The following is a 144,179-nucleotide window of genomic DNA, read 5'->3' as shown; positions in this document are numbered from 1 at the left end:
ATATCCCATGCTCACGGATTGGAAGAATAAGCATAGTTAAAATGTCCATATTACCTAAAGCAATCTATAGATTCTATCCAATCCCAATCAGAACCCCAATGACATTCTTCACAGAAATAGAACAAAGAATCCTAAAACTTACATGTAACAATGAAGACCCAGCGTAGCCAAAGAAATCCCAAGAAAAAAGAAGAAAGCTGGAGGTATCACATTCCTTGAATTCAAAATAAACTACAAAGCTATAGTAATCAAAACAACGTGGTACTGACACAAAAACAGACACACAGATCAATGGAACAGAACCGAGAACCCAGAAATAAAACAACACCTCTATGGACAGCTTATCTTCAACAAAGCAGCCAAAAACATACAATGGAGAAAGGAAAGTCTCTTCAATAAATGGTGTTGGGAAAACTGGACAGCCACATGCAAAAGAATGAAGGTAGACCCTTATCTTACACCATGCCCAAAAATTAACTCAAAAGGGATGAAAATTTTAATATAACACCTGAAACCATGACACCTAGAAGAAAACATAGGCAGTACGCTTTTGATGTCAGTCTTTGCAGTATCTTTTCGAATACCATCTCTACTCACCCAAGAGAAACAAAAGAAAAAATAAAGAAATGAGACTACATCATACCAAAAACCTTCTGCATGGCAAAGGAAACCATCAACCCAAAGAAAAGACAACCCACCAAGTGAAAGAAAATACTTGTAAATCCTATATCTGACAAGGGGTTAATTTCCAAAATATATAAAGAAATCATACAACTCAACAATTAAAAAAATGATCCAAATCAAAAAAGGGAAGAGGATATGAACAGATGTCTTTCCAAAGAAGATATACAGATGGCCAACAGGCATGTGAAAAGATGGTCAACATCACTAATTCTTAGGGAAATGCAAATCAAAACTACCATGAGATATCACCTCACACCCATATGAATGGCTATAATTAACAAGACAAGAAATAACAAATATTGGAGAGAATGTGGAGAAAACGGAACCCTCATACATTGCTGCTGGGAATGCAAACTGGTGCAGCCACTATGGAAAACGGTATGAATTTTTCAAAAAACTAAAAATAGAAACACCATATGATCCAGCTATGTCACAACTGGGTATTTATCCAAAGAGCATGAAATCAATAAGTCAAAAAGATATATGCATCCCTATGTTCATGGCAGCATTATTTACATTAGCCATGGTATGGAAGCAACCCAAGTGCCCATCAACAGATGAATGAATAAAGAAGATGTGGTATATATATACAAAGGAATACTACTAGTACACTAATATACTAATATACTTCCATAAAAAAAATTGGTGCCGTGCAACAATATGGATGGACTGTGAGAGTATTTTGCTAAGTGAAATAAGCCACACAGAGAAAGACAAATACCATATATTTTCACTCAAATGTGGAAAATAAACAAATACATAGATAGGGAGAACAGATAGGTGGTAGCCAGAGGGGAAGGGGGTGAGGAGAGGGTGAAAGGGGTAAAGGGGAGCATATGCATACTGAGGAATAAATCTAGACTATTGGTGGTGAAAACAATGTAGTCTATACAGAAACTGATATATGATAATGTACACCTGAAATTTACACAACATTATAAGCCAATATGACCTCAATAAAATAATTTTTAATAAAAAACAGTAGCCCCATACAAAACTGAACCAACAGAACTCCAGATTTCAAAATGCTCCCACAGGGTAGAAACACCCTTGTTGAGAATTTGAAGTTTAGGTGATTTAATCACCTGACTGGTCTCATGAATAAGTTAGGTTCTCCAGTTGTTTTTTGTCATAGTCCAATTGTTACCAAAGCCAAACTCCAGGCAAGTTAAATCAGCCTCTCCACCAGAAGTAGTTGTCACACAAAGTAAAGTGTATTTGCAGCAAATAGGAGACCATGTGGAATCATTTCCAAAGTCATGGCTCCTCGAACAAAGGGAAGCAGGGATTTTTTTATTTCAGAGGGGGAATGAATATTCAAAAGGGGTGGAGGATGGGTATTCACTTGCACAGGCTCAGTTGGAAAACATTCTTCCACCTACACTGCATGTTATGCTTATAAGGCCTAAGCTCCTCCTGGAGAGATTTTAGCATTAAAAATAAGGCAAAGGTCACAGGTGTAGTTCTTGTGGTGAGGTTTGGTCTGGTTCAGGGCAGTTGGTGATTGCATCTCCTTAACAAAACAGAAGGGAAAAAAAACAATTTGGAAAACCAGTTAAATGCTTCCAAACCCACCCTAGAGTTCCTCTGGGCAATTAGTTGGTGACACAATCAATCAAGAAGTCCTGGAAGTCTCCTCCCACTCTGAGAAAGTGACTCAATATAAACTAGGTTCCCGTTCTTTAACACTCTGCCAGTTGGAAGAGCTGTAGCCAGGTGGTCATCCCCCTGGATTCAGAGTCGCCATACCTACTGAACCTCACATGTCTCACTGAAGTCCCAAATGCCCACCATCATGCCCTGCTCCTCGCTCAAGGTGGCTGTGGTGTGTATAAGTAACATGAACAGGAGCATGGAAGCCCACAGCTTCCTCAGGAAAAAAGGCTTCAGGGTCCGGTCTTTCGGAACTGCAGCTTATGTGAAGCTCCCAGGACCATCACCCAATCTTCCCCTGGCTTAGGATTTCTCAACCCTCATATAAACAGATGTACAAGGACCTTCTCAAGAAAGACAGACAACTCTATACCAGGAATGGAATCTTACACAGAAGAAATGAGAGAATCAAGCCCCAGCCAGAGAGCTTTCAAGAGTGCAGCGATGCCTTCGATGTCATCTTTACGTGTGGGGAAAGCATCTATGACCGAGTGGTGGAAGACCTGTGTGCCAGAGAGCAGGAGACCTTCCAGCCTGTGCACGTGATCAACGTGGACATCCAAGACACCCTGGAGGATGCCACCCTTGGAGCTCTACTCATCAGTGAGCTCTGCCAGTGCCTCCAGCAGGCGGACAACATGGAGGACAGTCTGCATAAGCTGCTGCTGGCAGTGGAGGAGAAAAGAGGAAAGAGCTTTGTTCACACGGTCTGCTTCTCCTGAAGAGCTGGGCTGGTTTTGTCTCTTTGGTCAGAAAGAACTTTTGCACGCAGTTTTTGACTAGTCTATATTTTCTGTGAGAATTGTCTTTAACGCCCTTTGCACTAAATCCTGTTTGTTTGATTTTTAGGTGTGCCACCAGGGAAGAGCTATGAACAAGAAGAGCATTTATATTAAATGAGGACAAGGACTTCTGATAGTCATGAAAACACTCTAAATGTGGGGCATATTGTTCTAGGTACTTTACGAGGAAGTAATTCAGTGCTCACGTCATCCTGTAAGGATGTTACCCCATGACTGCATTTTGCGGATGAGCAAACCAAAGCTTATATTGGAGTGCTGGACAAGTGATTAGTTGAAGGATATTCAGTGAGTAAAGGAATAGGCCGTCCCTTTTTTTTGAGCCTTGTTTCTGAAGACTCTAGGGGAGAATTAGTTTCCTTGTTTTTTTCTAGCTTCTAGAAACCACCCACATTCCTTGGCTCATCGCTGCCTTCTTCCATGTTCAAAGTCAGCCATGGCAGGTTAAGTCCTTCTCTCATACATCACTCTGATCTCTTCTTCCTCCCTCTTTTAAATTTGAGGACCTTTGTAATTACATTGTGCCCACCTAGATACTTCAGGTTGATCTCCCTATTTTAAGGTTGCTGGATTATGAAACTTAATTCCATCTGTACCCTTTAATTTTTAAAGTATACTGCTTGCAATATCTGAGGGTATTGCCTCTGGAAATATAATAGAATAAAACAATTGGAGGTCACTACGAAGGTAAGCATGCATGCCTCTTCATTGGCATAAATTTGGGGGAGCTCCTTGGATTTCATTAATCGCATAATAAAGTAGTGTATTGATATTAGAATAATAGGCCATTAGTTTTTTAAATAATTTCCTTTTGTTCATTTTGAGTGGTACATCGTAAGGGTTTTTTTCTAATCAAAAAAGAATATATTGCAGTGTTACTGGTAGATACCTTTACTTATTGATTTTAACTACTTTTCTACTGTTGACTTCAAAACCTGAGTAAGAAAATGAATTGCATGTTACTGCTAAGAAATTGGAATTGTAAATAAGGAGAAACATCCCCAAATGAAAAGAAATACGTGAAATAATTTAATTTTGATGGTAAGTATGTTTTCCCTATTTGGGGGCCGATCTTCAAATTCTTAAGCCACATTCTTTTATGCTTTATCAGTTAAACCGAGCAAATAATTCCTTCTACAATAGTTCTTCCATTTAAAATGTTCATTGGTTTACTTATTGGATTACTTGGAAATAAATCAAGGGGTGTCCATATGACACAAAATGAATTTTCTCTTTATTATCTTTTCCAGAGGAATGAAACCTCCTACTTTTGGTGTTTTCCTTTTGACAATGCCACAGATGTCCTTCTGGGGCCGTGCCCACACACAGAAACTGAGAATTACAGGAGTTAATCACCCATCAGGGAACCTCAGCCAGAGAATAAATTCTTCATCCTTTCTTTCAATTAAAGGATGGCACTGAGACACAATTTGTATGGTTTATCAAGGTCTAGTTTTGCAGATTGGACTTCTAGACTCCCCTAGCCACCTTAGTCAGCTGGATAACACATCACTGTACTGGCTCTCCACCATGCTCCTTTACTCCTCTTGACCCCTCTCCTGATCCTTGGGATTGTAATTGCAAAAAACAGGGACTTCCATGAGTACCCCAATGTCCTTCTCAAGGTGTCCCCGACATGGTTTCAAGGTGCCAAAAGACACTATGTTCACTCTGCTGCCAGGCTGTGTTCAGCACATTGTAGGAGAGGGGAGTCTCTTCCAAATGCTGTGTCTCTAGCCCCACATAATTAAGGTAATGCTCCAAAATCTTACCAAGTCTGCCATGAGAGTCATCTTCTGCCTTCGCTTGTCTTTGTTTCCTTGGAATTGGGCTGTGGATCATATGCCCCTTAGTCCTTTTCCTTCCTCTTTCTCTATCTTAGGCTCCAGGTGCTCACACTGCAACTTTAACCATCTCGCTTCCCTTGGGCTTATCAACTCTTCAAAGATATATACCAATTTTGTGTGATATAGGGGGATTACTGGCTCCTAAGTCCAGCAGATGTATTCAGACTCTGAATCCAAGTTTAGGCTCTTGTGCCTGTAAATATAATATTTCTTCACAGTCACACTTAACTTTATAGATTCTATCACATAATGACCTTTAAGGAAGCCTGAGAACCTGAGGAATCATACCTGAGAACCATTTTTTTAAGCAAGAAGTGATAAATGCAATTTGTGAACTGACATCGTAGATCAATACCATATTTCCCCTTTTCTCTCTCGACTTCTCATCTCCTTCCTTCAATATTTTTTTCACATGGCAAAAATACCGTTTTAAAATAAAGATGTGATCATATTATGTATTGCTTCCAAATCTTTAATTCCTGCTTTTTGCCTGTAAGTTAAATTCCCAAAATTTTTCTCAAAGATAGTTGTTACCCTTCACAACCTGTGACCTCCCTCTAACGTATTGATCCTCAAATCCACAACCTGGATAAATTCATTCATTCATCAAACATTTATTGAGCTCCCAGCATGTGGTAGGCACTGTTCTCTGCACTGGAGGTTCAGCAGGGAATAGAGTAGGCTAACCCGTTCTCACATGGAAATGACATTGCAGCTCTTTGGTCTCAGGGATATGGGTGTGGCTGAAGCTAAGTTTTTGAAGGACCAGTTGTCAACCACAGGTATCCCCATAACTCCCAAGTTTGCTGTGGCTTCCACATAAAGGTCTACCATGGATAGTTGGCTTTACTTGCAAGCCCAAAATAAGATGATTGTATCCCTCAATTTCTAAGCAGCTCTCCTGGGGGGCTGTGCAGAGCTCACTGTCTATCCCTTCTATGGAGCCTGGCATCCTCTTTCAAACCAGAGTCTTCCTACCTGTGTCCAGATCAGTGCATTGATGATAGGGTAAGGGGTAGGCCTTTCTGGTGGGTCTGCTTCATCTTTGCACATACACTTACTGTAGAAACATGATAAAATTCTGGTCCACAAATGTTTATGGTGCAGGATGCACTGCAGGATGGTTTTTAAAATTATGGACTAGGTTCTCATCAGTAACAGGTATGATATTTTTAGACAACAAAATACTGGGCTGAGAAAAAGTATTTTTATTTTCCAAAACCAATATATATAGCTAATATCTATTAAGTGATTATTATGGGCTAATCACTTTGTATGTAGTAACTTTTAATCCTAACAACAATCTTCTGGAGTACAATAATCCTCCCTTATCCACAGGGGATATGTTCCAAGGCCCCCAGTGGATGCCTTAAACTTTGGATAGTACTGATCCTATATGTACTATTGTTTTTCCTAACAGGCTAATAGGCAGGTAGTATGTACAGTGTGCATAGCTGGACAAAGGTATGATTCACATCCTAGGCGGGAGGGAGTGGGACAGGGTGAGAGTTCATCACACTGCTCAGAATGGCATGGAATTTAAAACTTATTAATTTTTTCTTTCTGGAATTTTCCATTTAATATCTTCAAACATCAATTGACTGCAGGTAACTGAAACTGCAGAAAGTGAAACTGTGGATAAGGGAGAACTAGTGTAGGTTCTGTTATCCCAGTTTCTATATTGGGAAATTGAAGCAGAGAAAGATTACGTAACGCAACTCTACAGGTGGTAATGTGGAGGCTGGATGTGGACTTGGAAAGTTGACCTCAGAACCTGCGTGCTTAGACGCTAGGCTAAACATAGTTCATGTTATAAATGGTTTTTATATTCAGGCTTTTTCCTACCTAATGTCAAATCTTAAACTAGTCATTTTTAAGTAATGGAATCCTGTCAATTCAAGAGTTTCTCAGTCAGTTCAGGGTGCATCCCCTTCTCCTTTCTCTCCAGGGCTGATTCTAGCTCCAGGGCCTGTGTGGCCCCAGGGTACAAGTGTGGAGGAAGTCATTCATGACACAGACACCTGCAGGGTGGTGGAGTTCCAAGTGGCTTCTGAAGATCAGCATCGATGCTTGCTGATATCCATGAAATAGACCTTGTTCATTCTAGTTCTCAGATTCTTGGTCTCTGACCTGACACTGCAACATCCTTGTTCTGACCATGAGCCTTCTCCAGCCCCCTCTATTTCAGCTCCTTCTGACTCCCTGTCATTGGCTTGGGAAACTTTTATATAATTGTTTTTAAAGTATATTGTATTCTGGTAAGACACTTACCATGAGATCTACTCTCTTAAAAGATTTTTAAGTGCACAGTACAGTGTTGATTGTTATTTCTGGGCACAATGTGTACAGCAGGTGTCTACAACTTAGTCATCTCTTATCACTGAAATTTTACACCAGTTGATGAGCTTTTCCGTATATGATAGTTGGTGCCACTCTGGGTCTGAAGAAGCCTCATTCATGTAGTCACGTAAAAGGTTTCTCCAGGGTTTACCTGCACAAGGTTTTCACATATTAGCTTCAGCCGACAAGTCGTCAAGAGTCCACTGGCCACATGACAATTATGGCTGTTAATTTATACCTGTTGACACTGAGAAGAGAGAGGTGGGATTATCTTTGCAAGAGAGTGCAATGAATTTCTGAGTCTTTTTGAAAATATTAAAAATGGATCTTAGAATTTTTAGGAAATATAAAATTCAACAAATGTCACGTATTGTGAATGAAATGCAGTGCACAAAAGAGAATTCTATCCAAGACTGTTACCACAATAGGCTTCTCACACGTCTGATCGCTTCTGGAATCTGCACCTGTTTCTGTCCTGATAGTTGCTCATCGGGCTCCCTGATCCTGAGTCGGAAATGACCAATGGGCTAATTCTGTCCACAAAGACATGGATGGATAAGTAAAATGCATTAGTTTCATATAATTATTTAATTAATTATGAAAAACTATTAAGAATTTCAGAAGAGCATAAAATAGGGAGGACCAGCTAGGATTATATACCTGTATGTATTTGTATCAAAACAAATAGTTTTTTTCTGAAGGTGAGATTACTCTCTGCTTCTTAACTGTCTTTATTATCTGATTTTTTAAATAATGTATAGGACTACTTTTATAATCAGAGAGAATATAGAGTGATTTCCAAGTTGAAAGAAGTTCACAATACATAGTCAGGATGAGTAAAACCTGGATAAAATTACTTATAAAAGAATATAAAGAAGCAGGAGAATTGTTTTTCCAGCAATCATAAAAGTGGAATTTTGTGACAAAACACTAAAAGGAATGACTCATTAGTCTGGCAAACTTAATGAAAATGTGTTACAAATGTCAAGAATCACATGAGTTCTACAGATTATGCATGGACATTTATGTGCCCTTAGGAAAGACTTAAAACTCATTATTTATGACCCCAAAATATAAATCTTGTGGCCACTGCAGGGCAGAATATAACTGCAACATCATCCTTTACTTGAAGAACAAAAATTTGAAAATCATCTTTACATAGTAATTGCATGCACTCATGTTGCAGATTGAAAATAACTTAATAATCAGTAATTTAATTCAATATGTAACACCAGTGTAGGTATTAAAACAGGCCTGTAGCAAGGCTGGATTAGCTGGGAGAGGTTTTTTGTAGTGAAACATCATAAATGTGAACACTCGGTGTGGGATGAGATCAGAGCATGTGGGGAGAAGCAGGAGAGAAAATAGTCAGGAGAAGGCTAGGGAGGTGGGGAAATGGACTGAGGGTGTGGGATCCAGATCATTTGGGAAGCAGGCGAGGCTGGTGGAGACAGCTGTGTCCATGGAGCCCTGATGTAAGTGCTTCTCTCAAGGGCTCTCATGAAAGAGAATGAACAGCCAATCTGCCTGGCCCCCAACAAGCTGAATCTCATCTCCAATCTCATGTCTGTCTCTGAGGACTCAGGAAAGACTGATAAGATGAATTGAACATCTGCAAAGGAGGGAGGGGTTGCAGGATCAAGGTAAGGACTGGGCTGGTGTTATGTCCCAGACAGGGCAGAAGGGACAGGACTCTTGGAAGCTATTGGTATATGTGGACAGTGAATGGTAAAGACCAGAGGCACCAATCTGCTTGGTTACAGCAGAAGTGGAGGGTGAGGTCTGGGAAGGGAGGTTGAGAGTAAAGGTTAAAGAAGGTTGGTAAATAAAGAGAAGTAATCCAATATATGATAAACGTCCTAATAATTAGACTGGATGGGAAAACAGAAAAGATATTGACTTAGTCTGAAGACCACTCTTGGCAAATACGAGAAGAGCCCTGAGAATGGCAAGCATCTGTGCTGGGCTTCCCAAAGCAGGGGGTGGGAAGCAGACCAGGACATCTGAAGCAGATGTGAGAAGAGAAGTATGGGGGAGGAACATTGAGTGGGGGATTTAGGATGAAGTGGTATCAGACCAAAGTAACTCTAACTTGATCAGGAGACCATTCAAACAGGCAAATCCTCAGCCTCTGAGCTCCCTGGCTTCTATCTTGGGCCCCAATTAATAAAATTTCCTCTGCTACTTCTTTTCCCCAAACACATTGCCATCATCAGCATCCATAATCAGCCCTCCTCTCCAGCCCTGCTTTTGTTGATTGTGTGTTCAATGGCCTCTTCTTTCTTGCCTTTTTTCTCCTTTCCTTTCCCAGCCAGGTCTGTGGGGCACACACCAGCCCTCACATCACTCCAGTGCCATCCCACTGGTTTTCCTGCAGGATGTCAGCTGCCCTCACTGGGGAGAACTTTCTCACAGAACAGCCGTTGCTCTACAGGAGACAGTGCCCTGACTTTCACCAGCTGACTGAACTCCTGTGACTGGCGACTCCGATGGCAGAACACTTTCTCCCAGCACTTAGAGGATGGTAATTGGAGCTGATTTTCCTCCCCAGAAAGGAAAATCAGGCCCACCAAAATGGTGACTGGAGTGGAAAAAATAATGTTAATGAGCATAGGATACAACTTAGCTACTGAGCTAGATATTTTTAAATACCCCTTCCTTAGGGGGAATTAACATTTGCCTCCAATTCTTCAACCTACTTGCTTACAAATTTGGCTTTCTCTCAGACCATAAGCCTGTAGGACTGACACAAATTCCCATTTTTCACTATCCGCAGTTTGTAAATGTGGTACTTAAAAAATGGTTACTCCTTTCTGAATATCTGAGTTAATGAATGAATGAATGTATGCTAAGAATTAAGTTATAAAATTCAACCTGAAGAAAAATCTTCCAAACTACATCCACATCCTCCACCAGCAATAATGCCTGATTTTCCAATTTCAGTCATTTCTAAACTTAGTTCCCTAAGGAGTGAACATGAGCAGTTCCTCACCTCGGGCACACAAGCCCTGTCAATGTTACCTCTTAAAGGTCTCTTGAATCTCTTCACAAGGGAGCAAACTGTAGGTGGTAAAATCAGAGAGATTTCAAATCTCATTTCCGTCAATTAGGCAAAATTTCTCTGTACAACCACCTACCCTGCTTTCTTCAGCATTCCCAATGCACAGCCACCTGGAGCTGAACAAACACTGGTTCATGAACATGCTATACTTTGATTTGAATACCTGTGTTTTCTTCTGTTGATCCCTCTCTTTTCATTCTTCTCCTTGTGATAAAATACCCACCACAAGGTCAAGTTCAAGTTCAAGAAACATCTTGTTACAACCTTCCCAGATACACATAATGATTTCCTTTGTATATTCATAATCCTCTGTTTGTAGGAGAAATACATACAACAATATGTTTTATTTCATTAGCTGGAGATATGTATACCTTTTAATTAGACTATCACTCATTGAGGTAGAGAACATATCCCAATGACCTTTTATGTTTCTTATTATTTGCATGTTCAAAGAAGATGGAGAGTATGAGATACACCAAAAGCTCCTTGTGCCTTCACAAAGAATATTATAGGAAAATCTGTATTTTCATTTCTGTCTGTGAATAGGAGGTGATGTCTCTGTGGTCTCCACAGGTATGACTACCATAAACCACACTGGTGTTAGCCACCCAGTCTTTGGCTTGCTGAGCACCCCCAGCCTTGACAACCAGCACATGTGGATTTCCATCCCCTTCTTCATTTCCTGTGTCATCGTCCTACTTGGAATAGCCTGCTTATCTTCATCATCCTCGCAAAGTGCAACCTCCGTGATCATATGTACTTCTTCCTCTGCGCGCCGGCTGGAGCAGCCATTGTCCTTTCTACATTCACAATGCCTCAAGCTTTGGGCATCTTCTGGTTCCATGCTGAGGAGATCTCCTTAGATCGCTGCATCACTCAGTTCTTCATCATCCACTGCACTTTCATGTCTGAGTCTGGGATCTCGCTGGTGATGGCGTTTCACCGCTACATTACCATATGCTACCCACTGACATACACCACTATTCTTACACGTGCACTGATCAGGAAAATTGGTGTTACCATCTATCTGAGAAGTTATTGTACAATTTTCCCCATAATATTTCTTTTGACAAAATTGACTTTCTGCCAAAATAATATTATGCCACATACCTTTTGTGAACACATTTGCTTGGCCAAATATGCTTATAATGATATTCGAGTGAACATCTGCTATGGACTTTTTGTCATAGTGTCAACAGTGGTCTTAGATGTGCTGTTAATTTTCATTTCCTACATGTTGATCTCCATGCTGTCTTCCACATGCCTTCCCAAGAAGCTTGCCAAAAACCTTTCAATACACGTGGCTCCCTTGTCTGCATCATCATCTTCTTTTAGGGCCTGGGATCTTCACAGCCCTTACTCAGCAGTTTGGACATCTCATTCTACCTCATATCCACATCTTGGTGGCTAATGTCTGCATTCTGATTCCACCTGTGCTGAATCCCATCATTATCAGGATCAAGACCAAGCAAATTCAAGAGCAGGTGTATTTTTTCCAAAGCAGAAATATCTTTGGAAGAGGAACAGAGTTTTCAGCATCACTGGCTATGCATGCTGAGGTATGTGAGATGGGTGAGGGGAAACACTAGGAATAAGCTGAAACACTAGGAAATAACTCAGTGAATTCTGTTTCTAGAGCAAGTTCACCAGGGACGTTACAGGACTTACATCTTCTACTGTCAAAGCAACAGAGAGAACAGTGCCATGCTTGACTGAGAAACCTACCTCCTTCACAGAGCCTATGGCTGCACATATGAATTTCAAGAGTCATGTATCCTTCCCCTCACTCGCCTGATATTTGGTAATAGATGAAATGAGAACAGTGCTCTGGTCTTGGAATTTGTTCAACTGTTCCTCACTGAGTTTCTCATCCTCTGAGACATCTTGTGACATCCCTGGACAATCACATACAAAGGGCACAATGTTTCAGTTATGCAGGATGAATAACTTCTGGAGATCTAAGGACAGTACTGTAACCATAGTTAATGATACTGTACTTTACATTTGAAATTTGCTGAGAGATTTTTTATTGCAGGAACATTGGTTTATAACATTATATAAATTTCAGGTGTACATCATTATATTTCAATTTCTGCATAGATTACATCATGTTCACCACCCAAAGACTAATTACAATCCATCACCATACACATGTGCCTAATCACCCCTTTCATCTCTCTCCCTGACCCCTTTCCCTCTGGTAAACACCAATCTAATCTCTGTCTCTATGTGATTGTTGTTTTTATCTTCTACTTATGATATTTGACTTTCTCCCTCTGACTTATATCACTTAGCATATACCCTCAAGTCCATCCATCCTGTCACAAATGGCTGGATTTCATCATTTCTTATGGCTGAGTAGTATTCCATTGTGTATAAATACCACATCTTCTTTATCCATTTATCCCTTGATGGGCACCTCGATTGCTTCCAAGTCTTGACTATTGTGAATAATGTTGCAATGAACATAGGGGTGCATGTATCTTTACGTGCTCGTGTTTTCAGGTTTTGGATAAATACCCAGCAATGGAATAGCTGGATCATATGGTAGTTCTATCCTTAATTTTTTGAGGAATCTCCATACTGTTTTCCATAGTGGCTGCACCAGTTTGCTCTCCCACCAGCAGAATATGAGAGTTCCCTTTTCTCCACATCCTCTCCAACACTTCTTATTTCCTGTCTTGTTAATTATAGCCATGCTGATGGGCATGAGGTGATATCTCATTGTAGTTTTGATCTGCATTTCCCTGATAATTAGTGATGAACATCTTTTCATGTGCCTGTTGGCCATTTGTATATCTTCTTTTGAGAAATGTCTGTTCAGATCTTTTGCCCATTTTTTAATTGGTTGTTACTTTTTTTGTTGTTGAGATGTATGAATTCTTTATATATTTTGGATATTAGCCCCTTATCAGATATATGGTTTGCAAATATCTTCTCCCAATTGTTAGGTTTTCTTTTCATTTTGTTGATGGTTTCCTTTGCTGTGCAGAAGCTTTTTAGTCTGACGTAGTTTCATTTGTTTAGTTTTTTCTATTGTTTCCCTTGCCCAGTCAGACATAGTACTTGAAAATATGCTCTTAAGACCGATGTCGAAGAGCGTACTGCCTATGTTTTCTTCTGGAAGTTTCATGGTTTCAGGTCCTACATTCAAGTCTTTAATCCATTTTGAGTTAATTTTTATGTATGGTGTATGACACTTTCTTTCTCTACTTTCTCTGCTTTCATTCCTCTGAATGTGGCTGTCCAGTTTTCCCAATATCATATATTGAAGAGACTTTCATTTCTCCATTGCATGTTCTTGGCTTCCTTGTCAGAAATCAGCTGTCCATAGATGTCTGGGTTTATTTCTGGGCTCTCAATTCTGTTCCAATGATCTGTGTGTCTGTTTTTGCCCAAGTACCATGCTGTTTTGGTTACTATAGCTTTGTAGTATATCTTGAAATTAGGGAGTGTGATACCTCTAGCTTGTTCTTTTTCTCAAGATCCTTTTGAGTATTCAGGGTCTTTTGTTGTTCCATATAAATTTCAGGATTCTTTGTTCTATTTCTGTGCAAAATGTCATTGGAACTTTGATAGGGATTGCATTGAATCTGTAGATTGCTTTAGGAAGTATGGATATTTTAACTGTGTTACTTCTTCCAATCCAAGAGCATGGAATATCTTTCTGTTTCTTTGTGTCTTCTTCAATTTCTTTCAACAAAGTTTTATAGTTTTCAGTGTACAGGTCTTTCACCTCTTTGCTTACTCAGAGGTATCTTGTTCTTTTTGATGCAATTTTTAATGGGATTGTATTTTTTTTAATTTTTTGTTTATTGCAGTAACATTGGTTTATAACATTGTATAAATTTCAGGTGTACGTCATTATACTTCTATTTCTGCATAGATTACATCATGTTCACCACCCAAATACTAATTACAACCCATCACCACACAATTGTATTCTTAATTTATCTTTCTGATACTTCATTGTTAGTGTATAGAAACACAACAGATTTGTGTTTGTTGAGTTTGTATCCTGCAACTTTGCTGTATTTGTTTATTATTTCTCAAACTTTTCTAGTGAATTCTTTAAGGTTTTCTATATATAAAATCATGTCACCTTCAAATAGCTACGGTTTCACTTCTTCCTTTCCAATTTGGACCATTTTTATTTCTTTTTCTTGCCTGATTAATCTGGCTAGGACTTCCAATACTGTGTTAAATAAGAGTAGTGAAAGTGGTTATCCTTGCCTGGTTCCTGTTTTTAGAGAGATAGCTTTCAGTTTTTCTCCATGGAGAATGATATTACCAGTGGGTTTGTCATATATGGTCTTTATTATGTTGAGGTACTTTCCTTCCATACCCAGCTTCACCAGGGAAGCTGTCTGGTCCTGGACTTTCATTTTTCGGAAGGTTTTTGATTATTGTTTCGATCTCCTGACTGGTGATTGGCCTATTCAAATTCTCTACTTCTTCTGAATTCAGTTTTGGAAGGTTGTATGATTCTAAGAATTTACCCATTTCTTCTAGATTATCCAGTTTGTTGGCATATAGCTTTTCATAGTATTCCTTTATAATCTTTTGTATTTCTGAGGTGTCTGTTATAATTTCTCCTCTTTCATTTTGATTTTATTCATTTGAGCCTCATCTCCTTTTTTTTTTTTTTTTTGGTGAGTCTTGCTGAAGGTTTGTCAATTTCATTTATCTTTTCAAAGAAGCAGATCTTCATTTCATTGATTTTTTTCTATTGATTTTTTAGTCTCTGTTTCATTTAATTCTGCTCTGATTTTTATTATTTCCTGCTTTCTTCTGATTCCAGCTTTGTTTGTTCTTCTTTTTCCAGTTTCTTTAGGTGCATTGTTAGATTGTTTATTTGAGATTTTTCTTGTTTGTTGAGGTAGCCCTGTATTGCTATAAACTTTCCTCTTAGAATTTCTTTAGCTATATCCCATAAATCTGGCATGTTGTATTTTCATTTTCATTTGTCTCCAGGTACTTTTTGATTTCTCCTTTGATTTCTTCATTGTCCCAATCGTTATTCAGTAGCATTTGGTTTAATCTCCACATATTCTTGACTTTTCTGATTTTCTTCCTGTAGTTGATTTGTAGTTTCATACTGTTGTGGTCAGTAAAGATGCTTGGTATTATTTCAATCTTCTTAAATTTATGGAGACTTGTTTTGTTGCCCAATATGTGACATATCTTTGAGAACATTCTATGTGTATTTGAAAACAATATGCATTTTGTAGTTTTTGGACAGAGTGCTCTCTATGTATCTACTAAGTCCAACTGGTCTAATGTGTCACTTAAGGCCAATGTTTCCTTATTCCTCTTCTCTTTGTATCATCTATGCATTGGTTAGTGGAGTGTTAAAGTCCCTTAGTATTATTGTGTTCCTGTCCATTTCTCCTTTTATGTCTGTTAATAATTTCTTTCTATATTTAGGTGTTACTATGTTGGGTGCATAGATATTTACAAGTGTTATACCCTCTTGTTGAATTTGTTCCCTTTATCATTACGTAGTGTCTTTCTTTATCTCTTATTACAGTTTTTGTTTTAAAGTCTATTTTGTCTGAGATGAGTATTGCTATAACAGCATTCTTTTCATCGCTATTTGCATGGAGTATCTTTTTCCATCCCTTCACTTTCACTTTATGAGTGCCTTTAGGTCTGAAGTGTGTCTCTTGTATGCAGCATATATGGGTCTTCTTTCATTATCCAGTTGGCCACCCTATGCCTTTTGATTGGAGCATTTACTCCATTGACATTAAAGTAGCTATTGACAAGTAAGTACTTATTGCCATTTGGTTACTTTTTTCTAGATATTTTAGTAGTCCTTCTCTGTTCCTTTCTTCTTCTCTTACTCTCTTCCCTTGTGGTTTGGTGGCTTTCTTTAGTATTATGTTTGGGTTCCTTTCTTTTAGTTTTTTTTGTATTTATTATAGGTTTCTAGTTTGTGATTACCTTGGGTTCATAGATAATAACCTACATATATAGCAATCTAAATCAAGTTGATGGTCTCTTTAGTTTGACCTCTTTCTAAAAGCTCTACTCTTTTACTTCCCTCATCCCACATTTTACATTATTGATATCATATCTAACGTCTTTCTTGTGTGTATGTATCCATTACCCTCTTATCATGGAAATAGATAATTGTTTCCTCTTTGTGGTCTTCTCTTTCCCCCTTAAATAAGTACCTTTAGCATTTCTTGTAGGACTCATTCCTTACTGAAAAACTCCTTTAATTTTTGCTTATTTGGGAAAATCTTTCTCTCTTCTTCCATTCTGAATGATAACCTTGCCAGGTACAGTATTCTTGGCTGTAGGTTTTTTCCTTTTAGCCCTTTAACTATATGGCGCCAGTCCCTTCTGGCCTGTAAGGTTTCTGCTGAGAAGTCAGCTGGTAGCCTTATGGAGTTTCCATTGTATATAACTTGTTGCCTTTCTCTTGCGGCTTTTAGGATTCTCTCTTTATCATTAATTCTGGACATTTTAACTATAATATGTCTCAGTGTGGACCTCTTTGGGTTTATCTTGTTTGGTGCTCTCTATGCGTCCTGTACCTGGATGTCTGTTTCTTTCTTTAGGTTAGGAAAGTTTTCAGCTATGATTTCTTCAAATAGATTCTGTGCCCCTCTGTCTCTCTCTTCTCCTTCTGGGACACCTATGACACAGATGTTAGTGTGCTTGATGTTGTTCCAGAGGTCCCTTAGACTGTCCTCCTTCTTTTTAATTCTTTATTCTTTTATCTGTTCAGCTTGGGTGATTTGGTCAAGTCTTTTGTCCAGCTCGCTGATCCCTTCATCTGTAACATCTACTCTGCTATTGAGTCCCTCTAGTGAATTTCTCATTTCCAGTATTGTATTCTTCATTTCTGATTGGTTCTTTCGTATATTTTCCAATTCTTTATTGAAGTTCTCACTGAATTCATCCATTCTTCTCCCAAGATGAGTGAGCATCCTTATCACTTTATATTTGAACTCTTTGTCAGGTAGATTGCTCATTTCTGTTTCATTCAGTTCTTTTTCTGGGGTTTTGTCCTGTTCCCTTACTCAGAACCTATTGCATTGCCTCCTCATTTCACCTCTTTCTCTGTGCTTATATCTATGTATTAGGTAGGTAGGCTACATCTCTTGATCTTAGAGAGGTGGCCTTATGTAAGAGATGCCTTATGAGGCCCAGCAGTGTGCTTCCCTCATCACCAGTTCCAAATGTTATAGGAGTGACCCCTGTGTGGGCTACATGTGTCCTTCTGTTGTGGCAGGGTTCGTCTTGCTACAGGTGCCCAGGGAGGCTGGGCTGTCCCCCTGACCAGCTGGTTGTATTGCTCACCTGCATGTGGCGCTATGGACCCTTCGATCACTTTATCAGGTGTGGAGGGCCCCAGCACAGTTGGATGCAAGGTCTAATAGCACATTCCTATTGTGTTTTTTCTGTTAAGTGAGTAGGCCCCCAGCGTGGCTGGTTGTTAGGCTCAGGGGCTTACGATTGCTGTAGGCCTCTGGCCTACAAGGCTCTTATCAGCTCTTTCAGGTTTGCAGCTGAGCGGGGATGGCCCCAGGCACAGGAGCACCCAATTGCTTCAGGCTTTCGATGGGGCCAATCCCCTATGTGGCTGTTTGAGAAGCATAAGTCTTCTTCAGTTGACAAGCCCCCACCTCCCACAGGGCCACACACCCCATCAACACAGTCCTTCCCATGCACACACCCTGACCCCTTGAAGTGGACACAATCACTCCACTGCAGAGACCCCACACACTCCACCTGCTCTTCGTGCATGACCTGCCGCACAGAGGTGGACCAGCTCACACGGCTACAGGTGATCCAGACACCCAACCTAGACAGGCCCACCAGTTGCCCATGGACTTGCCGTTGGGTGAGACCAGTCCCTAGGGATGGATACCTGCCATAGCAGAGCTGGATTAAATCAGTACTCTAGTACCCACTCTAATGGGTAGGGCAGATCCCTGCACTAACAGGCCAGCGGAAGAACTCCAAAGGCGTCTGTCAGTGCCTGTGTCAGCACACCTGTACTAGGTCACAATAATGGCTGCTGCCAATGTCTCAGTCCCCAGAGAGGTCTCAGCTCTCACTGAGATGCACTCAGAGCTTATCAAGTGAGTCTCTTTTCACCAAAGGACTGTGTACCTTTCTGGTGATTTTATGTTACTTTTCTAAATGGATTAATTTGTGCTGGGCCCTTTAACATCTGGCTTTTCTTTCCTTATATCTGATAGCATTTCTGTGGATATTCCCTGCCACTGTTAGTATCTAGCAAAGCCAGACACTACGACACTCATCTCAGTTGTGCTTGAACCAAAAGACACCTATAGCAGTAACGCTCCACCACTCAGGTCCCTCACTCATTGAGGGAAGGCTGTGTACCTTTGCACTGCTCCCAGAGAGCCGTGAACTGCTGTGGCTTGCAACAGTGGCGTTTTTTCTCTCTGGAGAGAAATATCTGCCTCTTCCAACTCAGTCAGGATTGTCTCTGGTTGCAAGGTTTCTTTTGGTCCAGTTTTCAGTTCTTTCTCTGGGGTAGCTATTCCTAAAGTAGCTGTAAATTTGTTCTGTCCATGGGAGGAGGTGAGTTCAGAGTCCACCTATGCTGCCATCTTGACATCAACCTGCTGAGAGATTTGATCTTAAGTGCTCTCACCACACAAATACACAGATTGCAATTGTGAAAGGTGATGAATATGTTAATTAGCTCCCTTGTGGAAATCATTTCGCGATGTAGCCATATATCAAAACATTACATTGTACACCTTAAATATATACAATTTTTTCAATTATACCTCAATAAAGGAGGAAAAGAAGAACTCACCTAAAATACCACCATTAGATTAGTTAATAATTTGGTATGTATTCTTCCGTACTTCTCTCTATGTATCTTTGTGTATCTGTGTAAAATAATAAATAAATATATGAATATGTGAATATTCATAAACATGGACAGATACATACATAGTTGTGCATTTAGAAAAAGTGGAATGATATTAATTGTAGCAATTTGTGATGTGTTGTCACCTAACTTGTTCAAGACTTACATCAGTAAGTTGTGAGAGGCCATATGGCTCAGGTTTAATCCCTGAAAAGGGAAAGGGGATAGTTTGGAGAACACTGGTCAGGGAGAGTGGAGGTGGGGTTCCTATTCATGACGGAGAATAATCCTTCTGGTATGATATTGACTCTTGGGAAGCAAAAAAGGGGAATTCATGATGCTCTAGGGAGCTACCTTACTGTAGCCAATTCCTGAATGGTGGAACCACAAAATGCATTTTCCCCAGTTCCTTTTATAGCAGCATGCTATACTAGAAGGTAGAATAGGGCCTGCGCTAGACACCGGGAACGTGAACAGGAACAACCACATGAGCCCAAGGCAAGACCATTATCTTTGAAATGACTGACATAATTGTGCCCAGGAAAGACATTTCATAGAGATACAGTCAAAACAATTCCCTAAAAGCCTCTTTGTATGAAACAAATACAGGACAAGCATGGAAATGGATGTGAGCTCATGGTGAAGTTGCCATCCTGAGTAACAGCAAGTAAATGTTTCCTTCAAGAAGTTGTCCCTCTTGTGTATTCCCCCTTCACCTACTCTAGGTCTTTGACTCCATATTGTAGCCTTAATGGTGCTCACAAAACCCAAATGTCATCCCACCTCCCTCCTTCCACAATTTGCTTGGAAGCAACACTAGCTACCACCACCACCACCACAGGGTTTTGAATGAGTTACTTGTATAAATGGGGTCAAGTCATTTATAGAAGAACACTCTCATGATTAAAATATATTATGCATAAATTATTCAATAAACACATCTGAAACAAACAAAACTAAAACTTTGTAAATAAAAAGAGTGACTCAAAAAACATTAATTTATGCCTGTGATAAATTACCAGGATGAAGCTAAGGCCTGGGGATATAGAAATAAATATCATAGTCCCTTCTCTCAGAGAGTCCATAAACCAGAGTAGAAAAATTAAACAATTAAAATGTAATTTGATAAATTATGTAGAAAGAATTGTAGAACTCAGTAGGACAGTCACTTCACCCAGCTGGGAGTGAGAGAACTCTTCTTATAGGAGCTGATTCCTGTGCTGGAGGTTGACAAGCAGCAAGAGTGAGCCCATTCAAGGGCTTGGGAAGAGGAAGTGGTCAATCTGAGAAGGGCAAAGTGAGGAGAGCAGTGTGTGGAAGAGGAGTGGCAAGGGATGCTCCTTATGAGATAGGCAGGGGGAGAACCAGGAAAGGTCATAGATACCAAGGAGTTCAGGACATGCCAACCCAAAATATGCCACTTTGGAATATTGATTATGTTGTACCGAAGGTGCTTGAAAAACAGCAGATGCAAGAAGGGATCTCTGACCTACGCTTTTCTACCTAAAAACAGGCCATACAATTTCCTATGAGAAAGATAACCTTCCTGTACCAGAAAGAGAAGAACATCCTTATCCCCAGAAACTGGGAATCAACTCTGAAATGGATCTGTACAAACAAACTTACTAAAATAACCCTCATCTTTCACTAGTTCCCGCCTCTCTCCCCCACACATCTCCTAGTCACTTGCCCACTGTTTACTGTCTGTAGCCCAAACCCCTTTGTCTTGTAATTTCCTCAAAAATCTATCATTTTTTTGTCTAAAATATATAAAAGTTTTTTCCTCTGGTTTCTTATTCAGGTTCATTCCCTTCTTAAGTTCTCCCTGGACATGTAAATATTTAATGTATCTTGCTTTTCTGTCTGTTTAATCTGTCTCATGTCAGTTTAATTCTTAGGTCCAGCCAGAGACCCTCACAGGCTAGAGGAGAATTTTCCCTCCCCTACAGATTCTGCACTAAAAATTTGGACTTTAACCTGAAGTTCGCAAGTGGCCATTTGAAAGTGTTAAGTAGAAAGTCATGATCTCATTTTGGATGGGATGCAAAATTAGAAAGTAAATTATGCTGATTTTGACCATTAGAATTTTGGTATGTGAACTCAGACTCAAATTAATTAGACTGAAATTTTGGAAACTGGCAGTGTCATCAATGTGTCAAAACAGTAATGGAAGTCATTTGATCAATTCCTGCTGCCACATTTTCCACTATAAATACTGTTAAAAAACAAAATTCAACTGAGTAAATTTGGAGATCTAATTGGCTTTATTAAAGATTCCTGAATCGGGCAGCATCCCATCTAGCAAGTAGAAAGGTGCTCTGAGGGGCTGCACAAAATGGGAGGTTTTTGTAGGTGGGACAGTGGGGCAAGGGAGGGATTAACAAAAGAAAAGAAAGGATTATTTCAGGAAAGTCATCTTATTTTGGGGAGTAAGCAATGGCAGGGGTTTTATCATGCAGGTTACCTCACTAGTGCAACTCCGAAAATTTCAGATTGACTGTTTAAAGGTCATATTCCTGGGAGGTTCTGGAACTTTAATTGAGTCTTGGCTTACTGTCCTAGAGGCCATTTTGAGCCTGTTCTTTCTTTCTCCTTTTCTTTTTTTGACAATGGAGATACCCAAGTATATGAGTTGTATTATACAATTTATTACAAACATTTCTTAAAGAGAGCATACATGCCAGTTAGGATTTCTTTTTAACCCTTAAAGTCCTAACCTTTAATTAATTAATTCAACAAATATTTATTGGATGACTACTACACTCTGGCCATGATGCTAGGTAGTAGGTAACACTGTAATCAAAAATACCTCAGGATATTTCAGTCAGGTGAAGAAGACAGATAATAATTAAATTATCACATAAATGAATGGGCTTTCGTGAGTGTTTTCATATTTCAAAGGGAAAGTTGTTTGAGGCTCAGGGGTGAGCATAGGCTTCCTTGAGGGAAGAACCTTAGGCTGCAATCTGACACCTGAATAGACCATTTACAATGGGTTTGTGGATGGAGTTGAGGGAGAGAACTTATAAGGGAGAGAACACAGCCTGTGCAAAGACATTGAGGCAAGATCAAGAATAGTAACTTAAAACAACTAAAAGGACAAAAAGATCCACAGAGTATCTTTCTGACATGCAAGATTAGGACCTTTCTCATTTTTCTTTTAACAAGGGAAGCCATTGCAGTCTTTCAGCAAGGGCCAATCCTGATCATGTTTGTGTTTTGCAAGAATTCCTTCCTCTGTCGGCTCTGTCGGCTCTGTCGGCTCTGAGACCTAGGGTGTAATGAGGCAGAGTGTAGCAGAGAGGCTTTAGGAAATCTCAGGCATGCAAAGTTAGGGATGGAAGATATTTCCTTTAAGATATCTAATTTTCGGGCATTGTCAAGATGGCTGTGTAGGTAGACTCTAAACTCACCTCCTCCCATGGACACAACAAATTTACAACTGTTCTTGTAAAAATTACACCTGAGAGGGAACTGAAAACTGGATAAAAAGAACTCCCACAACAAGTGACAGTGCTGAGACTGAGGTGGAAGAGACAGCAATTCATTTCTGGAGAGAAAAAAGTGACCTTTAAGCCATGGAACTGTAGTCCAGCCAGGAGCAACATTAAGGTACAAAGCCTTCCCTGGAGAAGTGGGGGATCTGAGCAGGGGAGTGTTACCACAATAAGCAGCTTTTGGATTCACCACAAATGAGACAAGTGTCATAATATCTGGCTTTACTGTCTATTAACTACAATGAGGAATACCTCCAGAAAAGCTATCACATACAAGGGGAAAATAAAGCCTGCTCTTAAAGGGCCTATGCACAAATTCATGCATTTTGGAAAGCAAGCTAAAATCACTAGAAAGAAAGGTGCACAGTCCTTTGGGGAAAAGACACTCACTTGATAGGGTCTGGGTGCATCTCGGTGAGAGGTGAGACCTCCCCAGGGACAGTGAGACATTGCTGCCTGAGACATTGGTGTCAGCAATTATTGTGAGCTAGTACAGGCATGCTGACACAGACACTAGTAGACTCCATTGGAGTTCTTCCTTTGGTCTGTTATGGCAGAGGTCAGCCCCACCCACTAGAGCACTTATTTAATCCAGCTCAGCCAGGGCAGGCAGCCCACCCTGGGGACTGGCCCCACACAACAACAGGCCCTCGGGAAACTTGTGGGCCAGCATAGGTGGGGTGTCTGAAACCTCTGCAGCTGGGCTAGTGGAGGCACCTCTGTGGGGAAGGGTGTGCATGAGGGGCAGGCATGCAATGACAGGGTGTGTGGGGCCTCTACAGTGGAGCAACAGTGTCCATTTCAGTGGGTCAGGGTTCATGTACAGGGGCAGGACTGTGTAGACAGAGTGTGTGTGGCCCTGTGGGCAATGAGGCCTGACAGCTGCAGCAGTCTTATACTTCTCAAACAGCCACATAGGGGATTGGCCCCACCTTCCAAAGCCTGAAACAATTTGGTGCTCTCATGCCTCGGGTTGGCCCCACTCAGTTGCAATCCTGAGGGAAATGACAACAGCCTTGCATACCAGAGGCCTACAGAAATTGTAAGCCCCTGAGCCTAACAACAAGCCATGCTGGGGGCCTACTCACTTAACAGAAAAATTGCAACAGGAATGTGCTATTAGACCTTGCAGCCAACTGTGCTGGGACTCCTCATACCCAACAAAGTGAGTGAAGTGTCCATAGCAGCCACATGCAGCTGAACATTACAACCAGCTGACCAAAGGACAGCTTAGCCTCCCTGAAAACCTGCAGCAAAAGCAACCCTGCCACAACAGAAGGACACAATAGCCCACAGGAGGCATTCCTGGAACATTTGGGACTGGTGATGAGAGAGAAGCACACTGCTGGGCCTCATAAGGCAACTCTAACATAAGGCCACCACTCCAAGATTGGGAGACATAGCTGACCTACCTAATACATAGATATAAGCACAGAGAAAGAGGAGACAAAGGAATATGTTTCAAGTAAGGGAACAGGACAACACACCAGAAAAAGAACTAAACAAAACAGAGATAAGCAATCTACCTGACAAAGAGTGAAAACTGATACCCATAAGGATGCTCACTGATCTTGGGAGAAGAATGGATGAACTCAGTGAGAATTTCAACAAAGAACTGGAAAATATACAAAAGAACCAATAAGAAATGAAGAATATAATACTGGAAATGAGAAATTCATTAGAGGGACTCAATAGCAGAGTAGATGATACAGAAGAACAGATCAGTAGCTGGATGAAAGACTAGAGGAAATCACCCAAGCTGAACAGATAAAAGAAAAAAGAATTAAAAAGAAGGAGGACAGTCTAAGGGACCTCTGGAACAACATCAAGCGCACTAACATCTGTGTCATAGGTGTCCCAGAAGGAGAAGAGAGAGACAGAGGGGCACAGAATCTATTTGAAGAAATCATAGCTGAAAACTTTCCTAACCTAAGGAAAGAAACACACATCCAGGTACAGGAATCACAGAGAGCACCAAACAAGATAAACCCAAATAGGCCCACACCAAGACACATTATAATTAAGATGTCAAGAATTAAGATAAAGAGAGAATCCTAAAAGCCACAAGAGAAAGGCAAGAAGTTACATACAAAGGACTCCATAAGGCTATCACCTGACTTCTCAGCAGAAATGTGACAGGCTAGAAGAGACTGGAACAATATATTTAAAGTGCTAAAAGGAAAAAGCCTACAGCCAAGAATACTCTACCCAGGAAGGTTATCATTCAGAATGTAAGAATAGATAAGGAGTTTCCCAGAAAAGCAAAAACTAAAGGAGTTTATCATCAAGAAACCAGCCTTTGAAGATATGCTTAAGGGACATATTGAAGTGGAAAAGAGAAGACCACAAATAGGACTAAGAAAACTATCAAAATAAAAACAATAAAATCATGGGTAAAGGCAAAGATACAGTAAAGGTAGCAGATCAACCACCTATGAAGCTAATATAAAGGTCAAAAGATAAAAGAACTAACATTATCTATTTCCATGATAAGAGGGTAACAGATACATACACACACACAAAAAAAGAGGTTAAATATGATATCAAAAACATAAAACGTGGGAGGAGGAGAGGAAAATAGTAGAGCTTTTAGCAAGAGGTCAAACTAAAGAGACCATCAACTTAATATAGATTGCTATATATGTAGGTATTGTATATGAACTTCAACATCAGAGGTTTGTATATGGTAATTACAAACTAGAAACTTCTATTAAATATTCAAAAAAATAAGAGAAAGAAACCCAAATGTTATACTAAAAAGGCCACCAAACCACAAGGGAATAGAGTGAGAGAAGAAGAAAGGAACAGAGAAGAACCACTAAAACACCCAGGAAAAAAGTAACAAAACGGCAATAAGTACATTCTTATCAATAGCTACTTTAAATGTCAATGGACTAAATGCTCTAATCAAAAGGCATGGGGTGGCTGATTGGATAAAAAAACAAGACTCATATATAGGCTGCATACAGACCTAAAGACACTCACAAACTGAAAGTGAAGGGATGGAAAAAGATACTCCATGCAAATAGCAATGAAAAGAAATGTAGGGTAGCAATACTTACCTCAGACAAAATAGACTCTAAAACAAAAACTGTAACAGGAAACAAAGAAGGGAAGTAGATAATGTTGAAGGGAACAATCCAAAGAGGATATAACACTGGTAGACATCTATGCACCCAACATAGGAGCACCTAAATATACAAAGCCATTATTAACAGACATAAAGGAGAAATAGACAGGAACACAATAATAGTAGGGAACTTTAATACTCCACTAACCAAGGATTAGGTCTACCAAAAAGAAGATCAATAAGGAAACATTGGCCTTCAATGACACATTAGAACAGTTGGACTTAGTAGATACACACAGAACATTCAACCCAAAAACTACAGAATACACATTCTTTTCAAATGCACATGGAATATTCTCCAGGATACATCACATATGAAGCTACAAAACAAGTCGTGATAAATTTAAGATTGAAATAATACCAAGAAAATCAGAAAAGCCACAAATATGTGGAGATTAAACAAGATGCTACTGAACAATGATGGGTCAATGAAGATATCAAAAGAGAAATAAAAAAATACCTGGAGAAAAATGAAAATGAAAATACAACATGCCAAATTTATAGGATACAGCTAAAGCAGTTCTAAGAGGGAAGTTTATAGCAATACAGGCCTACCTCAACAAACAAGAAAAATCTCAAATAAACAATCTAACATTGTATCTAAAGAAACCGGAAAAAGTAGAACAAACAAAGCCCAAAATCAGTAGGAGAAGGGAAACAATAAAAATCAGAGCAGAAATAAATGAAATAGAGACTAAAAAATCAATGAAATGAAGTCAGTTGTTTGAAAAACAAAGAAAATTGACATTCTTTAGCTAGACTCATCAAAAGAAAAAAAATAGAGGAGGTTAAAATACATAAAATCAGAGAGGAAAGAGAGGAAATGACAACAGACACCCCAGAAATACAAAAGATTATAAGAGAATAATAAGAAAGGCAATATGCCAACAAATTGGATAATCTGTAAGAAATCGATAAATTCATAGAATCATACAACCTTCCAAAACTGAATCCAGAAAAAAGTAGAGAGTGTGGATAGACCAATCACCAGTAGGGAGATTGAAACAATAATCAAACACCTCCCAAATAATAAAAGTACAGACCAGACAGTTTCCCCGGTGAATGGTACCAAACCTTCAAGGAAGACTTAATACCTGTCCTTCTCAAACTCTTCCAAAAAATTGAAGAGGAGGGGAAGCTTCCTAACTCATTCTATGAAGCCAATATTACCCTGATACCAAAACCAGACAAAGAATACACAAAAAAAGAAAATTACAGACCAACATCACTGATGAACATCAGTGCAAAAATCCTCAACAAAATACCAGCAAATAAAATACAAAACATTAAAAAGATCATACATCATGATCAAGTGGGATTTATTCCAGGGATGTAGGGGTGGTTCAACATCCACAAATCAATCAACATGATATACCACATTAATAAAATCACACGATCATCTCAATAGATGCAGAGAAAGAATTTGACAAGATACAGCATTGATTTATGATAAAAACTGTGAAGACAATGGGTATGGAAGGAAAGTACCTCAACATAATAAAGACCATATATGACAAACCCACTGCTAACATCATTCTCAATGGAGAAAAACTGAAAGCTAGCCCTCTAGAACAGGAACCAGACAAGGATGCCCACTTTCACCACTCTTATTTAACATAGTACTGGAAGTCCTAGCCAGATTAATCAGGCAAGAAAAAGAAATAAAATGGGTCCGTATTGGAAAGTAAGAAGTGAAACTTTCACTATTTGCAGGTGACATGATTTTATATAGAGAAAACCCTAAAGAATCCACCAAAAAACTTGGAGAAATAATAAATGAATATGGTAAAGTGGTAAGTTACAAAATCAACATACAAAGGTCAGTTGCATTTCCATAGATTAACAACAAAGTAGCAGAAAGAGATATTAAGTGTACAATCCCATTTACAATCACAACAAAAAGAATAAAATACCCAGGAATACATTTAACCAAAGATGTGAAAGACCTGTGGAATGAAAACTTTAAAACATTGTTGAAAGAAATTGAAGAAGACACAAAGAAAAGGAAAGATATTCCATGCTCTGGGATTGGAAGAAGTAACATAGTTAAAATGTCCATACCTCCTAAACCAATCTACAGGTTCAAGGCAATCCCTATCAAACTTCCAACAATATTTTTCACAGAAATAGAACAAATAATCCTAAAATTTAAATGCGACAACAAATGAACCCTGAACAGCCAAAGGAATCCTGAGAAAAAAGAACTAAGCTGAAGGTATCACACTCCCTGACTTCAAAACATAATACAAAACTAAAGTAATCAAAACAGCATGGTACTTGGACAAAAACAGACACACAGATCATTGGAACAGAATCGAGAGCCCAGAAATAAACCCACACATCTATGGACAGCCAATTTTCGACAAGGAAGCCAAAAACATGCAATGGAGAAAGGAAAGTCTCTTCAACAAATGGTGTTGGGAAAACTGGACAGCCACATGCAAAAGAATGAAAGTAGACCGTTATCTTACACCATACACAAAAATTAACTCAAAATGGATTAAAGACTTGAATGTAGGACCTGAAACCATGAAACTTCTAGAAGAACATATGCAGTGCGCTCTTCAACATCAGTCTTAGCAGCATATTTTCAAGTACTATGCCTAACTAGCAAGGCAACCATAGAAAAAATAAACAAATGGGACTGCATCAGACAAAAAATCTTCTGCACAGCAAACCAAACCATCAACAAAATGAAAAGAAAATCTAACAATTGGGAGAAGATATTTGCAAACCATATATCTGATAAGGGGTTAATATCCAAAATATATAAAGAATTCGTACATCTCAACAACAAAAAGACTAACAACTCAATTAAAAAATAGGCAAAAGATCTGAACATACATTTCTCCAAAGAAGATATACAGATGGCCAACAGGCACATGAAAAGATGTTCAACATCACTAATTATCAGGGAAATGCAAATCAAAACTACAGTGAGATATCACCTCATGCCCATCAAAATGGCTATAATTAACAAGACAGGAAACAAGAAGTGTTGGAGAGGATGTGGAGAAAAGGGAACTCTCATATCCTGCTAGTGGGAGAGCAAACTGGTGCAGCAACTATGGAAAACACTATGGAGATTCCTCAAAAAATTAAGACTAGAACTACTGTATCATCCAGCTATTCCACCTCTGGGTATTTATCCAAAGAACCTGAAAACAAAAATGCATAAAGATATATGCACCTCCATGTGCATTGCAGCATTATTCACAATAGCCCAGACTTGGTAGCAACCTAGGTGCCCACCGAGGGACAAATGGATATAGAAGATGTGGTGTATATACACAATGGAATACTACTCAACCATAAAGAAGGATTAAATCTGGCCATTTGTGACAACATGGATGGACCTTGAGGGTATTATGCTAAGCAAAATAAGTCAGACGGAGAAAGTCAAATACCATATGATCTCATTCATAAAGGAAGATAAAAACAACAACAAACAAACACATAGAGACAGAGATACAATTGGTGGTTACCAGAGGGGAAGGGTGCAGGGAGGAGGGTGAAAGGGGTAATTAGGCACGTGTGTGGTAATGGATTGTAATTAGTCTTAGGGTGGTGAACATGATGTAATCCACACAGAAATAGAAATATAATGATGTACACCCGAAATTTATATAATGTTATAAACCAATGTTACAACCATAAAAAGAAATAAATACCATTATATCCTCTACTTGTCTTTAGCTATACTTCATGTTATTTTTGTATAGGTAGCTCTAGGGTTTACCCTAGGTACTCCTAATTTATCACAATCTTCCTTGAATTAATGTTTTACCACTTCACATAAAATATAAGAACATTACAATAGTTCGATTCCATTAACTTTCCATCCTTTGTGCTATTTTAATACACATTTTAAATAAAATATACATATTTGTATTTACGTATATTTCATATACATTGTAAACCTCAAAAATAATTTTCCTTTAAACCATTTTAAAGAATTTAATAAAAGAAAGAAAATCTGTTACTTCATGTGCATATTTACTATTTCCATTGCTCTTCTTCTTTCCTTCCTATAGATCCAGATTTCCATATCGTATTTCTCTTCAACATTCTTGTAGTGTAGGTTTGTTACTAAGAAATTCTCTCAGCTTTTACTGCAAATGCCCCTATTTAAATTCCATTTTTGATAAACTTTTTGCTAGCTATGGAATTCTAGATTGACAGGTTTATTTTTCCTTTTAGCACTTTTTATATGTTGTTCCTTTGTATTTTGACCTTATTTTGTTCTTATGAATGTCAATTATCATTCTTATCACTGTTCCCATATATGTAATGTATCCTTTTTACAGGCTCCTATTATGTTTCTCTCTTTATATTTGGTTTTCACTAGTTTGACTTTGATGTGTCAATGTGTAACTTTCTTTGTATTCATTTTACTTGAGGCTCACCGAACTTCCTGAGTCAAGGGGTTAATATTATTATTTTTGTAATCATTTTGGAAAATGTTTTCAATTAGTTCACCAAGTATTTTTCTGACCCATTCCCTTTCCTCTCCTTCTGGGACTCCAATCACATATCTGTTAGACTCATTAATAGAGACCCACATGTCAGTCTATTCATTTATTTTAACTCTTTTGCCTCTCTGCTTCCATCATGGTTCCATCTATGGTTCCATCTATGGTTAATAGAATATTGGATAATTTCTATTGACTTGGTCTTCAGGTTCACTGGTCATTTCTTTTGCATTGTCCAATCTGATGTTATTCTCAACTGTGATTTTACCACAGATATTGTATTTTCAGATCTAGAAACTATATGAATCTTTTATTTAATTTCTAAATTTCTCCTTAACTCTTTATATTATCACCCACTTATCCATCTTTATCTGTAGATTCTTTAAACTATTTTTATAGTTATGTTAAAATATTTGTCAGCTTTTTCCAAAATGTGGGTTATCAGAACTCACTTTCTGTTGAGTTTTTTCTCTTGATTATACTTTTGTAGTATGTATGGTAATTTTTCACTGGCTACTGGACATTGTAAATGATGCATTGAAAAATCTCTGGATCCTGTTATTTTTCTTTGAGGAGCTTTTAGTTTCTGTCCAATAGGCATAGTTAACTTACTGATGGGTTAAAGATCTTGATCCTATCAGATTTAACTCCAGGCTTTATTAAGACTTTATTATTTCATTTTTACTCTTTTATCTGGAAAGTCTTTTCTCTGGAAAGAACTTACCCAAATAGCAAAATAACAGCTTGGGGCCCAACCATGAGCAATGTTTTCGCTGACTGTCATTCCACATAGCGTCATATCTTTTTGTACAAAGCTCTGTCCACAGCAGAGTGAAATGAAAGCCACCTGAAGAAATGTCAGAGAACTGCCTTCTCAGGCGTTTGCAGCTTGGACATCCCCTTTCGGTGCGGTTCCAAGAGATCCCTACACCACTGTGCTGGAGTTCAATCCACCTTACTGGATCCCATTTTCCCCCTTTTTGCCACACCTCTTGCTTTCTGACACTTCTTCAGGGTCCTAAGTTCATTTTCTTACAAAATAATAGTAAGAGTCAAAATTTAACACATATGTCTTTTAAAAATACTCCCTACACATATTGCTTACTTAAGCCTCTAACCCTCTGGGGTATTTTTCCATTATCTGATGAGGAAATTGGGGCTCAGAGAGGCTAAGTAACTCCCCAAGGTCTTGACACTAGGTGGTAGATCCAGGACTTAAATCCAAGCCATGCCTAAGACAAAGGCTATTTGCTTAATTGCTTCATAGAAAAAAAAACAATTATGGACTCTGTAGTTATTAGATCCTTTGCCCTCAAGAAAATTTAAAGGCCAGTTTTTCTGTCCCCTCCCTCCAACCCTATCTCCCTCTAAAGCAGATGCAGAGGTTTGAGACAGGACTCTGGTCACCCACTAAAAGGAGTAGCCCTCAGATCAATCCAGCCAGGCTCTCTGCTTCCATCACTCTGTTTTTCCAACTTTTCCACACATTGTGGCTCATCCTCTGGATGCAATGGTCAATGTACCTTCCACAGCCCACCCACACCCAAGACCCAAGAATGCAGCAGGGTCTGATACAAAGGAGGCTGCATCTTCCTCCCCCCATGCTAACGCTGTGGGGTGACTGGGAGTTCACCAAATGTTGTGCCCTTGTCTTGAGAAAATGGACAATACAACTGACCTCACAAGAGTGTTTGTGAACGTAGGAAAGACCATAAACTGTTTAGCATATAGTAGGCATTTTTTTAAATGTGGTAGTAAGCACAGTCACCCTAGGATTTCACATCCATTATCCCATGAGGTCTCCCTCCTTCCAAAGCCTGCAAGTGGCATCATCCCCTTTCTGTAGTGAGGAAATAGAGGTTGAGAGGTGAGGAAACCTGTCAATGACAGAGTGAGCAGAAGAGACTGGCTTCCAGCACCGTCCATTTGACCCCAAAGTTCATGCACCTGTCCATTCTTCAGCACTCTCATCTCTAAAATATTTGAAAATATTTGTCTCTTGAGGTTATTGTAAAGATTAATTGGGAATACATGGAAAGCATTTGGGACAGTGCCTGGCACATAATAAGCACTTAAAAATAATACAAAGGATAATATTTATTGATTATTTACTGCTTTATGAGGTGAGTATAATTTTTATCCCATTTTGAATATAGGAAAACTGATGTTCCAACTAGTTGGATAACTTGCCTCAGATCATGAAGTAGAAAGTGGGTGAGTTAGGGTTCAAACCTAAGCAGTCAGACTCCAGAGCCCACATTCGTAAACACTGAGTTATGCTGCTTCTGTCTGCTAGCTATGATGACTATCAATATTATTAATGCTGCAAATTCCCATCCCCAAAGAAGATGAAATAGGATTTATGGCATCTCATTTGCCACCCCTGTCTCCTCCCTGACTGATAATCTACGTCAATCCTTGACCTTCCCCATAGAAAAGTCTCCGACTATAAGGGGTCCATGTGCTTATTAACTGTCCCTGTGTTGCATACTGCATGAGTTTAATTATAGGTTAATGGCTTAGGAAGAAGAACTTTCTCCTAAAAGAAGTGATCTCCATATAGAACAAAGTAAAAACATGGTAAAAGTATACCTGGAAAGAAAAACAATGAGAGAGAGACAGAGAGAGGAAGAAGACAGAGATGGAGGGAGACAGCGAGAATCAATGCGGAACAGACCCTTCTGAGGATGTGGGAGAAAAAATAAACTACACTCTCTGCACCCGCCCCCCCCCCCCAAAATCTTAATCATCCAGGTTCCAGAAGACCATGAATAGTGCAAAGACTGTGTCTTTAAACAGGGAAGTATGTCGCCAGGTGATCATGGCCAAATTATGAACTGCTGCAAAGAAATGACCTAGCTTAGAGGTGATTGGTCACCCTTCTCCCACAAGAAGATTTCCCTGGAACCAGGCATCAGTCTCCAGCACTCAAGGGGATGTAAGGCTGTAAGCCTCTGGATTTGCCACCTGAGTCCTGGGTCTGAAGGAGCCCCAGGCCTGGGGCCAAGAGGAAAGTGACAGAAAAACAGGCCCTGGCACTGCAGCCCTAGGCTAGCAAGGACTATCAGGAGCTGTAGACCCATGTTTACCCCAAGCCCATGACGCTGGTGTGCTTTAGCCAAGATGAGCTCTAACACTGCTCTGCTCAGAAGTAAGCCTAGCGTAAACCTGTCTGGGCCGGGCACCTGTAACAGAGCAGTCACAAACGGTCTGCAGGCTCTCCAGCTCCTCAGAAACAACTCAGAACTCCTCCACCTCCCACCGCCCTCTAGCAGTTCGAAGCTTTTATTACGTTTTGGGGATGAACGGGGGATGTGTGGAGGGAAGGACACCTCCCCTCCACACTACATACAAAGAGAGGCTCAGAGGCTACTGCTTTAATACAGGACCCAGATCCAGAAAGCTATCAATGAAATTGCAGGGAAATCTGAGTAAATGGATATAATTGGAGTTCCTCGAAACGTTTTAGTTTGTTTACAGATTTGGGATCCATATAGAAAAAATCATGATTAAATAAATCTGAACCCATCAGTCTTTTTTTCTCATCACTTAATCTCTTTAAATATTTTTAAACAGCAGATCCCCTTTAAATCTGACTATGTAAGTGTTGCCTCATTTCAAAAGTTGGCAACCAAAATCCTTGATTAGATTTAACCGACACCTGGTTATTTACAAAGAGATGTCAGGGTCTGGAATAGATTGGAAATATCTCTAGTACTGAATGATATTTAATTTAAAATGATAGTTAGGAGGATAGGGAGGTAGATAGTATCAACCTGCTGTAGAGGTCTGTTTGTGTAAATCACTGGCACCTGTGAATATGTTACAATTCAGCCTTCCGTGATCTTCCTCCAGGAACAACACAGAGAAATCTGCCAAGGGGCTCTGAAATATCCACAAATGTGATCTCTCTTTAGCTTCCTTGAATGTCTTTAATAGTATGAGTGATATATGTTCTATAAAATCATGTGTGCCCTCATATGAGCATTTCAGAGGTTGGGTTAGGTTGGCATCTTACAGATATTTTATCCTGGGCAGGCAACACAGAGAGAAGTGTGTGCTCTAGACCCGGCTGCCTGGGTGTAAATCACTGGCATCACTACGGATTAGCTGTCTGACCATGGGCCAATTTCTTAACACCTCCATATCCTAGTGTTCTCACCTGTCAAATGGAGATAATAAGAGTGCCTGCATCGATTGAGTTGTGGTGAGGTTAAATGAGTTCACCAAGAAATTATCATCTCTTAATAAGTGTCAACATGATCAGCTGTTTCTTAGGTGACAGCCTTCCTTTTTTTAAAAAAAAAAATTTTTTGTTTATTGCAGTAACATTGGTTTATAACATTGTATAAATTTCAGGTGTACATCATTATACTTCTATTTCTGCATAGATTACATCATGTTCACCACCAAAATACTAATTACAACCCATCACAACACACATGTGCCAAATTATCCCTTTCACCCTCCTCCCTCACCCCTTCCCCTCTGGTAACCACCAATCCAATCTCTGTCTCTATGTGTTTGTTTATTGTTGTTATTATCTACTACTTAATGAAGGAAATCATACGGTATTTGACCTTCTCCCTCTGACTTATTTCACTTTGCATAATACCTTCAATGTCCATCCATGTTGTCACAAATGCCTGGATTTCATCGTTTCTTATGGCAGAGTAGTATTCCATTGTGTGTACATACCACATCTTCTTTATCCATTCATCCCTTGATGGGCACTTAGGTTGCTTCCAAGTCTTGGCTATTGTGAATAACGCTGCAATGAACGCAGGGGTGCATGTACATTTACAAATTGGTGTTTTCAACTTCTTTGGATAAATACCCAACAGTGGAATAGCTGGATCATATGGTAGTTCTAGCTTTGATTTTTTGAGGAATCTCCATACTGTTTTCCATAGTGGCTGCACCAGTTTGCACTCCCACCAGCAGTGTATGAGAGTTCCCTTCTCTCCACATCCTCTCCAACACATGTTGTTTCCTGTCTTGTTAATTATAGCCATTCTGACGGGCGTGAGGTGATATCTAATTGTAATTTTGATTTGCATTTCCCTGATAGTTAGTGATTTTGAACATCTTTTCATGTGTCTGTTGGCCATCTGTATATCTTCTTTGGAGAAATGTCTGTTCAGGTCTTTTGCCCATTTTTTAATTGGGTTGGTAGTTTTTTTGTTGTTGAGATGCATGAGTTCTTTATATATTTTGGAGATTAAGCCCTTATCAGATGTACGGTTTGCAAATATCTTCTCCCAATTGTTAGGTTGTCTTTTCGTTTTGTTGATGGTTTCCTTTGCTGTACAGAAGCTTTTTAGCTTGATGTAGTCCCATTTGTTTATTTTTTCTATTGTTTCTCTTGCCCAGTCAGACATGGTGCTTGAAAAGATGTGGCTAAGACCGATGTCCAAGAGCGTACTGCCTATGTTTTCTTCTAGAAGTTTCATAGTTTCAGGTCTTACATTCAAGTCTTTAATCCATTTGGAGTTAATTTTTGTGTATGGTGTAAGGTAAGGGTCTACTTTCATTGTTTTGCATGTGGCTATCCAGTTTTCCCAACACCATTTGTTGAAGAGACTTTCTTTTCTTCCTTGTATGTTCTTGGCTCCTTTGTCAAAGATTAGCTGTCCATAGATGTGTGGGTTTATTTCTGGGCTTTCAATTCTATTCCATTGATCTGTGTGTCTGCTTTTGTGCCAGTACCATGCTGTTTAGGTTACTATAGCTTTGTAGTATATTTTGAAATCAGGCAGTGTGATACCTCCAGCTTTGTTCTTTTTTCTCAGGATTCCTTTAGCTATTCGGGGTCGTTTGTTGTTCCAAATAAATTTTAGGATTCTTTGTTCTATTTCTGTGAAAAATATTGTTGGAAATTTGATAGGGATTGCATTGAATCTATAGATGCCTTTAGGAAGTATGGACATCTGAACTATGTTAGTTCTTCCAATCCAAGAGCACAGAATATCTTTCCATTTCTTTGCGTCTTCTTGAATTTCTTTCAGAAATGTTTTATAGTTTTCGGCGTACAGATCTTTCACCTCTTTGCTTAAGTTAATTCCTAGGTATTTTATTATTTTGTTGCAATTGTAAATGGGATTGTATTTTTAATTTCTCTTTCTGCTACTTCATTGTTAGTGTACAGAAATGCAATTGATTTTTTATGTTGATTTTGGATAGTGCAACTTTACCATATTCGTTTATTACTTCTAAAAGTTTTCTGTTGGATTCTTTAGGGTTTTCTATATATAAAATCATGTCATCTGCAAATAGTGACAGTTTCATTTCTTCCTTTCCAATTTGGATCCCTTTTGTTTCTTTTGCTTGCCTGATTGCTCTGGCTAGGACTTCCAGTACTATGTTAAATAGGAGTGGTGACAGTGGGCATCCTTGTCTGGTTCCTGTTCTTAGAGGGATAGCTTTCAGTTTTTCACCATTGAGGATGATATTAGCTGTGGGTTTCTCATATATGGTCTTTATTATGTTGAGGTACTTTCCTTCTATACCCATTTTATTCAGAGTTTTTATCATAAATGGATGCTGTATCTTGTCATATGCTTTCTCTGCATCTATTGAGATAATCATGTGATTTTTATTCTTCATTTTATTAATGTGGTGTATTACGTTGATTGATTTGCAAATGTTAAACCATCCCTGCATACCTGGAATAAATCCCACTTGACTGTGGTGTATAATCTTTTTAACGTATTGTTGTGTGCGATTTGCTAGTATTTTGTTGAGGATTTTTGCATCGATGTTCATCAGTGATATTGGCCTATAATTTTCTTGTTTTGTGTTGTCCTTGTCTGAGCTGACAGCCTTCCTGACTTGAGTTAACTTAGGATGAGATGGAGAGTGACCCCTCCATGCCAGCTCAAACAAGGCAGAATACGCTGTCTAAGGAGAGGTTTGGTCACGAAGCTGGAGCTGGACCCTAAATGGAGTCAGAGACTATCTTCTATGCCTATCTTTGCCCCAAAACGAGAAGCCCCACAATAGGATGCAGGAAACCCTTCAGATTCAGCCTGTGCTAAGAGCAGCCACTGCAGGTGAACCTGGAGAATCATCCGGAGTTCGTTTTGTCTAGGTGGTTGATGATTGAGAAAAAGCAGTGTTTTCTTTTGTCATGAGCTCAGCATGCTTCTCAGAAAGGAACAGTCTAGCTCAGAAAGGGCATTGGTGTGATAAGAACTCATTACAGATGCCCACCCAAGCCCATTATGCTATAAGAGGGAGGATCAGCAAAGGCCTTGAGGTAACTCTCACCTCTCACGTTATGGAAAACCTGGATGGTAGCTGCCTGCCCTAACCAGAGACCGTTCAGAGTGCCCAGAGGCAGAACACTGATGTGGGCTGGTGGCGCCCGGCCTCGGTGCTCAGTCTCTTCACCCCAGGCCGCAGCTTTGACACCCTAGTCCTGGCACTCACCATGGCTCCAAAGCTTATGTCTCCTCTCATCTGTCCCTCTGTTTGTGAAAAGCATTTTTTGGTGTGTCAGCAAAGACCATTACTTTATAATCCTCATGGTGGGTGTAGGAAAGTAACAGGTTTGCTGGGATCTAGGTGCAAATCCAAGAGACTTTCATAGTTGGAGTTCCTGAGACCCCTGAGTGCTGGACCAGGCATCTCTGGGACTGGGAAGGAAGCATCAGGTAGCACATCTGATCACTTTTCACAGGGGGCACCAGAAGGATACTAACATGCGCTGTACTTGACCACCTGCTCTTCCCAAAGAGCCAGCCCCGTGAATTGTCTGGTGACAGTTGGAGGTGAGGACCAAGAGGGTGGTTAGGGACTGGGACACATTCTGTCCTTTTGGGGCAACAGAGGCAGTGAGGAATTTCCTTTTCTAGAGAGCACGAGCACAAGCTCTTTCCAAATTCTGCTCAAGAGAAATCAGGCAGTGTAACCAAAGAGATGAGTGTGTTACTGTGGAGAAAAGAATTTCTCTCTCTAATTTTATGCCTGTACCTTGGGAATGAAGGTTCTTGAAAATTAAGCTATAATGAGGATGAAATATCTCTCTCCTAATAATACTCTTGGAGCTCATGTGTCAAGTATGATGTGGTAGAAAAGCTGTGATCTATCTCTGGATCTCTCACTTATCAACTGTTTGATAAAGAGCAAACTATTTTAACTCCTTGAGCCTTTTATGCTTCACTTGTAAACTGTGAATAATGATTACTTCACAGGATCATTATCAGAATTATATTAGAATATGAAGGCACTCAGAAAAAAACCTGGCACATCAGATATGCTCCATACATACTCCCTTTCCTTTCCAGTAGGAAATGGAGAACAGGCTTCAGTAATCAGTCTGGACTCCTCTACATTGCCCATCCACATGTCGTACTTCCTCCACCACTCATAGTCAGAGTTTTGGATTTTTTTAAATCAACTTTATTTGGGGATAAATTTAAATTTACAGGAAAATTATAGAGATAATGTATAGAGTTTCTGTGTATCCTTCACCCAGTTTTCTTAACGTCAACATTGTGCTTAAAAATGGTACATTTGTCACACCTAAGGAATTAATATACGTTAATTCCTTACATAGTACATTACTATTAACTGAAGTCCAAATTGTATTGGATTTCACCAGCTTTTCCACTAGTATCTGCTTTCTGTTCCAGGCTCCAATGCAGGGTACCATATTGCAATTAGTCATCATATCTCCTTAGTCTCTTCTGGTCTGTGACAGTTTCTCCATCTTTCCTTGGTTTTCGTGACCTTGAGAGTCTTGAAGAATATTGGTCAGTAATTTTGTAGAATGTCAAAGCTTTTAATACACTCACTTCTGCTATCCCCTCTTTCTTTGTCTCCATCACGGAGAGGAAGACAATGTAGAGGTGATGGGCTATACTGTGGGATGTCCTGACTCCTATTTATTCCACTCCAGATCCCAGTGTATCCTGCAGATTAGAGAACAGGACATTTCAAGGTTCTATCTGCTTGAGGCCATTAGCAGTTCCTGAGGTTTGCCAGGTAGTTCTTCCAACCAGGAGACCAATCTCTGTCCTCCGTGGGCTGCACCCCAATATAAGCCTCCCCATACCTATCATACACCACTTTTTCCTTCATTGAAATTTTACAAATTTTCAAGTTCTTAACATGTTTCAGGCTCTAAAGGTAATGAGAGAATTTTTAATGGATTCTTAGCTGTGTTGGTGAAATGTTGAAATCTCTGAATCTTTTCTTTAGCTTTTCTAGCACCTCGTTCTGGGATGCTTTCTTGGCCTTAAAACTAAGATATATGGCTAATGCCACGTCATCTCTCCAACCTGGGATGGGAGAAAAAATGATAAATGGAAGTGGATGGGTGAAACCTAAAACCAATTCTGTGTGCTTTTGGGAGCCTGCTCCCGTTCTACTCATTCTAAATCTACCATATCCAATCGTCTTTGAGTTGGCTCACAAAATTGGGGTTCCTTTATTCCTTGCGCTGATTATCCAGAGATAATCAGGGACCAGTCCTCTCCTCTACTAGCTTATGACTCTGAAAGAGAATAAAGCAGGTGTAAAACCTAAACTGGTACGTTACTCTCTAATAGACAAGAGAGAAATAGAGAAGGCATTGTATGAAAGAGGATGATGTTTGAGTTGAGACTTTGAGGATAGGTTGATCTTAAATATATAGAAATAAGTCTTGCCAGGATTACGGTTAAGATCATTGTATATGGAATCAGAGCTTAAACTCCTTATTATTATATATTTATTTATATATAATATAATAATATATTTATTATTATTAAACCCTGTGCCAGGTACCTAGACTCTAAATGCATCAGTATCCACTCTATAAAATTGAGATGATAAGACTATCTGGAGAGGTGTAAATGAGATTATATATATAAAAGACCAAACCAGTCATTTGCATGTTTGCTCTCAAATATATTCCTTGCACCTCTTCATTGCAAGAGGTTAATCCTGAATGCTAGGTTTCCCAGACTCCCTTGTGATCTGATTTCTAATTGGGTTTAGGCATTGCAAATATTGGAGGAAGATTGACCAGGTCCTCTAGATGAGCCTGAGGTAAGAGTAATTTAGTGACCTGTATTCAGTTGGCAATGGGAGTAAGAAAAAAGAGAAGTGAGTCAATCAGGACTAGGGGAAAGAGAAGTGAGGCAAGGAACAATGCAACACAATGCAATGCATTCTCACACTGGATAATGATTCATAATGAATTTCAAAAAGACACAGCAGATCCCTCAGCCAATGAGTTTGCTCATCAGAAGAAATGCAAGGAGGAACCTCAACTTGAAGTGGTCCACAGGAGAGAAAGGAAGGGAGTTAATTTGTCCCACTCTCTCCCATTTCTCACTGGTCAAAGTTCCCCTTATGGGGAATAACTCCTTGCAATTTTTGCTTATGTCATTTGTCTGTAATGGCTGCTAAGACACTTGGATTCCATATCCTGCAGTGCGATGTTTCATGCAAATCCGAAAGTATGCGTATGGAGTGGTGACCCAGCACTCATAGGGTGGCAACTAAGAGAATAAAGGGATTCAAGAGAAGCTTAGATGGTACACAAGATTAGTGTCCAAAACATATACCCCAATAGACAAGAGTGAATGAAAATTTTCCCAAAGGACAGAACTTGAAGCAAGCAATTGTCCACTTTGTTTGAAAGATGAATTGATGTATATTATGTATATATGATCTTGACTGTGTCTAACAGGTAGGCCTATGGGTCAGAGGCTGAAAATAAACAAGACCGAAAGAAAATAAGTAAGAGTTATGGGTAGAAGTATGCAGTGAACTTCTAGAAGAGTCCAGGTGTGAAAATGTTTTTGTCCCATATGAATACCCCCCAGAGGACATACACTCAGAGAAGGTGCTTAATAGTCAGGTAGATAAGATGACCCATCCTGTGGATGGTGATCAGCCTCTGCCCTAGTCCCCTGTTGCTAGTTCAATCGGCTCATTTACAAATGTCCATATCGATAGTGGTAAAGAGATAAGACTTAGCGAGGGGAAATCTATGCTCAGGCAGAGCCTCTATCCCTACTGCTATGGACACTTATACATAAAGGCCAACTCTGAACATGATGGTTCACTATTTCTAGGAAAGTCGAGACAGTCTGCTAGCGTGGCATGTTAGGTACATTGAACCAACAGAAATTTGTCTTCACAAAATAGCTGATATTCCAGAGACAGATTTGTTTTCCCTCCTACACTGCTTCTGCCAGCATGACTATTTTTAAACTTACACCATAAGGGATCCCAACAACATCAGTTGCAACCAAGGAACTGATTTTACAATCAAAGAATTCTCATAATGAGATTGCCCTCTGGAATTCACTGGTGTTAAATTGGTAACTAGTTTACTGGTGAGTAAATTGGAGCTCAGAGAGCTGGCACTTAGCTAGTAAATAGCAAGGTTAGCATCGAATCCTTGTCTGCTCCATTATGAGACCCATGCTCTTTTCTACCCCCTCAACAGTGGCTTACTCCATGCCCTCAGGAAACAACACAGGGTCTGCAGTGATGTGAAGAAGAGTCATTTTCAGAATGTTTGCAAATTCACATACAAGTCTCTTCCTCCTCTGATTCTATTTCGACTTTGCTTTCTGGGACTATGTTCCCGGAAACAAATCTGAGTACACTGGCACCATTTGGACATGAGATGTCACCTGATAGCCTCTCACTAAGCAAATTCTCTTAAAAATAGAACTGGAGATTTCAAAGAAACATGAAGTGTTTTTAGGTTTCCAAAATCTATAGAAAAAGCAAAGTTCAACTGATGTTTTTACTTTAAGCTATACAGGGACAAAAAAAAAAAAAAAGAGAGGAAGGAATTGAGAATTCTTCTAGCCTTCTCAGCCTTCCTCTGTTTTCTTTCCTCCTCTACAGCTTGTGACCACATCCCTACCAGCTGTCCCTACAGCCTCTGTTGAACTGACAGGGCAGCCTGCTATCTCTGGGCTGTTGCTAAAATGAGGGTCTTCCCTGGACCTCTCATGCACCTGTGCTTACTATGTCACTTCAAGCAAGTCACTTCACTCCCTTCAGCCTCAGTGTCCTGTCCTATATATGAATTTAACAAGCCCTAAATTGCTAAATTGTTGTGTGGCTTAAATATTATAACTTGACAGGCCGGCCCAGTGGCTTAGTGGTTAAGTTCACGTGCTCCACTTCCTCCTTGGGGCTCACTGGATCGGATCCTGGGTGCAGACCTATGCATCACTCATCAAGCCATGCTGTATGGGTGTCCCATATGCAAAATAGAGGAAGATGGGCACAGATGTTAGCTTAGGGCCAATCTTTGTCACCAAAAAAATAAATAAATAAATAAAAATATAATTTGACATGGCAGCATTATTCACAAGGACCAAAAGGTGGAAGCCACCCGAGGGTCCATCAGCAGATGAATGAATAAAAAAAATATACGTACATACAATGGAATACTATTCATCCTCAGAATGGAAGGAAATCCTGTCACATGCTACAACATTGATGAACCTTGAGGATGTTATGTTAAGTGAAATAAGCCAGTCACAAAAGGATAAATACTGTATGATTCCACTTATATGAGGCACCTAGAGTAGTCAAATTCACAGAGACAGAAAATAGAGTGGTGGTGCCAGGGGCAAAGGGGTGGGAGGAATAGGGAGTCATTGTTTAATGGATAACAGAGTTTCAGTTGGCAAGATGAAAAAGTTCTGTGAACGGATGGCGGTGATGGTCGCACAACAATGTGAATGTATTTAATGCCACTGAATGATACACTTCAAAATGGCTAAGCTGGTAAACTTTATGTTATGTGTATTTTCCAACCACTTTAAAAATAAAAATAATAATAATAACAAAATGCAACCTGAGAAAATGCCTACCTCAGTGACAAGCGCACAGTTGGTACTCAATAAATGTCACTTCCCTTCTTACCAGCTCACTGGTGTGATACCTGCCTTGGGGTCATGCGGAATAAATCTCTCACTCCCTCATGTTAAAAGAAAATCAAGTCTGCTGAAAAGGAGCTGTTTGTGGAAGTAGGAAGCAGATGGTGGCATGTGAGGGAGAACTCCAGGCACCTTTTCCTCCACCCAAACCTCCTTAAGAGCAGCTCCCACAGGCGGGCACAGCATATAGGTGTGGGGTGAGGACGAGCGTCAAAGAGCATGACTGCTCCATCTAGTAGATACGATATTTTATTGTATTAGATAATGAGGACACGGGGAGGGAGTGCAAAGCAGGGACGAAATGCTGCAGAGCTGTCACTCAGTCCCAGCCTCCAGGAAACCCTAGCCTGGGGCATCAGAAGCTTCTGACTCCTGCTGCCCCTCAACTCCTCCTTGTCGCCCCCCACTTCACCCCTCTCTCCCTTGCCGCCTTCAGTTTTTCTTCCTCCCATTGCTCCTCCTACTCTACCCCCCCTCAGCCCCCTTCCTTTCAGACTTGCCTCAGACAGGAAATCGAAAGTGCAATAGAGAGATGGCTGCCAGCTACTGAGTCCCCTGAAAAGGTAAGTGAACCTGGCTAGACCGAGCTCCCTCAGACCTCCCTGGGGCACCTTTCTCCCCTGCCCCAGATCTGAAGAGCCCCTTCCAACCAGTCCCACCCCTAGAGCCTTCAGTCTCAGTTTTCCCTTCTCCACAGCAGGGCTCGCTCACTCCAAGCCCAGCAGTTCTTCCTGCGCTGGCGGGTCTGCCTGGGAGGAGGAGGCTCGGCTGTGAAGGGGACTTCCAAAGTCACCTGGGAAGAGCTAGGGCTTCCCTGCTGCTGGCGGCACGTGAGCTGGGAAGAGGGTCCCGGTGAAGCTGAGAGAACCAGGACTGTGACCTAGCTCAGAGCGTGGTCCAGGGGAGCACAGTGTGGGGTAGGTCTGCAGTCCTTGAGACTCTCATCCCCAAAAGTTCCCCTCTGGAGGTGAGAGAGGCAGGGTTGTCTAAGATGTTGGAAATGTATGGGTCTCTGCCCTGGAGGAAATGAAGACAGGTACCAGGTTGGGAGTAGCTGAGAGAAGAGCCCAGGGAGTGCTCTACCACATGTTCCTGTGTGTATATATACATATACAAATATGTATATATACATGCACATACATATACACACACACCTACATATACACAGATACACGTACAGCTATACACATATACAGTCATGTGCACCATAACAACGTTTTGCTCAATGACGGACCGAATATAAGACAGTAGTCCCATAAGATTAGTACCATATAGCCTAGGTGTGTAGTACGCTATCCTATCCAGGTTTGTGTAAGCAAACCTAAAATCACACAGGAAAGAAATAGCCTAAGAACGCATTACTTAGAATATATCCCCAGAATAAGCGACACACAACGTATATTTATAAGAATATATAAAATATAAATGTTCTTCTGCATATATTCATGTAACATATACAACACCTGTAATTGTGGCAAAGATTAAGGAAGATGTATGCAAAGCATGTAGCACCTTCTCTGGCACATAGAAGGTGCATAATAAATGGTCGCTATTGTTGTGATTAACTTCACAGCAAAATGGAGGACTGTTTTCAGCCCCTCCAGTTCACTCACCCTCACGCTTTCCTTTGAATTGTTTTGTTTTTCTCACACAACCCTTCTTGTCTTCTCCTTTCCATTTTTCCTCTCCCCACTAGGCCACCGTATGATTTCCACAGTGCTGCTTTAATAGGAACATTACCGCTATGGCCTCAGCAATGTCCTTGGCAAAGATGTGGGAGGAGGTGACATGCCCTGTCTGCCTGGATCCCATAGTGGAGCCTGTGAGCATTGAATGTGGCCACAGCTTCTGCAAAGAATGCATCTCTGAGGTTGGGAAGGATGGGGATACCATCTGTCCTCTGTGCCAGCACAACTTCATGCTCAGCAACCTCCGGCCCAATCAGCAGCTAGCCAACATGGTGGACCACCTTAGACAAATCAGCCAGCATGCCAAGAAGGGCACACAGGAGGAGCGGTGTGGGGTACATGGAAAGAAACTTCACCTGTACTGTGAGGAGGATCAGAAGGCCCTTTGCTTGGTGTGTTCCCAGTCCCGGAAACACCGTGACCACCCCATGGTCCCTATTGAGGAGGCTGCTCAGGGGTACCAGGTGAGCCCTTAATATAGCGGCATGAACAGGTAGAAAGGAGATGGGACCCTGATAAGTGCATTGTTCCCCAGACCTGGGGATGGGAGAGAGTCACCTGTGGAGTTGAGGGGTTGGAGAAAGGAAGGGTGCCTCCCGCTTCCATGTCTAATTTAAGGGAAGAAGTGCAAGCTCAGCACAACCTTCTCTGTCTCCAGGAACAGGGGACGTGCTCTGGGAAAATGATGCAAGGATCATGTTTCCTTGTGGCCTCCTGGTTAATTAGGAATGAGTAGTACCCTCACCCCTGCCACCTCACCAGTGTGGCTCTATTTTGTAAGAAACATCAGGCTTTATCCAAAATCTTCCCATCCACAGAATGCCTGCCTCAATCAGGTTCTTGTCCTCCCTGCTTCTCTGCACTCAGGCTTTTCTAAGAACCAGTATGATCTTCCCCCACCTCATGTCTGCCTGCCCTACTTCTTGGTCTGGGTGGCGTTAACCTGCTATCTTTCTCTGCAGGAGAAGCTCCAGCTGGCATTAGGGAAATTGAGAAAAGATCAGGAGTTGGCTGAGAAGTTGGAAGCGGATGTTGCAATGAAGAGAGAAGACTGGAAGGCAAGGATCACGTCCCAAAGGGAATCCTAGATCAGAAGCCTGGGGAGGGACCAGGGTCCTGGACTCAAGAAAGCCATAAGTATAGCTCTGCCTGTCTGAGGAGTGATAGAGTCGGAATATCTCACTCTGCAAGAACCAGCCATCCTTGTCTTCTGATAGAGGGAATGAAAATGTTGTAGCTCAAAGAGAGCTCCCAATCAGACTCAGAGATGGAAAGTCTTAGGAGAAGGTGCTATGGGAGAAGCCACACACTAAAGCTCCCGCTCCTTAAGCCCAGTCTTAGGGGATGACAGCACCAGTGCCTTGCTTCTGGGACAGAGGTATCCCAGGAGAGATGTCCAATGGCTAGGCCTGATGGGAAATGACAACGGCTGTGAGCAACAGACTTAAGGGAACCGCCAAGGCCTGAGGTAGGAAAACCAGTCTCCAGGTGGTTACTTGATTGTGTCCAGATCACTGGTCCAAAGTAGAATGCAGAACTAACGCTTGTTCCTCACTGGTGATTTGGAGGTGGGGGAGGTCAGGGATTGGAGAGGAGTGGAAGGAGTGCATGGCCAGTAGATCCCATAAGACGAACATTTGTGACTGGAGAAGGGTGAGTCAGGCTGTGGCAGCCAAAGGGGTCATCCTGCATCATTGGGCAACCCCCAACTCACTAGCAGGAGAGGGCAAGGAAAGAATATCCCCAGACTCCTTTCCTCAGGACTTAGGAACAGATTTGTGAGCCTGTCTTTGTGAGGTGGTTGGGGGTGGGAACAGGTGTTACTCTCTCAGTAACTCACTGAGATGAAGACAGTGGGGCACATCTGGGTAGAAACTGGCTTTTGAAAGAGGTTGAGGAAGGTCTCTGATACCATAGGCTGATGCAGCTGTGGTTGTAGGGCAGCTACAGTGTGCCCCCCACCAATCCCATTCCCCTCTTAGTCCCAGAAGTCTCACCCACCTACCTCCCCAGCAAATTGTGTGTATGTGTGTCTCTGTGTGTGTTTATTCCAGAGAGAGCAAGAGTGGTGAGTCTACAGGGAATAGAAATAGGTGTGGACACCTGCATTCCTGAGCTTGGCAGATTTTGATAAAAACCATGTCTCTCTTTCCATTGACACCAAAGAGGAAGGTTGAGACACAAAAATTGCGGATTCGAGCGGAGTTTATGCAGCAGAAAATCTTCCTGGTTGAAGAGGAACACAGGCAACTGCAGGAGCTGGAGAATGAAGAGGGGAAACAGCTGAAAATCCTGGAGGAGACGGAGGCCGAGCTGACCCAGCAGAGCCAGGCCCTGCAGGAGCTGATCTCAGAGCTGGAGAGGACGACTCAGGGCTCAGCGCTGGAGCTGCTGCAGGTGAGACCTGGGGACAGGCCTCCTTCTGAGATTCAAGGAGTAACTGAAAAAAGCCAGAGCTCTCTGGGGCTACCATCAGAGCAAACAGAAACCCCGTCTGAATTTTCTTAAATAAAACAACCTGGAATTCAGACCCACGAGTGGTTTGCATTCAAGGCACAGTAAGGCACAGATTTAGGAAGGAATATTCCATGCACTAATTAAAAGAAATGGACATCCCTGGTAGTGCCTGCTCCAACACATACAAGGTTCATGACCTTGAGAAAGTTCTTTAATCTTTCTATCAGGTTTCTCAAATGTTAAATGGATAGTATAATATTACATATCTCAAAGGATTTTTGTGAGGATTAAATGAGAGAATCCACGAAGACTCTTAGGTGAGAGTTGGGCCATGGTAAGGTTTTCATGAATATAATGTAACTAAAAACACTGAACTGAAAATTAAGAGAGAGTAGCCCAGCCCCAGCCCTGCCACCAATTCTCTCCTTAATGCTGGGTTAAGTCATTTTCCTCTCCTAGAACTAATTTCTCCATTTGTGAAACAATGAGGAGACAATAGGATAAATAACAAGGGTTCCCCACACTTTAGACATAAATGTGTCATTTTTACAATTTCTGCTAGTTTGTGAACTACCCAAATGACTTTAGCGTGTTCTTTTTCTTTAAATTGTCTCCCTCTTTTATCTGAATAAATTTAGTTTAAAAGGAAATTTGTCCTAAGCAATAGTAGCCAAGAAATTGTGTTGATATGTTAGTGACATTTTTTCCTAATTTATTTCATGACAATAATAATAATAACTGCAAATGCTTAAATAGCACACATTACATGCCAGGCATTCAATCTCTCGTCACAATGCAGTGGGTGGGTACCACTATTGTCCCTAATTCATACGAGAGAAAACCAAGCAGCAGAGATGTTGAGACTTGAGAGACTAAAGCTAAGTAACTTGACCAAGTTCACCCAAATAGTAAGAGGTAGAGCTAAGATTAAAATAGTACGTAACTATTTTTATAAATTCATTGATGTATGTTCTACTTGAAGTCACCTCACATCTGCCCATGATATGTCTGCCTCACTTGGGGAAACTATGGACTAGATGGCCTCCAAGTCCCCTCTGCTGTAACGTTCTATGGTTCTCCATTTCCCACCCCTTTTCACTGTCTCCCAGTCAGATGTGGTCATGAAGCCATTTCTTTCTGGTTTGTGCAAAGCTGACTAGATTGACTTGACAGGCTATCTCCTTCCCATTAACTAAATCTTGTTTCTGCCCAACATGGAGTCGAGCTTTTTAAGGTACTTTTGACAGGGCCTAGGAGTCTGCCAGTTCCTAGGTGAGGGCTCCCAACTCCTGCAGCGGAATACCCTCAAATTATTTGATTTCACATACATGAGGGAGCAACATCAACTACAGCACAGGACAGAGCTTCAACTAACCAGTCTTTCCTCCCCGGACCACTCAAGCCCACAAATGAAAGAGAGCTGTTTCTGTGCATCCTGACTTAGCCATTCTTTCCCTGTGACTGTCTCTGGGCCTCACCAGGCAGGGCTATTTTCCCTTTCCCCTTTCCTCCCCCACCTCTCTCCAACAATCTGGTCTTTCTATTTTGTTTTCTGAGTCAGAGTTCTTAACTTAATCACCCTTCCCCTGCTTTAAGTCACACCCATGCTGGGTCTCTGGTTACCCCACAAGCATCCACACATTCCTTCTGCTCCAAGTTGGTCAGAATGTCTTTTGGGCCTTGGCCCAGAGGAAGCGGGTAGAGCAGTGTCCTACGGACCTCAGGGTGGCATCACATCACCCACAGGACTGAAGTCTCAATGGTAAACCAGTGACCCCAGAACTTACTTTCTGTCTCTTTTCTCCTCAGGAGGTGGACAGTGTCCTGGAAAGGTAAGGAGGGGTTTTCTTGTTAGAGGAGGTGAAACAGGAAGCATGCGTACCTGTCAAAAAGGTTATTGAGTCTGAAAAACATGCACTGATGTTTTCCCAATACTTCTCCTTATTCTCAAAGACCCAATCCTCCATAAAATGTTTTCTGGTCTCAGAAGGCTAATTGATGAACACCTCTGTTGGTGAGTTGCCCAAAGTAATTGAACTGGAACATCTTCACAAAGTGAAGCTCTGAAAAATAGGCAAATTCTGGGAAGTTCTGAGTCTACAGCCTGCTGGGACTCCTTCTTTAAAAAGACTTTAACCAGTGACAAACCTCCCAGAAAGAGTCCTGAGTAAGACTCATGACATGGGCAAGGCTCCTTGAGTTACCTTAAGGAAGTGATTCAGCCTATGTCAGACGCTTTGCCTGTAAAATGAAACAGAAAATGCTTGTGTGGTGACCTCGGGCTTGGAGAGGAGATATAGAGTATCCACATGCTGCAGAGGCCCATGTAGCCAGGAAGGCCTGGATAGGAACTAAATCCTACCTCCTTTTGCCTCCCTCCACCAGGGATCCTAACATAGGAGGCGTTTGTAAATTTGCATTGAATTAAATTATCAGTCATCCGCAAGGGAGGCTATAGTGTTAGGGTTCAGGGAGGATGGGGTAGGAGTTGGGGATGGGGTCTCTAACTCTATTTTCCCCCAGGAGTGAGTCCTGGAACCTGAAAAACCTGAACATTGTCTCCCCACACCTGCGGAGTGTATGCCGTGTGCCAGGGCTGAAGAGGATGCTGAGGATGTATGGAGGTAATGCGAGTGCCAGGGGGTGCCACAGGCCTGCTGGGGAGCAAACAGGGATAGCTAGGGTGCAGAGTATGTCCCAGGGTCCAGAAGGGATGGCAGGTTGGAATAGGTGGGGCAGGGATGGAGATAGGGAAAGCGGTTCCGTCAAACGTTAGGGGAAGGGCAGAAGCTGGGTGGGGGGTCATTTCCTCACACAGCGAGGCTCAGGGTCACCCCTCATCCCCATACCCCCACAGGCACAGGGTTACTGACTCTTCACACTCTCCCGGCCTGACTGTGGTCCTCTCTCTGCAGTTCACATCACTCTGGATCCACAGACAGCCAATCCATGGCTCATCCTTTCAGAAGACAGGAGACAAGTGAGGCTTGGAACCACCCGACAGAAAGTGCCTGAAAATGAGGAGAGATTTAATGTTTATCCCATGGTCCTGGGTGCCCAGCACTTCAACTCTGGAAAACATTACTGGGAGGTAGATGTGACGGGAAAGGAGGCCTGGTACCTGGGGGTTTGTAGAGACTCGGTGAAGAGGAAGGGGTGTTTTAGTATCCGTCCCAAGAATGGCTTCTGGATAATTTGGCAGTTTAACAAACAAAAATATATGGCTGGCACCTGCCCTGAGACTCCCCTCCACCTTGAGGTGCCTCCATGCCAAGTTGGGATCTTCCTGGACTGTGAGGCCAGCACTGTCTCCTTCTATAACATCACTGACCATGGCTCTCTCATCTACACCTTCTCTGAATGTGCCTTCGCTGGACCTCTGCGGCCCTCCTTCCATCCTGGTTTCAAAGACAGTGAAAAGAACATGGCCCCTCTGACCCTCTGTCCACTAAGGATAGGATGGTAGGGATCCACTGACTTTTGATGGCTCTCTCTGGATACCGACACCCTCTCTGCTGGTACAGCTTGTCAGCCACTGACACTGCCTCATTTTCCCATGTGTTCTGAACCATCTTTGTCTCTCCAGAGGTGTTGGGTACCAGCAAGCACACCTGGCAAGGAGGTCACTGAAAGTCTATGTCAAATGACCTCAACATCAATATTCTTGCCCTAGATGGCTTTATGATTCCCTCCATGAAACAAACTACTTACCTTTGGCCCAGACTCATCCGGATCAACTAAAACATTTTTCTACGTTCTTTATTTGATGCAAGGTTTGTTTTCTCCTCTCCTTCACTAGGCCTGTGGTCAGATCTCTATCATATATCTTGCAATGTTTGCAAAAGCGCTTCCTAAAGAACTTGGGCCTCTATCTTTCCCATTCAATTCTAGTTCTTGTGCACATCTAGGAGTATCTTTCCAGCATATGCACATCTTATCATAAGTGGCTCCACACTGCCTATAGAAAAATAGCCATACTTTTTAAATAAAGGTGAATTATGCATGCCTTAGATCACCATGTTAAGTATCTAGCCTACTGTGCCTCCCCCACTGCCACCATTATCTCCCAACCACATCCTGTTGATAATGGAGTTGGTTAAAGAGCATATCAATCTAAATGGTGTGATGGTTTTCTGATGTGTCACCCTGGCTAGGCTATAAGCCCCCAGTTTTTCAATCAAACTCTAATCTAGATGTTTCCATGAAGGTATTCTGTAGACATTATTGAAGTCCATAATCATTTGACTTTAAGTAAGGAAGACTGAATTAGGCCCACCCAGCTTATCTAGGACAATCCACTGAAAGGCCATAAAAGCAGAACTGAGGCCTCCACCTATGAATAGCACCCTCAGCTCCTGCCCAAGAGTTCCAGCTTGCCCTTCCTGATGGCCTGCCTCAGATTTAGGATTTGCCTTGCCATCCCCCACAATTGTGTAACCTAATTCCTTGCAATAAATCTCTTAATATTTATCTCCTACTTCTTCTGCTTCTCCAGTTGAACCTGATTGATATGAAGGCCAGGAGTAAGGTAACAGCATCACCTAGTGACAGCAAACACCTTCTTGAGTTTAAGCTTTTAAGGCTGGAACAATGAAGCTCTACACCTGAGCCAATAGGAGGCTGTGAGAGAGCCATATCCTTCCAGGAACCCTGATTCCTTATCTAAAATAGGATCTTCGGTTTCCCTTAGCATATCCACTAAATATTTCATGAGAAATTTAGATACTGTACAAAGATGTCAGTGACCTTGAAAAGAGTTTATTGATAAAAGTTGTCTCTAGTTCGTCTAGAAATGAGTAATGGTCTCTCTTAACACTGGACAGAAAGAGGGTACTTTGAAGGAAGAATAAAAAGAACAGAATCCTCTGGCAAACTGACAACATTACAGAGCTAAATCAATATAAGTTGTCAAAGTCCACCAGTGACTTTGTGATAAACTGGAGGAAGAATATGGAGTAGAACTCAGTCCTATATGAACAGGGATGTCCTGGGGAATGGGGTTGGATTCTGCATGTCAAGATCATGGAGAAATATTTTTAGAAAGAAGGGTAAATAATAAATTCATTTTTCTGCTTCTCTGTGTGTCTGCCTTGTGGTTGACCAATGTAAATGATGGTTTGTTCCCTTCAATTGATATACTGATGGGAGGAAACTACTATAATGATATAAACTTAAATACTCTTACTTCTCAAAATCTGAATACCTTGGCATGTGGGGCTACCCTGATACTTGGAGATGTACATTACATAGATGACGTACTACTATCCCTTTGGACTCCACCAAAAGAAATTAAGTAGTAGAGATTTCATAGTATCTCAACTTTTATCCCCACCAATAATTACTAACAAGTGATTTAGGCACATCACTGCATGTCACACAAAGATTTTCCTGAGCAGGGCTGGCCTGGTTGCCTTGGTTGAGTTCAGCGCACTCCACTTCGGCAGCCCAGTTTGGCTCCCTTGCGCAGACCTAAACCACTCAGCAGAAGCCATGCTGTTGTGGCGACCCACATACAAAATAAAGGAAGATTGGCAACAGATGTTAGCTCAGTGAAGCTACCTCCAGGAAAAAAAAATTCTCCTGAGAAATGAGGGAAGATTCTACCAGCACTAATTCCAATTTTGATTAATATATCCTTTAAAATGCAAAAAAGACCTGTTGACTTTTGTGATATTTGATTCCACAACTTCTTTTGAATTAGAAGAGGCAGAAATGAATACACCAAAATGTTAAAGATAAGCTAAGGCAAAAAGAAGTTAGATTGATTCACTGCTTACTTTGTGATGCATTTTCAAGATCCTGCTTATACTTTATATTTTTTCTATCACAGCTGTATGATACAGGTATAATCAAGAAGTATAAAGATTATGCTCCCCCTCCCTTTTTATATTTTAACATTTTTTAGCTTTATTGTGATATAATTGACAAATAAAAATTGTATATATTTAAGGTGTATTCTTAAATGTACATGTAACTTTGTGAAATGATTACCACAATCAAGCTAATTAACACATCCATCACCTCACATAGTTACCTTTTGTGTGTGTAGCGAGAACACTTAAGATCAACTCTCTTACCAAATTTCAAGTATACAATTCCGTATTAACTGGAGTCACTATGCTGTACATTAGATCCTCAAAACTGATTCATCTTATAACTGAAAGTTTGTACCCTTCAACCAACATCTCCCTATTTCCCCCACCACTGTGGCCCTGGCAACCACCATTCTATTTTACTTCTATGAGTTCGACTTCTTTAGAGTCCACATATAAGAGAGATCATACAATATTTGTCTTTCTGTGTCTGGCTTATTTCACTTAGTATAATATCTCCCAGGTTAATCCATGTTGTCACAAAAGGCAAGATTTCCTTCTTTTAATGGTCAAATAATATCCCGTTGTATATATGTACCACATTGTCTTTTTTTTCCCCTCCAGCTTTATTGAGATATAACTTACATATAACATTTTATAAGTTTAAGATGTACAACATAATGATTTGATATACATATATATTGCAAAACAATCACCACGATAAGGTTAGTTAACACATCCATCACCTCACACAGTAATATTTGTGTGTGTGGTGAGAAATTTTAAGATCCACTCTCTTAGCAACTTTCAAATATAAAATACAGTATTATTCACTATAGTCATCATGCTGTGCATTACATGCCCAGAAATTGTTCCTCTTATAACTAGAAGCTTGTACTCTTTGACCACCTTCACACATTTCCCCCACCTCCCACCCCACACCTCTGGCAACCACCAATCTATTCTAAGAGTTCAGTTTTTTTAGATTCCACATCAAGTGAGATCATTTATCTTTCACAGTATTTATCTTTCTGTGTCTGATTTATTTCACTTAACATAATGCCCTCAAGCTTCATCCATGTTGTCACAAATGGCAGGATTTCTTTCTTTTTTATGGCTAAATAGCATTCCATTATATATATCACATTTTCTTTATCCATTCATCTGTCAATGAACATGTAAGTTGTTTCCAAGTCTTGGGTTTTGTGAATAATGCTGCAATGAACATGGGGGTGTAGAAATCACTTCAAGATAGTTATTTCATTTCCTTCAGATATATACCCAAAAATGAGATTGCTGGATCATATGGTAGTTCTGTTTTTAACTTTTTGAAGAAACTCAAGACTATTTTCCATAGTCACTTCACCAATTTACGTTCCCACCGATAGTGCAGAAGGATTCCTGTCTCCACATCCTTGCCAGCACTTGTTATCTCTTGTCTTTTGGATAATAGACATTCTAATAGATGTGAGGTGATATCTCATTGTGGTTTTGATTTGCATTTCCTAGATAATTAGTGATGATGAGAACCTTTTCATGTACCAGTTGGCCATTTGTATGTCTGTTTTGAAAAATGTCTCTTCATGTCCTTTGCCCATTTTTTAATCAGGTTATTTGTTTTTTTGCTATTGAGTTGTATGGGTTCCTTATACATTTTTTATATTAACCCCTTACCAGATATATGATTTGCAAGTATTTTCTCCCATTCCATATGTTACCTTTTCATTTTTTGGTGATATCCTTTTCTGTGCAGAAGCTTTTTAGTTTGATGTAGTCTCACTTGTTTATTTTGCTTTTGTCGCCTGTGCTTTTGGTGTGATACCAAAAAAATTATGGCCAAGACCAATGTCATGGACCTTTTACCTATGTTCTTCTAGGAATTTTATGGTTTTAGGTTTTACATTTATGTCTTTAATTCATTTCAAGTAAATTTTTGTATATGGTGTAAGCTAAGGGTCCAATTTCATTACTTTGCATGAGGACATCCAGATTATCTAACATCATTTATTTAAGAGACTATCCATCCCTCATTGTATATTCTTTGACACCCTTGTCAAAGATTAGTCGACCTTATATGCATGGGTTTATTTCTGTCCTTTATTCTGTTCCCTTGGTTCCATTGCTAATTCAAAATAAGAGGTTTTTTCACTCTCAAGTGTATACATGAGTAACAATATATATTCTGTCCAGATGTTTTCACTGCAGTGTCCTAAAAAGTTCATTGTAAGAAACAATTCTCATTGTTCAATATGATTTAGTTTGGTTTTATATCCTTATTTTTCTGGGACCCTAGACATGTGATGAGAAGAATCTCTAGAAGAATAAGTTAATTCCCTAAGGTCAAACACATCATTTTTGGTGAAGCCAGGATTCAGATCTGATTCTGATCCAAAAGCTCATACTCTTTTCTAAATACTACCCTTCTCAAGGTAACATGGCATCTATCTTTCAAAGTCATGGCAAATGACTTTTTTCGCAGTTAGCAGACCCCTTAGTACATAGGTCTCTATAAAGTAGGCAAAGAAAATGTGAGAGCCTCTGTTGGTTAACATACCACCTGATCAGTCACACAACCTCAGCAGTGTTTCCACTGTGAAAACAAAGTACTGACCACATGCTCTCGAATCTGCCTGGTCTTGACACCATAAATGATGGGGTTCAGCATGGGAGGGGCTAACATGAAGACATTGGCCAGCAGAATGTGAGTATGGAGAGGAACATGATGCCCAAACTGCTGGGTAATTATCATAAAAATATCAGGCAAGTAGGACATGAAAATGAATCCAAGCTGGAAGCCACATGTGCCCAGAGCCTTTTGCCGAACACCTTGAGAGGGAAGGCAGAAGACTACATTGAGGATGAGGGTGTAGGAAACCAAGATGAGAAAGGCATCTGGAACTACAGCAGAGAGGACAGGCAAGCCATACCAGACATTGACATGAATATCAGCACAAGCAAACTTGGCAACAGCCATGTGCTCACAGTAGGTATGTGGTAGCACATTGCTATGGCAGAAAGGCAGTCTCTCCACCAAGAACACATCAGGAAGTATCACAGAGAAGATTCTCAGGACCATAGCTAGGCCAACTCTCATGATTACTGCATGACAGAGCACTGTGTTATAGCACAGTGGGTCACAGATGGCCACATAGCGGTCAAATGCCATGGCCAACAGAATCCCTGATTCAGCATTGAAGGTGGCATGGATGAAGAAGATTTGGGTGACACAGCCATCAAGGAAGATCTCCCCAGCATGGAACAAGAATATGGCCAGGGCTTTGGGCACTGTGGTAGTGGAGAGATGAGGTCAGCCACAGCCAGCGTGCAGAGGAAGAGGTACCTGGGTTCATGGAGGCTGTGTTCAGTGATGATGGTGAAGACAAGGAGCCTATTCCCAAGGACAGCAACAAGGCAGGAAATAAAGAAGGGGAGAGAGATCCATGTGTGCTGGTCTTCCAGGCCAGGGGTGCCCAGAAGAATGAAGAGGGAGTGCCTGGTACTAGTGTGGTTGGGGATTGCCATGCCCAGGACAAATCACCTGGGTGTTGGTGTATAGGATTTGGCAATCACCTCTTCTGTCTTCCCCAGAAGGTGAATAGGGTTGGAGTAGGGGAAGTGGGAACAGATCATTTTTCACTGGATGAACAGTGGAAAGCGTCCTGGTCAGGAAGTCGGGAAACGTGGGTTAGAATTTCTTTCCATCCTATTCATTTGCTATGTGATCTCGGTAAAATTTTTCCTCTAAAGAAAGAACCATATCATACAATGCTGTAATTCTTGCTTCAATTGTCACTCTTAAAAACTCAAAGTGAGAAACATAATATGTTTATCCACAACTATCATTTCCATTGTTCTTTCTTCATTCCTGATGTTCCAAGTTTCCTTCTTTTATCATTTTCTTCTGTTGTTAACTACTTTTTTTAGCCATTTTTAGGTAGGCCATCTGGCAGCAAATTCTCCTAGTTTTCCTTCACCTGGAAATGTCTTCATTTCACCTTCATTCCTGTAGGAAACTTTCCACTGGAAAAATGTGATGCTACTTCCTTCTGGCCTCCATGGTTTCTGTTAAGAAATCCACCCATCTGAATCATTGTTCCCTAATAAATGCGTTGTTTCTCTTGCTCCTTTCAAGATTTTTTTTCTTTAGTTTTGAGAAGTTAGATTATGATATGTGTTGGTGTGGATTTCCATTGGTTTATACTCTTTTGAATGATTCAGCTTCTTGAATCTGTAGATTTGTCTTTTACCAAATTTAAGAAGATTTCAGCCATTGTTTCCTTGAATAATTTTCAATTTCCGCACTCTCCCTCCTCTCCTTCCTGCACTCCAATGATATGACTGTTAAGTTATTTGTTATTGTGCAACAGGTCCCTGAGGCTAGGTTCATTTTTCATTCAATCTACTCTCTGTTACTCCTTTCTTCAGTTGGGTGATTTCTATTGCTCTGTCTTCAAGTTCACTATTCTTTCCTCTGTCATCTCCATTCTTTTATTGAGCCCATCAGTAATTATTTTATTGTATTTTTCAGTTCTATTTTCCTATTCTATTGTATTTTTCATTTCTATTTGGCTCTTCTTTTTACCTCCTTAATCCTTCCTGAGAATTTCTGTTTCTTCATCTGTTTCAAGTATATTCATAATTACTGTTGAAGCATTTTTATGATGGCTGCCTTAAAATTCTTGTCAAATAATTCATCTTCTGTATCATCTCATTGTTGGCATCTGTTGTTTTTCTCATCCTAGTTGAAATTTTCCTGGTTCTTCATAAGATACATGATTTTCACTGTTTCCTGGACATTTTGTGTATTATGTTATCAGACTCTGGATCTAATTTTCATCTTCTATTTTAGCCGAATTCTGATGACAGCTCACTGGCACAGGAAGGAGGTGCCACCTTGTTATTACTAGATGAGAGTGGAAATCCAGGCTCTCCATTCATCTTCTGATGACACTGTGGGGAGGGCAAGTCATCTTCTTACTGCTGGGCAGGGGTGGAGAACCAAGCTCCCCACTTAGGTTCTGTTCATGGGGTGAGGGAGTCATGGGCCATGATTTTTGTCTTTGACATTTGGCTGGTATAGGACAGTATTGTCAAAAACATTTCTGTCTTGCTAGGACACTCTTTTTAGAGAGAACATGTTCTTCTCAGAGTTTTGTTTGTTTGTTTACACTCATTGGTGATTCTGAGCTGAGGGCCTCTCCAGTGCCCAGCCTGGGAAATAAAGGAGGCAAAAATGAAACCCAGAGAACACATCATTATGTCATCACTCAAATCCCAAGGTCCCTAGCCAACTTCTCTCCAAGTTTCAGAGACTTCTTTATTTGTTTTATGTATTATATCCAGGATTTTTCAGCTGTACTTAGTGAGAAGAATAGAGAGAAATGAATCTACTCCATCTTATCTGGAACTGCAAGTCCCACTTTTCTTTTAATTTTGTTGTTTGATTTCTACTAATAAGTTTTGAGAGTTCTTCATGTATTCTGAGTATAACTCCTTTATCAACAATATGCTTTGCAAATATTCTTCCCAGTCTGTGGCTCATCTTTTTATTCTCTTAACAGCATATTTTAAACAGCACACATTTTAATTTGGATGAAGTCATTTTTTTGCCTACGTATATTTCTCTACTTAATGAGTTGAAATTTGTCTATTACATTGCCTTTGAACCTTTGACAAAAAATCATTTTTCCATATATATGTGTGTCTGTGTATGAACTCTATTCTGTTCCATTGATTTATTTACCTATCTTAAACCAATGACAAACTGTCTTGATTATTGTAGTTTTATACTAAGTCTTTAATCAGGTAGTGTTAGTCTTCTAAATTTATTCTTCTTTTTCAAATTTTGGCTATTATAGTTGCTGGGCTCTACCATACGAATTTTTGTATCATCTTCTGATTTTTAAGGCAAGTCTTACACGGTTGATTGAGATTGCATTGACTCTGTAGATCATTTTTGGGAGAAATGAGATCTGAATAATCTTGAGTCTTCCCACCTATGAACATAGCGTGTCTCTCCATTTACTTAAGTTTTCTTTAATGATCTCAGCAATGTTTTACAGTTTTCATTGTATATGTCTCTCGTTCTTGATATTGATATTTTGTGATTTCTCTCTGTTTTTCAGACAAATTTTGTCAGATTTATCTCTAAGTATTTAAAAATTTTGTGCAAATTTTCGTCTAAATGATATTGTTTCTTTAAGTTCAATCTCTGATTTTTTTCTAATGTCTAAAAGTACTATTGTGTTTTGTATACATATTGACCTTCTATCCTGCAGCCTCACAAAATTTACTTCTTAGTTCTAGTAGTTTCTCTCCTAAATTCCATCAAATTTTCTACATAGATTATCATATCTATGACAAATAGAGAGAAATATACTTCTTCGTTTCCAGTATGGAAGCCTTTTAGTTGTGCCTTGCCTTGTTGTATGGCTAGAACTTTTAGTGAAATGTTACGTAGAAGTGGTGAGAGCGTACGTGCTTAACTTGTTCATGAGCTCAGGGAAAAATTATTCAACCTTGCACCCTTAATTATGATGTTAACTGTAAGTTTTTTTAAATGTCTATAGTCAGGTCGGAAAAGTTCCCTTTCTTTCTAATTTGCCGAGAGTTTTTAACATGAATCGATGCTAGATTTTTGTCAAATGCTTTTTCTGTGTCAACTGAGATGAACATATGATTTTTCATTTTTATTTTGTCTTAATGTTGAGTTACACTGTTTATCAACTGTTAAACAAATCTCGGATTCCTGGGTTAAACTCCACTTACTCAAAAACATTTTTATATCAGTTAAATTTGATTTGCTAATATTATGTTTAGAATTTTTACATCTATGTTCATGAAAGTTACTGATATGTTTTTCTTTTCATGCACTATCTTTGTCTCATTTTGGTATCAGAGTAATTCTGGCTTCATAGAATGAAGGAGGAATTGTTCCTTCCTCTTCCATTTTCTGGAAGAGTTTGTGTAAAATGGGGATTATTTCTCCCTGAAACATTTGGTAGAATGCAGCAGTTAACAGATCTGTTTGGAATTTTCTCTGTAGGTAACTTTTTAAGTAAAAATTTAATTTATTTTAAAAAAAATGGGGATATTCAGAATATCTATTTCTTCCTGATTGAGTTTTAGTAATTTGTGTTTTTCAAGGAGTACATCCATTTCATCTAAGTTGTCAAATTTATTGGCATAAAATTGTTCACAAAAATCCTTATCATCTTTTTTTTTTTTTTTTTTTTTTGGCTAAGATTGGCCCTGAGCCAATATCTATGGCCAGTCTTCCACTATTTTGTGTGTGGCTCATGCCACGGCATGGCTACTGACAAATGGTGTAGGTCTGTGCCTGGAAAATGAATCCAGGCTGCCAGAGTGGAGCGTGCCATACCTAACCACTAGGCCACCATGCCTGCCTTGATCCTTTTTTAATATCTGTAGACTCTTTTGTGAGGTCACCTCTCTCATTGCTGATAGTGGTCATTTGTTTCTTCTCTCTATTTTTCCTAATCTGTCTAGCTAGATTATATCTCATTTTGGATGCTTTGTGCCTCTTGGGGGACATTTGGCAATGTCTAGAGACATTTTTGATTGTCATAACAAGGCAGGGTGTGAGAGATACTACTATCATCTAGTGAGTCGAAGAGAAAGATGCTACTAAATATCATGCAATATACAGGGAAGCCCCCCCAAACAATAAATTATCCATCCCAGGAGTCAATACGGCCAAGATTGAGAAATCCTGACCTAAAACTTTATTGATATTATTGATTTCTCAAATAACTAGCTTTGGGTTTCATTTATTTTTCTATATTATAGGATTCCATTTATATGAAATGTCCAGACAAGGCAAATCTATACAAATATAAAGTAGATTTGTAGTTGCATAGAGCTGAGATTGATACATGGATAGGCAGTTATATATAGCTAAAAGGCATGAGGTTTCTTTTTGTTTTTGTGAGGAAGATCAGCCCTGAGCTAACATCCATGCTAATCCTCCTCTTTTTGCTGAGGAAGACTGGTTCTGAGCTAAGATCTATTGCCAATCCTCCTCTTTTTTTTTTCCCCAAAGCCTCAGTAGATAGTTGTATGTCATAGTTGCACATCCTTCTAGTTGCTGTATGTGGGATGCGGCCTCAGCATGGCTGGAGAAGTGATGCATTGGTGCACACCCGGGATCCGAAACCGGGCTGCCAGTAGCGGAGCTCACGCACTCAACACCCAAGCCACAGGGCCAGCCCTGAGGTTTCTTTTTAAGGTGAGGAAAATGTTCCAAAGAGGATTATGGTTTTGACTACACATATCTGTAAATATAATAAAACCTATTTAATTGTACGTTTTAAATTGATGTATGTTATGTTAATTATATCTCCATAAAGCTGTTTTTAAAAGTAAGGAAACAATGACCAAAAATCTGATTGAAAAATGGGCAAAAGTCACAGATAGGCAATTCAGAAAAAATCATACAAAATTGACATAAAACATATGATTAGACATTATGCCTTCAGTTTCCTCAAAATGATCTCTCTCCAAATGCTCTCTTATCATTCACTTGGCTAGGTTAAGCTTCTTTAAATGGCTTCTGGTCTCCAAAAGGGCAAAAATGGGAGCTGCAAAGCCTCTTAAAGCATATGACCTGAAATTCACACATCATTTTAACCTAATTCTATTAGCAAAGAATGTCATATGATCAACAAAGATTCAAGAGGATGGGTAATAGACTGCATCTCATAGTCAGGGAAAAGATATGTTTTCAGCACATGCAAGACTCATTGGCAGCCATTGGTAGGAGGCTCTCAAATATAACAAGAAGCAGCTCAGAATCAAAGTAGTCAAATCTGTACGCAAATAAGACAGGTGGTTACTACCACAAATGCACGGAGGATCCATTCATCAAATACCATGAAGAACTATAATAACACAGCAGAACAGAAAGAGAATGACAACTCTCCTGAAACCAAACTGGAAGTCACAGATGATTACGACCTGACAAAGAATTCAAAATAGCTGTCATAAAGAAACTCAATGAGTTACAAGAAAACTTAGAAAGACAGTTCAATGAGCTCAGGAATAAAATTAATGAACAGAAGGAGTATGTAACCAAAAAGATGGAAACTCTTAAAAAAAAACAAATTCTGGAGATGTAGAACACAATGAGATGAAAAATAACGTAGAAAACATTACAACTAGGGTGGAACATATGGAGGAGAGAATTAGTGAGCTTGAAGATAGGAATCTAGAAATGATTTGGGTGGAGGAGGAGAGAACCATGATTTTTAAAAAATGAGAAAGTCTTCAAGAAATATCCAAACCAATCAGGAAAAGTAACATAAGGATAATAGGTATACCAGAAGGAGAAGAGAGGGAGAAAGGATCAGAGAGCTTATTCAAAGAAATGATAGATGAGAACATCCCAAACCTGAGGAAGGAACTATACATATAATTACATGAAGCCAATAGAACTCCTAAGTACATCAATGCAAAAAGACTTTCTCCAAGGCATATAATTATAATTTTAAAACTGTCAAAAGTCAATGTCAAAGAAAAAATATTAAGGGCAGCAAGAGAGAAGAAAGTAACCTACAAAAGAACCCCAATGAGGCTTTCAGCAGATTTCTCAGCATAAACTTTACAGGCTAGGACAAAGTGGAATGATATACTCCGAATACTGAAAGACAAAAACTATCAACCAAGAATGCTCTATCCAGTAGAGTATTTATCCCTCAAACTATCCCTCAAACACAACAGAGATATAAAAGCTTTCCCAGACAAACAATAGCTGAGGGAGTTCATCGCCTCTAGACCTGACTTATAAAAAATGTTGAAAAGAGCCCTCCTATCTGAAACAAAATGACAAGGGTTTACAAAGCTTTGAATAAGGAGATAAATAGACAAACAGAGTCGGCAAAATGTGGCTCTATATCAGAATAAGTTAGTAAACACTTAATTATGACATAAGGATAAATGGAAAGAAGGCACCAAAAATAACTATAACCACTTCAATATGGTCATGAACTTACAACACAAAAAAGAATAATTTGTGACAACAAAAATAGAGAAGGGGAAGAGGAAAAGGATGGAACTTGCATAGGCTAAGGGAGATAAGAAGCTATCAGAAAAAAGATCTATCTCATCTATGAGAATATTTCATACAAACCTCATGGAAACCACAAAGCAAAAAAATGTGAGCATATCACAACTTATAAATAATGAGAAACCAGAAAAGCACCACAGAAAACCAACAAACTAAAATGGTAGACAGAACCACAAGGGAAAAGACACAACAGAAATTTAGAATAAGCAAAAAACAAAAGATAAAAAGGCAGTATTAAGCCCTTATATATCAATAATCACTCTAAATGTAAATGGATTGAATTCACCAATCAAAAGACACAGACTGGCTGAATGGATTAAGAAACAAGACCTAACAGTATGCTGCATCCAGGAAACACATCTCAGCTCTAAAGACAAATATAGGTTCAGAGTGAAGAGATGGAAGATGATACTCCATCAACCAAAAGAAAGTGGGTGTAGCTATACTTATATAACACAAAACAGACTTCAAGACAAAAAAGATAACAAGAGACAAAAATGGACATTATATAGTGATAAAAGGAATATTCCACCAAAAAGACATAACGCTTATTAATACATATGCACTGAACACAGGAGCACCAAAGTATATAAAGTAACTATTAATGGACCTAAAGGGAAAAATGGACAGCAACACAATAACAGTAGGGGACTTTAACACCCCAATTATGTCAATAGATAGATCATCCGGACAGAAATTCAACAAGGAAACAATGGCCTTAAATGAAATACTAGACCAGATGGACTTAATAGATAAATGTAGAACGTTCCACCCAAAAACAGGAGAATACATCTTCTCAAGTGCACGTGCAAAATCCTCAAAGATAGACCATATGTTGGGAAACAAAGCAAACCTCAATTAATTTAAGAAGATTGAAACTATATCGGGTATATTTTCTGACTACCATGGTATGAAGCTAGAAATCAACTCCAAAAAGAAAGCTGGAAAAGTCACCAATATGTGAAGCCTAAACAACAGGTTACTGAACAACAATCAGATCAATGAAGAAATCAAAGGAGAAATCAAAAAATACCTGGAGACAACTGAAAATGAAAACACAACATACCAGAACTTATGGGATGCAGCAAAAGAAGTACTAAGAGGGAAGTTTATAGTAATACAGGCCTATCTCAAGAAACAAAAATCTCAATTAAACAATCTTGCACTATACTTAAAAGAACTAGAGAGAGGAGAACAAGTCCAAAGTCAGTAGAAGGAAGGAAATAATAAAAATCAGAGCAGAAATAAGAGAAATGGAGACTAAAAGACAATAGAAAGGATCAATGAAAATAAGAGCTGGTTCTTTGACAAGATAAACCAAACTGACAAACCAATAGCCAGACTCACTAAGAAAAAAAGGGAAGACTCAAATAAATGAAATCAGAACTAAAAGCGGAGAAATTACAATGGACACCAAATACAGAGGATTATAAGAGTATACTGTGAAAAGCTATTCACCAACAAATTGGATAACCTAGAAGAAATGGATGAATTCTTAGAGTCATACAAACTTCCAAAACTGAATCAAGAAGAAATAGAGAATCTGGGGGTCAGCCCAGTGGCGTAGCAGTTAAGTTCATGTGCTCCACTTCAGTGGTCCAGGATTCTCTGGTTCAGATCCTGGGCGTGGACCTATGCACCACTCATCAAGCCATGCTGAGGCAGCATCCCTCATAGAGCAACTAGAAGGATTTACAACTATGACATACAACTGTCTACTGGGGCTTTGGGGAGAAAAAAGGGGAAAAGGAGGAAGATTGACAACAGACGTTAGCTCAGGGCCAATCTTCCTCAAAAAAACCATGGAGATTTTCATCAAAATCTCAGTAAAATCTGACTTTAAAAAAAAAGAAGAAGACATAGAGAATATGAATGGACAAATCACAAGTGAAGAGGTTGAAACAGTAATCAAAAATCTCCCCAAAAACAAAAGTCCAGGGATAGATGGCTTCTCTGGTGAATTCTACCAAATATTCAAAGATTTAATATCTACCCTTTCAAACTCTTCCAAATAATTGAAGAAGTCAAGACACTTCATAACTCATTTTATGAGGCCAACAATACCCTGACACCAAAACCAGACAATGACAACAAGTAGGGTTTATTCCAGGGATACAGGGATGGTTCAACATCCCCAAATCAATCAGTGTGATACACCACATTAACAAAATGAAGAATAAAAAGCACATGATCATCTCATAGACACAGAGAAAGCATTTGACAAGATCCAGCATTTATGATAAATACTCTGAAGAAAATGGGTATAGAAGGAAGGTACTGCAATATAACAAGGCCATCTATGATAAACCCTTAGCCAATATCATACTCAATGGTGAAAAACAGAAAGCTATTCTTCGGAGAACAGGAACAAGACAAGGATGCCCATTATTGCCACTCTTATTTAACATACTACTGGGAGTTTTAGCCAGAGCAATCAGGCAAGAAAAAGAAATAAAAAGAGTCCAAATTGGAAAGGAAGAAGTGAAACTCTCACTAGTTGCAGGTGGAATGATTTTGTATAGAGAAAACCTTAAAGAATCCACCAAAAAACTTTTAAAAATAATAAATGAATACAGTAAAGTTGCAGGTACAAAATCAATATACAAAAATCAGTTGTGTTTCTATACACTAACAACGAAGTAGCAGAAAGAGAAATTAAGAATACAATCCCATTTGCAATCACAACAAAAAGAATAAAATACCTAGGATTACACTTAACCAAAGATGTGAAAAACCTGTACACTGAAAACTATAAAACATTGTTGAAGGAAATAGAAAAAGACAAAAGAAGTGGAAAGATATTCCATGCTCTTGGCTTGGAAGAAGTAACACAGTTAAAATGTCCATACTTCCTAAAGCAATCTACAGATTCAATGCAATCATTATCAAAGTTCCAACGACATTTTTCACAGAAATAGAAGAAAGAATCCTAAAATTTGTATGGAACAATAAATGACCCTCAATAGCCAAAGGAATCCTGAGAAACAAAGAACAAAGCTGGAGGTATCATACTCCCTGAATTCAAAATATAACACAAAGGTATAGTAATGAAAACAGCATGGTACCGGCACAAAAACAGACACAAAGATCATTGGAATAGAATTGAGAGCCCAGAAATAAACCCACACATCTATGGACAGCTAATTTTAAACAAGGAAACCAAGAACATACAATGGAGAAAGGAAAGTGTCTTCAACAAACGGTGTTGGGAAAACTGGACAGCCACATGCAAAAGAATGAAAGTAGACCATTATCTTACACCATACACAAAAATTAACTCAAAGTGGATTAAAGACTTGAATATAGGACCTGAAACCATGAAAATTCTAGAAGAAAACATAGGCATTACGCTGTGTGACATCAGTCTTAGCAACATATTTTCCAGTACCATGTCTGACCGGACAATGGAAGCAATAGAAAACATAAACAAATGGGACTACGTCAGACTAAAAAGCTTCTGCATAGCAAAGGAAACCATCAACAAAATGAAAAGACAACCTAACGACTGGGAGAAGATATTTGCAAACCGTATATCTGCTAAGGGGTTAATATCCAAAACACATAAAAATCACACACATCTCAACAACAAAAAAACTAACAACTCAATTTAAAAAATGTTCAAAGATCTTAACAGATATTTCTTGAAAGAAGATATACAGATGGCCAACAGGCACATGAAAAGATGTTCAACATCACTAATTATCAGGGAAATGCAAATCAAAACTACAATGCGATATCACCTCATGCCCTCAGAATGGCTGTAATTAAAAAGACAGGAAATAATAAGAGATGGGGGAAAAGAGAACTATCATACACTGCTGGTGGGAGAGCAAACTGGATGCAGCCACTATAGAAAACAACCTGGAGATTCCTCAAAAAATTAAGACTAGAATTACCATACAATCCAGCTATTCTACTGCTTGGTATATATCCAAAGAACGTGAAAACAGGAATGTGTAAAGATACATACACCTCTATGTTCATTGTGGCAGCATTCACAATAGCCAAGACTTGGAAGCAACCTAGGTGCCCATCATGGGACAAATGGATAAAGAAGATGTGGTATTTATACGCAATGGAATACTACTCAGCCATAAATAAGGATGAAATCTGGCCATTTGTGACAACATGGATGGACCTTGAGGGTATTATGCTAAGTGAAATAAGTCAGACAGAGAAAGTCAAATACCACATGATCTCACGCGTAAATAGAAGATAAAAACAACAACAAACAATCACATAGACACAGAGATTGGATTGGTGGTTACCAGAGGGGAAGAGGGCAGGGAAGAGGGTGAAAGGGGTGATTAGGCAGATGTGTATGGTGATGGATTGTAATTAGTCTTTGGGTGGTGAACGTGATGTAATCTACACAGAAATAGAAGTATAATGACGTATACCCGAAATTTACATAATATTATAAACCAATGTTACAACAATAAAAAGAAAGAAACACCATTATATCCTCTACTTGTCTTTAGCTATACCTCATGTTGTTTTTGTATAGTAGCTCTAGGGTTTATCCTAGGTACTCCTAATTTATCACAATCTTCCTTGGATTAATGTTTACCATTTCACATAAAGTATAAGAACATTACAATAGTTAGATTCCATTTACTCTCCATCCTTTGTGCTATTTTAATACACATTTTAAATAAAATATACATATTTGTATCTACATATATTTCATATACATTATAAACCTCAAAAATAATTTTAATTTAAGCCATTTGAAAGAATTTAATAAAAGAAAAAGAATGTTGTTTTATGTGTATATTTACTATTTCCATTGTTCTTCTTCTTTCCTTCCAATAGATCCAGGTATCCATATAGTATTTCTCTTCAGCATTCTTGTAGTATAGGTTTGTTAGTAAGAAATTCTCTCAGCTTTTACCTGAAAATGCCCCTACTTAAACTCCATTTATGACAAAACTTTTTGCTAGCTATGGAACTCTAGATTCACAGGTTTATTTTTTCTTTTCATACTTTAAATATGTGGTTCCTTTGTTTTTTGACCTTATTTTTTTCTTAGGAAAGTCAATTATCATTCTTATCATTGTTCCCATACATGTAATGTATCCTTTTATAGGCTTCTGTTACATGTTTCTCTCTTTATATTTTGTTTTCACCAGTTTGACTTTGATGTGTCAATGTGTAATTTTCTTTGTATTCATTTTACTTGAGGTTCACGGAATTTCCTGAGTCAAGGGTTAATTTTGCAATTCTGTAACCAAATTTGGAAAATGTTTTCAATTAGTTCACCAAGAATTTTTCTGACCCATTCTCTTTCCTCTCCTTCTGGGACTCCAATCACATAGATGTTAGACTCCTTAATAGAGACGCACGTGGCACTCTATTCGTTTATTTTAACTCTTTTCTCTCTCTGCTTCTATCAGTTGGTTAATAGAATATTGGATAATTTCTATTGACTTGGTCTTCAGGTTCACTGGTCATTTCTTTTGCATTGTCCAATCTGATGTTATTCCCAACCATGATTTTACTTCAGATACTATATTTTCAGATCTAGAAATTGTATGATTCTTTTATTTAATTTCTAAATTTCTCCTTAAACCCTTACCCACTTATCCATCTTTTTCTGTAGATTCTTTAAACTACTTTTATAGTTATGTTAAAATATTTATCAGCTATTTCCAAAATGTGGGTTATCAGAAGTCTCTTTCTCTTGATTATTTTCTCTTGATTATGTTTTTGCAGTATGTATAGTAATTTTTCACTGGATACTGGACATTGTAAATGATGCATTGAAAAATCTCTGGATCCTGTTATTTTTCTTTGAGGAGATTTTAATTTCTGTCTAATAGGCCTGGTTAACTTATTGATGGGTCAATGATCTTGATCCTATGAGGTTTAACTTCAGGCTTTGTTAAGACTTTATTTCATTTTTACTCTTTGATTTGAAAAGTCTTTTCTCTGGAAACAATTTAGTCCATATAGCGAAACAGTAGCTTCAGGCCCACCTGTGAGCAATGTTTTCACTTACTGTCATTCCACATAGCATCATATCATTTTGTACAAAGCTCTGTCCATGGCAGGGTGAAATGACAGCCACCTGATGAAAGGTCAGAACTGCCTTCTCAGTTCTGGCAGTGGACATCCACTTGGCAGCTTAGACATCTCCTTTCTCTGAGGTTCCTAGAGATCCCTGCATCACTGTGCTGGAGTTCAACCCACCTTGATGGACCCCATTTTCCCCCTTTTTGCACACCTCTTGCTTTCTGACACTTCTTCAGGGTCCTAAGTTCATTTTCTTACAAAGTAATAATAAGAGTCAAAATTTAACACATTTGTCTTTTATAAATACTCTCTACACATATTTCTTACTTAATCCTCTAACCCTCTGGGGTATTTTCCCATTATCTGATGAGGAAATTGGGGTGCAGAGAGCCTAAATAACTTCCCAAGGTCTTGAAACTAGGTGGTAGATCCAGGACTTAAATCCAAGCCAGCCTAAAACAAAGGCTATTCACTTAATTCCTTCATATAAGAAAAAGCAATTCTGGCACTTTGTGGTTATTAGATCCTTTGCCCCAAAGAAAATTTAAAGGCCAGTTTTTCTGTCCCCTCCCTCCAACCCTATCTCCCTCTAAAGCAGATGCAGAGGTTTGAGACAGGACTCTGGTCACCCACTAAAAGGAGTAGCCCTCAGATCAATCCAGCCAGGCTCTCTGCTTCCATCACTCTGTCCAACTTTTCCACACAGATTGTGGCTCGTTCTCTGGATGCAATGGCCAAGTTACCTTCCACAGCCCACCCAGCCAAGACCCAAGAATGCAGCAGGGTCTGATACAAAGGAGGCTGCATCCTCCTCCCCCCATTCTAATGCTGTGGGGGTGAAAAGGGGTGCACCAAAATGTTGTGCCCCTGTCTTGGGGAAAAAGGGCAATACTATTGACCTCACAAGAGTGGTTGTGAACGTGAGAAAGACCATAAACTGTTTATCACATAGTAGGCATTTTTGTTAATGTAATTTAAAAAGAGACAGCCTAGGATTTCACATACATTATCTCTTGAAGTCTTCCTCCTTCCAAAGCCTACGAGAGGCATAATCCCCTTTCTGTAGGTGAGGCATAGGAGGATGAGAGGTGAGGAAACCTGTCAATGACAGAGTGAGTAGAAGACACTGGCTTGCAGCACCGTCCATTTGACCCCAAAGCTCATGTACCTGTCCATTCCTCAGCACTCTCATCTCTAAAATCTTTGAAAATATTTGTCTCTTGAGCTTATTGTAAAGATTAAATGAGAATACATGCAAAGCATTTAGAACAGTGCCTGGTACATAATAAGCACTTAACAATAATAATGATGGATAATATTTATTGATTATTTACTGCTTTATGAGGTGGGTATAATTTTCATTCCCATTTTCCATATGGAAAAACTGAGGTTCCAAGTAGTTGGATAACTTGCTAAGATCATGAAGTAAGAAAGTGTATGAGATAGGGTTTAAATCTAAGCAGCCTGAGTCCAGAGCCCAGATTCTTTTTTTTTTTTTTTAATTTTTTGTTTATTGCAGTAACATTGGTTTATAACATTGTATAAATTTCAGGTGTACATCATTATACTTCTATTTCTGCATAGATTACATCATGTTCACCACCCAAATACTAATTACAACCCATCACCACACACATGTGCCGAATTATCCCTTTCGCCCTCCTCCCTCCCCCCTTTCCCTCTGGTAACCACCAATCCAATCTCTGTCTCTATGTGTTTGTTTCTTGTTGTTATTATCTACTACTTAATGAAGGAAATCATACGGTATTTGACCTTCTCCCTCTGACTTATTTCACTTTGCATAATACCCTCAATGTCCATCCATGTTGTCAAAAATGGCTGCATTTTATCGTTTCTTATGGCTGAGTAGTATTCCATTGTGTATATATACCACAGCTTCTTTATCCATTCGTCCCTTGATGGGCACTTAGGTTGCTTCCAAGTCTTGGCTATTGTGAATAATGCTGCAATAAACACAGGGGTGCATGTATCTTTATGCATTGGTGTTTTCAAGTTCTTTGGATAAATACCCAACAGTGGAATACCTGGACCATATGGTAGTTCTATCTTTAATTTTTTGAGGAATCTCCATACTGTTTTCCATAGTGGCTGCACCAGTTTGCACTCCCACCAGCAGTGTATGAGAGTTCTCTTCTCTCCACATCCTCTCCAACACTGGTTGTTTCCTGTCTTGTTAAGTATAGCCTTTCTGAGGGGCGTGAGGTGATATCTCATTGTAGTTTTGATTTGCATTTCCCTGATAGTTAATGATTTTGAACATCTTTTCATGTGTCTGTTGGCTATTTGTATATCTTCTTTGGAGAAATGTCTGTTCAGGTGTTTTGCCCATTTTTTAATTGGGTTGTTAGTTTTTTTGTTGTTGAGATGCATGAATTCTTTATATATTTTGGAGATTAAGCCCTGATCAGATGTATGGTTTGCAAATATCTTCTCCCAATTGTTGGGTTGTCTTTTCATTTTGTTAATGGTTTCCTTTGTTGTACAGAAGTTTTTAGTTTGATGTAGTCCCATTTGTTTATTTTTTTCTTTTGTTTCTCTTGCCCGGTCAGACATCGTGCTTGAAAAGATGTTGCTAAGACCAATGTCAAAGAGCGTACTGTCTATGGTTTCTTCTAGAAGTTTCATAGTTTCAGGTCTTACATTCAAGTCTTTAATCTATTTGGAGTTAATTTTTGTGTATGGTGTAAGGTAAGGGTCTACTTTCATTTTTTTGCACGTGGCTATCCAGTTTTCCCAACACCATTTGTTGAAGAGACTTTTTTTTTTTTCCATTTTATTTATTTTTTTTATTGGTTTATAACATTGTAAAAATTTCAGGTGTACATCATTGTACTTCTATTTCTGCATGGACTACATCATGTTCACCACCAAAATACTAATTACAACCCATAACCACACACATGTACCAAATTATCCCTTTCACCCTCCTCCCTCCCCCTTTCCCCTCTGGTAACCACCAATCCAATCTCTGTCCCTATGTGTTTGTTTATTGTTGTTATTATCTACTACTTAATGAAGGAAATCATACGGTATTTGACCTTCTCCCTCTGACTTATTTCACTTTGCATTATACCCTCAATGTCCATCCATGTTGTCACAAATGCCTGGATTTCATCGTTTCTTATGGCAGAGTAGTATTCCATTGTGTATATATACCACATCTTCTTTATCCATTCGTCCCTTGATGGGCACTTAGGTTGCTTCCAAGTCTTGGCTATTGTGAATAATGCTGCAATGAACACAGAGGTGCATGTACCTTTGCAAATTGGCGTTTTCAAGTTCTTTGGATAAATACCCAACAGTGGAATAGCTGGATCATATGGTAGTTCTATCCTTGATTTTTTGAGGAATCTCCATACTGTTTTCCATATTGGCTGCACCAGTTTGCACTCCCACCAGCAGTGTATGAGAGTTCCCTTTTCTCCACATCCTCTCCAACACATGTTGTTTCCTGTCTTGTTAATTATAGCCATTCTGATGGGCGTGAGGTGATATCTAATTGTGGTTTTAATTTGCATTTCCCTGATAGTTAGTGATTTTGAACATCTTTTCATGTGTCTGTTGGCCATCTGTATATCTTCTTTGGAGAAATGTCTGTTCAGGTCTTTTGCCCATTTTTTAATTGGGTTGGTAGTTTTTTTGTTGTTGAGATGCATGAGTTCTTTATATATTTTGGAGATTAAGCCCTTATCAGATGTATGGTTTGCAAATATCTTCTCCCAATTGTTAGGTTGTCTTTTCATTTTGTTGATGGTTTCCTTTGCTGTGCAGAAGCTTTTTAGTTTGATGTAGTCCCATTTGTTTATTTTTTCTATTGTTTCTCTTGCCCGGTCAGATGTGGTGTTTGAAAAGATGTTGCTAAGACTGAGGTCGAAGAGCGTACTGCCTATGTTTTCTTCTAGAAGTTTCATAGTTTCAGGTCTTACATTCAAGTCTTTAATCCATTTGGAGTTAATTTTTGTGTATGGTGTAAGGTAAGGGTCTACTTTCATTTTTTTGCATGTGGCTATCCAGTTTTCCCAACACCATTTGTTGAAGAGACTTTCTTTTCCCCATTGTATGTTCTTGGCTCCTTTGTCAAAGATTAGCTGTCCATAGATGTGTGGGTTTATTTCTGGGCTTTTGATTCTATTCCATTGATCCGTGTGTCTGTTTTTGTGCCAGTACCATGCTGTTTTGGTTACTATAGCTTTGTAGTATATTTTGAAATCAGGGAGTGTGATACCTCCAGCTTTGTTCTTTTTTCTCAGGATTCCTTTAGCTATTCGGGGTCTTTTGTTGTTCCATATAAATTTTAGGATTCTTTGTTCTATTTCTGTGAAAAATGTTGGAACTTTGATAGGGATTGCATTGAACCTATAGATGGTTTTAGGAAGTATGGACATCTTAACTATGTTAATTCTTACAATCCAAGAGCACGGAATATCTTTCCATTTCTTTGTGTCTTCTTGAATTTCTTTCAGCAATGTTTTATAGTTTTCCATGTATAGCTCTTTCACCTCTTTGGTTAAGTTTATTCCTAGGTATTTTATTCTTTTTGTTGCAATTGTAAATGGGATTGTATTCTTAATTTCTCTTTCTGCTACTTCGATGTTAGTGTATAGAAATGCAACTGATTTTTGTATGTTGATTTTGTATCCTGCAACTTTACCATATTTGTTTATTACTTCTAAAAGTTTTCTGGTGGATACTTTAGGGTTTTCTATATATAAAATCATGTCATCTGCAAATAGTGACAGTTTCACTTCTTCCTTTCCAATTTGGATCCCTTTTGTTTCTTTTTCTTGCCTGATTGCTCTGGCTAGGACTTCCAGTACTATGTTAAATAGGAGTGGTGACAGTGGGCATCCTTGTCTGGTTCCTGTTCTTAGAGGGATAGCTTTCAGTTTTTCACCATTGAGGATGATATTAGCTGTGGGTTTCTCATATATGGTCTTTATTATGTTGAGGTACTTTCCTTCTATCCCCATTTTTTTGGGGAGGTTTTTGATTACTGTTTCAATCTCCTTACTGGTGATTGGTCTATTCAAATTCTCTACTTCTTCTTGATCCATTTTTGGAAGGTTGTATGATTCTAAGAATTTATCCATTTCTTCCAGATTGTCGAATTGGTTGGCACATAGCTTTTCATAGTATTCTCTTATAATCTTTTGTATTTCTGAGGTGTTTGTTGTAATTTCTCCTCTCTCATTTCTGATTTTACTTATTTGTGCCTTCTCTCTTTTTTTCTTGGTGAGTCTAGCTAAAGGTTTGTCAATTTTGTTTATCTTTTCAAAGAACCAGCAGAGCCCAGATTCTTAAACACTGCATTATGCTGCTTCTGTCTGCCAGCTATGATGATTATTAATATTATTAATGCTGCTAATTCTCATCCCCAAAGAAGATGAAATAGGATTACAGATTTATGGGATCTCATTTACCACCCCTGCCTCCTCCCTGACTGCTTATCTGCATCAATCCTTGATCTTCCCCATAAAAAAGTCTAAGATTATAAGGGACATGTGTGCTTATTAACTATCTCTGTGTTGCGTACTCCATGAGTGTAATTATGGGCTCATGGCTTAGGAAGAAGAATTTTCTCCTCAAAAATTGGTCTCCAGAGAGAGCAACGGAGAAACATGATAAAACTATATTGGAAAGAAAAACAATGAGAGAGAGCCAGAGAGAGAAAGGAAGAAGACATCAGGTAGGGATGGAGAGAGCAAGATTCAATGCAGATCAGTCCCTTCCAAGCATGTGGGGAAAAAAACTAAACTACTCTCCCTGCACCTATACCATCTTACTCATCCAGGTTCCAGAAGACCATGAATAGTGCAAAGACTGTGTCTTTCTCTAAACAGGGAAGTCTGCCCCCATGTGATCATGGCCAAACTATGAGCTGCTGAAAAGAAAAGACCTAGCTTAGAGGAGGTTGGTCACCCTCCTCCCACAAGAAGATTTCGGTGGCAACCAGGCATCAGTCCCCAGCACTCAAGGGGATGTAAGGCTGTAAGCCTCTGGATTTGCCACCTGAGTCCTGGGTCTGAAGGAGCCCCAGGCCTGGGGCCAAGAGGAAAGTGACAGAAAAACAGGCCCTGGCACTGCAGCCCTAGGCTAGCAAGGACTATCAGGAGCTGGAGACCCAAGTTTTCCCCAAGCCCTTGATGCTGGTGTGCTTTAGCCAAGATGAGCTCTAACGCTGCTCTGCCCAAAAGTAAGCCTAGCATAAACCTGTCTGGGCCGGGCACCTGTAACTGAGCAGTCACAAACCGTCTGCAGGGTCTCCAGCTCCCTAGAAACAACTCAGAACTCCTCCACCTCCTGCTGCCTTCTAGCAGTTTGAAGCTTTTATTATGTTCTGGGGATTCATAGGGCATGTGTGGGGAGGTGTCCTCCCCTCCACACGTCCACACTCCCCACACTAGGTACACTCACCTTAAAAAGAAACCACAGTGCCAGCCCTGTGGCTTGGCGGTTGAGTGCGCGTGCTCCGCTACTGGCGGCCTGGGTTCGGATCCCTGGCTCACACCGATGCACCACTTCTCTGACCATGCTGAGGCCGCGTCCTACGTACAGCAACTAAAAGGATGTGCAACTATGACATACAACTATCTACTGGGGCTTTGGGGGAAAAAAAAAGGAGGAGGATTGGCAATAGATGTTAGCTCAGAGCTGGTCTTCCTCGGCAAAAAGAGGAGGATTAGCATGGATGTTAGCTCAGGCCTGATGTTCCTCACAGAAAAAAAAAAAATCATGTGTGTCCTCACATGAGCATTTCAGAGGTTGGGATAGGTTGGCATCTTACAGATATTTTATCCTGGGCAGGCAACACAGAGAGAAGTGTGTGCTCTAGACCCAGGCTGCCTGGGTGTAAATCCTGGCATCACTACGCATTAGCTCTCTGACCATGGGCCAATTTCTTAACACCTCCATATCCGAGTGTTCTCACCTGTCAAATGGAGATAATAAGAGTGCCTCCCTCAATTGAGTTGTGGTGAGGTTAAATGAGTTCACAAAGAAATCATCATCCCTTAATAAGTGTCTACATGATCAGCTGTTTCTTAGCTGACAGCCTTCCTGACTTGGGTTAGCTTAGGATGCGATAGAAAGTGACCCCTCCATGCCAGCTCAAACTAGTCAGAATACACTGTCTAAGGAGAGGCTTGGTCACGGAGATGGAGCTGGACCCCAAATGGAGGCAGAGACTATCCTCTATGCCTGTCTTTACCCCAAAATGAGAAGCCCCACAATAGGATGCAGGAAACCTGTCAGATTCAGCCTGTGCTAAGAGCAGCCACTGCAGGTGAACCTGGAGAATCATCCGGAGTTTGTTTTGTATAGTTGGTTGATGATTGAGAAAGAGCAGTGTTTTCTTTTGTCATGAGCTGAGCATGTTTCTCAGAAAGGAACAGTCTAGCTCAGAAAGGGCATTGGTGTGATAAGAACTCATTACAGATGCCCACCCAAGCCCATTATGTTATAAGAGGGAGGATCAGCAAAGGCCTTGAGGTAACTAGCACCTTTCACGTTATGGAAAGACCTGGAGGGTAGCTGCCTGCCCAACCAGAGACCGTTCAGAGTGCCCAGAGGCAGAAACACTGATGTGGGCTGGTGGCGCCCGGCCTCGGTGCTCAGTCTCCTCACCCCAGGCCGCAGCTTTGACACCCTAGTCCTGGCACTCACCATGGCTCCAAAGCTTGTGTCTCCTCTCATCTGTCCCTCTGTTTGTGAAAAGCATTTTTTGCTGTGTCAACAAAGACCAGTACTTTATAACCTTCCTGGTGGGTGTAGGGAAATGACAGGGCTGCTGGGATCTAGGTGCAAATCCAAGAGACTTTCATAGTTGGAGTTCCTGAGCCCCCTGAGTGCTGGGCCAGGCATCTCTGGGACTGGGAAGGAAGCATCAGGTAGCACATCTGATCACTTTTCACAGGGGGCGCCAGAAGGATACTAACATGTGCTGTACTTGACCACTTGCTCTTCCCAAAGAGCCAGCCCCATGAATTGTCTGGTGACAGATGGAGGCAGGTGAGGACCAAGAGGGTGGTTAGGGACTGGGATATACTCTGTCCTTTTGGGGAACAGAGGCAGTGAGGAATTTTCCTTTCTAGAGAGAATGAGCATAAGCTCTTTCTAAATTCTGCTCAAGAGAAATCAGGCAGTGTAACCCAAAAAAATGAGTGTGTTCGAGAAGAATAGAAGTTCTCTTTCTAACTTTATGCCTGTACCTGGGGAATGAAGGTGGTTGAAATAAAGCTATAATGAAGCAATATCCCTCTCCTGGTAATACCCTTGGAGCCAATGCATCAAGTATGTTGTAGTAGAAAAGCTGTGATCTATCTCTGGATCTCTCACTTATCAACTGTGTGATGAAGAGCAAATTACTTTAACTCCTTGAGTCTTTTATGCTTCACTTGTAAACTGGGAATACTGGTTATTTCATAGGATCATTGTTAGAATTATATTGGAATATGAAGGCGCTCAGACAAGAACCTGTCACATCCTATATGCTCCAATCATACTCCTTCTCCTTTCCAGTAGGAAATGGAGAACTGGCTTCAGTAATCAGTCTGGATTCCTCTACCTTGCCCATACACATGTCACACTTCCTCTACGACTCTTAGTCAGAGTTTTGGATTTTTTAAAATAAAAGTTTTATTTGGGGATAAATGTAGATTTACAGGAAAGTTACAGAGATAGTGTAGAGAGTTTCTGTATATCCTTCACCCAATTTTCTTAATGTGTACACTTTACATAAAAATGGCACATTTTTCAAAACTAAGGAATTAATATGGGTAATTACTATTAACAAAAGTCCAGATTTTATCGGAATTCAGTAGTTTTTCCATTCATATCTGTTTTCTGTTCCAGGATCCAATGCAGGGTACCACATTGCAATTAGTCATCACGTCTGCTTAATCTCTTCTGGTCTGTGACAGTTTTTCTGTCTTTCCTTGGTTTTCATGACCTTAAGAGTCTTGAAGAACTGGTCAGTAGTTTTGTGGAAGGTCAAAGCTTTTAACACATTAACTTCAGCCACCCTCTGTTCCTTTCCCTCCAACATGGTGAGGAGGACAATGTAGAGGTGAGGGGCTCTACTGTAGGATGTGCTGACTCCTATTTACTCCACTCCTAATCCCAGTGTGTCCTGCAGATTAGAAAATAAGACATTTCAAGGTTCCATCTGCTTGAGGCCATTAGCAGTTCCTGAGGTTTTCCAGGTGGTTCTTCCAACCAGGAGACTGATCTCTGTCCTCCATGGGCTGCACCCCAATATAAGCCTCCCCATACCTATCATGCACTCTTTTTTCATTCATTGAAATTCTTCAAATTTTGCAGGTTCTTATCATATTTCAGGCTCTAAAGGTAGGAAAGAATTTTTAATGGATTCTTAACTGTTTTGTTAAAATACTGACATCTCTGAACCTTTTCTTTAGCTTTTCTAGAACATCATTCTGGGATGATGTCTTTGCCTTAAAACTAAGAAATATAGCTAATGCCACGTTGTCTCTCCAACCTGGGATGGGAGAGAAAATGATAAACGGAAGTGGATGAGTGAAACCCAAATCAAATTTTATGTGCTCATGAGAGACTGCTCCCATTTTACTCATTCTAAATCTACATTATCCAATTGTCTTTGAATTGGCTCACAAAATTTGGATTCCTTTATTCACTGTGCTTCACCTAGAGATTAATCAGGGACAAGTCCTCTCCTCTAGTAGCTTATGCCTCGAAAAGAGAATAAAGCAGGTGTAAAAACTAAACTGGTACATTACTCTAATAGACAAGAGAAAAATATAGAAGGCATTATATGAAAGAGGATGATATTTGAGTTGAGACTTTGAGGATACGTTGATCTTAAATATATAGAAATAAAAGGTTTGCCAGGATTACAGTTAACATCCTTGTATATGGAATCCAAGCTTATACTCCTTATTATTAAACAAGGAAACCTGTGCCAGGTACCTAGACTCTAACTGCATCAGTATCCACTCTATAAAATTGAGAAGATAAGACTATCTGGAGAGGTGTAAATGAGACGATATACATAAAAGAACAAGCCAGTCATTTGCATGTTTGCTCTCAAATATATTCCTTGCCCCTCTTCATTGCAAGAGGTTAATCCTGAATGCTGGGTTTCCCAGGCTCCCTTGTGATCTGGTTTCTAATTGGGTTTAGGCATTGCAAATATTGGAGGAAGATTGACCAGGTCCTCTGGACGAGCCTGAGGTAGGATTAAATTAGTGACCTTTATTCAGTTGGCAATGAGAGTAAGAAAAAAGAGAAGTAAGGCAATCAGAGTTGGGGGAAAGGGAAGTGAGGCAAGGAAGAATGCAACACAATGCAATGCATTCTCACACCGGATAATGATTCATAATGAGTTTCAAAAAGACACAGTAGATCCCTCAGCCAGTGGGTTTGCTCATCAGAAGAATTGCAAGGAAGAACCTCACCTTGAAGTGGTCCACAGGAGAGAAAGGAGGGGAGTTAATTTGTCCCACTCTCTCCCATTTCTCACTGGTCAAAGTTCTCCTCATGGGGAACTAACTCCTTGCAATTGTTGCTTATGTCAATGGCCTATAATGGCAGCTCGGACACCTGGATCCCATACCCAGCAGTGTGATGTTTCATGCAAATCTGAACATATGTGTATGGAGTGGTGACCCAGCACTGGTAGGGTGATGACTCAGAGAATAAGAGAGATTCAACAGAATATGGAATGTGCACAAGATTAGTGTCCAATACCTATACCCTGAAAGAGAGGGTGAGGGAAAATATTCCCAATGGACAGAATTTGCAGCAAGCAGTTGTCCACTTTGATGAAAGATGAATTGATGTAGATTATGTATAGACCACCTTAACTGTGTTTAACAGGTTAGCCTGTGGGTCAGAGGCTGAAAATAAACAAGACTGAAAGATTAATAACTAAGACTTATGGGTAGAAGTATGCGTTGAACTTCTAGGAAAAGGACCAGAGTATGAAAATGTTTTTGTCCCGTGTAAATACCCACCAGAGGACATACACGCAGAGTAAGCACTTAATAATCAGGTAAATAGGATGACCCATCCTGTGGATGGTGATTAGCCTGTTCCCAGTCCCCTGTTGTTTGTTCAATGGGCTCATGTGCAAGTGTCCGTATCAGTGGTGGTAAACAGATAAGCCTTAGTGAGGGGAAATCTATGCTCAGGCAGAGCCTCTATCCCTACTGCTATGGACACTTGTACATAAAGACCAACTCTGAGCCTGATTATTCACTATTTCTAGGAGAGTCTAGACAGTCTTCTAGTGGCACTAGTTACATTGAACTAACAGCAATTTGTCCTCACAAAATAGGTAATATTCCAGAGACATATTTGTATTCTTTCCTACATGGCTTCTGCCAGCACCACCATTTTTAAACATACACCATAGGGGAACTCACAACATCACTTGCATCCAAGGAACTGATTTTACAATCCAAGAATTCTGATAATGGGATTTCCCTGTGGAATGCACTGGTCTTACACTGTATGCAATCAGCCAGGAAATGTTGGCCAAAAAAACTATGAGATGCCTTGCTGAAGGCTCCGGTATAGCATCAGTTTGGAAATCCCACCCTATGAGATAGGAAGGTTGCGCTATAAATCTGGTACACACTTAAAATCAGCAACACTAATATTGGTGGCATTTTTTTTCATATTTAGTATACACACACTCTTCAGAGAATCAAGAGGGGAGGTGAACGTGGCCCCTGTTACCATCAAACTAGTAATTCATTAACAGAACGTTTTATTTCCACCCCCCAACATGGGGCTCAGCTCTGTTTGGAGGGTCTAGTAAAGAAGGGAGAAGCCCTTCCACCAGAGTAAGCCAACTTAGTTCCAATAAATTGAAATGTGCAACTATCTCCCGGCTCTTTCAGGCATCTTAAGCCACTGAAGAAATAGGCAGAAGATGGGGTTTCTATACTGGCTAGAATGACTTACCCCAATACCAAGGAGATCTTGGGTTGCTGGCACATAATGGAGGCAGGGAGGACTATGCCGAAAACAGAAATATACCTTGGAGACATTCCTAGTTACCATTGTCCGATAACAATGGCCAGTGCATTAAACACAGGAACATTAAGGACACTGATCCTTCAGGAATGAAGATTTGGGTCTCCTCACCAGGAAAAGAACACTGAAGTACTAAAGTACTGGCAGTGAGTGAGGGGAATTTGGAATGAGTGGCAACTTTGGTCTTACAGCCAATTACCAGGGTGGGGAATGTTGTAGCTATGCACGTTATGTTAATTGATCTGTATGTATATGATTGAACATGTACCAAAGCAACACTGTGGTGTACATATTAATATCTTTATTTAATAGATGAGTAAATTGAAGCTCAGAGAGATGGCACTTAGCTAGTAAACAGCAAGGTTAGCATTGAATCCGTGGCTGCTTTGTCATGAGACCCATGTTTTTTCTACCCCCTCAACAGTGCCTTACTCCGTGCCTGCAGGAAACAACACAGGATCTGCAGTGATGTGAAGAAGAGTCATTTTCAGAGTGTCCACAGATTCACATACAGGTCTCTTCTTCCTCTGATTTTTCTTTTTTTTTTTTTTTATTCTGTTTCAACTTTGCTGTCTGGGACTATGTTCCCGGAAACAAATCTGAGTACACTGGCACCATTTGGACATGAGATGTCACCTGATAGCCTCTCACTAAGCAAATTCTCTTAAAAATAGAACTGGAGATTTCAAAGAAACATGAAGTGTTTTTAGGTTTCCAAAATCTATAGAAAAAGCAAAGTTCAACTGATGTTTTTACTTTAAGCTATACAGGGACAAAAAAAAAAAAAATAAAAGAGAGAGAAAGACAATGTCTGAGTTGGAAGGAACTGAGAATTTTTCTAGCCTTCTCAGCCTTCCTCTGTTTTCTTTCCTCCTCTACAGCTTGTGACCACATCCCTACCAGCTATCCCTACAGCCTCTGTTGAACTGACAGGGCAGCCTGTTATCTCTGGGCTGTTGCTAAAATGAGGGTCTTCCCTGGACCTCTCATGCAGCTGTGCTTACTATGTCACTTCAAGCATCACTTCACTCCATTCAACCTCAGTGTCCTGTCCTATAATATGAATTTAACAACCCCTAAATTGCTAAATTGTTGTATGGTTCAAATAATATAACTTGACATGGCCGCATTATTCACCACAATAGCCAAAAGGTGGAAGCCATCCGAGTGTCCACCAACAGATGAATGGATAAATAAAATGTATATACATACAATGGAATATTATTTGGCCTTAAAATGAAGGAAATCCTGTCTCATGCTACAACATTGATGAACCTTGAGGATGTTATGTTAAGAGAAATAAGCCAGTCACAAAAAAAGGATAAACACTGTATGACGCCCCTTATATGAGGCACCTAGAGTAGTCAAATTCACAGAGATGGAAAATAGAGTGGTGGTGCCAGGGGCAAAGGGGTGGGAGGAATAGGGAGTTATTGTTTAATGGGTAACAGTTTCAGTTGGCAGGATGAAAAAAGTTCTGTGAATGGATGGTGGTGATGGTTGCACAACAATGTGAATGTATTTAATTCCACTGAACTAGACACTTCAAAATGGTTAAGATGGTAAATTTTATGTTATGTGTATTTTACCACAACTTTAAAAATAAAAAGAATAATAATAATAAAATGTAACCTGAGAAAATCCCTAGCTCAGTGACAAGCGCACAGCTGGTGCTCAGTAAATGTCAATTCCCTTCTTACTGCTCACTGGTGTGATACCTGCCTTGGGGTCATGCGGAATAAATCTGTCACTCCCTCATGTTAAAAGAACATCAAGGGCCAGCCCCGTCGTCGCTTAGCAGTTAAGTGCACGTGCTCCGCTACCGGTGGTCCGGTGGTCCGGGCATGGATCCTGGCAGGCATCGCCCCACTGCTTCTCTGGCCATGTTGAGGCCGCGTCCCACCTACAGCAACTAGAAGGATGTGCACCTATGACAGACAACTATCTACTGGGGCTTTGGGGAAAAAAAAAGGAGGAGGATTGGCAATAGATGTTAGCTCAGAGCCTGTCTTCCTCAGCAAAAAAAAGAGGAAGATTAGCATGGATGTTAGCTCAGGGCTGATCTTCCTCACAAAAAAAAAAAAAAAAAAGAACATCAAGTCTCCTGAAAAGGAGCTGTTTCTGGAAGTAGGAAGCAGATGGTGGCATGTGAGGGGGAGCTCCAGGCACCTTTCTCTCCACCCAGACCTCCTTAAGAGCAGCTCCCACAGGCGGCCACAGCATATAGGTGTGGGGTGAGGACGAGCGTCAAAGAGCATGACTGCTCCATCTAGTAGATACGATGTTTTACTGTATTAGATAATGAGGACAGGGGAGGGAATGCAAAGCAAGGACGAAATGCTGCGGGGTCGTCACTCAGTCCCAGCCTCCGGAAACACTAGCCTGGGGCTTCAGGAGCTTCCGACACCTGCTGCCCCTCGGCTCCTCTTTGTCTCCTCCCACTTCTTCTCCCCTCCCTCCCGCGCGGCCTTCAGTATTCCTTCCTCCCATTGCTCCTCCCACTCTCCTCCTCCGCCTCCTTCCTTTCAGACGTGCCTCTGACGGGAAATCGAAAGTAAAATAGGGAGCCAGTTGCTAGCCCCTGAGTCCCCTGAAAAGGTGAGTGAACCTGGCTAGACCGAGCTCCCCCAGCCCTCCCTGGGGGACCTTTCTCCCCTGCCCCAGATCTGAAGAGCCCCTTGTAACCAGTCCCCACCCCTAGAGCCTTCAGTCTCAGTTTTCCCTTCTCCGCAGCAGGGCTCGCTCACCCCAAGCCCAGCGGTTCTTCCTGCGCTGGCGGGTCTGCCTGGGAGGAGGCTGGGCTGTGAAGGGGACTTCCAAAGTCACCTGGGAAGAGCTAGGGCTTCCCTGCTGCTGGAACGTGAGCTGGGAAGAGGGTCCCGGTGAAGCTGGGAGAACCAGGACTGCGACCTAGCTCAGAGCGTGGTTCAGGGGAGCACAGGGTGCGGTAGGTCTACAGTCCTTGAGACTCTAGTCCCCGAAAGTCACCCTCTGGGGGTGAGAGGGGCAGGGTTGTTTAGGATGTTGGAAATGTGTGGGTCTCTGCCCTGGAGGAAATGAAGACAGGTACCAGGTTGGGAGTAGCTGGGAGAAGAGCTGGAGTTCTCTTGTGTATACACACATATGCATATACATATGTGTATATATATGCAGATACATATATACAATCATGTACACCATAACAATGTTTCAGTCAATGATGGACTGCATATATGACAGTGGTCTCATAAGATTAGTACCATATAGATTAGGTGTGTAGCAGGCTATCCTATCTAGGTTTGTGTAAGTATACTCTATGATTGCAAATGAAAAAATAGCCTAAGAACTCATTTCTTAGAATGTATCCCTGTCATTAAGCGACGCATGACTGTATACTTACAAGAATATATAATATAATATTTTTATGTATATATTCATAACTCCTGTGATCATTGCAAAGATTAATGAAGATGTATGCAAAGCATGTAGCACCTTCTCTGGCACATGAAAGGTGCATGGTAAATGGTTGCTATTATTGTGATTAATTTCTCAGCACAGTAGAGGACTGGTGGCCTGAGAAGGGAGAAGATGGACAGGAAAAGCCTGGGCACTGAGAGTTTAAGCAGAGATGGACATGATGAAAGTAGAATTGTAAACAGCTTTATCTCTGAGGTTCTCAACAAATTTCACTGTCTCTTTGGGGGACTCAGTTTCCCCTTCTGTCTGACTGGATCCATGGACCAGACTACGGAGCGGAAGCTCTTGTTATTCAGGTTAATGTTCTTGTCTTTTCTTGTTTTCACCCCCTCCAGTTCACTCTCCCTCATGTTTTCCTTTGAATTGTTTTGTTTTTCTCACACAACCCTTCTCATCTTCTTTCCATTTCTCCTCTCCCCACTAGGCCACTGTAAGATTTCCACAGTGCTGCTTTAACAGGCACATTACCGCTATGGCCTCAGCAATGCCCTTGTCAATGATGTGGGAGGAGGTCACGTGCGCTATCTGCCTGGATCCCATAATGGAGCCTGTGAGCATTGAATGTGGCCACAGCTTCTGCCAAGAATGCATCTCTGAGGTTGGGAAAGATGGGGGCAGTGTCTGTCCTGTGTGCCGGCACAAATTCATGCTCAGGAACCTCCGGCCCAATCGGCAGCTAGCCAACATGGTGGACAACCTTAGAAAAATCAGCCAGGGTGCCAAGGAGGGCACACAGGAGGAGCGGTGTGGGGTGCATGGAGAGAAACTTCACCTGTACTGTGAGGAAGATGGAAAGGCCCTTTGCTTGGTGTGTTCCCAGTCCCGGAAACACCGTGACCACCCCATGGTCCCTATTGAGGAGGCTGCTCGGGAGTACCAGGTGAGGCCTTAATATGGAGGCATGAACAGGTAGAAAGGAGATGGGGCCCTGATAAGTGCTTTGTTCCCCAGAGCTGTGGATGGGGGAGAGTCACCTGTGGAGTTGTGGGGTTGGAGAAAGGAAGGGTGCCTCCCACCTTCCATGGCTAATTTAAGGGGAGAAGTGCAAGCTCAGCACAACCTTCTCATTCCCCAGGAACAGGGGACGTGCTCTGGGAAAATGCTGCAAGGATCGTGTTTCCTTGTGCCCTCCTGGTTAATTAGGAATGACTAGTGCCCCCACCCCTGCCACCTCACCAGTGTGGCTCTATTTTGTAAGAAACATCAGGCTTTTTCCAAGGTCTTCCCATCCACAGAATTCCTACCCCAATCAGACTCTAGTCCGCCCCCTTTTCTGCACTCAGGCTTTTCTAAGAACTAGTATGATCTTCCCCCACCTCGTGCCTACCTACCCTATGTCTTGGTCTGCTTGGCGTTAACCTGCTATCTTTCTCTGCAGGAGAAGCTCCAGCTGGCATTAGGGAAACTGAGAACAGAACAGGAGTTGGCTGAGAAGTTGGAAGTGGATGTTGCAATGAAGCGAGCAGATTGGAAGGCAAGAATCATGTCCCGAAGGGAATCTTAGATCAGAAGCCTAGGCAGGGTCCAGGGTCCTGGACTCAACAAAGCCCTAACTGTAGTTCTGCCTGCCTGAGGAGTGATAGAGTCAGTATATCTCACTCTCCAAGAACCAGCCATCCTTGTCTTCTAATAGAGAGAATGAAAAGGTTGTAGCTCACAGAGAGCTCCCAGTCAGCCACAGAAATCGAGTCTTAGGAGAAGGTACTGTGGGAGAAGCCACACACTAAAGCCCCTGCTCCTGGAGCCCAGTCTTAGGGGATGACAGCACCAGTGCCTCACTATGGGATACAGAGGTGTCCCAGGAGAAATGCCGAATGGCTAGGCCTGTCAGGAAATGACAAGGGCTATTTGGAACAGACTTAAGGGAACCACCAAGGCCTGAAGTAGGAAACCCAGTCTGCCCAGGTGGTTGCTTGATTGTGTCCAGATCACTGATACACAGTAGAATGCAGAACTAAAGCTTGTTCTGCACTGGTGATTTAGAGATGGCATAGGTCAGGGATTAGAGGGGAGTGGAAGGAGCTCACGGCCAGTAGATCCCTGAGGAGGAAAATTTGGGACTCAGGAAGGGTGAGGCAGGCTGTGGTGGCAGAAGGGGTCATCTTGTGTCATTGGGCAACCATCCACTCACTAGCAGGAGAGGGGAAGTAAAGAATATCCCAAGAGTCCCTTTCCTCAGGACTTAGGAACAGTTTTGTGAGCCTGTCTTTGTGAGGTGTTTGGGGATGGGGACAGGTGTTACTTTCTCAGTAACTCACTGAGATGAAGACAATGGGGCACATCTGGGTAGATACTGGCTTTTGAAAGAGGTTGAGGAAGGTCTCTGATACCATAGGCTGATGCAGCTGTGGTTGTAGGGCAGCTACAGTGTGCCCCCCACCAATCCCATTCCCCTCTTAGTCCCAGAAGTCTCACTTACCTACCTCCCCAGCAAATTGTGTGTGCGTGTGTCTGTGTGTGTGTTTATTCCAGAGAGAGCCAAAGTGGTGAGTCTACAGGGAATAGAAATGGGTATGGACACCTCCATTCCTGAGCTTGGCAGATTTTGATAAAAACCACCTCTCTCTTTCCATTGATGCCAAAGAGGAAGGTTGAGACACACAAATTGAGGATTCACACAGAGTTTATGCAGCAGAAAAACTTCCTGGCTGAAGAGGAACAGAGGCAACTGCAGAAGCTGGAGAAGGAAGAGAGGGAACAGCTGAGAACCCTGGGGGAGACGGAGGCCGAGCTGACCCAGCAGAGCCAGGTCCTGCAGGAGCTGATCTCAGAGCTGGAAAGGAGGAGTCGGGGCTCAGCACTGGAGCTGCTGCAGGTGAGACCTGGGGACAGGCTCCCCGTCTGAGATTCAGGGATTAACTGAAAAAAGCCAGAGCTCTCTGGGGCTACTGTCAAAGCAAGCGGAAACCCAGTCCCTGGGATTTTCTTAAACAAAACAACCTGGAATTTGAACCCATGAGTAGTTTGCATTCAAGACTCGGAAGTTATAGATTTAGGAGGGAGTATTCCATGCAGCAATTAAAAGAAATGGACATCCCTATTAAGTGCCTGCTCCAATACCTACCAGATTCGTGACCTTGAGAAAGTTCCTTAATCTTTCTGAGTATCAAGTTTCTCATATGTTAAATGGATATCATAATATTATGTATCTCAAAATATTTTTGTGAGGAATAAACAAGAGAATCCATGAAGGCTCTTAGGTAACTGTTGGGCCAAGGGACGGTTTTCAAATATATAATGTAATTAAAAACACTGAACTGAAAATTAAGAGACAGTAGCATAGCCCCAGCCCTGCCACCAATTCTCTCCGTAACCCTAGGTTAAAGATTTTCCTTTCCTAGACCTAACTTCTCCATTTGTGAAACAAGGGGGAGACAATGGGCTAAATAACAAGGGTTCCCCAAACTTTAGTCATAATTGTGTCATCTTTACAATTTCTGCTGCTTCTGTGAACTACACAAATGATTTTAGCATGTTCTTTTTCTTTAAACTGTCTCACTCTTTTACCTGAATAAATTTAGTTTAAAAGGAAATTTCCTAGGCAACAGAAGCCAAGAAATCGTGTGTTGACATGTTACTGTTTTTTTCTAATTTATTTCATAACAATAATAATAACTGCAAATTATTAAATAACACATACTACATGCCAGGCATTCAATCCCTCGTGACAATGCAGCGGGTGGGTACCACTATTGTCCCTACTTCATAGGTGAGAAAACCAAGGCGCAGAGATGTTAAGAGACTTAATGAGAGACTAAAGCTAAGTAACTTGACCAAGTTCACCCAAATAGTAAGAGGTAGAGCTAACTATTTTTAAAAGTTCATTGGTGTATGTTCTACTTGAAGTCATCTCACATCTGCCCGTGATATGTTTGCCTCACATGGGGAAACTATGGACTAGATGGCCTCCAAGTCCCCTCTGCTTTAACATTCTACATCTTTTCACTGTCTCCCAGTCAGATGTGGTCATGAAGCCATTTCTTTCTGGTTTGTGCAAAGCTGACTAGATTGACTTGACTTGGCTGGCTCTCTCCTTCCTATTATCTAAATCTTGCTTCTGCCCAACATAGAGCCGAGCTTTCTAAGACACTTTTGACTGGGTCTAGGAGCCTGCCATTTCCCAGGTAAGGGCTTCCAGCCCCTGAAACAGAATATCCTCAAATTATTTGATTTCACATACATGAGGGGGCAACATCAGCTACAGCACAGGACAGAACTTCAACTAACCAGCCTCTCCTCCCTGGACCACTCAAGCCCACAAATGAGAGACAGCAGTTTCTGTGCATCCTGACTTGGCCATTCTTTCCCTGTGACTGTCTCTGGGCCTCAGCCAGGCTGGGCTATTTACCCCTTTCCCTTCTCTTGCCCCTCCTTTCCCCCACAATCTGGTCTTTCTACTTTGTTTTCTGAGTCAGAGTCCTTAACCTGATCAACCTTCCCCTAGCTTTAGGACACACCCATGCTGGGTCTCTGGTTACCCTACAAGCATCCACACATTCTTTCTGCTCCAAGTTGGTCAGAATGTCTTTTGGGCCTTGGCCCAGAGGAAGCGGGTAGAGCAGTGTCCTGTGGACCTCAGGGTGGCATCACATCACCCACAGGACTGAAGTCTCACTGTGACTCCAGAACTTACTGTCTGTCTCTTTTCTCCTCAGGAGGTGAAAAGTGTCCTGGAAAGGTAAGGAGGGGTTTTCTTTGGTAGAGGAGGTACAACAGGAAGCATGTGTACCTATGATTAAGGTTATTGAGTTAGAGAAACATGCACTGATGTTTTCCCCATACTTCTCCTTATTCTCAAAGACCGAATCCTCCATAAATATTTTCTGGTCTCAGAAAGCTGATTAATGGACACTTCAGTTGGTGAGTTGCCCAAAGTAATTGAACTGTAACATCTTCACAAAGTGAAGCTCTGAAAAATAGGCAAATTCTGGGAAGTTCTGAGTCTACAGCCTGCTGGGACTCCTTCTTTAAAAAGAATCTAACCAGTGACAAACCTCCCAGAAAGAGTCCTGAGTAAGACCCATGGCATGGGCGAGACTCCTTGAGGTTCCTTACAGAAGTGATTCAGCATATGTCAGATTCCTTGCCTGTGAATGAAACAGAAAGTGCTTGTGTGGTGACCTCAGGCTTGGAGAGGAGATACAGACTATCCACATGCTGCAGAGGCCCATGTAGCCAGGAAGGCCTGGATAGGAACTAAATCCTACTTCCTTTTGCCTCCCACCCCCAGGAATCCTAACACAGGATGTGTTTGTAAATTTGCATTGAATTAAATTATCAGTCATCCACAAGGGAGGTTATAGTGTTAGGGTTCAGGGAGGATGAGGTAGGAGTTGGGGATGGGATCTTGAACTCTATTTTCCCCCAGGAGTGAGTCTTGGAACCTGAAAACGCTGGACATTGTCTCCCCAGACCTGAGGAATGTGTGCCACGTGCCAGGGCTGAAGAGGATGCTGAGGACCTGTGGAGGTAAGGCGAGTGCCAGGAGGGTGGGACTGGCCTGCTGGGGAGCAAAAATGGATAATAAGTGTACAGAGTACATCCCAGGGTTCATAAGAGATGCCAGGTCAGAATAGGTGGGGCAGGGATGGAGATAGAGAAGGCGGTTCCCTCGAAGGTCAGGGGAAGGGAAGAAGCTGGCTGGGGAGGCATTTCCTCACACAGTGAGGCTCAGGGTCACCCCTCATCCCCATCCCCCGACAGGCACAGGGTTACTGACTCCTCACACTCTCCCGGCCTGACTGTGGTCCTCTCTCTGCAGTTCACATCACTCTGGATCCACAGACAGCCAATCCATGGCTCATTCTTTCAGAGGATAGGAGACAAGTGAGGCTTGGAGACACCCAGCAGAAAGTGCCTGAAAAGGAGGAGAGATTTGATACTTATCCCATGGTCCTGGGTGCCCAGCACTTCAACTCTGGAAAACTTTACTGGGAGGTAGATGTGACAGGAAAGGAGGCCTGGGACCTGGGGGTTTGTAGAGACTCTGTGCAAAGGAAGGGATATTTTTTGCTTAGCCCCGAGAATGGCTTCTGGACAATTTGGCTGTTTAACAAACAAAAATATAAGGCTGGCACCTGCCCTGTGACTCCCCTCCACCTTCAGGTGCCTCCACGCCAAATTGGGATCTTCCTGGACTATGAGGCCAGCACTGTCTCCTTCTATAACATCACTGACCATGGCTCTCTCATCTACACCTTCTCTGAATGTGCCTTCGCTGGACCTCTGCGGCCCTTCTTCAATCCTGGTTTCAATGATGGAGGGAAAAATGCGGCCCCTCTAACCCTCTGTCCACTAACGATGGGACGGTAGTGATCCACTGTTGATGGCTTTCTCTGGATACCAACACTCCCTCTGTTGGTACCCCTACTCAGCCACTGACCCTGCCTCATTTTCACCTGAATTCCGAACCATCTTTGTCTCTCCAGAGGTGTCAAGATACCAGCAAGTAGACTTTGGCAAGGAGGTCACTGAAAGTCTATGTCAAATGAACTTCAACATCAATATTCCTGCCCTAGATTGCCTTATGATTCTCTCCATGAAAGAAACTACTTATATTTAGCCCAAACTCATCCAGATCAACCAAAACATTTTTCTACCTTCTTTATGTGACTCAAGTTTTGTTTTCTCCTCTCCTTCGCTAGGCCTCTATTATCTATCTTGCATTGTTTGCAGAAGGGCTTCCTAAATAAATTGGGCCTCCATCTATCTCATTCAATCCTTGTTCTCATTGTTCTTGTACACATCTAGGAGTATCTTTCCAGCATATGCACATCTGATCATAAGTGGCTCCACACTGCCTATAGAAAAGTAGCCATACTTTTTAAATAAAGGCTGAATTATGCAGAACTTAGATTGCCATGTTAAATATCCAGCCTGTTATGCCTCCCCCATTGCCACCATCGTCTCCCAACCACATCCTGTTGATAATGGAGTTGGTTAAAGGGCATATCAATCTAAATGATGTGATGGTTTTCTGATGTGTCACCCTGGCTAGGCTATAAGCCCGAGTTTTTCAATCAAACTCATCTAGATGTTGCTGTGAAGGTTTTTGTAGATACTTTTAAAGTGCATAATCATTTGACTTTAAGTAAGGGAGACTGAATTAGGCCCACCTAGCTTGTCTACGACAATCCAGTGAAAGGCCATAAGAGCAGAACTAAGGCCTCCACCTATGAATAGCTGCTTCAGCTCCTGCCTGAAAGTTCCAGCTTTCCCTTCCTGATGGCCTGCCTCAGATTTAGGACTTGCCTTGCCAGCCCCTGCAGTTGTGTAACCATATTCCTTGCAATAAATCTCTTAATATTTATGTCCTACTAGTTCTGCTTCTCCAGTTGAACCCTGATTGGCATGAAGGCCGGATTAAGGTAACAACATCACTTGGTAACAGCAAGCACTTTCTTGAGTTTAAGCTTTTAATGTTGGAGCAATGAAGCTCTACACCTGAGCAATAGGAGGCTGTGAGAGAGCCATATCCTTCCAGGAACCCTCATTCCTTATCTAAAATAGAATCTCAGGTTGCCCTCAGAACATGTAAACTTAAATACTCTCACTTCTCAAAATCTGAATACCTTGACATATCAGGTTACTGTGATCCTTGGAGATGTACGTTACACAGATGACACATTACCATCCCCTTGGTCTCCACCAAAAGAAATTAAGAGTTGGAGATCTCATAGTATCTCAGCTTTTATTGCCACCAATGATGTCTAAGAAGTAATCACCCCTGCCTGTCACACAAAAATTCTCCTGAGAAATGAGGGAATATTCTACTAGCACCAATTTCAATTTCGATTAATATTATCCTTTAAAATGCACATAAAGCTTATTGAATTTTGTGATCTTTGATTCTAAAACTTCTTTTGAATTAGAAGAGGCAGAAATTAATACACCAAAATTTTAAAGATAAACAAGCTAAGACAAAAAGAAATTGGATTTATTCACTGCTTACTCTGTCATGCATATTCAAGATCCTGTGCATATTTTTTAGTTCTATCACAGCCATATAAAGGTATAATCAAGAAATTTAAAGATTATGGTGAGCACCTTTTTATTTATGAAGCTATTTTATATTTTAAATTTTTTCAGCTTTATTGTGGTATAATTGACAAAAATTATATATAAGATGTATTCTTAAATATATATGTGTACTTTGTGAAATGATTGCCACAATCAAGCAAATTAACACATCCATCACCTCACATAGTTACCTTGTGTGCTTGTGTAGTGAGAAAATTTAGGATCAACTCTCTTACCAAATTTCAAGTATATAATACCATATTAACTGTAGTCACTATGCAGTACATTAGATCCTCAAATTGATCCTCAAAACTGATTCATCTTATAACTGAAAGTTTGTACCCTTTGACCAGCACCTTCCCATTTCCCCCACCCCTGTGCCCCTGGCAACCACCGTTCTACTCTCTACTTCTATGAGTTCGACTTTTTTAGATTCCACATATAAAAGAGATCATGCAGTATTTGTCTTTCTGTGTCTGGCATATTTCACTTAGTATAATGTCCTTCATGTTAATCCATGTTGTCACAAATGGCAAGATTTCCTTCTTTTTATAAATGAATAATATTCCATTATATATATGTACCACATTTTCTTTTTTCTCCCAGCTTTATTGAGGTATAATTGACACATAACATTTTGTAAGTTTAAGATGTACAATATAATGATTTTTGATATACATATACATTGCAAAATGATCATCACAATAAGCTTAGTTAACACATCCGTCACCTCCCATAGTAATATTTGTGTGTGTGTGGTGAGAAATTTTAAGATCTACTCTCTTAGCGACTTTCAAATATAAAATACAGTATTATTAACTATAGTCATCATACTGTACATTACATCCCTAGAACTTATTCATCTTATAACCAGAATTTTGCACCCTTTGACCACCTTCACTCATTTCCCCTACCTCCCACCCCTTGCCTCTGGCAACCACCTATCTATTCTCTGTTTCTATGAGTTCAGTTTTAGATTCCACATATAAGTGAGATCATACGGTATTTGTCTTTGTCTGATATATTTCACTTATCATAATGCCCTCAGGGTTCACCCATGTTGTCACAAATGGCAGGGTTCCTTCTTTTTTATGGCTAAATAGTGTTCCATTATATATATCACATATTCTTTATCCATTTATCTGTCAATGGATGCTTTAGTTGTTTCCATGTCTTGGCTATTGTGAATAATGCTGCAATGAACATGGGGGTGCAGAAATCTCTTGAAGATCCTGATTTCAATTCCTTTGGATATATATCCAGAAGTGGGATTGCTGGATCATATGGTAGTTATATTTTTAATTTTTTGAGGAAACTTTATGCTCTCTTTTATAGTTGCTGCACCAACTTACATTCTCAGCAATAATGCAGACAAGTTCCCTTTTCTCCATATCCTTGCCAGCACTTATCTCTTGTCTTTTTGATAATAGCTGCCGTTCTGACAGGTGTGAGGTGATATCTCATTGTGGTTTTCATTTGCATTTCCTTCACAACTAGTGATATTAAGAACCTTTTCATGTACCTGTTGGCTGTTTGTATGAGTTATTTGAAAAATGTCTATTCAAGTCATTTGCCCATTTTTTAATCAGGTTGTGTTTTTGCAATTGAGTTATATAGGTTTCTTATATATTTTGGATATTAACCCCTTACCAGATGTAGGATTTGCAAATATTATCTCCCATTCCATAGGTTGCTTTTTCATTTTGTTGACGGTTTCCTTTGCTGTACAGAAGCTTTTTAGTTTGGTTTAGTCCCACTTGATTATTTTTCTTTTGTTGCTTGTGCTTTTGCTGTGATATCCAAAAAATCATTGCCAAGACCAGTGTCAAGGAGCTTTTCCCTATGTTTTTTTCTAGGAGTTTTATAGTTTCAGGTCTTGCATTTAAGTCCTTGATTCATTTCAAGTTAATTTTTGTGTATGGTTTAAGATGAGTCCAATTTCATTCTTTTCCATATGGATATCCAGTTTTCTTAACACGATTTAAGAGACTATCCTTTCCTCATTTTGTATTCTTTGACAAAGGTGTCAAACTTATAGTTGAACTTATAGGCAGGGGTTTATTTCTGTGCGTTCTATTCCTTTCCATTAGTCCCACTTCTAATTCAAAGTAAGTGGGTTTGTTTTACTATCAAGTGTATATACGATTAAATTAACATATATTCTGTCTAGCTGTTTTCACTGCAATATTCTAGATAAGTTCATTGTAAGAAAAAATTCTGATTGTTCAATATGATTTAGTTTGGTTTTGATACATTGTAAGAAAAAATTCTGATTGTTCAATATGATTTAGTTTGGTTTTGATATCCCTATTTTTCTGGGACCCTATACATGTGCTAACAAGAGTCTCTAAGAGAATAAGCTACTTCCCCAAGGTCAAACACATCATTTTAGGTGAAGCCAGGATCCAAATCTAATTCTGATCTAAAAGCTCTTTTTTCTAAACACTACCCTTCTCAAGGTAACACGACAATCCATCTTTCAAAGTCTCGACAAATCACTTTGTTCACAGTCAGGAGAACCCTTGGTTCCTAGGTCTCTACAAAGTAGGCAAGGAAAATATGAGATCCTACATTGGTAAACATGCCACCTGATCAGTCACACCAACTCAGCAGAATTTCCACTGTGAAGACAAAGTACTGACCACATGCTCTCGAATCTGCCTGGTCTTGACACCGTAAATGACAGGGTTCAGCATGGGAGGGGATAACATGCAGACATTGGCCAGCAGAATGTGAGTATGGAGAGGAACATGATGCCCAAACCGCTGGGTAATTATCGTAAAAATGCCGGGCAAGTAGAACATGGAAATGACCCCGAAGTGGGAGCCACACGTGCCCAGGGCCTTTTGCCAAGCTCCTCGGGAAGGAAGGCGGAAGACTGCATTGAGGATGAGGGTGTAGGAAACCAAGATGAGAAAGGCATCTAGCACTACAGTAGAGAGAAGGACAGACAAGCCATACCAGACATTGACACGAATATCAGCACAAGCCAACTTGGCAACAGCCATGTGCTCACAGTAGGTATGTGGTAGCACATTGCTACGGCAGAAAGGCAGTCTCTTCACCAGGAACACATCTGGGAGTATCACAGAGAAGCTTCTCAGGACCACAGCCAGGCCAACTCTCATGATTACTGCATGACTGAGCGCTGTAGTATAGTGCAGTGGGTCACAGATGGCCACATAGCGGTCAAATGCCATGGCCAACAGAATTCCCGATTCAGCAATGAAGGTGGCGTGGATGAAGAAGATTTGGGTGACACAGCCATCAAGGGAGATCTCCCCAGCATGGAACCAGAATATGGCCAGAGCTTTGGGCACAGTGGTAGTAGACAGGATGAGGTCAGCCACAGCCAGCATGCAGAGGAAGAGGTACATGGGTTCATGGAGGCTGCGTTCAGTGATGACAATGAAGACAAGGAGGCTATTCCCAAGAACAGCAACAAGATAGAAAATAAGGAAGGGGAGAGAGATCCATGTGTGCTGGTCTTCCAGGCCAGGGATGCCCAGAAGAATGAAGAGCGAGTGGCTGATACCAGTGTTGTTGGGGGTTGCCATGCCCAGGACAATTCACGTGGGTGTTGGTGTGTAGGATTTGGCAGTCACCTCTTCTCTCTTCCCAAAAAGGTGAATAGGGTTGAAGTAGGGGAAGTGGGAACAGAACATTTTTTCACTAGATGAGCAGTGGAAAGGGTTCTGGTCAGGAAGTCAGGAAACGTGGGTTAGAAATCCTTGCCATTCTCTTCACTTGCTATGTGATCTCAGTAAAATTACTTCCCTGCTCTGAGTCTCTCTTTTATCACTTTAAAACTAAAGTTGGGGAGAAGTTGGATAAGATTACCTGTAAAAGAGTTGTTCCAGCTCTTGAATGCCATAGATCTGAGTCTCAGGTTGTTATAAACAGTTAAGAGTTATGAATAACAAAACACTGCAGGTTCCACTTGGACCATCAGAATGTGATCTGCATCTCAAAAGGAAAATGGTAACTGAGTCGATTGTCAGTTTAACAAACCTCACTGAGGACCTACCATGGCACCTGGAGGACCTACTTGGGAAGCGACAGACAATTGAGAAAATATCTATCTATATAATATGGATAATGTAGAGGAAAACTTAAACACAGGGAGCTGTGGAAACATGGAGAGCTTCCTAGGAATTCAGAAAAAGTTTTCTAAAACCACCACCCTGAGTTGAACCTTGAAGAATAAGTAATAGCTTGCCAAGTAAAGTTATGTGAGAAGGGAAGAACATGAACAAAGTAGAAGAGATCTGAAAGAACATGAAGTTTGGAGGAAAATTATAATGATTCAGGGTTACCATAGCAAAAAGGACATGGTAGAAAATAATGCCAGGCAGGGCCGGCCCCATGGCTTAGTGGTTAAGTGCGCGCACTCCGCTGCTGGTGGCCCGGGGTTCAGATCCCGGGCGCGCACTGACGCACAGCTTCTCCGGCCATGCTGAGGCCACGTCCCACGTACAGCAACTAGAAGGATGTGCATCTATGACATACAACTATCTACTGGGGCTTTGGGGGAAAAAATAAATAAATAAAATTAAAAAAAGAGAAAAGAATGCCAGGCAGTGAGATAGAGGCCAAATCACTGAGGGCCTTGAGTGCTAATCTAAGGAATTTAAAATTTATGTTGAAGCAGTAAGAGCCACTGAGGGATTTGTAGTAAGAGAACGACATGGTAAAGTTAGCATTTTGGGTGGCTCTCTCTTGCAGTATTGTGTAAGATGGATGGGGAAGGGAGGAGGCAGGTTGGAGAATGGAGACAGAGATCAGTTAGGAGGGGTTCTGTGCTAAGGGCTGCATATGCATTACCACAGTCACTACAGTGTGAGATAACTGTGTTCATCTCCCCATTTTACTGATAGGGGAGCAAGCAGAGCTTAGAGGTTGTATAGTCCCCCCACTCAAAGTCACCTGGCTAGTAAATGGTGGAGCTAGAACTTGGCTGCCCACGCCATCCTTTGAATCACTTCACCTGCCCTACTCCACCTTGGTCCCCATCATCAGGTGTTTGTGATTTCCTGACTTCTGGCTCAAAGAGGAAAAACAAAAACAATTATCTGTTCTTCATTCCCTTAACCTCCCCACCCTCACCCTACCTACAAATTTATTTATATTTGGATCATCTTTGCCTTCTCCCTCCTGTTCAAAGCTTAGCCAACTCCATCTGTACACTGGACCCTAACCTTCTCTTCTCTTTAATTACCTCTCCCCATTAATGTGTCACTCGAGTAATTTCAAACTTTTCCTCTCTGTTGGCTCCTTCTCCTTAATTGTAAATATGTTCAATTGTCTCTTCTCCTTTCACCTCAGTTTCACAAAAGGAGGGATGTGCTCTCTCTTCATCTATCCTCTTATCACCCTCTTAATCTTTACCCAACGCCATTTTACTTAAAACCCCAATATTCCACTAAAGGTTCCTTCTCTAAAATAGTCTATCATGTCACAGTTGCCAAATCTAGTGTTACTTTTAATTTCTTATTAGTAATCTCCAATTTCTATTATTAATACTTCTTTGTTTCCTAATAGCAACCATTAAATACTTACTGAGTGTTAGATATATTTATTATTTCTTTTTTTTTTTTCTGAGCTAAGATCTATCGCCAATCCTCCTCCTTTTTTTTCCCCAAAGCCCCAGTAGATAGTTGTATGTCATATTTGCACATCCTTCTAGTTGCTGTATGTGGGACGCGGCTTCAGCATGGCCGGAGAAGCGGTGCGTCGGTGCGCGCCGGGGATCTGAACCCAGGCTGCCAGCAGCAGAGCGTGCGCACATGAACCGCTAAGCCACGGGCCGACCCTATTATTTCTAATTATCACACCAAACCTATGAAATTGAAAGTATCACTAGTTCATGTATGAAGAAACTGACTCAGATAAGTAATTGCCCAAAGCCAAACAACCTGTTAGTAGCTAAGCTGATATTTGAATCCAAGATTATTAGATTTTCTAAGATTAGAGTCAAAGCTTCCATTAGCTTTAAAAACTTCTATTTTGTTATGTTGATCACCTAAACCAACTTTATTTGGCTTCCTCCCTACTCCCTTCTAATTCTCCTATTTATTCCACAACGTCTAAGGCAATGTAATACAGGAAAAATATGGGCTTTAGAGTCAGACTTACCTGGGTTCAATTCCAGCTCTGCCTTCTACAATTCCACACACGCACAAACACACACAAACTTCCATTCAGATGCATATTATCACACACATTCATTTATACAGTCACCACACACATATTCACTTACACAAATTCTGATGAAGATTTACACCCTAACACATTTTCACTATTCACACAAACAGCCCTTCACTATGAACACATTCACACACACACACTTTTAAACTTTCTCTCACATATATACCTGCCCAAATTCACACACAGTCATTACCCAGTCAAACTCACTCTCAGAGATAAAGTATCACTTATCTAATCATGAATTTGCCTGTCTTCATTCAGCACACTGACTCTCCTGTCATTAAATCAGTTTCCCCAGGGAGGTGGAGTTTCCAGAGGTCATTCCACTCTTACCCCTGCCTCCAGCCTTACAGTCCCCTACCTATGCCAGAAGAAGGGACTCACAGAAATGCAGTTCATAGGGCAACACCCCTGCTTCACCAGTTCCACTCTTGATTTACCCAAACATGAGTCAGAGATATAAAATACCAGTGCTGGTCGGCACTTTATACCAGGTCTCATCAAACTGCAGCCTGTGGGCCAAATCCTGCTTACCATCTGCTTTTGTAAATAAAATTTTATTGGAACATGGCCATGCCCAGTTCTTTACATATTGTCTATGACTGTTTTCGTGGGACAGAGTTGAGTAGTTGCAACAGTGACCATGCTTGAAGCTTAAAATATTTACTCTTGCCCTTTACAAAAAATATTCACCAATCCCTGCTTTAGAATAATCTTGTCATACAACTTCTTCGTTACAAAGGCCACAGAAGTAAAGAAAATTTTCCCAAGTCACAGAAGTGAGTTAAGATTTCTTGACTCTCATTCCACTAGTATTTCTACCATGCCACAAAGCTTCTGCAGAAACGTTTTGTTCTGTCCTCTCTGACTCTGTCCTCAGGGGATGGAGAATTCCAAATACGGCCTCTGTTGGGTGACCAAATGATGAAGGCAATCCATTATTGTTTCCCATGTCCCTCATCAATAAACTCAGTGTTTCCCACTTCCTTTATCCCCACACTCAGTCAGACCCCACCTTTCATGCTCCTGGGCAGAAAGGCCCACTGAGGCACCAGGCTGTCCCCCTCAGTACCAACCTACATCTCTCCTCACCCCACACTGTCCGTCACAACCATCAGGAACCAGACTGGAGCCATGGCCCTGCCTGGGCAGCAGGGTGTTTCTACAACCAACAGACTGTGTGCAGTGGCCAGGGGACCAAGCCAGACGAGGAACTGTGGGGCAAATTATTTTTTATCTGAACATCTTTTGGGAACCAGGAGCTTATTCATGTGTCTGTCTTCTCCCCTAGGATCTCCTCTACTGCCAGTGAAATAACTGTAAATCCCTTAGCTCTTCCCTGTCTGAATGCCGGGAGCCCCCTGTGTAAAGTATGCCTGAGAGGTTATATGAGCTTGGGAGAGAAAAGCAGGTGGGAGAGAGTTTTTGGAGGGGAGAGCTCAGGGCAGAAGATGGGAATATGGTTAGGGACCTTTATCAAGGCCTCAGAACTTAGTCCAGCTCATCCCCTTCAGCCCTGATGCCCAGAAGGCACAGAGCACCTTAGGAGCTGGAATCCCGTAGATTCTCTCAATATTCATTTATTCACTCACCACCCATTCAACCAACATGTAGCAAGTGCTAACTATGTTGACAGCACCATAATAAAATGTGGAACAAAATCAAATCCACTTAAAATGTATTTATATTGTTTTGTATGTTAAACTAATGCTTTGATTCCATCATCCATGGATTATCAATGGAATATGTTCATTGATAACCCTCCACGCTTTTTTCTCCCCTATTTATGGATTTATATATTGTTGAGATCATAGTGTACATGTGGCATGCTCTTTCAATAAATTTCATAATAGAGGAATTTTCAATGGTAACAAATGTCCTATAAACCACATAGCTCCTTTAATGCAGCTGCATTTGTCTCTAGTCTGACACAATGCCACACACATAGTACTCTACAAATATTTCCTGAAGAAATTGAGTGACTAAAGATTTCACCTTGGTGATGTTCTACAGTATGTTTAACCATTCCACTATTATTGAATATTCATATAACTCCCATTGTTCTCTGTTAAATATATTCTGTGATTGAAAAGATGTTCAACATCACTAATTATTAGAGAAATGGTAATCAAAACTCCAATGAGATACCACCTCACACCTGTCAGAATGGCTACTATTAGACAGACGAGAAAAAACAAGTGTTGGAGAGGATGTGGAGAGAAGAGAACACTCGTACACTGCTGGTGGGAATTTAAATTGGTGCAGCCACTATAGAAAACAGTATGGAGATTCCTCAAAAAATTAAAAATAGAGATATTATATGATCCAGCTATTCCACTTCTGGGTATGTATTGAAAGAACACGAAAACACTAATTTGAGAAGATAAATGCACCCCTGTGTTCATTGCAGCATTATTCACAATAGCCAAGACCTGGAAGCAACCTAAGTGCCTATCAGTGGATGAATGGATAAAGAAGGTGTGGTATATATACACAATGGAATACTACTGAGCCATAAAAAAGATGAAATCTTGCCATTTGCAACAATGTGGATGGACCTTGAGAGTATTATGCTGAGTGAAATCAGTCAGATGGAGAAAGGCAATTACCTTATGGCTTCACTCATATGTGGAAGATAAACAAACAAACACAGATATGGAGAGCAGATTGGTGGTTACCAGAGGGGAACGGAGTGAGGGGAGGTCAAAAGGGGTATATGGGCACATGCGTGTGGTGATGGATGGAAACAAGACTTTTGGTCGTGAACATGATGCAGTCTATACAGAATATAATGATGTATGCCTGAAATTTATATAATGTTATAAACCAATGTTACTTCAAGTAAAAAAATATTTTGTGATGAACACGTTTATAATAAACTTTTGTATGTGTTCTGGATTATTTTATTTAAATATTTGATATTCAAAAGAAGGAAATTATTATGGCAATGTTTCTATTTCCATGTAGTATTTTTTTATTATTGATGTAAATGTTTTCATACTTTAATAATTATTTATAATTCTTTTTTGGTGGAGAAATTACATTTTTTTCATGGGAAACCTACTCTGTGCCAGGCATTTTGCAATACAGGAGTGAACACGACAGGTGCCTTTGTGGAATTTATGGTACAGAGTAAAAAATAGACAATAAAGAAAAAATAAAAAGCAAAATCTTCAGTTAAGTATTTTTGTCCAGTAATATTTTGGTGCCATATATTTAGAACTTGTGGAAGCTCTTGATATTTTAAAGATATAAACCCATTTGGGGGCCATTTTACTTCAAAATATTGCCCAGGTTTTGTTCCGGACTAGTGCTCATTCACTTTATTGTAGAAGCTAATGCTGCTTTGAGACTCATGTTATCTACTTTCTCCTACTCCTCAATGCTGTCTGAAGGTCTTCTAGATTCCCTCACAAACAAATGCATGCAAATCCTTAGCACTGGTATCGTAGGGACTTCAATGTCCATGTGGAAAGCAACCAAATTGTCTTGAACAGGTGAATGGGTAAACAAACTCAGGTACATCCATACAATGGAATATTTTTCAACAATATAAAGAAATGAGCTATCAAGTCACAAAAAGACATGAAAGAACCTTAAATGCTTAACAGCAGGTTAAAGAAGGTAGTCTATGAAAGGTATATACTGTATGATTCCAACCTTATAATATTCTGGAAAAGACAAAACTATGGAGAAAGTAAAACAGTCAGTGGTATCCAGGAGTTCAGGGAGAGAAAGGAGGGATAAATAGGGGGCACGTGGGAATTTTTAGGGCATTGAAAATACTCTTTATGATACTATGATGGTGGATACATGTCATTATACATTTTTCAAAACCCATAGAAGTGTACAACACAAAGAGCATACCCTAATGTGAACTATGGACTTTTGTTAATAATAATGTATCAGTATTGGCTTATTAATTGCAACAAATGTACCACGCTAATGCAAGATGCTAATAATGGGAGAAACTCTCTGAGCAAGGGAGGATGAAAGGCAGAAGAATGTATATGGGAATTATCTCTACTTTCCACTCAATTTTTCTATAAATGTAAAACTGCTCTTAAAAATATCTATTTTTTTTAAATGCAATCCTTTTTGTTTATTTTTTCTTTTGTTTCCCTCTCCTGAGGAAACATATCCAAAAAGATATTGCTAAGACTCATGTCAAAGAGTGTACTGCCTATGTTTTATTCTAGGAGTTTTATGGTTTCAGGTCTTACATTCACGTCTTTAATCCATTTTGAGTCAATTTTTGTGTAGGATGTAATATAGTGATCTACTTTCATTCTTTTGCATGTGTCTGTCAAGTTTTCCCAACACCATTTATTGAAGAGACTTTCTCCACTGCATGTTCTTGGCTCCCTTGTCAAAAATCAGATGTCCATAGATGTGTGGGTTTATTTCTGGGCTCTCGGTTCTGTTCCATTGATCTGTGTGTCTGTTTTTCTGCCAGTACCATGCTGTTTTGATTACTGTAACTTTGTAGCATGTTTTTAAATCAGAGAGTGTGATACCTCCAGCTTTGTTCTTTTTCCTCAGGATTGCTATCCCTATTCAGGGTCTTTTGTTCTTCCATGTAAATTTTAGGATTCTTTGTTCTATTTCCAAGAAAAATGTCATGGGGACTTTGATAGGGATTGCATTGAATCTGTAGATTGCTTTAGGAAGTATGGACATTTTAACTATGTTAATTCTTCCAACCCATGAGCAAGGAATATCTTTCCTTTTCTTTGTGTCTTCTTCAATTTCTTTCAACAATGTTTTATAGTTTTCAGTGTATAGGACTATCACCTCTTTGGTAAAATTTATTCCTAGGTATTTTACTCTTTTTTTTTGCATTTGTAAATGGGATTATATTTTTAATTTCTATTTCTGCTATTTCATTGTTAGTGTATAAAAATGCAACTGATTTTTGTATGTTGATTTTGTACCCTGCAACTGTACTGTATTTATTTATTATTTCAACAGTTTTTTGTTGGATTCTTTAGGGTTTTCTATACATAAAATCACGTCATCTGCAAATTGGTGACAGTTTTACTTCTTCCTTTCCAATTTGGATACATTTTATTTCTTTTCCTTGCCTAATTGCTCTGGCTGGGACTTGCAATACTATGTTGAATAAGAGTGGTGAGAGTGGGCATTCTTGTCTTGTTCCTGTTATTAGAGGGATAGCTCTCTGCTTTTCACCATTAAGTACGATGTTGGCTGATTGGGTTTGTCATATATGGCCTTCATTATGTTGAAGTACTTTCCTTTCATTATATTGAGAGTTTTATCATAAATGGATGCTGAATCTTGTCAAGTGCTTCTCTGCATCTATTTAGATGATCATATAATTTTTATTAAAATGCTTGTGCACAGCAAGGGAAACCATCAACAAAATGAAAACACAACCTTCTGATTGGGAGAAAATATTTGCAAATCATTCATCCTATAAGGGGTTAATATCTAAAATATGTAAAGAACACATAAAACTCAATAACAAAAAAAAAACAAACAACCCAATTTAAAAATGGGCAGAGTATCTGAACAGACATTTTTCCAAAAAAGATATACAGATGGCCAATGGGAACATGAAAAGATGTTCCACATCACTAATTATCTAGAAATGTAAATCAAAACCATGAGATATCACCTCACTCCAATCAGAATGGCTATTATTAAAAATACAAAAAATAAGTGTTGGAGAGAGTGTGGAGAAATGGGAACCCTCAGACACTGTTGGTGGGAATGTAAATTGACGCAGCCACTGTGGAAAACAGTATGGAGATTCCTCAAAAAATTAAAAATAGAAATACCATATGATCTATCTATTCCACTTCTGGGTATTTATCCAAAGAACAGGAAAGCACTAATTCGAAAAGATGTATGCACCCCTATGTTCATTGCAGCATTTTTCACAGTAGCCAAGACTTGGGAGCAACCTAAGTGCCCATGAATAGATGAATGGATAAAGAAGATGTAGTATGTAGATATATACAATGGAGTACTACTCAACCATAAAAAGATGAAATCTTGCCACTTGCAACAACATGAATGGACCTTGAAGATATTATGGTAAGCGAAATAAGTCAGATGGAGAAAGACAAATACTGTATGATTTCACTCATATGTGGAAGATAAAAACAACAGCAACAAACAAACACACAGATACAGAGAATAGACTGGTGGTTACCAAAGGGGAAGGGGGTGGGGGAGAGCAAAAGAGGTAAAGGGGGACATTTGTACAGTGACAGATGGAAACTAGGCTTTTGGTGGTGAATGTGATGTAGTGTATACAGAAGTCGAAATATAATGATGTACACTTGAAATTTATATAATGTTATAAACCAATGTTACCTCAATAAAAAGTAAGTAAATGCAATCCTTGAAATTAAGAAAAAATAAAACTCAGTGGATTGGTTATATAGCTTATTAGATAGAGCTAAAGAGATCATCAGAAACTTGAAATAGATTAGAAAAATATACCCCAATGTAACATAAAGAAACAAAGAGATACAAAATAATAAAAAGAGGTTAAATGACTTGCAGGATAGATAAAAGATAGAATTTTTAAAAAGAACAGCAAATTCATAAAAAATGTAACTGGACTACATTTATTAGTTAAAATTCAAAGATTATCAGCTATTATGGAAACAAAAAATCATTTTATGTGGTTTAAAGGGCATCAACCTAAACCATATTGCCACAACGTGCTTGGGAGTAAAGGATATAAAATGGTTTACTAAGAAAACACTAACCAATGGAAAACATATGCAGCTATATTCATATTCAACTAAACAGTAAACATTCTCAAAATTGTCATGTTTAGGAGATCAACTCTTCCAGCATAAAAATTTTAAGAATTACAAGAAACTGGCAAATAATAATCACTGTGAGAAATTTAACTCCTTTTCCAATAATTGCTAAATAAATTTTTTGTGTGTGTGAGGAAGATCAGCCCTAAGCTAACATCCATGTTAATCCTCCTCTTTTTGCTAAGGAAGACTGGCTCTGAGCTAACATCTGTTGCCAATCCTCCTCCTTTTTTTTCCCCCCCAAAGCCCCCGTAGATAGTTGTACGTCATAGTTGTACGTCCTTCTATTTGCTGCGTGTGGGACGTGGCCGCAGCATGGCCGGAGAAGCGGTGCCTCGGTGCGCGCCCGGGATCCGAACCCCGGGCCGCCAGCAGTGGAGCGTGCGCACTTAATGCTAAGCCACGCGGCCAGCCTGCTAAATAATTTTTTAGATTGGTATTGTACGGAAGGTTTGAAAAGTACAACTAATAAGCTTGTTCTCCCTATTCCTTAACTCATACTACATATTAGGAAATTTACACCATTTTTTAATGTGTGACAAAAGTCATGTTATATAATGTTACAGAAAAGAAGATAACTATATCACATGCACAGAAAGATATAATCACATAAAAACTGAAAAATATAATAAAATTTAACAATTGTGCCTTGGTTTTCTGATTATTGTTCATTGAAGTTTGTTTTCTTTATTTTGCTTGGTTTTGTTAATTTATTAACATATGTTCTCAAAAAATTAAATATAAAAGAGTATACACTAGGGCGAGTGTACAAGATGGCGGGGTAGGCAGACTCTGAACTCACCTCCTCCCGCGGACACAGCCAATTTACAACTACTCGTGGAAAAATTACCCCGAGACAGAACTGAAAACTGGATAAGAGGAACTCCTGCAACAACGGACAATCCTAACTGAGGTAGAAGAGTTTTTCCTCTCCCTTTTGGAGAGGAAAAACGCTGCTTTCACAAGCCGCAGAGCCTCACTGCCACCCAGGAGCAGCCCACAGGTCGCAGCCCTCCCTGGAGGAGCGGGGCCCTGAGCTGGGGAGCGCCCCTGCTGTGGGCATTTTGTAGACCCAGCACAATCGAGACGAGTGGCATAATATCTGACTTTGCCTGCTACTAAAACATTGGGGAGTACCCCCAGAAAAGCTGGTTCACAAAGACATTAAAACCAGCTCTTAAAGGACTCATGCCCAAACTCACCCGTTTCAGAAAGCAACCTAAAATCACCAGAAAGAAAGGTGGACAGTGATTTGGTGAAAAGAGACTCACCTAATAGGCCCTGAGTGCATCTCAGTGAGAGGTGAGACCTCTCCAGGGACTGGGACATTGGCGGCGGCCATTGTTGTGGCCTGGTGTGGGCCTGCTTGGAGTTCCCCCTGGGGCCTGCTAGCCCAGGGTCTGCCCCACCAACTACAGCAACCATTTAATCCAGCTCAGCCAGGGCAGGCAGCCCACCTTAGAGACTGGCCCCACCCAACAAGCAGCCCTCAGGCAGCTTGTAGGCCTGTATAGATTGGTGACTGGATTCTCTGCAGCCTGGCAACTGAGCCGACTTCAGTGGGGCAGGGCATGCACAAGGACTGGGTGGAGAGTGTGGGGCAGTGGTGGAATGTGTGGGAGTCCCACCGTGGAGAGACTGGGTCCGCATCGGGAGGTCGGGGCACACACACGGGGCAGGACTGTGTTGACTATGTGTGTGGACCTGTGGGCGGCAGGGCTTGTCAGCTGCAGAAGACTTGTGCTTCTCAAAGAACCACATAGGGGGTTTGCCCCACCTTCCAAAGCCTGAAACAATTGGGTGCTCCCGTGCCTGAGGCCAGCCCCACCCAGCTGCAATCCTCAGAGAGCTGATACGAGACATATAGGCTTGAGGCTTATAGCAATTGTAAGGCCCTGAGCCTAACAACCTGCCACACTGGGGGCCTACTCACTTAAAAGAAATACTGTAACACAAATGTGGTATTACAACATGCAGCCAACTGTGCTGGGGCTCCCCACACCTGATAAAGAGACTGAAGGGCCCACAACAACTACAAGCAGCTGAGCATTACAACAGCTGGCCAGGAGCATAACTTGGCCTCCCTGGGCGCCTACAGGGAGAGCAAACAGGCCACAACAGAAGGACACACATAGCCCACATAGGGGTCACCCCTGGAACATTGAGAACTGAGGGAAGCAGACGGCAGGCCTCCTAAGCCATCACTAACATAAGGTCACCTATCCAAGAGCAGGAGACGTAGCTGACCTACCTAATACGTAGTCACAAACACAGGGAAAGAGGCAAAATGAGGAGGCAAAGAAATACATTCCAAGTAAGGGAACAGGACAAAACCCCAGAAAAGGAACTAAGTGAAACAGAAATGAGCAACCTACCAGACAGAGAGTTCAAACTAAGAGTGTTAAGGATGCTCACTGATGTGGGGAGAAGAATAGATGAACTCAGTGAGAATGTCAACAAAGACATGGAAGATATAAAAAAGAACCAATCAGAAATGAAGAATACAATACTGGAAATGAAAAACTCACTAGAGGGACTCAAAAGCAGAGTAGAGGATACAGAAGAACGGATCTGTGAGCTGGACGAAAGACTAGAAGAAGTTACCCAAGCTGAACAGGTAAAAGAGAAAAGAATTAAAAAGAGTGAGGACAGTCTGAGGGACCTCTGGAACAACATCAAGCACACTAACATCCATGTTATAGGTGGCCCGGAAGGAGAAGAGCAAGACAAAGGGGCAGAGAATCTATTTCAAGAAATAATAGATGAAAACTTCCCTAACCTAAGGAAGGAAACAGACATCCATGTACAGGAAGCACAGAGGGCTCCAAACAAGATAAACCCAAAGAGGCCCACACCAAGATACATAATAATCAAATGTCCAGAATTAAAGATAAAGAGAGAATCCTAAAAGCCACAAGAGAAAGTCAAGTTACATACAAAGGAAACCCCATAAGGCTATCAGCTGACTTCTCAGCAGAAACCTTACAGGCTAGAAGAGAATGCCATGATATATTTAAAGCACTAAAAGGAAAAAACTTACAGCCAAGAATACTCTACCCAGCAAGGTTATCATGCAAAATGGAAGGAGAGATCAAAAATTTCCCAGACAAGCAAAAATTAAAGGAGTTTGTCACCAAGAAACCAGTGCTACAAGAAATGTTGAAGGGACTGAATTAAGGGAAAAAGAGAAGACCACAAATAGGAAAAATTATCTATTTCCATGATAAGAGGGTAATGGATACAAATGCACAAAAGAGAGTTTAGATATGATACCAAAAACATGAAAGGAGGGAGGAGGGGAGTTAAATAGTAGAGCTTTCAGACAGAGGTCAAACTAAAGAGACCATCAATTCTGTATAGAAGAAGGAAGGAACAGAGAAGGACTACTAAAACACTGAGAAAAAAAAAAGTTAAAAAATGGCGTAAGTACATACTTATCAATAGCTACTTTAAACGTCAATAGACTAAATGCTCCAATTAAAAGGCATAGGGTGGCTGATTGGATAAAAAAACAAGACCCGTATATATGCTGCATACAAGAGATACACTTCAGACCTAAAGACACTCACAAACTGAAAGTGAAGGGATGGAAAAACATACTCCGTGCAAATGGCAATGAAAAGAAAGCTGGGGTAGCAGTGCTCATATCAGACAAAATAGACTTTAAAACAAAAACTGTAAAAAGACACAAAGAAGGTCATTACATAATGATCAAGGGAACAATCCAACAAGAGGATATAACACTTGTAAATATCTACGCACCCAATGTAGGTACACCTAAATATATAAAGCAATTATTAACAGACATAAAAACAGAAATAGATAGTAACACAATAATAGTAGAAGACTTTAACACTCCAATTACACCAACGGATAGATCATCCAAACAGAAGATCAATAAGAAAGCATTGGCCTTAAATGATACACTAGAACAGATGGACCTAGTAGATATATACAGAGCATTCCATCCAAAAACCGAAGAATACACGTTCTTCTCAAATTCACATGGAACATTCTCCAGGATTGATCACATATTAGGCCACAAAACAAGTCTACATAAATTTAAGAAGATTGAAGTAATACCAAGCATCTTTTCTGACCACAACGGTATGAAACTAGAAATCAATTATAGGAAGAAAATCAGAAAAGCCACAAATACGTGGAGATTAAACAAAATGCTACTGAACAACGACTGGGTCAATGAAGAAATCAAAAAATACCTGGAGACAAATGAAAATGAAAATATGACATGCCAGAATTTATAGGATACAGCATAAGCGGTTCTAAGAGGGAAGTTTATAGCAATACAGGCCTATCTCAACAAACAAGAAAAATCTCAAATAAACAATCTAACAATGCACCTAAGGGAACTGGAAAAAGAAGAACAAACAAAGCCCAAAATCAGTAGAAGAAGGGAAATAATAAAAATCAGAGCAGAAATAAATGAAATAGAGACCAAAAAAATTAATAAAACAAAGAGCTGGTTCTTTGAAAAGATAAACAAAATTGACAAACCTTTAGCTAGACTCACCAAGAAAAAAAGAGAGAAGTCTCAAATAAGTAAAATCAGAAATGAAAGAGGAGAAATTACAACAGACACCTCAGAAATACAAAAAATTATAAGAGAATACTATGAAAAGCTATATGCCAACAAATTCAACAATCTGGAAGAAATGGATAAATTCTTAGAATCATACAACCTTCCAAAACTGGATCAAGAAGAAGTAGAGAATTTGAATAGACCAATCACCAGTAAGGAGATTGAAACAGTAATCAAAAACTTCCCCCAAAATAAAAGTCCAGGACGAGACAGCTTCCCTGGTGAATTCTACCAAACATTCAAAGAAGACTTAATACCTATTCTTCTCAAACTCTTCCAAAAAATTGAGGAGGGGGGAAGCTCCCTAACTCATTCTACCAAGCCGACATTACCCTGATACCAAAACCAGACAAGGACAACACAAAAAAAAGAAAATTACAGGCCACTATCACTGATGAACATCGATGCAAAAATCCTCAACAAAATACTAGCAAATCACATACAACAATACGTTAAAAAGATTATACACCATGATCAAGTGGGATTTATTCCAGGTATGCAGGGATGGTTTAACATTCGCAAATCAATTAACGTAATACACCACATTAATAAAATGAAGAATAAAAATCACATGATCATCTCAATAGATGCAGAGAAAGCATTTGACAAGATACAGCATCCATTTATGATAAAAACTCTGAATAAAATGGGTATAGAAGGAAAGTACCTCAACATAATAAAGACTATATATGACAAACCCACAGCTAATATCATCCTCAAAGGTGAAAAACTGAAAGCTATCCCTCTAAGAACAGGATCCAGACAAGGATGCCCACTGTCACCACTCCTCTTTAACATAGTACTGGAAGTCCTAGCCAGAGCAATCAGGCAAGAGAAAGAAATAAAAGGGATCCAAATTGGAAAGGAAGAATTGAGACTGTCACTATTTGCAGATGACATGATTTTATATATAGAAAACCCTTAAGAATCCACCAGAAAACTTTTAGAAGTAATAAACGAATATGGTAAAGTTGCACTATAAAAAATCAACATACAAAAATCAGTTGCATTTCTATACACTAACAACGAAGTAGCAGAAAGAGAAATTAAGAATACCATCCCATTTACAATTGCAACAAAAAGAATAAAATACCTAGGAATAAACTTAACCAAAGAGGTGAAAGAGCTGTACACGGAAAACTATAAAACATTTCTGAAAGAAATTGAAGACACAAAGAAATGGAAAGACATTCCGTGCTCTTGGATTGGAAGAATTAGCGTAGTTAAGATGTCCATACTTCCTAAAGCCATCTATAGATTCAATGCAATCCCTATCAAAGTTCCAACAACAGTTTTCACAGAAATAGAACAAAGAATCCTAACATTTATATGGAACAACAAAAGACCCCGAATAGCTAAAGGAATCCTGAGAAAAAAGAACAAAGCTGGAGGTATCACACTCGCTGATTTCAAAATATACTACAAAGCTATAGTAACCAAAACAGCATGGTACTGGCACAAGAACAGATCAATGGAATAGAATTGAAAGCCCAAAAATAAACCCACACATCTATGGACAGCTAATCTTTGACAAAGGAGCCAAGAACATACAATGGAGAAAAGAAAGTCTCTTCAACAAATGGTGCTGGGAAAACTGGACAGCCACATGGAAAAAAATGAAAGTAGACACTTACCTTACACCATACACAAAAAATAACTCCAAATGGATTAAATACTTGAATGTAAGACCTGAAACTATGAAACTTCTAGAAGATAACGTAGGCAGTACGCTCTTCAACATCAGTCTTAGCAACATATTTTCAAGCACCATGTCTGACCGGGCAAGAGAAACAAAAGAAAAAATAAACAAATGGTACTCCATCAAACTAAAAAGCTTCTGCACAGCAAAGGAAACCATCAACAAAACGAAAAGACAAACTAATATTTTGGGAGAAGATATTTGCAAACCATACATCTGATGAGGGCTTAATCTCCAAAATATACAAAGAACTCATGCATCTCAACAACAAAAAAACTACCAACCCAATTAAAAAATGGGCAAAAGACCTGAACAGATATTTTCAAAGAAGATATACAGATGGCCAACAGACACATGAAAAGATGTTCAAAATCATTAACTATCAGGGAAATGCAAATCAAAACTACAATGAGATATCACCTCACACCCGTCAGAATGGCTATAATTAACAAGACAGGAAACAACATGTGTTGGAGAGGATGTGGAGAGAAGGGAACTCTCATACACTGCTGGTGGGAGTGCAAACTGGTGCAGCCACTATGGAAAACAGAATGGAGATCCCTCAAACAATCAAGCACAGAACTACCATATGATCCAGCTATTCCACTGCTGGGTATTTATCCAAAGAACTTGAAAACACTAATGCACAAAGATACATGCACCCCTGTGTTCATTGCAGCGTTATTCACAATAGCCAAGACTTGGAAGCAACCTAAGTGCCCATCAAGGGACGAATGGATAAAGAAGATGTGGTGTATATACACAATGGAATACTACTCAGCCATAAGAAACGATGAACTCCAGGCCTTTGTGACAAATTGGATGGACATTGGGGGTATTATGCAAAGTGAAATAAGTCAGAGGGAGAAGGTCAAATACCGTATGATTTCCTTCATTAAGTAGTAGATAACAACAACAATAAACAAACACATAGAGACAGAGATTGGACTGGTGGTTACCAGAGGGGAAGGGGGGAGGGAGGAGGGCGATAGGAATAATTCGGCACATGTGTGTGGTGATGGGTTGTAATTAGTATTTAGGTGGTGAACATGATGTAATCTATGCAGAAATAGAAGTATAATGCTGTACAACCCCAATTTATACAATGTAATAAACCAATGTTACTGCAATAAACAAAAAATTTTTTTAAAAAGTATACACTAAAAAATTTAGAAGAAAATCTAAGAATAATAAATAAATTGAAGAAAATAGTTTAAGATTAAAACAGTAAAACTCACAAAGGAAAAGAATGATAAATCTGAAAATATTTTACGTATTTCTTTAGGAAAAACAAAAGCCAACCAAACCATCCAAAGAGAATTACAGAAATTATAATTAAACAACCTAAGAAAATACTTTCAATAAATATCAATACCTTGGCAAAGTTACGTGTCCTCTCTGATCCTCAAATTACGTCTTCGTAAAATGGAAATGATAGAAACAATAACAAGTCCTATGTGAAGATTAAATAAGATAAGGTATAGAACAAGTTTTGCACAGGTTCAATAAATGGTTGTTATTATTAGCCCACAAAGAAACACAATATCCAATAAGCACAATAAAAATTGTTCCATGCATCTATTAACTAAATAAATTCAAATTAAAGGACAATGAAAAATTATTTTACCCTATCATATGGCGAATTTTTAAAAATAGAACTACTTACTAAATGCTAGTAAGGGTGCAATAAATTTTGGCACTTTCATTTATTTCTGATGAGAGTGAAAATGAATAATAACTTCTCTAGATGCAAATTTGCAATGTGCCAGAGGAACTCTGCTTAAGGCTAAAGTCATGCAAAGCTTATGCACAAAAATTAGACAAATCTTATGCACAGAAGTTTCCCTAGCATAGCATTTATATTGTTAATGATTAGAAAAACATAAGTATCAAAAAATAAAAGGGTAAACACTACCTCAAATAGTGTAAAAAAGAATTTTTTAATGCATGCTTTCTTTATAAATAATTGAAAGATATAAAATATAGCCATTGAAAATATTATAGAATTCTAAATGTTTTGTCATGTGAAAATGGCCACATAATGGATATATGTGATAATATTAGATACAGAATCATGCATAACCTGTGAATATGAGTGTATTGTTATAATTGTTAAAGTTAAATATAAAATCGGGAAGATTATACACCAAAATGATAACAGTAAATTTCTCTGCGTGGCGGGATCATATGCAAGTTTAATTTTCTTCTCATTGTTTCTCTATGGAAACTTATGTTTTAAAAAGTAAATGTTTTCAAAAGAAGCATCAACAATATGGTATCATCTTGTAGAGGAAGAAGTACCTAATCTTGAGATGAGATGGTTACAATGAGTTCACTGAGTAGGTGACACCAAGCTGGGCCTGGAAAGATGAATGATGGGAATTCATTAAAAGGTCAAGGAAAGGAGAGGTTATTCCAGGCAAATGTATCACTTAGGAAAAATGTACCAAGACACTTAAAAGCATGACCGAACATGGAGAAATTAGAGGTATATATAGTTCCTTGATTCTGAAGCACAGATTGTGTGAAAGTGATATGGACGGCCAGCCCCATGGTGTAGCAGTTGGGTGTGAGCACTCCGCTGCTGGCGGCCTGGGTTTGGATCCAGGCTTGGGCTATGCTGTGGTAGCGTCCCATGTAGAGTGGAGGAAGATGGACACAGATGTTAGCCCAGGGCCAGTCTTCCTCAGCAGAAAAGAGGAGAATTGGCATGGATGTTAGTTCAGGGCTGATCTTCCTGACAAAAACAAACAAACAAACAAAAAAGAAAGTGATGTGGAAATTGTTGCTGGAAAGGAAGTCTGAATTTTTCCTGTACTATGTGGTGGGGGATGATCTTTGAGAAACAACTCCCAAAAAGTCAAAAGTTAGGAGTATAGCTCCCTTAATGATGCCCATTGTTACACCCATCATACTTTGAGAAAGCATATGAAGGAATACAGGTTTTACATGGGTGTCCATGGATGTGGTGAAATGTCTCTGGGCTTAACATAGTTCAAGATAGAAAACTTAGTATTCATCTAAATGAGACGTAAATATTACATTGACTATTCCCTAAGTTGAGTTGAATATTAGGGAGTTAGATGTGATTTCTAGAGAGCAACCTGCCATTCCCCAAATAATGAACTGTAAGTGTCTCAGTCAACCCACAGGCACTGCTTTCAGATTGATTAGAGAGGCAAGTCAGAAAGGATCAGGTAAGTTGCTCCAGAGGTCCATATTCAATGAGCCATTTTTCCTAGTGCCTCAGTTCCAGTTCTCTCGTTCACTGCTGCCAAAGCACATCTCACGGAGGACCAAAATTTCTGAGAAACCAGTCTCTGCCATCCCCAAAGTCATTTCTGCTTTGGAAACAGCACATAAACCACTTGGTCTCATATCTGTTTCGTCTTGACCCCATAAATGATGGGATTCAGCATTCAGGTGGAGCAAGCATGCTGACATTGGCCAGCAGGATATGGACGTGTAGTGGGATGTGGTGTCCAAAGCGCTGAGTAAGAACTGAGAAGACCCAAGGCTCATAAAAGAGGATGATGACACAGACATGGGAGCCACATGTGTTGAGAGCTTTGTGGTGGGCATCTTTGGAGAGGATATGGAAGACAGCATGGAGAATCAGAACATAGGAAACAAAAATGAGGACAATATCTAGGATCACTGTTGACATTAAGACAAAAAACCCATACCAGATGTTTACTTGGATGTCATCACACGTATATTTGGCCAAGCCAATATGTTCACAGAATGTATGCGGAAGGATATTATTTCTGCAAAAAGTCAGCCTCTTCAGAAGAAATGTCATGGGAAAAATTGTACAATGTGTTCTCAAGAAAGCAGCCACACCAATTTTTCCTCTCAGAGAGTGGGTGAGTATCATGGTGTACTTCAACGGGTAACATATTGCAATGTAGCGGTCAAATGCCATAATCAGCAAGATGCCTGACTCAGAAATGAAGGAGGAATGCTTAAAGTAGAGCTGAGCAATGCAGCTATCAACAGAGATTTCCCTATTATTGCACCAGAAAATGGCCAATGCCTTGGGTTCTGTGGTCGTGGCAAAGGCAATGTCAACTCCAGCCAGCATACAGAGGAAAAGATACATAGGTTCATGGAGGCTGCTTTTGATGAGGATAATGAAGATGAGCAGACCATTTTCAAGGAGGACGAAGACACAGGAGATGAAGAAGAGAATGGAAATCCACATGTGTAGGTCTTCTCAGCCCAGAATGCCCAGCAGATAGAAGACTATATGGTTAACACCAGTGTGATTGAAGCTAGCCATTCCTGAGGCAGGCTGATGTGGACTTTATCTTTAACTTCATCTAATAGAGGCAAAGAGAAATACAGATTATATATAAATGTTTTCCTTGAGTTTTCTGATTAAATATATCAAATTAAATGCCTACATTTACCACTGTTTCCTCCTAATACCCTGCTAAAATGTCAGTAAAATAACAAAAACATAGAAAGCAGAAGAGAAGATAAAAGCAGAGAAGTGGCAACAACATTTTGAAAGCTTAAAAGCAAATGGATGACTATTGACTAAGCAGATGGAATAAAACTAAAAGCTTCTAAATGAAAACAAGAATGATGATAATATTCATTGCAGAACCCAGATAGTCTCAAGAAATAGATGTATGAGGTACTTCTCTAAAGAAGGGTGAGGATGGGATTTTTTTTAAAAGGATTATTGGTTGAAAATCTGTATAAAGAGCATTTAGACTCCTGGATCCTCTTTCCCAACCTGCCCATCCAGGCACCACTTTCTTTACCTAGAAGAATACCAGAAGTATATTCCCTGGTGAGGTTAAGCCTGAAAAATTCTGGAGACTCTAGGCATGGCTGGGGCAAGTGTACTATGCTAAAAGCAGAGGATTAAATGAAAGGCTACATACTGAGCAAAATGAAACCCCAGTGAACCTCTATTTTTGTCTGGTAATGCTAGCTTACATAACTCCATATCCAGGTCTTACAATTCATTCCAGTTGAAGAATGAGGCACTAAAAAGTGACCAGAGGTTCTATGTGTAGCCATGGGATTTGTTTAGGGAGAGACTTCCTGTGAAATGACTCCAATCCAGAATTTTACACCAAAATAAGTGAAAAATTTGTAAGAGTAGGAAAAGTTGTTTAAAACCCTCAAAGACCTCAAAAGACTTACCTTTCATTAACCTTTTCACAGCAAGCTACTGGAATATAAGCACCACCAAAATGAGGAAATTAACCAAAAATGGAGAAACATAGACGCCAACAGAGCAGCTAAAATAAAGTGATACAATACAGAAGAGAGTATAGGTGCAGAGGAGGGAGGGAATTCCTTCAACAATGGTGAAGGCTGACAAGGTGAAGAGTCCTAGAGTATCATGAATCTAGACTGGATCAAGGGCATAGAGGACACCTAAAGAAAATTCTCAAAGGAATACAAGAAAAGCTTGCTTTAAGATGTAATTTATATTTCTGGCGGAAAATAAGGCACATAACAACTAAGCAAAAAAGAATAGACAATTATTTACTCCAAAGAAGAAAAAACTTTGAGCAAAAAGAGAAATGTGATCATTTGTCACTGTAAAACTCAGTTATTGTAATCATAATAATGTAAACATAAATATGCATCTTAAAATCATGACATAACCCTATGTGTTAATACAATCAAGAAAAGGGAAGTTTGTGTGTGTCTGAATGTGTGGGGGGGGTGGATTTACTTGTAGGAAAGCTAAATGCCCATCTTCCATACAAGAAAGTCAGTAGGTGACATACAAAATAATGATAAAAAATGTATATAAATCAAGAAATAACAATATAAATGTGTTATCTAAATCAAGGTAAATACCAAAGAAACAGCTGTAAGAGTTAAAGTGGTTGTTTCTGAGGAGCAAGAATCAGAGGTGGGATAGGGCAGGGCACCCCTATTTTTATTGCAAGCCTGATAGGACTTTTGGAGTGTTTTTTAACTATGCATATGTATAATATTCACAAAAATAAAATTAAAAACAAGTTATCTTAATAAACTACCAAGCCGTTCACCTAAAATAAATTTGTAGCTCATAACTATAAGTTCCCTTGTCTCTCTCTCCCCATCTCTCCCCCTCTCTCTCTCTTTCTCCATTTTAATTTCCGGAGCCAAAATATCCCTCTTCTCTTTAAGCACCAGAATACTCCCTTAGAGAACATAGACTGGCTCAACTGAACTGCCTCCTCTCTCTTGAGAAGAAAGTCTAAGAAAGCTGGCATTAGAGCAGGCATAGGCAGTCTGATGGAGATGTTTCCTGCAATATATAATTCCCTCCTGTACATTCCATGGTCACACAGATGCTGAAGAAAATATTCTTTTCCAAGGAATGTCATATTCCTAAAGGAAAAGAAAAAGTGGCACCAAGAAGAGTAGGGCCCGTTGTGTGTGCCATAGACCTAATGACAAAAGAACAGGTGAAGGCAAGAAGAATAGAGCCAGAGATAAAACACGATCAGAATTTGGATGGAGAATTGCCTTCAGAAGATGATGGAGGCTTTGAGAAAAGGAACAGCCAAGATTTGTTTGGGTTGGAGCTATAGAGAAAAGTCAAAGAGTTGGAGAATGGCCTTTGGAAACAGTTGCCTAGAATAACTGCTGGTCCAATTTAATTTTTCCTAAAAGACTCTATTGCACGCCTCCTGCCCAGAGAAGTTTTCCTAGGCCTGCCCCAGACATCTGCCTGCTTTGTGCTGCTGAGCACTTTCCCTATCCCTCTCACCTGGAACTTCTGAGACGGCCAAGGGAAGCAGTGTTTTGCCTACATGATCCATCGCCCCTAAGTCAAAATTTTCTAAATATTAGAAAACATATCTCATTGATCATAAACTACCTTCTTATCTATCAAGCATCTCTAACAAGTCGTGAATTCTTGGATGGACTGGCCATGTCCTTTCACCAATGTGTGCCTAACGCAAAGCACAGAAGGAAAGACAAATAGGAGGATGGGAGGGAAGGAAAGCCAGTGAGAGACCAAATTTAAGATCATTGGCCAAAGCAAGGCTTTCCTTTGAGGACTCAGGTTCTCAAATCCAAATGAGACTTAAGACATCCTCTGAAAAGCTACCATCTATTTCTGCCCTGTCATCCCAAATGTTAGCCATTGGTCTCCTCTACAATCTGTTCACGAGACTCCAGTCAAACATCCCAATATTCCAACATTCCAAATTAGTTCCATTACCTTGGGCCTGTGAGGGGTTCTAAGATATAGCTCTACTCTCCCCTACTCCTAGAATCTTACCTCACACGTGACAAAATCAGTCATCAGCCTCAGACCAAGACTTTTGAAGCAGAAATGGAATCAGGGACTGGTGGAAACTTTAAGAGTTGAAGATTAGACTACAGAGTGACTCTCTTCATGAGATCTCAGAAGGTCATTTATATTCCACAGCCCCATTGCCCTTGGGTTTTTACTCCACCAACTTGCCTACAGTCCCACATGGGGCGAGTAATTAAGCCTACTTCCTACTACCTGTTTCTCTCGACACCTTGTCCTCTGACACCTCCCCAGTTTTGATCTCTATCTTCAAATTTTATGTGTGCATATATGTGGCTTTCCATACTCTGAGGCTCTTACTCCTAACCTCATACTACCTCCTGAGAAATCCCTGTGTCTTTTTCAAGAAGCATTACACCCACTTTAATCAACACTCTCTTTTACTTAAACCAGGCATCCATTTGTTTTAACTGGCATCTATTCTCAGAAAATATTTCTCTATAATTAAGATAAAATTTGAAGTTCAATTTATCCAGGTGCTGTGATAAAATTTGTATTTTGGAGTCTTTAACTAAAGAAATATATATGACTTGCAAGGCTATTTATAGCAACATGTGAATTATAATTGTTATGAAAGTACTATTTTTTTTGGCTGACTAGAACTGCAACAAGCCATTTAACGTTCAATGTAAAATACACCATCACTGAGGTCAGTAATTTATACTCTACTTTCCTTCATATTCTTTTCTTCCTTTGTTTTCATCCTGATTATAAATGTCTGATTATAGAGGCAATATATAAGCATTGTAAAAGAAAAAACTTCAGTTCAGAGTGGAATGCAAAATCAAGTGAAAAATCTCATCTTTCGTAGATAACCATTATGTATATAATTTACTAATGGAATCCTTCCTGATACATATCATTTTGGAGGACATAACAAGACTACCAACACATTTTTATGTGTTCATAAATTAATTGTAAGACAATTTTTTTCTCATTTACTGCATTTGAGTACAAAGATTTTACTCTTAAGGCAGCAATTTTCCAGACTAAATACAGATTTCCAAAGTTTAAGCAGATTTTGTCCAAATTCCATTATATTCTCCAACCACCTTAGCCTCCTGTCAGTTATTCAACATGCAAAGTTCTTTCTAATCTTCAAGGCCTTTGTATATGTTCTACCCACTTCCTGTAATACTTTTTCCCATTGACTACTTCCTCTCTCTTTTTATGCATCTCCTATGATCCCCTTGTCTCGTTTTAAACATGACCTCCTTGGAAAGGTTTTCTTTGACCACAACAATTAGATAACTCTCCCTCATTATAATTGTCTCTCTCTACAGTGTCTTCCTTTTCTTCAGAGGACTAATCATAATTTCTAATTATTATTTTTTTGCTTATTTGTTTCTTATATCATCTGATATTGCCACTAGACAGTTGAATTCAATACATTTTTGTCAAATGAATGATCAAGTGGATGTGATTCCCTCTCTCCTACCTTGTAAACATCTGGGGAGGAGAATTGTTCCGCCGTGGTAATGTCCATTCCTGAGCCCCAGAATACTCTGTGTGGTAACTTTGAGTCAGGGGTACTTTTGCCTCTAGGTAAACTCAAAGAAATAAAAACCCTTTTATTCATCCCCACAAACCACCATCAAAGGAGCTTCAGTTTATGAAGACACTTCATAGCTCCAAACGACGTCACACAAGTGAAACTTGAAAGAATTTACCTCATGTCAATGCTGCACTTTTCTCTCCTCCTGGCTCAAGGCTTCCCTTGATAGGAGCGCCACAGAATTCTCCTCAGTACACACACATGCTCACCCCAGAAGTACACGGGGAGTAAATGCTCCATGGTGTAAAACTTTGATCTGTTGGAGACAGAAAACAATAGAGAAATTTTTTACCCCTTAAACTTCCCACAACAGCAGATGGTCTTGATACACAGTGTATATGACTGTCAGGGGTCGTTCCTCAAGATTGAATAATCTGGCACTTAGCTGTGGGCCAGCTTCAAAACACGTCTCTACCTCCATCTGGGTCCCTTTACCCTTACCCTTTATAATTTAATTGTCTTAAATATTTCCTTTACATACATTGAGAGACACATCATGAATGTTATAATTCTTGCTTCAATTGTCACTTTTAAAAACTCAAAGTGAGAAAGATAATATATTATATTTATCTATAACCATCATTTCCATTGTTTTTTCTTTATTCTTGATGTTCCAAGTTCCTTCTTTTATCATTATCTTTCTGCTGGAACAACTTCCTTTAGCTATTTTTGGGTAGGCCTTCTAGAAGCAAATTTTCCTAGTTTTCCTTCATCTAGTAATGTCTTCATTTCACCTTAATTCCTGTAGGATTTTTCCACTGGAAACAGAATTCTGGGTTAATATTTCCTGTTCTTCAGCACTGGAAAAATGTGGTGCTACTTCCTTCTGGCCTCCACAGTTTCTGATAAGAAATGCACCCATCTGAATCATTGTTCCCTATAAATAATACACTGCTTCTCTTTCTCCTTTCACGATTTTTTTTCTTTAGTTTTGAGAAGTTAAATTATGATACGTGATGGTGTGGATTTCTATGGTTTTATACTCTTTTGAATTCTTCAGCTTCTTGAATCTGTAGATTTGTCTTTTGCCAAATTTGAGAAGTTTTCAGCCATTGTTTCTTTGAATAATTTTCAATTCCCACACTCTCTCTCCTCTCATTTCTGCACTCCAATGATATGATTATTAAATTATGTCTTATTGTCTGATGGGTCCCTGAGGCTCTGTTCCTTTTTTTGTCAATCTACTCTCTTTTATTCTATTGTTTAGATTGGGTGATTTCTATTGCTCTGTCTTCAGGTTCACTTTTCTTTCCTCTGTCATCTCCATTCTTCTATTGAGCCCATCCAGTAATTATTTTATTGTATTTTTCAGTTCTAAAATTTCTATTTGGCTCTTCTTTATATCCTTTATTTCCTGTCTGAGACTTCCTGTTTCTTCATGTGTTTCAAATATATTTATAATGACTGTTGAAGCATTTTTATGATGGCTGCTTTAAAATCCTTGTCAAATAATTCCAACATCTGTGTCATCTCATTGATGGCATCTGTTGTTGTTTCTCAACCAAGTTGAAATTTTCCTGGTTGTTTATTAGATACATGATTTTCACTGTTTCCTGGACATTTTGTGTATTATGTTATCAGATTCTGGATCTAATTTTCATCCTTTATTTTAGCAAGAATATGCTGACACCTCACTGGTACAGAAAGAGGGGCCACCTTATTATCACCAGGTGAGAGTGGAAATCCAGGCTCTCCATTCATCACCTGATGACACTATGTGGAGGGCAAGAGTCACATCTTTATTTCTAAGCAGGGGAGGAATCAAAGCTCTCCACTTAGGATCTGTTGAGAGGGTGAGGGAGTCATGGACCATGAGTTCTTTCTGTGACATTTGGCTGGTATAGAGCAGTATTTTCAAAAACATTTCTGTCTTGCTAGAACACTCTTTTTAGAGAGAACAGGTTTTTCTTGGAGTTTTTTTCTTTGCACTCAGTGGTGATTCTGAGCAGTGGGCTTCTCCAGAGTCCAGTCTGGGAAATAAAGGAGGCAAAAATAAAACCCAGAGAACACATCACTATGCCATTACTTAAGTCCCAAGGTCCCTAGCCAACTTCTCTCCAAGTTTCAGAGACTTCTTTTTTTGTCTTACATATTATATCCAGTGTTTTAGCTGTACTTAATGAGAGGAATAGGGAGATAAGAATCTACTCCATCTTGTCTGGAACTGAAAGTCCCATTTTTCTTTTAATTTGGTTATTGGTTTTCTTATTAAGTTTTGAGAGTTCTTTATGTATTCTGAATATAAGTCCTTTATCAACAATATGCTTTGCAAATATGTTTCCCAGTCTGTGGCTTGTCTTTTTATACTCTTAACAGTATATTTTAAGCAGAAAACATTTTAATTTTGATGTAGTCTGTTTTTTTGCCTAATTGTATTTATCTACTAAATGTGTTGACATTTATCTACTAAATTGCCCATGAACTATTGACAAAAAATAATTTTTCCATATATATTGGGTCTATGTATGAACTCTATTCTGTTCCATTGATTTATTTATCATTTTTAACCCAATGACACACTGTCTTGATTATTGTAGCTTTATACTAAGTCTTTAATCAGGAAGTGTTAGTCTTCTAAATTTATTCTCCTTTTTCCAAGTTGTTTTGCCTGTTATAAGTGCTTGGCTCTTCCATTACAAATTTTTAAGTCAACTTTTCATTTTTAATGCAAGTCTTATATGGTTGATTGAGATTACATTGAATCTACAGATCACTTTAGGGAGAAATCGATCTGAATAATCTTGAGTCTTCCCACTCATGAGCAAAGCATGTCTCTCCATTTACTTAAGCTTTCTCTAATGATCTCAACAATGTTTTATAGTTTTCATTGTACAGGTCTCTCATTGTTGATATTGGCATTTTGTGTTTTCTCTCTGTGTTTCAGACAAATTTTGTCAGATTTAACTCTAAGTATTTAAAAATTTTATTCAAATTTTTGTTTAAATGAATTATTTCTCTAATTTCAATTTCTGATTTTTTTCTAATATCGAAAAATACAATTGATTTTTGTATATATATTGATCTTGTATCCTGCAGCTTCACTAAATTTATTTCTTAGTTCTAGTAGTTTTTCTCCTAAATTCCATCAAATTTTCTACACAAATTATCATATCTTTGACAAATAGAGAGAGTGATACTTCTTCTTTTCTAGTATGGATGCCTTTTAGTTGTCTTTTGCCTTACTGTCTGGCTAGAACTTTCAGTGAAATGTTAAATACAAGCGGTGAGAGTGTACATGCTTTTCTTGTTCCTGATCTCAGGGGGAAAAGTATTCAACCTTGCACCATTAATTATTATGTTAACTATAAGCTTTTTAGATGTCTTGAGTCAGCTTGGAAAAGTCTCCTCTCTTTCTAATTTGCTGAGAGTTTTTAACATGATTCGATGCTAGATTTTTGTCAAATGCTTTTTCTGTGTCAACTGAGATGAACATACGATTTTCATTTTTATTTTGCCTTAATGTTGAGTTACATTGATTGATTATCAAATGTTAAACAAACCTTGGATTCCTGGGCTAAAGTCCACTGGCTCAAAAACATTTTTATATCAGTTAAATTTGATTTTATAATATTATGTTTAGAATTTTTGCATCTATGTTCATGAAAGTTATTGATCTCTGTTTTTCTTTTCATATAATTTCTTTGTCTCATTTTGGTATCTCATTTTGGTATTATGCTGGCTTCATAGAATGAAGTGGGAATTATTCCCTCTTCTTCAATTTTCTGGAAGAGTTTGTGTAAATTGGAATTATTTCTCCTGTAAATGTTTGGTAGAATTCAGCAGTTAATGGATATGTTCCTGGAGTTGTCTTTGTAGGTAACTTTTTAAGTAAAAATTCCATTTATTTAGTAAATATGGGGCTATCCAGGATATCTTTTCTTCTTGATTGAGTTTTAGTAATTTGTGTTTTTCAAGGAACGTGTCCATTTCATCAAAGTTGTCAAATTTATTGACATAAAGTTGTTCATAAAAATCCCTTATTATCCTGTTTTAATATCTCTAGAATCTGTTGTGGTGTCACCTCCTTCATTCCTGATAGTGGTCTTGTGTCTTCTCTCTATTTTCCCTAATCTGTCTGGCTAGATTGAATCTCAAACAGGGATGCTTTGTGCCTTTTAGGAGACATTTGGCAATGTCTAGAGACATTTTTGGTTGTCATACTGGGCAAGGTGTGAGGGAATGTCACACTACTGTCATCTAGTGAGCAGAAGTGAAAGATGCTACTAAATATCTTACAGTATTCAAGGAAGACCCCCAAACAAAGAATTTTCCAGCCCAGAAGTCAATAGGGCAAAGGTTGAGAAACCACGAACTAAAACTTTATTGACTTTATTGATTTCTCAAATAATCAGCTTTTGGTTTTATTCATTTTTCTCTATTATATGATTCCATTTATATGAAATGTCCATACCAGGCAAATCTATAGAGATAGAAAATAAATTAGTAATTGCTCAGGGCAGGAATTGATAGATTGATAGGGGGTTATATATAGCTTAAAAGTATGGCTTTTCTTTTAAAGGTGAGGAAAATGTTCCAAAGTTGATTATGGTGATGACTACACATATCTGTGAATATAATAAAAACTATTGAATTGTACATTTTAAATAGGTGAATTATATGTTATGTTAATTATATCTCCATAAAACTGTTTTTAAAAATAAGAAAACAGTGACCAAAATTCTGATTGAAAATTGGGCAAAAGTCACAGATAGGCAATTCACAAAAAAATTATGCCAAATAAACATAAAACATATAACTAGATGTTGTGCCTTGATTTTCTTCAAAATGGTCTCTCCCCAAATGCTCTCTTATCATTCATTTGTCTAGCTTAAGCTTCTTGAAATGGCTTCTGGTCTCCAAAAGGGAAAAAACGGGAGCTGCAAGTCCTCTTAAAGCATATGCCCTGAAATTCACACATCACTTTAACCTAATTCTTTTAGTCAAAGAAAGTCATAAGACCACCCAATATTCAAGAGGATGGGTAATAGACTGCATATCACGGTGGGGTAAAGATATGTGTTCAGTAGAGGGAAGAATTATTGATCACCATTTTTGCAGATGGTTAGCTACACTTGACAAACTCAGAATGGCAAATTTTTGAAATCTTCACAACACACTCTGCTGGTAAGATTGTGAGGAAAAAGGCATTCTCATCTACTGTTTGAGGTAATAAAAAAAATGGTAAGACCTCTATAGAGAGAATATTTAAATATCTAACAAAACCAAAAAGGTGTTTATCTTTAACCAAGATAATTTTACTTCTATAAACTAAGCTTGAAATTGCACATCCCATAGTACAAAGATACATATATACCATTTTATTCATTGTAGGGGTAGTTACAATTGCAAAATATTCGAAACAACCTAAAAGCTCATACATGAGAGACTGTTTGAATAAACTATGGCATATATACACAATAGCATGTTATACAAGTGTAAAATAGTAAGGAAGATTGCTATGGACACTTATAGAGCATTAAATGAAAACAAAAAGTGTTAAATAGTACACATTTATTTTCCAATGATTGCCTTGTATTAAAGTTGTCACAAACATAATTATGCATAAATCTTTGACTGTGTTCTATGTTCTTTTTTTCATATAAGCTAGGATCTTGAATTTTTTAATTTTTATTTGATTGTTTTCCAAACAGGTTGAATATGTACAAATGTTAATAAAATACACATTATAAATACTAGGATAATTTATGTTTGCACACTATACTGAAAATAATTAAATGGAAATTTTTTAGATTAGGATATCATTGTGAATTAAATTAAAATTTAAATCATAAATTTTTATTTTGAGAAATTTCTCCATAAATTATTTTTTAACAAAAATTATGATTTTACTTCCATAGATGGAAGTACATAATCAGAGTGTCCATGGCAATGTTTATCTATCAAAAAAAAAAATGCTGAGGTGATGTCAGTATCATGGCAGACTGAGTTATTCCCTTTGTCTCTCCCCTCTAAGTTACAACCAATCAGACATTCATTGACCAACAGAGGATTCCCTACACAGAACAACAGGTTTCATAAGAGATCCATGCATTTTACATCTGAAGGTGGGTGGACTGGACCCCCATGAGGCTGTAGAACTAGGGTAGCAGCCCTTTCCCCCTTCCCCAGCAACAGCAATCCAGGGCATGGATCTTCATGCCAGAGCACACACCAGTGAGTGGTCACTTCAGAAGCAGAGGCAGCAGGCACTGCAGCTCACGTCACTGCCAGTGACACAGCAGGGGCAGAAAAAACAGGTGTGGCTTGCTCCCTGCTCATATCCCAGCAGATCCAGTGTATTCCCCCCCACCCCCCAACAGTGACCAAGTCTTTCCAATCGTGGGGACATATACAAAACTCAGATTTTCCAAGCTGGGGTGGGGTGCCCTGACATGACATGAAAAATAACATACAAAGCATTAAAAATAGAGCAGACCACATGGACGAGAAAATTATAAAGCTTGAAGATAGAAATCTAGAAATGCTTCAGGTGGAGGAGGAAAGAGAACTAAGATTATAAAAAACTAAAGAAATTTCTTCAAGAAATATCTGACTCAACTAGGAAAAGTAACATAAGGATAATGGATAATAGGTATCCCAGAAGGAGAAGAGAGGGAGAAAGGAGCAGAGAGCTTATTCAAAGAAATAATAGCTGAGAACTTCCCAAACCTGGGAAAGGAACTGGACATATAAGTACATGAAGCTATTAGAACTCTTAATTACCTCAATGCAAAAAGACCTTCTCTAAGGCATATAATATTAAAACTGTCAAAGTCAATGACAAAGAAAAAATATTAAGGGCAGTAAGACAGAAGAAAATAACCTATAAAGGAACCCCCATCAGGCTTTCAGCAGATTTCTTAGCAGAAACCTTACAGGCTAGGAGAGAGTGGAATCGTATACTCAAAATACTGAAAGACAAAAACTATCAGCCAAGAATACTTTATCCAGTAAAATTATCCTTCAGACATGGTGGAGAAATAAAATGTTTCCCAGATGAACAAAAGCTGAGGGAGATCATCACCTCTACATCTTCCTTACAAGAAGTGGTGAAAGGAGACCCTCATACCTGAAACAAACAGGCAAAAGTTTACAAAGTTTTGAGTAAGGAGATATATAGACACACAGAATCAGAAAATTGCAGCTCTATATCAGAATAGGTTAGTAAACACTTAATTATAAGATAAAAGAGTAAGGAAAGAAGGCATTAAAAATAGCTATAACCACTTCAATTTGGTCACAAACTCACAACACTAGAAAGAATAATTTGGGACAAAAAAACAGAATGGGAAGAGGAAAAGGGTGGAACCTGCATAAGCTAGTGGAGATAAGAGGCTAATAGAAAAAGGACTATCTCATCCATGAGATCTTTTATACAAACCTCATGGTAACCACAAAAGAAAAACTCAGAGTCACAAATCATAAATAAAGAGAAAACAGTAAAGTATCACAGAAAACCAAGAAACTGAAATGGCAAACAGAAGTACAAGGAAAAAGAAACAATGGAAATTTAGAACAACTAGAAAACAAAAGATAACATGGCAGTATTAAGTCTTCACGTATCAATAATCACTCTAAATGTAACTGGATTTAATTCAGCAATCAAAAGACACAGAGTGACTGGATGGATTAAAAAACAAGACCCAGCAATATGCTACCTCCAGGAGACCCATCTCAGCTGTAAGGACAAACATAGGCTCAGAGTGCAGGGGTGGAAGATGATACTCCAGCAAATACTAACCAAAGAAAGTAAGTGTAGCCATACTTATATTAGACAAAACAGACATCAAGACAAAAAAGATAACAAGAGACAAAGATGGCCTTATATAATGATAAAAGAAACATTCCAACAAGAAGACATAACACTTATTAATATATATGCACCAACCAAACACAGGAGCACCAACGTGTATAAAGCAACTATTAACAGACCTAAAGGGAGAAATTGACAGCAACACAATAATAGTAGGAGACATTAACACCCCGCTTATGTCAATGGACAGATCACCCAGATAGAAAGTCAAGAGGGAAACAGTGGCCTTAAATGAAACACTAGACTAGATGGACTTTATAGATATATATAGGACATTCCATCCAAAAACAGCAGAATACACATCCTTCTCAAGTTCACATGGAGTGTTCTCAAAGATAGACTATACTTTGGGAAACAAAGCAAGCTTCAATAAAGTTAAGAAAATTGAAATCATATCAGGCAGCTTTTCTGACCACAATGCTATGAAACTAGAAATCAAATACAAGAAACAAGCCAGAAAAGTCATAAATAGGTGGAGACTAAACAACATGCTACTGAACAACTATTGGATCAATGAAGAAATCAAAAGAGAAATCAAAAAATATCTAGAGACAAATAAAAATGAAAACACAACATACCAAAACTTCTGGGATGCAACAAAAGCAGTACTAAAAGGGCAGTTTATAGTAATACAAGCCTACTTTAAAAAGAAAAGGGCCTTCCCTGTGGCCTAGTGGTTAAGTTCAGCGCACTATGCTTTGGTGGCTTAGGTTAGGTTCCTGGGTGCAGACCTACACCACTCACCTGTTAGTGGCCATGATGTGACAGTGGTTCACATACAAAATGAGGAAGATTGGCAACAAATGTTAGTTCAGGGAGAATCTTCATCAGTAAAAAAAAAAAAAAAAAAAAAAAACAGGACGATTGGCAACAGATGATAGCTCTGGCCAAATCTTCCTCAGGAAAAAAAAAGAAAAAGAAAAAGAAAAATCTCAAATAAAAAATCTTACACTCTACCTAAAAGAATTAGAAAAGCAAGAGCAAACAAAGTCCAAAGTCAGTAGAAGGAAGGAAATAATTTAAAAAATCAGAGAAGAAATAAACAAAATAGAGACTTAAAAAACAATAGAAAGGATCAAAAAAAATAAGAGCTAGTTCTTTGACAAGGTAAATAAAATTGGCAAACCCTTAGTTAGACTCATGAAGAAGAAAAGAGAGAAGACTCAAATAAATAAAATCAGAACTGAAAGAGGAGAAATTACAATGGACACCACAGAAATACAAAAGATTATAAGAGAATACCATGAAAAGCTATTCACCAGCAAATAAGGTAACCTAGAAGAAATAGATAAATTCTTAAATCGTATATCCTCCCAAAACTGAATCAAGAAGTAATAGAGAATCCGAATAGACCAATCACAGTAAACAGATTGAAACAGTAATCAAAAACCTCCCAAAAGACAAAAGTCCAAGATCAGATGGCCCCTCCGAATTCTACCAAACATTCAAAGAAGATTTAATATCTTCTTTCTCAAACTCTTCCAAAAAATACAGGATGAGTACAGGATGCTTCCTAATTCATTTTATGAGTCCAACACCAGACAAGGTGTTGGACCAGCACCTGATACCAAAGCCAGACAAGGACAACACAAAAAGGGAAAATTATAGGCCAATATTGCTGATGAATACAGATGCAAAAATCCTCAACAAAGTATTAGCCAATAAAATACAACAATACATTAAACAGATCATCCACCATAATCAAGTTGGATTTATTCCAGGAATGCAGGGATAGTTCAATATCCACAAATCAATCAATGTGATACACCACATTAATTAAGTGAAAATTAAAAACCACATGATCATCTCAATAGATGCAGAGAAAGCATTTGACAAGATCCAAAATTCGGTCATGACAAAAACACTAAATAAAATTGATATCGAAGGAAAGTACTGCAACATAATAAGGCCATATATGACAAACCTACAGCCAACATCATACTCGATGGTGAAAAACTGAAAGCTATTCTTTGGAGAACAGGAACAAGACAAGGATGACCACTCTTGCCACTCTTATTCAACATAGTACTGGAAGTTTTAGCCAGAGCTATTAGGCATGAAAAAGTAATAAACAGGATCAAAATTGGAAAGGAAGAAGTGAAATTCTTATTATTTGCAGATGACATGATTCTGTGTATAGAAAACCCTAAAGAATCCAACAAAACCTATTTGAAATATTAGTGAAAACAGTAAAGTTGCATGGTACATAATCAACATACAAAAGTCAGTTGCATTCCTATGCACAAAAAATGAACTAGCAAAAAGAGAAATTAAGAATATAATCCCAGGGCCGGCCCCGTGGCTTAGCGATTAAGTGCATGCGCTCCGCTGCTGGCGGCCCGGGTTCGGATCTCGGGCGCGCACCGATGTACCACTTCTCCAGCCATGCTGAGGCCACGTCCCACATACAGCAACTAGAAGGATGTGTAACTATGACATAAACTATCTACTGGGGCTTTGGGGGAAAAAATAAATAAAATTATTAAAAAAGAAATAAAAAAAATTAAAAAAAAAGAATATAATCCCAGGGCTGGCCCGGTGGCTTAGCAGTTAAGTGCGTGCGCTCAGCTGCTGGTGGCCCAGGTTCGGATCCCAGGCACGCACCAATGCACTGCTTCTCCGGCCGTGCTGGGGCCACTTCCCACATACAGCAACTAGAAGGATGTGCAGCTACGACATACAGCTATCTACTGGGGCTTTGGGGGAAAAAATAAATAAATAAATAAAATTAAAAAAGAATATAATCCCCCTTACAAACACAACAAAAAGAATAAATACCTAGAAATAAATTTAACCAATGTGGTGAAAGACCTATACATTGAAAACTATGAGATGTTATTGAAAGAAATCAAAGAAGACATAAAGAAATGGAAAGATATTCCATGCTCATGGATTAGAAGAGTAAACATAGTTAAATGTCCATATTACCTAAGGCAATCTACAGATTCAATGCAATCGCAATCAGAATCCCAATGACATTCTTCACAGAAATAGAAGAAAGAATCCTAAAATTTATATTGAACAAAAAAAACACCCTGAATAGCTAAAGCAATCCTGAGAAAAAAAGAACAAAGTTGGAGGTATCACAATCCTTGAATTCAAAACATACTACAAAGCTATAGTAATCAAAACAGCATGGTACTGGCAGAAAAGCAGACATACAGATCAATGGAACAGACTTGAGAGCCCAGAAATAAAACCACACATCTATAGACAAAGGAGCCAAGAACGTACAATGAAGGAAGGAAAGTCTCTTCAATAAATGGTGTTGGGAAAACTGGACAGCCACATGCAAAAGAATTAATGTAGACCATTATCTTATACCATGCACAAAAATTAACTCAAAATGGACTTGACTGTAAGACCTGACCATAAAATTCCCAGAAGAAAACATAGGCAAGACACTCTCTGTCATTGGTCTTTGCCGTATCTTTTTAAATACCATGTCTATCAGGCAAGAGAAACAAAAGAAAAAATAAATAAATGGGACTACATCACACTAAAAAGCTTCTTCACAGCAAAGGAAACCACCAACATAGTGAAAAGACAACACACCAAATGAGAGAAAATATTTGCAAATCATATATACCCAACAAGGGGTTAATTTCCAAAATATATAAAGAACTTGTATAACTCAACAAAAAAAAAACATGAACAACCAAATCAAAAAATGGACAGAGGCTTTGAATAGACATTTTTCCAAAGAAGATATGGAGATGGCCAACAGGCACATGGAAATGTGTTCAACATCACTAATTATTAGGGAAATGCACATCAAAATTACAATGAGATATCACCTCATGCCTGTCACAATGGCTATAATTAACAAGACAAGAAATAAGTGTTGGAGAGTGTAGGTGAACATAAGAGAGGCCATCTTGTTATGCCAAATGACTCCAGCCCCTCCTCTGTGTGACTACTCACTGCTATGCATGTACTCTAAAATAATTCACATGCTGTCCTGATTTATGTACTCTGCTTATGTATGTACTCCCCTATAGCTTGATAAATTAAAGTTTGTTCTATGAGTCTCTCTCCAGGAACAGGCTGACCACAGATGGCAAACATACCTATAAGATATTCATCATCACTGACAAAAGGAACAATGAAAGACACTGGAGTCCGTCACGCCGGAAGGCCAAGATTTCTAAACACTCTCCTTACTGCCTATTTTCCCTTTATAACTGCCTCAAGACTTTGTGGTTCTTGAAGATTATTTTTTTTGAGACATTAGTCTGCCACCTACCCTATTATGCCGGCTAATCGAATCAAAGCTTCCTTTGTTGATTCTTAACTCATTGTGATTGATTGGCTCAGATCATGGCAAGCAGAGCGAGCCTATTGCTCAGTAACAAGAAGATGTGGAGAAAAGGGAAGCCTCATACACTGCTGGTGGGAATGCAAACTGGTGGAGCCACTATGGAAAACAGTATGGAGATTTCTCAACAAATTAAAAATCGGGGCCAGCCCCGTGGCCTAGTGGTTAAGTTCAGCATGCTCCACTTCAGCAGCCTGGGTTCTTGGGTTCGGATCCTGGGCACAGACCTACACCACTCATAAGCCATGCTATGGCAGTGACCCACATACAAAGTAGAGGAATATTGGCACAGATGTTAGCTCAGGACTAATCTTCCTCAAGCAAAAAAAAGAGGAATATTGGCTGCAAATGTTAGCTCAGGACAAATCTTCCTCAGCAAAAAAATAAATAAATAAATAGAAATAGAAATACCATATGATCCAGCTATTCCACTTCTGGGTATTTACCCAAAACCATGAAATCAGTAAGTCAAAAAGATGTATGCACCCTTATATTCATTGAAGCATTATTCACAATAGCCAAGACATGTCCCAAGTGCCCATCAAGGGATGAATGGATAAAGAAGATGTGGTATATATATATACAATGGAATACTATTCAGCCATAAAAAAGACAAAATTGTGCCATTTGCAGCAACATGGATGGACCTTGAAGGTATTATGCTAAGTGAAATAAGTCTGGCAGAGAAAGACAAATACCCTATGATTTCACTCATATGTGGAAGATAAACACACAGATGAGGAGAACAGATTGGTGGTTACCAGAAGGGAAGGAGGTAGAGGGAGAACCAAAAGGGTAAAGGGGCACATATGTATGGTGACAAATAAAAACTATACTATTGGTGGTGAACACAATGCAGACTACACAGAAACTGAAATATAATGCACACTGAAATTTACACAATGTTGTTAGCCAATGTGATCTCAATAAAATTATTTTTAAAAAAATAGTACCCGGGGCCAGCATGGTGGCATAGTGGTTGGGTCTGTCCATTCTGCTGCTGCTGCCTGTGTTCAAGGCTTCAGATCTCTAGTGTGGACCTAGACACCGCTCATCAAGCCATGCTGTGGCAGCATTCCATATACAAAGTGGAGGAATATTGGCACAGATGTTAGCTCAGGGACAATCTTCCTCAAGCAAAAAGAAGAAGATTGGCAACAGATGTTAGCTCAGGGCCAATCTTCCTCACCAAAAAAAAAAAAGTAACCCCATAAAAAGTGAACCAATAGAACTAACTCAAGGTTTCAAAATGCTCCCACAGAGTAGCAGCACTTTTGTCAAGAATCAGAGGTTTAGGTAATTTGATCACCTAACTGGTCTCATGATTAGATTAGGTTCTCTGGTGGGAGTCCACTATAATAATCCAATCAATCAAGACTTCCCAGAAGTCTCCTCCCGCTCTGAGAAATTGACTCAATGTAAACTCGGCTCCTGTTCTTTGACACTTTACTAGTTGGAAGAGCTGTAGCCACTGGTGGTTCACTTGGCTTCAGAGTCCCTGCAGCCACTGAAGCACACAAGTCTCACTGAAGTCCCAAGTAGCCACCATCATGTCCTCCTCCCCACTCAGGGTGGCTGTGGTGTGTATGAGCAACATGAACAGGAGCATGGAAGCCCACAGCATCCTCAGGAAAAAAGGCTTTAGGGTCCGATGTTTCCGAACTGGATCTCACGTGAGGCTCCCAGGATCGGCGCCCAATCTTCCCGTGGTTTATGATTTCTCAACCACATATAAACAGATGTACAACAACCTTCTCATGAGAGACAAACAACTCTATGCCAGGAATGGAATCTTACACATCCTGGGAACAAATAAAAGCATCAAGCCCCGCCAGAAAGATTTCAAAAGTTTAGCGATACCTTCGACGTCATCTTTACCTGTGGGGAGAGCGTCTATGACCGAGTGGTGGAAGACCTGTGTGCCAGAGAGCAGGAGACCTTCCAGCCCGTGCACGTGATCAATGTGGACATCCAAGACACCCTGGAGGACGCCACCCTTGGAGCCCTGCTCATCTGTGAGCTCTGCCAGTGCCTCCAGCAGGCGGACGACATGGAGGACAGTCTGGGTAAGCTGCTGCTGGCAGTGGAGGAGAAAAGAGGAAAGAGCTTTCTTCACACAGTCTGCTTCTGCTGAAGAGCTGGGCTGATTTTGACTCCTTGGTCAGGAAGAACATTTGCATGGAGTTTTTGACTAGTCTATATTTTCTGTGAGAAGTGTCTTTAAAGCCCTTTCCACTAAATCCTGTTTGTTTGATTTTTAGGTGTGCCACCAGCGAAGAGCTGTGAACAAGAAGAGCATTTTATATTAAATGAGGACAGGGACTTCTAATAGTCATGAAAACACTCCAAATGTGGGGGACATTGTTCTAGGTACTTTACCAGGAGTATGTAATTCAGTGCTCACATCGTGCTGGAAGGAAGTTACTGCCATGACTGCATTTTGCGGATGAGCAAACCAAAGCTTATATTGGAGTGCTGGATAAGTGATTAGTTGGAGGATATTCAGTAAGTAAAGTAATAGGCCATCCCTTTTTTTTGAGCCTTTTTTCTGAAGACTCTAGGGGAAAATTAATTACCTTGCTTTTTTCTAGCTTCTAGAAACCACTCACATTCCTTGGCTCATGGCTGCCTTCTTCCATCTTCAAAGTCAGCCATGGTGGGTTTAGTCCTTCCACATTACATCGTTCTGATCTCTTCTTCTGCCTCCCTCTCTCATAGTCAAGGACCTTTGTAATTACATTGGACCCACCCAGATAATTCAGGTTGATCTCCCCATTTCAAGGTCGTTGGATTAGGAAACTTAATTCCATCTGTACACTTTAATTTTAAAGTATACTGCTTGCAATGTCTTAGGGGGTTGCCTCTGGAAATATAATAGAATGAAACAATTAGAGGTCACTAGGAAAGTAAGCACGGATGCCTCTTCATTGGCATAAATTTGGGGGAGCTCCTTGGATTTCATTAATCACACAATAAAGTAGTGTATTGATATTAGAAGAATAGGTATCACTTTTTAAAACTATTTCCTTTTGCTCATTTTGAGTGGTAGGTTAATTATAAGGATTTTTTCTAACGAAAAAGGAGTATATTGCATTTTTACTCGTAGATGGCTTTACTTATTGACTGCATCTACTTTTCAAATGCTGACTTCAAAACCTGAGTATGAAAATGAATTTTATATTATTGCTAAGAACTTGGAATTATAAATAAGGAGAAACATCCCTGAGTGAAAAGAAATATATGAAATAATTTAACTTTGATAATAAGTATGTTTTTCCTGTTTGAGGGCTGATCTTCAAACTCTTAAGCCACATTCTTTTAAGCTTTATCAGTTAAACTGAACAAATAATTCTTTCTATAATAGTTCCTATATTTAAAATATTCATGAGTTTACCTAATTGGATTACTTGGGAATAAATCAAGGGATCTCCATAGGACACAAAGTGAGTTTTTTCTTGATTGTCTTTTCCAGAGGCATGATATCTCCCACTTTGGTGTTTTTTCTGTTGACGGTGCCACAGATGTACTTCTGGGGCCAGAGGCTCAGAAATATGCAGGTTAACATCCCATTGGGGAACTTCATCATTTCTTTGAATCAACGGATGGCATGGAGACACAATTTTTATGGTTTCTCAAGGGCTAGTTTTGCAGATTGAACTTCTAGACACCCTAACCACGTTAGTCAGCTGGATAACACATCTCTGTATTGGCTCTCCACCAGGCTCCTTTACTCCTCTTGTCTCATCTCGTGATCCTTGGGATTGTAATTGCAAAAAACAGGGACTTCCATAAGTACTACAATGCCCTCCTCAGGTTGCTCCCAACACCGTCTCAAGGTGCCAAAAGACACTATGTTCACTGTGCTGCAGGCTGTGTTCAGCACAGTGCAGGGGAGGGGAGTCCCTTCTCCCAAATGCTGTGTCTGTAGCCCCACATCATTAAGGTAATGCTCCAAAATCTCACCAGAAGAGTAGTCTTCTGCCTTCACTTATCTTTGTTTCTTTGGAATGGGGCTGGGGATCAGATGCCCCTTAGTCCTTTTCCTTTCTCTTTCTTTCCTTTATGCTCCAGGTGCTCACACTGAAACTTTAACCATCTCCCTTCCCTTGGGCTTATCAACTCTTCAAAAATATACACTAATATTGCATGAGACTAGGGGAAGAACTAGCTCCTAAGTCCAGCAGAGGTATTCAAAATCTCTGAATCCCAATTTAGGTTTTTGTGCCTATAAATATAATATTTCTTCATGGCTGCTTTTAAATTTAAAGATTCTGTCACATAATGACCTTTAAGGAAGTCTATCATACCTCAGAACCATTCTCCTTAAGCAAGAAGTGATAAATGCAATTTATGAACTGACCTCATACATCAATGCCTCTGTTTTCTTTTTCTCTCTACTTCCCATCTCCCTCCTTCAATATTTTTTTCACATGGCTGTCAAAATGTGTTTTGAAATAAAGATGTGATCATATTATGTATTGCTTCCAAATCTTCAATTCCTGCCTTTAGGATATATTCTAAAAACTCTTCTCAAAGGTGGTTAATGCCCATCACAACCTGTTTCTTCCCTCTAATGTATTGATCCTCAAATCCACAAGCTGGATACATTCATTCATTCAGCAAATGTTTATTGAGCTCCCAGCATGTGGTAGGCACTGTTCTCTGCACTGGAGATTCAGCAGGGAATAGAGTAGGCTAACCCCTGCCCTCATGGAAATGACGTGGCAGCTTTTTGGCCCCAGGGATAGGGGTGTGACTGAACCTATATTCTTGAAGGACAAGTTAATGACCACAGGTATCCCCGCTCCCAAGTCTGCCTGCTTCCACATAAACGTCTACGATGGGTATTTGGGTTTTCCTGCAAGCTGAAATTAAGATGACTATATTCCCCAATTTCTAAGCGGCTCTCCCGGGGGGCTAAGCAGAGCTCATTGTCTATCCCTTCTATGGAGCCCGGCATTGTCTTGCAAACCAGTCTTTCTGCCTGTACCCAGATCAGTGCACTGATGACAAGGTAACAGGCAGGCCTTTCTGGTGGGTCTACTTCATCTTTGCACATACTTTTGCTGTAGAAACATGATAAAATTCTGGTCCACAAATGTTTATGGTGCAGGATCGTTTTTAAAAGTATGGACCTTGTTCTCATCTGTAACAGGTATGATATTTTTAGACATCAAAATCCTGAGGTGAAAAAAGTATTTTTATTTTCCAGAACCATTATATAGCTAATATTTATTAAATGATTTTTATGGGTTAACCACTTTGTATGTATTAACTTTTAATCCTACAGCCATCTTCTGCAGTACAGTAGTCCCCCCTTATCTGTGGGGAATATGTTCCAAGACCCCCAGTGGATGCCTGAAATCACGGATAGTACCAAACCCTATACGTATTATATTTTTTCCTAGCCAACGGGTTAACAGGCAGGTAGTGTATACAGAGTGGATACACTGGACAAAGAGATGATTCACATCCTGGGTGGGAGGGAATGGGACAGTGTGAGATTTTATCACTCTGCTCAGAACGGCACGGAATTTTTTTTTTTTTTAATTTTTTGTTTATTGCAGTAACATTGGTTTATAACATTGTAAAAATTTCAGGTGTACATCATTGTACTTCTATTTCTGCATAGATTACATCACGTTCACCACCAAAATACTAATTACAACCCATCACCACACACATGTACCGAATTATCCCTTTCACCCTCCTCCCTCCCCCCTTCCCCTCTGGTAACCACCAATCCAATCTCTGACGGCACGGAATTTAAAACATATATTTTTTATTTCTGGAATTTTCTATTTAATATCTTTGGACGTCAATTGACTACAGGTAACTGAAACTGTGGAAAGAGAAACTGCGGATAAGGGGGGACTAGTGCAGGGTCTGTTATCCTAGTTTCCACATTGGGAAACTGAAGCAGAGAAAGATCATGTAACGGACCTTGAGCAGTTGACCTCAGAAACTGTGTGCTTAGACACTAGGCTAAACATAGTTCATGTTATACATAGTTTTTATACTCAGGTCTTTTTCTACCTAATGTCAAAAGCTTAAACTAGTCATTTTTGAGTAATGGAATCCTGTCAATTCAAGAGTTTCCCAGTCAGTTCAGGGTGCATCCCCTCCTCCTTTCTCTCCAGGGCTGATTCTAGCTCCAGGGCCTGTGTGTGGCACCAGGGCACAAGTGTGGAGGAAGTCACTCATGACACGGACATCTGCACTTTGGTGGAGTTCAGGGTGGCTTCTGACCACCAGCGTCAACGCTTGCTGATATCCGTGAAATAGACCTTGTAGATTCTAGTCCTCAGATTCTTGGTCTCCCACCTGACACTGCAACATCCTTGTTCTGACCATGAGGCTTCTCCAGCTCCTTCTATTTCAGCTCCTCTGCCTCCCTGTCGTTGGCTTGGAAACCTTTTACACGATTTTTTTTTTGAAAAGTTCATTTTATTGCAGTAAAACACTTGCCATGAGATCTACCCTCTTAAAAGCTGTTTCAGTGTGCAGTACAGTGTTGATTGTTATTTCTGGGTGCCGTGTGCACAGCAGGTGTCCACAGCTCACTCGTCTCCCATCACTGACGTTTTCCACCAGTTGATGAGCTTTTCCGTACATGACAGTTGGTGCCCCTCCGGGTCTGAAGAAGCCTCATTCATGTGGTCGTGTCACATGCTCAGAGCTGTTTCTCTGGGGTTTAGCTTCGCAAGGTTTTCACATACTGGCTTCAGCCAATAGGTCAAGAGTCCACTGGTCACATGACAATTATGGCTGTTGATTTATGCCTGTTGACAATGAGAAGAGAGAGGTGGGCTTACCTTTACAAGAAAGTGCAATGCATTTCTGAGCATTTATGGGTCTTTTTGAAAATATTAAAAATGGATCTTAGAATTTTTAGGAAATATAAAATTCAACAAATATCACCTATTTTGAATGAAATGCAGTGCACCAAAGAGAATTCTATCTGAGATTGTCACCACAATAGGCTTCTCACAGATCTGATCACTTCTGGAATCTGCACCTGCTTCTGTCCTGATAGCTGCTCATTGGGCTCCCTGAGCCTTGAGTCTGAAATGAACAAATGGGCTAATTCTATCCACAAAGACATGGATGGATAAGTAAAAAGCATTAATTTCATATAATTATTTAGTTAATTAATGAAAAGCGAGTAAGATTTTCAGAAGAGCACAAAGTATGGAGGACTAGCCAGGATAATACACCTGTATGTTTTTATATCAAAATACACATTTTTTTTTTGAAGGTGGAATTCCTTTCTTCTTCTGTCTTTGTTATCTGATTTTTAAAAATAATGTACAAGATGGGGCCTGCCCAGTGGTGTAGTGGTTAAGTTTGCTCTGTCCACTTCAGCAGCTGGGAGTTCACAGGTTTGGATCCCAGGCACAGACCCACACACCACTTATCAAGCCATGCTGTGGCAGCATCGTGTATAAAGTAGAGGAAGATGGGCATGGATGATAGCACAGGAACAGTCTTCCTCAGCAAAAAGAGGATTGCCAACGGATGTTACCTCAGGGCCAATCTTCCTCATAAAAAATAAATTAAAAAAATAATGTACAAGATTACTTTTAAAATCAGTGAGAATATAAAGCTATTACCAAGTTGAAAAAAGTTCAACATATATAGTCAGGATGAGTAAAATCTGGAAAAAAATTACTTATAAAAGAATATAAAGGGCAGGAGAATTTTTTTTCCTAGCAACCATAAACGTGGATTTTTGGAGACTAAGCACTAAACAGAATTACACGGTAGGCAGGCAAATGAGATAAAAATGTGTCACAAATGTCAAGAATCATGTGTGTTCTACATATTGTGTGTGGAATTAAAACTCATTATTTATGACCCCAAAATATGAATCTTATGACCACTCCAGAGAAGAATATAACTGCAACATCCTCCTTTACATGAAGAACAAAAATTTGAAAATCATCTTTACATACTAATTGCATGCACTGATGTTGAAGATTGAAAATAACTTTAATAATCAGTAGTTTCATTCAATATTTAGGCCAGTGTAAGTATTAAAACAGGCCTGCAGCAAGGCTGGATTAGCTGGGAGAGGTTTTTGTAGTGAAGCATCATAAATATGAACATTCAGTGTGGGATGGAGATCAGAGCATGTGGGGAGAAGCAGGAGAGAAAATAGTCAGGAGAAGGCTAGGGAGGTGGGGAAATGGACTGAGGGTGTGGGATCCAGGCCATTTGGGAAGAAGGTGAGGCTGGTGGAGACAACTGTGTCCCTGGGGCCCTGATGTAAGTGCTTCCCTCAAGGGGTCTCATGAAAGAGAATAAACAGCCCAACTGCCTGGCCCCCAACAAGCTGAATTTCATCTCCAATTTCACGTCTGTTCCTGAAGACTCGGCAAATACTGGTGAGTGAATTAGACATCTGCAAGGGAGGGGGGGATTCCAGGATCAAGATAAGGACTGAGCTGGCTGTTATGTCCCAGACAGGCCAGAGAGTATAGGACTCTTGGAGGCTATTGATATATGTGGACAAAGAATGATAAAGACCAGAGGTACCAATCTGGTTGGTTATAGTAGAAGTGGAGCATAAGGTCTGGGAAGGGAGGTTAAGAGTCACAGTTTAAAGGTAGCTGAGATTAAAGACGTCTAGTAAAGAAAGAGAAGTAATCCTATATATGACAAATGTCCTAAGAATTATACTGGACGTGAGAAAACAGAAAATATATTGACTTAGACTGCAGAACCCTCTTGGAAAATATGAGCGAGCCCTGAGAAGGGCAAGGATCTGTGCTGCGCTTCCCAAAGCGGAGTGTGGGAAGCAGACCAGGCCATCTCAGGCAGCTGTGAGAACTATGGGGGAGGAGAATTGAGAGGGGCATTTAGGATGAACTTGTGTTGGACCAAAGTCACTCTAACTTGGTCAAGAAGCCAATAAAACAGGCAAATCATCAACCTCTGAGCTCCCTGGCTTCTCTCTCTGGCTCCAATTAGTGAAATTTCCTCTGCTACTTCCTTTCCCAAAACACATGGCCATCATCAGCATCCATAACCTGCCCTCCTCTCCAGCCCTGACTTTGTTGATTGTGTCTTCAATGGCCTCTTCCTTCTTGTCATTTTTCTCCTTTCCTTTCCCAGCCAGGTCTGTGGGGCACACATCAGCCCTCACATCCCTCCGGTGCCATCCCACTGATTTTCCTGCAGGAGGTCAGCTGCCCTCACTGGACAGAACTTTCTCACAGAGCAGCCCTTGCTCTATAGGAGACAGCGCCCTGACCTCCGCCAGCTCACCGGCCTCCTTCGATGGGTGACTCTGATGGCAGAACACTTTCTCCCAGCACTTGGAGGATGGTAATTGGAGCTGATGTTCCGCCCCAGAAAGGAAAATCAAGGGCACCAAGAGGGTGGCTGGAGTGAAGAAGTAATGTTAATGAACAAAAGATATAACTTAGCTATTATATATAATATCTCAGATATTTTTAAATACCCCTTCATTAGAGAGAATTAACATTTGCCTCCAATTCTTCAACCTATCTGCTTACAAATTTGGATTTCTCTCAAGCCATAAGGCCATGGGACTCAGGCAAATTCCCATTTTTTTCTATATCCCAAGTTTGTAATATGGTGCCTTAAGAATAATTACTCCTTCCAGGATGACTGAGTTAATGAGTGAATAAATGTACACTAAGCACTAAATGATGAAATTCCATGTGCAGAAAAATCTTCTGAGTATCATACATATCCCCTACCAGCAATAATGCCTGATTTTCCAATTTTAGTCATTTCTAAACTTAGTTCCTTAAGGCATGAACGTGAGCAGTGCCTCACCTCAGGCACACAGACCCTGTCAATGTTACCTCTTAAAGGTCTCTTGAATCTCTTCACAAGGAAGCAAATTGTATGCAATCAAGTCAGAGAGATTTCAAATCTCATTTCCAACAATTAGGCAAAATATGGCTGTACAACCACTTGCCTTGCTTTCTTCAGTATTCCCAATGCACAGCCACCTGGAGCTGAGCAAACACTGGTTCATGAACATGCTATACTTTGATTTGTATACCCGTGTTTTCTTCTGTAGCTTCCCCCTCTTTTCATTCTCCTCGTGTAATGAAACACCCATCCCATGGTCAAGTTCAAGTTTAGGTACAAGACACGTCTTTTTACAGCCTTCCCAGATACATGTAATGATTTCCTTTGTATATTCACAATCCTCTGTTTGTAGGAGAAATACATACAATAATGGTTTATTTTATTAGCTGGAGATATGTATTTCTTTTAATTAGACTATAACTCATTGAGGTAGAGAACATATCCTATTAACTTTTTACGTTTCTTATTATTTGCATGTTCAAAGAAGATGGAGAGTGTGACATATGCCAAAAGTTCCTTGTGACTTCACAAAGAATATTAAGGAAAATCTGTATTGTCATCTCTGCCTGTGAATAAGAGATGATGTCTCTGGTGGTTTCTCCAGATATGACTACCATAAACCACACTGGTGTTAGCCACACAGTCTTCCACATGCTGGGCATCCCGGGCCTTGAGGACCAGCACATGTGGATATCCATCCCCTTCTTCATTTCCTATGTCATCGCCCTGCTTGGGAACAGCCTGCTCATCTTCATCATCCTCACAAAGAGCAGCCTCCATGAACCCATGTACCTCTTCGTCTGCATGCTGGCTGGAACAGACATTGTCCTTTCCACATGCACAGTACCTCAGGCCTTGGCCATCTTCTGGTTCCATGCTGGGGAGATTTCCCTGAATCGCTGTATCACTCAGTTCTTCATCATCCACTGCACTTTCATCTCTGAGTTTGGGATCTTGTTGGTGATGGCGTGTGACCGCTACATTGCCATATGCTACCCACTGAGATACACCACTATTCTTACACATGCACTGATTGGGAAAATTGGTGTTATCATCTTTCTGAGAAGTTATTGTACAATTTTCCACATAATATTTCTTTTGAAAAGATTGACTTTCTGCCAAAATAACATCATTCCACATACCTTTTGTGAACACATTGGTTTGGCCAAATATGCTTGTGATGACATTCGAGTGAACATCTGGTATGGACTTTTTGTCATAGTGTCAACA

At 39.8% G+C, this 144,179-nt stretch overlaps 5 protein-coding genes and 4 pseudogenes across 5 annotated transcripts in view; 6 read left to right on the top strand and 3 right to left on the bottom strand.

Annotated features, from left to right (window-relative positions):
* Window positions 1-1,752: 1,752 nt before the first annotated feature.
* On the top strand, window positions 1,753-3,179 carry LOC131408701 (RNA polymerase II subunit A C-terminal domain phosphatase SSU72 like protein 3-like; annotated as a pseudogene).
* A 7,675-nt stretch (window positions 3,180-10,854) lies between these two features.
* On the top strand, window positions 10,855-12,198 carry LOC131407964 (olfactory receptor 52B4-like; annotated as a pseudogene).
* Window positions 12,199-43,745: 31,547 nt separating this feature from the next.
* Window positions 43,746-50,881, top strand: LOC131409016 (E3 ubiquitin-protein ligase TRIM21-like). The gene is given in 7 exon segments (XM_058546229.1): window positions 43,746-43,815; window positions 44,949-45,404; window positions 45,903-45,998; window positions 47,107-47,337; window positions 49,207-49,229; window positions 49,921-50,021; window positions 50,313-50,881. Coding segments are annotated over 6 exon segments (1,428 nt in total). The 5' UTR covers window positions 43,746-43,815; window positions 44,949-44,996.
* A 3,357-nt stretch (window positions 50,882-54,238) lies between these two features.
* Window positions 54,239-107,186, bottom strand: LOC131408698 (olfactory receptor 52B4-like; annotated as a pseudogene).
* On the top strand, window positions 83,872-91,409 carry LOC131408699 (E3 ubiquitin-protein ligase TRIM21-like). The gene is made up of 7 exons (XM_058545751.1): window positions 83,872-83,946; window positions 85,229-85,684; window positions 86,183-86,278; window positions 87,389-87,619; window positions 89,460-89,482; window positions 90,173-90,273; window positions 90,566-91,409. Exons 2-7 carry the CDS (start codon window positions 85,277-85,279, stop codon window positions 91,114-91,116), a joined length of 1,410 nt encoding a protein of 469 aa, XP_058401734.1. The 5' UTR covers window positions 83,872-83,946; window positions 85,229-85,276; the 3' UTR covers window positions 91,117-91,409.
* On the bottom strand, window positions 95,430-96,380 carry LOC131408697 (olfactory receptor 52B4-like). Its single transcript, XM_058545749.1, has one exon. The coding sequence runs from the start codon at window positions 96,378-96,380 to the stop codon at window positions 95,430-95,432; it is 951 nt and encodes a 316-aa protein (XP_058401732.1).
* Window positions 107,187-115,541: 8,355 nt separating the features above from the next.
* On the bottom strand, window positions 115,542-116,333 carry LOC131407963 (olfactory receptor 52B4-like). The gene has a single exon (XM_058544549.1). The coding sequence runs from the start codon at window positions 116,331-116,333 to the stop codon at window positions 115,542-115,544; it is 792 nt and encodes a 263-aa protein (XP_058400532.1).
* Window positions 116,334-134,650: 18,317 nt separating this feature from the next.
* LOC131409014 (RNA polymerase II subunit A C-terminal domain phosphatase SSU72 like protein 3-like) lies at window positions 134,651-135,234 on the top strand (annotated as a pseudogene).
* Window positions 135,235-143,555: 8,321 nt separating this feature from the next.
* LOC131409013 (olfactory receptor 52B4-like) overlaps window positions 143,556-144,179 on the top strand; it is a 966-nt gene continuing 342 nt past the window's right edge. The window contains exon 1 of the mRNA XM_058546228.1: window positions 143,556-144,179. This exon is cut by the window's right edge and continues 342 nt beyond it. Coding sequence (XP_058402211.1) covers window positions 143,556-144,179 — 624 coding nt within the window.

This window comes from Diceros bicornis, chromosome 7 (assembly GCF_020826845.1).
Source record: "Diceros bicornis minor isolate mBicDic1 chromosome 7, mDicBic1.mat.cur, whole genome shotgun sequence".
NCBI lineage: Eukaryota > Metazoa > Chordata > Mammalia > Perissodactyla > Rhinocerotidae > Diceros > Diceros bicornis.
The sequence above is the reverse complement of the archived record's forward strand: the minus strand, read 5'-3'. Positions and strand labels throughout refer to the sequence as shown.

Coding starts and splice junctions, on each gene's coding strand:
- LOC131407963 (XM_058544549.1), bottom strand. CDS start 116,333: ATGTGGATTTCCATTCTCTTCTTCATCTCCTGTGTCTTCGTCCTCCTT.
- LOC131408699 (XM_058545751.1), top strand. CDS start 85,277: ATGGCCTCAGCAATGCCCTTGTCAATGATGTGGGAGGAGGTCACGTGC. Junction 85,685..86,182: donor AGGCTGCTCGGGAGTACCAG/GTGAGGCCTTAA, acceptor CTTTCTCTGCAG/GAGAAGCTCCAGCTGGCATT. Junction 89,483..90,172: donor GTGAAAAGTGTCCTGGAAAG/GTAAGGAGGGGT, acceptor ATTTTCCCCCAG/GAGTGAGTCTTGGAACCTGA.
- LOC131408697 (XM_058545749.1), bottom strand. CDS start 96,380: ATGGCAACCCCCAACAACACTGGTATCAGCCACTCGCTCTTCATTCTT.